This window comes from Panthera tigris, chromosome E3, assembly GCF_018350195.1.
Source record: "Panthera tigris isolate Pti1 chromosome E3, P.tigris_Pti1_mat1.1, whole genome shotgun sequence".
Lineage (NCBI taxonomy): Eukaryota > Metazoa > Chordata > Mammalia > Carnivora > Felidae > Panthera > Panthera tigris.
In genome coordinates this window covers 4,601,385-4,740,982 of record NC_056675.1, presented here as the reverse complement: position 1 = coordinate 4,740,982, position 139,598 = coordinate 4,601,385, and the positions used below count along the sequence as shown (strand labels likewise).

Genomic DNA, 139,598 nt, shown 5'->3' with positions numbered 1-139,598 from the left:
TGGGGGCCCGGGGCCCGGCACCCTCTCAGGTGAGGGACTAGCGGGAGGTGGCTCTGACCCAAAGCGGCAAAGCGGGAGACGGTCCTCAGGCCCCGCGGGGGACCTTCTGACAGAGCCCGGCCTGCTGCGGGCGAGAGGGGGCCGCAGGGTGGCGGGCAGCCTGCTGTCCGCAAGGGTGCTCACCTGGGGTTTCGGGGTGCGGGGCTGGGGCAGGCTGCAGCCGCTCACCGCGGCCGAGTTCAGCTGCCTGGAGTGACACTGGCGGGTTCCCCTCAGGGTTTTCCGAGGCGGCTGTATCAGGCTGTGGTTGTGCCTGTGACGGGCTCCCCGACGATGCAGATATTCTCAGGCCATGCCTGGACCCCGGGCATGTGCTGGCTGGGAGCTACTGCTATTTCCCCAGTGGCCAGGTGGCCTCCACTGTCCCCCGACCTGTCCCTGGCTCCAGACTCAAGTTCTCAAGATTGAATTCAGGGGCTCTCTCCCACTGCCCCTTGTACCTCAGGCATTGGACCCCTTGCTTCTCTTTTCTCTGTGGCCTTCTCTGACCTTGTCCACTTTTCCTGACCTCTGCTTCAATCCATCTTCCTCCCCTTTTGCCCAGAGGCAAATATGGCCCTGCAGAACCTTTCAAGATGCCTTCTCCCTCTGGGACACGGTCTGGGGAAACTTTCTATGGTGGTCATGCTCCTGGGGGCCACTTTCCTTCTCTGTGCTTTGAGGGCACTGACTGAGGGCCGGGCCAGGGTTGAACAGCATGAAAAGGACCAAGGCAATTAGAGGGGCTGTGATGGGATGTGTGGCTAAACGACTCTCCTGGCTCAAATATTTAACTGGAAAAAGTCTTGCAAGGGCACGCACATCAGGTGACACTTAATAATATGTTTACTAAAAACATCGTTGTTTAAAATGCTGGTGTTGCCGTAAGAAGCCAGGACTGGCCACACAGCCAAGTGCTGTGCTAGAAACGTGAGGACTCACACAGAAGCACGGTGCTCCTTGCTGCCTCGAGGGGTGGCAGGAGGCTGGAGTGTCTCAGACCTTGACATTGCTGGGGGAACAGGTTTTCATGGCTGTCTTCGCTCACCACACACATACTCCCGACTGGTGTGTGTTTATGCGAAATGCATTCACTTGTCCGTTAGCCTAAGCAAAGGTTATTAGGACTGGTTTTCTGAAAGGAAGTTATTTTCATACAGATATCCCTTGGTTTTATGAAATCAATACAATCCTGGCAAAGTGGCCGGAAAGCAAAATTTTATAACATCGAACCTCTGCTTTCTGTTACAAAACTGAAAATACGAAGCTGTAGGAAGAACAGACGTGGAAATCAGACTCGGAAATGGAGAGAGCCTCTTCGGATTTTCCGTGAACACAGCCTGAATGCTCAAAATGAGAGACAGACACGTGGATATTGTGCAGGAAAGTGAAATGTGACAATGGAGCGACTCTTACGTAGCGGGGCTTCCTCTACACCTGCACAACCCCGGGCCAGACGTTTCCCCCCTGGCATTCTCGCTATGTCCCTGGGAAGGGTTTATCTCCTTTTTCCAGACAGGGAAATTCAGGTTCCCAGAGGTGACATAACTGGCCAGTCACCATGTTGACTTGGGGCTATGGAATTAGTCCTTTCCATTCCTGAGTAATAGTCTCAGACACTTCCAGTCTTCAGGCTGTTTCAAACGGAGCTAGTTGTATCTTTGGTATTGCTAAAGTGTTTGTTAGTTTGCAAACTCATTTTCTAAGTCACAGGGAGAGGGATTTTTCAAGCACCCACCAGGTTCTAGAGGCGATGCCGGGGCCCTTCTGGCTTTGCCCGTGAAGCTGGAAGTGTGGGTATCCCGAAGCTGTCACTGACAAGGCGGGCTCCGTGGCTGCGGGAGGTCGACGGCTGCTAAGCGGTAGAGTTAGGGCCTGAACGGAGGACTTCCCGCTGGGAACTTTGTGCTGTCTCTGACCTTCGGTGACTTTTAGGACCGCTAGTGGTGATACTTCCAGGCGTTATTACTTACGGAGAAGGCAAGTTTTACTTCTGTGAGGTGTGACCCTAACTGAGGTCAGAGTTCAGCACGGGCTTGTGGCTTAGCTGTCCGAGCGGCTTGTACGCGGATTCCCACTGGATGGTGGTGAAGCACGAGAGACTTCTCAGGGAACGGTGCTGGGGAGCCCCAGGCGCCCAGGCTCTTGTCACTGCCAAGATCTAAGCGTGGAGCCTGTGTGGAGGGAGGCGCGGGGGAGAGGTGGAACAGCCAGGGTGCAGAGCGACGTGACCAGCAGTCCTGCGGGCGCATTTCTAAGCCAACCCCACACCTCTGGGCAATTCAGTTCCTGCCACGCTGCCCTTGTCGACCGAGCCGGTGCTTTTGGGTCCCTGATGGGAGCTCACAGTGTGTCCTAGCGTGGCTGTCCATGGGGCCGGGTGAGCGGGGAGGTCCAGGGGGTCTGCACCTGAGAGCTGCCCGTAGATTTTTCTCTCCTGGCTTCCTGCCATTTCCACTACAGGTGGCAGCGGTGGGAGTGAGAGTCAGGAGGAAGAAGAGGCTCAGGAGAACGGCAGCCCACGGCGGCCAACAAGCTCAGCCCCGACGGGGGCCAGTGAAATGGCTGAGGAAGCACAGCAGGGGCAGCCGGAGTTGCAACCACAACAGTCAGAACAGCAACCCGCGCTGCCACAACAGCCACGGCAGGAGCGGCGACCACAAAGCCGATCCCCGGGTCCGCAGCAACAGCGGCGAGCTGACCGAGAATGGCTGCCTCGACAAGAGAAGCACCTGCAGGAAAACCCCCAACCTGGGCCACCTCAGCAGCTGAAACCACAGCTGCCGCCGATGCCGCCGCAGGAACAATCGGAGGAGCAGCAAGTGCCAGAGCAACACCTGTTGCAGCCACAGCAGAAACCGTTACCCCAGCACCGACAGTTACAGAAGCAGTTAAGGCAGCAGGAACCGTGGCAGCAGCAGCAGCAGCAGCAGCAGCAGGGACAGTCCGGGCAGCGGCAGGAGGAGGAACAGTTCCAGCAGCAGCAGCAGCAGGAACTGTTACAGCAGCAGCACCTGCAGCAGCAACAGTTACAGCAGCAGCAGAAGGCGGAACAGTTACAGCAGCAGCGCCTGCAGCAGCAACAGTTGCAGCAGCAGGAACAGTTACAGCCGCAGCAGCAGCAGCAGCAGGAACTGTTACAGCAGCAGCACCTGCAGCAGCAACAGTTACAGCAGCAGCAGCAGCAGCAGGAACTGTTACAGCAGCAGCTGTTGCAGCAGCAACGGTTACAGCAGCAGCAGCAGCAGCCGCCGCCGCAACGGCTGCAGCAACAGGAACAGCTTCAACAGCAGCAGCAGCAGCCCCCTCTGCTGGAGCCAGACGAGGAGGAAGAGGTGGAGCTGGAGCTCCTGCCGGTTGACCCGGGGTCGGATCAGGAACTGGAGAGGCAGCGGCAGGAGCTGGAGAGGCAACAGGAGCAGCGGCAGCTGCAGCTCAAACTGCAGGAGCAGCTGCAGCAGCTGGAGCAGCAGCTGGAGCAGCAGCAGCAGCAGCAGCAGCTGGAGCAGCAGCGGCAGGAGGTGCGGCTGGAGCTGACCCCGGTGGAGCTGGGAGCCCAGCGGCAGGAGGTGCGGCTGGAGCTGACCCCCGTGCAGCCCGAGCTGCAGCTGGAGCTGGTGCCCGCCGCGGGGGGCGGCGGGGCTTCGGCCCCGGGGGCGCCAGCCGCCGTCGTGGTGGCCCCCCCGGGCTACGTGGTGCTGCAGGAGCTCATGGTGCTGCCGGCCGTGGCCGCGCCGGCGGTGGTGGCCATCCCGGGCCCCGCGGGCAGCGCCGCCCTGACCCCGGCCAGGCAGCGGCGGCGGCGGCGCGCCCGGGACCGGCCGACCATCTGCGGGGAGTGCGGCAAGGGCTTCGGCCGCAGCACGGACCTGGTGCGGCACCAGGCCACGCACACGGGCGAGCGGCCGCACCGCTGCGGCGAGTGCGGGAAGGGCTTCTCGCAGCACTCCAACCTGGTGACGCACCAGCGCATCCACACGGGCGAGAAGCCCTACGCCTGCTCCTACTGCGCCAAGCGCTTCAGCGAGAGCTCGGCGCTCGTGCAGCACCAGCGCACGCACACGGGCGAGCGGCCCTACGCCTGCGGCGACTGCGGCAAGCGCTTCAGCGTCTCGTCCAACCTGCTGCGCCACCGGCGCACGCACTCGGGCGAGCGGCCCTACGTCTGCGAGGACTGCGGCGAGCGCTTCCGGCACAAGGTGCAGATCCGCCGCCACGAGCGCCAGCTGCACGGCGCCGGCCGATCGCGGGGCCTGGGCCTGCTCCGCAGCACGCGCGCGGCCACCGGCGGCCCCGCGCGCCCCGAGCAGGCGGCGGGGGCCGCGGACAAGGCGCCGTGACCGTGGGGGGCGGGGAGCCGGGGTCGGCGAGGGCGCAGGTTCCTCCCGCCCTGTCCCGTGGTGTGCGCGCACCTCCCGGAAGCCGGCTGCGGAAGGGCTCCCGGCTCTGTCCCTGGTTAGCTGAGGGTAGGCCACGGTTACGCACGGACCCTCGGAACGGCTCCTCGAGAAAAGCCTCTGGGGCCAAAGGGCACAGGTGTGGCACACCAGGACAGCCGCACAAATTCGTTGTTGGGTACCGGTCCGTGAGGAGTCCGCTAGAGCCCTTCCCCCAGAAAACTGGACTTTCTTGAAGTGACGGCCACAGGAAAAAAAAAAAAAAAAAAAACAAACAAACCTGCCAGTGACACGTGTGACAGTTGGTGACATTTGACACGCATCGAACACTAACCCGGGAGTCGGATACCTGTGGCGAAACGCACACGAATAGGATTTGATCCTGGTGAAAATGACTTCGAGGAAAAGAAATGGGGGAGAAAGGAAAGTTATCTGCACTTTGTAGAAAACCATCAAGGCATTAGATTGTCCTCAATGGCGTTTGCCTTGAAAGTACTTTCTAGAATGAAAGTTCATCAGGGTGGATGTAATCCTGATTAAAATGTTTGTGTTCATAAGCACAGGGTCAGAGTGTCCACTGGGTTAGTGCACAAATGCCAGGAAGCCCTTCTCTGGGCGGAAGGTAAAACCTCCCTCCAGGTTAACCCAGGGTTCCAGCAAGCGGTAGCCCTCCCTGCTGCCAAGTCCCCATGCCCACGGTGGCCTGTCAGTGACCTCTTGAATGGGAGCCCGCGGCTGAAGCAGAGGGCATTCTGGGAATGCTCTCCAAGGTCCAGGGGAGTGTTCCCCCTGGGGAAAGAGCTCCAAGGGAGCCCCACCCTGACCTCCCTGGGATCCAGCCGCTTTAGGCTTCTCAGATGCTGGCCCAGGGACTGAGGCTATGGGCTTGGGGCCCTGAGACCCAGGGGCAGGGTTTTCCTGGGCCCGGCTATGCAGGGGGCTGGCTCGAGAAGACCCTGCCTCGTGGCTGCAGTGGTGGGGATGGCTGTGGGGGTGGGGGGCAGGGGGAGTCAGAGGGAGAAGTTGGGGGACGAAGTTTGGAAGCAACAGAAGTGCTCTCTACGACGTTTACGAAACCATCTGGGGGTCTGTATAGAGCATCGGCGGTGCCCACGCCTGCGGGAAGGCGGACGGTGGAGGCGCCCGGCCCCTTCTGCCCCCAAGTGCTTCCTGCTCTTGACCACCACCTCCCCCCGCTCCCCGTGTGCAGCTGCTTAGATCCCGCACCTCTCTTTGCTCCCTGCTTCTCCTTTACTAACACAGCCTGCTACATTTTACGAATGTGTTGGTAAGTGAGAAACAAAAATTGAAAAATAAATTAAAATGAAGAAATGCATTGTCTCGTCTCTGTTTTCCCTGCCGGATTTTGCATCTGGCCCCCGGTTTCATCTCTACAAAGCATTTTCCTGGTTGCTCTAGAGCAAGGGACGGCTTATTAAGTCCCATGCTCAGCGCCCTCACCCCAGACTCTTCTTTCCAACCTGAACCCCTTGGCCTCGGAGGAGCTGATTCCGTATAACCTTGCTGGGAGGGATGGGAGCCAGAGGACAGACGCTCGGGGAGGCCAGTTTTGGCATCTCCTAAGGACAAGCTTTAAATCAATTCAGAAGTGGCCCGTCTCCCCTCCCTCCGCCTCTGTTTACAGTGAGTGATTTCCTGTCTTTACACCGACAGACCCATTTCCCCGAGTAACCATTCGCTGAGGGGATGGGGCATTAGATCTTTCAACTGGGGCTCTGACCCCTCCGGGGTGAAGGTCTGACTCATCCTGTCAGACGGGCCCCCTCGACCAGCAGAGATGCTGAAGGCAAGGGATCTGCGGGTAAGAGGCATAAGCTAGGGCCTCAAACCCAACCGCGGCATCAGGGGCGATAGGTGATACCCCCAGGTCTCTGTCATCCGTGTTCTTTGCCGAGTCGAATCCACGTGGGGGGTGAGTGGATCTGTGTGAGGCAGGGAGAGGCCTGGGCGGATGTTGATTCTCTGCCCACCTGTCCTTGGGCGGATGGATCTACAGACGTGTGGGCTCTCGCCATCCTGGCTGGCTGGCTTCCCCCACAAGCGCCAGTGGCTCTCCCATCATCCACTGTCTCAGAGAAGGTGAAGTGTCCCCTAAGCCGACTCAGAAGACTTGTGGAAGCCCCGCTCCCTTCCTCACATTTGGACAACGCTGGAGCCCCAGGGGAAGGTGGAAGCTTCCTCGCCTCTGTGGGGCTTTGCCTGAGACCTCTCCTTCCACCCCCCTCCTGTGCTGCTCGCCCGCCACCGGCCTCCCCCGGCCCTCTCCTTGAGTGACCACTGGCACATACCTGCTCTTCTGCAGTCGCCTCTGGGGAACGGAAGACAGGGGCCCTCGTGGGAAGACAGGCCGAGCCTGTTGGTAGGCGGAGGCCATGTCTTGGGAGGGGCCTGGTCGGAGTGCAGGACAGGCAGGCCCCAGGTGTTGAGAGGCATTGCTGAAGAGCTCACAGCCCAGTAGGAGAGGGACACACACCTAAATGGTCACACATGGGGGGTGAGGGGACAGAGCAAGGGACTCCAACATGGGGAGCCAAGTGGCCTCCCAGAAGTCTTGCTGAATCAGCAGGCATTTGCCTGGAGGTGAGGCCTGGAGACACCAGAGGGGGAGGTGGTCAGGATGGAAGTCACACTGCGCGATAGATCAGAGCCAGAGGGGACCTGGTGTGATTAGGAACAGTGAGTCTGGGAATCGCTGGGAGGTAGGTGCTACGGGAGACAGGTGGTGGAATGAGAGAGAGAGCTTAGGGACTGGATTTTGTGGAATCCAATGGCCCCAGACTCCCAGATTCTTCCTGGGTACAGCCTTGACTTCTCCCCAGAACTTTCCAGCATCTCTGTCACCTCTACCTGACTTGTCCATTCCAACAGGCATCTAAGCCCAGCCAAATATACTCCTGGAGAGCCCCATGAGTCAGGCCCTGTCCCCCGGGAGGCCTGCCCACCCCAATCCCTGCCCTCATCACCCGGCTCTCCCCCACCTTGCTTTTGCCACCTAACCACAAGCCAGCCCAGTCCCCAGTCCTCGCTACCGCCCGCCTCCACCCCTACCAGCAGTCTGAGCAGCAGCGAAAGGAATAGACACCCTCCTCGACGCCCCAGGGGGACAGGAGCCATGGCGCCTGAGCCATCTCTCACCCCTGTACTTTTACCTAAAACAAATGTCATGCGCAGATCCTCGTTGGGGGCCATGGGCTGGCCTGGTCCGGAAGCTGCGCTGTCCACCCACCCGCCCTACCCAGAATTCCTAGGGCCCCTGGCTGCCATGCCCACTCCAGCGTCCCCACATCCTGAGCCCCTGTCTGTGGAGCTAGGAAGCCACCCTCAGCTCATCCCCATTCACAGCTCCCAGGGCTGCGTCGCACAGTTGGATTCCTGTGTCAGGAGTGGGGGGGTCCCAGTTGCAGAGACACGTGATACGCCAGGGCCCAGGGCTGTATGTAGCAGGGAGGGAGGCTCATCTCCTCGGCCCTGGCAAGGGCTCCCCTCCACCTGCTACCTGTTATTTCTGCCATGTCCATTGGTTCTTTGACTTGAGTCAGTGGTCGCCATATTCACTTTAGCTGTGCCCTCACTCATTGTGGGAGGCTGCTTTTCAGTGTTGAGATCACTCTTCTTCCCTTCTGTGCTGGCAACCAGGTAGGCCTAAGTCACTTGTGTTGAGAGACATGAAAGGAAAATGCAGAGACATGACCGTTAAGAAAAGAAATTTCTTGGGACACCTGGGTGGCTCCGTCGGTTAAGCCTCTGATTCTTGATTTCACCTCAGGTCATGATCTCACGGTTTGTGAAATCGAGCCCAGAGTTAGGCTCTGCGCTGACAGCAAGGAGCCTGCTTGGGATTCTCTCTCTCCCTCTCTCTTTCTCTCTCTCTCTCTCTCTCTCTCTCTTTGCCCCTCCCCATTGTGCTGTCTCTCTCTCTCTCTCTCTCTCTCTCTCTCTCTCTCTCTCTCAAAATAAATAAACTTAAAAACAAAAAGAAATTTCTTAATGCATGGGAATCTTGTAAAGGGGTCCAGACTCAAGGCTGGCATATCAAGTGAAAAAACACAATGTGAATTTAAAAATAAATAAATAAATAAAATAAAACCTCACAAGATTATCAAGAATACGACTAGTTTTAATTTTTCATATAATGACCTTATCTGCAAGCGTTTGCAAAAGGTAGGGATCAGGTTGTTTTTGTGAGGGAGTCAGTAGAGGGCTCCCTGTCTCCTGTACTTTAGGGACTATTGCTAGACAGAGGGACCCTGGTGTGAAATCCTTCCTGTCCCTTTGTGATGTGTTAGTTACAGTCACAACAGTACAGCAGCGTGTCATTTTGCGTTTTTAACAATTAGGTAAATATCTCTTTGGACTGACCCTTGGGCTATATCTGTGCTATATCAAGAGCTGGAAAGAGAATTCTAAGCCCAGAAGTCCCTAAAATGGAAAATCTCCAGGGAATATGATAACATCAAATGTATAAAACAGAACAGAGCCTGATGATGATTCTCGGTCTTTGCCTCCTTTGAGTCAGGCATCTTTTACGAAATAGTGATGTTCCTCCAGGGAGGACTTGGGGATTGGAATTCCGGCCACCAATTGCTATGTGACAACTTTCCTTGCCTGTAAGATGAGAGCCAGAGTGTCTATGGTTCTGAGCTATTGTGTGTCCAATACAATAGGTGAGATAATATGTGCAAACAGGCGCAGTGCATGTTAGCCCCCTGGAATATGTTGCCTCTAAAGCAAGGAAGATTTGGGGCATCTGGGTGGCTCAGTCTGGCTTCAGCTCAGGTCATGATCTTATGGTTCAGGAGTTCAAGCCCTGTGTCGGACTCTGTGCTGACAGCTCAGAGCCTGGAGTCTGTTTTGGATTCTGTGTCGTTCTCTCTCTCTCTTCCCCTCCCCTGCTCGCTCACTGTCTCTGTCTCTGTCTCTCAAAAATAAATAAATATTAATTTTTTTTTTAAATAAAGCAAGGAAGATTTGAATGCAAGCTCTTCTCTGGTTGGACGTTCTGTGAGATAAGGCTTTCTAATATTTCAATGTTAAAAAATTTAGACATTGTAGAAATAAAGATTGTGAGGCCCCCAGATGGTAGAAGGGCCTAGTTATGCCCTTAGGATCCTTCCCTGCAGGTGGGATGTGGTAGGGTCCCAGCCAACTCCATCGCAGCCTATAACATTAGTCCCCACATAGGCATCTCTCTCAGACCTGAGAACCCATTGGTCTCCGAGATTTGGAGCACCAACTACCTGGAGGCATTGAGACACAAACCCAGGAGCCCTTCTGGATGTCCCCTGCTTTTCCTAATGCCCTCTGCTTCAGTTAACTATTGTGCAATATTCCACCCCGAAACAGTGGCTAAAAACAAAAGATGCTTTGTTATTTCTCACAGTTCGCAGGTTGCCTGGGCTCAGCTGGGTGGCTCTTCTGTTCTGTATGATGACATCTGATGGCCCAGTGGGGCTGAGGCACAGGTTCATCATGAGGCTGGTGGTTGATACTGGTGATCAGCTGGGAGCTCAGTCGGGCTGTCCCCTGGAGCACCTACACATAACCTCTCCATGTGACCTGGTGTCTCTCAGCAGAGGGTCTGGGTCCCAAGAGACCAGAGCTTGGGATCTACTAGGCTTCTTATTATGGAGCTTAGAAGTTGTGCAATGTTATTTATTGCAGATACCACTCATCAGACCAAGTCTCAATCCCCGCCCAGGTCAAGGGGAAGGAAATAGGTCCTGCCTCACCATGGGAAGGGCTACAAACAATTTCCAGCCATCTTTTATCTCCCATACACTCGTTTAATTGTGCACCAAGTTTTGCTTTGAAATTAAGGCCCCAATTTTCATCCCAACTCCCTCCTGGCTTCTTCAGTATTCAAGAATCATTGATAGTTGTGCTAAAAGCAATAACCACAGGCCTCTGCTTCTCTGTGGGTATCTGGGGTCCTTGTCCCACGGCCGCTCCGGTGGGTCAGGCCACGCTTCTCACCTCTGTCTGCCACCCATGTGCTGGAACTGCTCATCCACTGATGGGTCCTTCTGGTTGTCTTTGTCCTTGTGGATGTTTATCCTTTCCCCCTCTTCAGGGGCATTCTGGGAGGGAAATGTTATAAATGCATGACGTCAGTTCCCTGTGTTCAATCGGACATACCTGCCTTCAGCTTCTGGCCCCTTCCAATCCATCTTCTCAAACATTGTTGTGACGATGGTCCTAAAATGCTAATCCAATGTTTCCCCCTCTGGTTAAGCCCAGTCTGTGGCCCCTGGACCAATGCTTTGTGACACATGTTTGCCATATGGACCTACAACACGTACTACCAATTACTTAGCAATTTTCTTTAAATCTGATCACTACGTATTTAAAGATTTTATTTTTAAGTAATCTATACACCCAATGTGGGGCTTGAAGTCATAACCCCAAGATCAAGAGTTGCATTCTCTACCAACTGAGCCAGCTAGGAATCCCAAATCTGGTCACTTTTTAGCTGAAATAAATTTATTTTATTTTATTTTAAAGTTTGTTTGTTTGTTTGTTTATTTAGGAGAGGCAGAGAGAAGGAGAGAGAGAATCCCAAGTAGGCTCCACACTGTCAGCACAGAGCCTGATGTGGGGCTTGAACTCACGAACTGTGAGATCATGACCTGAGCAGAAACCAAGAGTCGAAGGCATAACTGACTGAGCCACCCAGGTGCCCCAAAATAAATTTATTTTAAAGTGACTATTGATATCGTTGGATTAATAGCTACTACATTCACTACTGTTTTCTATGTTTTGCCTTTGTTCTTTGAATCTTTTTTGTTTTCCACTCTTTTTCTGCACTCACTGGTGTTACTTAAGCATTTTGTGTTATTTCATTATTTCTCCTCTTTTGGTATATCAGATATACTTAAAAAAATTTTAATGGGTGCCCTGACTTTACAATATAGGCCCATCCAGGTCTATTTTCTTTTTTAACGTATTTTTTAATGTTTATTTATTTTAGTGAGAGAGAGGCAGAGCACAAGCCATGGGATGGGGCAGAGAGACAGGGAGACACAGAATCTGAAGCAGGTGCCAGGCTCCAAGCTGTCAGCACAGCCCAGTGCAGGGCTTGAACTCACAAACGGTAAGATCATGAACTGAGCTGGCATCGGATGCTTAACTGATTGAGCCATTCAGGTGTCCCTCCTTTTGATACTTTCTTAGTTTACACCTGTCTGCTGACATTACTCATCTGTTTTTTAATGTTGGCTACTTTTTCCATTATTGTCCTTAACATATTCACCATAGTTGTCTTAAATTTCTATCCTGATTATTCTAACCTCTCTACTGTATTTGGATCTGCTTCTTCAAACTGTGCTTTTGTTTTGTAGTATGCCTTGTAATTTTGCTGTTGTTGTTGAGAAGTGAACATGATGTCCTAGGTAAAAGGAACTGAGTTAAGTAGGTCTTTGGTGTGAGGCTTTATGCTTAGCTGGCTAGGAGCCAGGCTTTTTTTACTGTTGCCATTGCTGTAGGGGTTAGAGGAGAAAATTTCCTCTGGTCTCCTTGTTTTGTCTCCCCTGTTGTCTTTGGATTTTTCTGGAGACTTCATTCATTTATTTATTTACTTACTTACTAAAAATTTTTTTTGAACATTTATTCATTTTTGAGAGATAGAGAGACAGATCGTGAGCAGGGGAGGGGCAGAAAGAGATGGAGACACAGAATCTGAAGCAGGCTCCAGGCTCTGAGCTGTTAGCACAGAGCCCGAGGTGGGACTGGAACCCAAGGAACCAAACTGTGAGATCATGACCTGAACCTGATGCTCAACTGATTGAGCCACCCAGGCACCCCCTAGAAACTTCTTTTAATTTTTTTTAATGTTTATTTATTTTTGAGAGAGAGGGAAAGACAGATCGTGAGCAGGGGAGGGGCAGAAAGAGATGGAGACACAGAATCCAAAGCAGGCTCCAGGCTCTGAGCTGTCAGCACAGAGCCCGATGTGGGACTGGAACCCAAGGAACCAAACTGTGAGATCATGACCTGAACCTGATGCTCAACTGATTGAGCCACCCAGGCACCCCCTAGAAACTTCTTTTAATTTTTTTTAATGTTTATTTATTTTTGAGAGAGAGGGAGAGACAGAGCGTGAGCAGGGGAGGGGCAGAGAGACAGGGAGACACAGAATCCAAAGCAGGCTCCAGGCTCTGAGCTGTCAGCACAGAGCCTGACACGGGGCTCGAACTCACAAACCGTGAGATCGTGACCTGAGCCTAAGTCGGACACTCAGCCGACTGAGCCACCCAGGTGCCCCCTAGAGACTTCTTCTAGAATAAGGTCTGAGACATGTGGGTTCTCCGTTGTGTTCCCAAGTTATCATAGAGAATCTCTACTGATGTGAAGGTGCGGTGTCAGGGGGAGGAAGTGTTCTATATCCTGACCATTAGGTCGCAGGCTTGTAGTGAACCTGTGCCTGCAGGCTATGAACTTGACAAATCTCTCTCAGGTTCCCTCTCCTGGAATACAAAGGCTAGAGGAGGCTGGAGTTGGGTATTTTCCTCTTCCACTTGTTTGCTTAGGCTCTAGTAAAATAGTTTCCCTCAAGAGCAGACTCTGTTAAGAAGAACAGAATGCAAGGCACCTGCATGGCTCTGTCAGTTAGGCACCTGACTTCGGCTCAGGCCATGATCTCACAGTCTGTGAGTTCAAGCCCCGCATTAGGCTCCGCGCTGATGGTACAGAACCTGCTTGGGATTCTCTCTCCTTCCCTCTCTCTCTGTCCCTTCTGTGCTCTCTCTCTCTCTCTCTCTCTCTCTGTCAGAAACGCCCCAAAAAACCCAAAACAAACAAACAACAACAATAACAAAACACGGCGCTCTGGATGTATTTAAAAACACCTCCACAGCTCCAGGTGGGTCAGCTCATTGAGAGTCCAACTCTTGATTTCGGCTCAGGTCATGATCCCAGGGTCGTGGGATCCAGCCCTGCCTCGGGTTCCTCGCTGAGCCTGGAGCCTGCTTGAGATTCTCTGTCTCCTGCCCCTCTCCCCCACTCCCTCTCTCTCTCTGAAAGAAAAAAAGTAAGACTAAATAAAATGAGAATAAGTAAGCCCTCCCGGACCGTGAGATCATGACTTGAGCTGAAGTCGGACGCTTAACCGACTGAGCTACCCAGGCGCCCCAAAGCTTATCTTCTAAGAGGACCACCACCCCCCCCTTCCACCCCCATCCCCCGGGCGGAGGTTTTAAGCATCAGCTGAGCCCTCTTGAGCTTCTAACCATTGATCACGAAGAGTTTAAGTCTCCCTGTCCAGGCGCTGGCTCCAGGGCCGTTTCTGCTCCTGGAAGCTGTGATTTTCTGTGTCTGCCGTCTGTCTCTCTGATTTTAGGGGCAGCAGTTTGAGCTTTGACCTTGATTCTCTGAAGGATCTGAGAAGGATCGTTGATTTCCACTTTTTTTCTTGTTGTGAGGACAGAGCAGTGGCCTGCAAGCCCCTTACAGGCTGGCCCGGAACCCGGAAGTGCGGGTAGTGTATTTTAAAAAGATGAACACCGCAGGCTGAAAGCCGCGTCAATTTGACACCAGTGGAAAGCAGCCGTCAACATAAACAGTGCTGTCACCTTCAGGGGAGACCCCGGTGCCCGGCGGAAGCTCTGAACGCGAGGCCTGCTCTGTCCTTGTTGAAAGGGCGGCGAGCAAGTGCGGGATCCGTGTTGGAGGCCTGCAGCCCGCAGAGAGAACTTCTCGATGCCATCAGAGGACGCGGAGAAGCCGAAGCCGTGGGAAGAGCCACCAGGTAACAACTGCCCAGAACAGATGCGCAGTTACGGGAGGTCCTTCCCCAGCACCCCCTTAAACCACCTCTGTCCCGCGTGACCTACAGGAGCCATGTGAATCCCTTACCTCAGAGCAAAAGGCTTTTCACATTCTCTTTGGCCTTTTAAAAAAATCTTTGAGGCTTCTTTCTACCACATTCGGCCAGGCCCTGAAACTTAACTTACCTTCCCAATTTACTCTCAACTTATCTTCGTGTTTTAGGAATACGTAAACGATCAGTGGTGCAATAAATAAATATGTAAAGACAAATCAAATCTGAACAACGCCGTGTAACCTGTGCACTGATGGTTTCTGCCTCTTGCCCCAGCAGCGTGGCTTCAGAGGCTGCTGAGTGGCTCGGTCAGGGCAGGGGAGGGGAGGAACGGGTGGGTGTGGGCGTGGTGAGGGGAGGTTGTCCACGGCCTTGGGGAGCTGCTGGAGGAGCCCTGGACCCGAGGACAGTAACACCTTGGTTTGCATACACTGTTGCTTTGGCGGCCTTTCCCGTTACTCATGGCTGAACTCAATCTGGGACAGATTTCCCCAATCCCCCTGGAGAAGTAACTAATTTGTTTAAAAAGAGAGAGAGAGAGAGAGAGACAGAGCATGAGTGGGGGAGGGGCAGAGAGAGGGAGACAGAATCCGAAGCAGGCTCCAGGCTCCAAGCTGTCAGCACAGAGCCTGACGCAGGGCTCGAATTCACAGACTATATGAGATCATGACCTGAGCCGAAGTTGGACGCCACCCAGGTGCCCCAGAAGTCACTCCCTTAAAAACACATAATAAATGCAAGAAATCAAGTGGTGTCTCTCAAATCATATAGACTTTGGCATTAAAACAGCTTCCGTGTCACTGTTACGCATCTGTGACAGTTTGGGTGCCTGGAAAGATGTAGTCATGAAATCCAGTTTACCAGCGGCCCTCCAAGGGGACGATGGCCTTGAGGAGGCTGTCAGCACCCCCTGTGATTGTCATGAGACTCGTTCTGTGTGTCAGCCTTCCTGTGGCTCACCAGCAGGGGCACAGGCATGCGGGTGCATTTGGAATTCTGTGAGGTCCACAGGTGCTTGGGGCAGGTGCCACCTCTGAACAGACCCACCTATATGCATGCCACTGCCTTCAGGGACTTGTCTGGGCACAGTTCACTCCCACTGGGCTCTCAGGACATGCCCAAGTGTCTCCCCCTGCGGGAAGCCCTCCTGGGTTCCTCCTGGCAAGGAGCCTGGAACAGAGGGGTGCTGACCAAAGTTCCCACCCAACCCCCACATGCCCAGTGTGGGGAGAGAGCACAAGTGCCACCACTAAAAAGAACCAGAGCTGGACGACAGTTAAAGCAGTAAAACCAGCTTTTATTCAGGGCCCAATGCAATAGGGGAAAAGAGACCTCAGAATAGCACTGGACCAGAATCTGGTTTTAGCAAGGAGGAGGGAAGACTTCACAGCCAAGGAGGGGCTAGGGGGAAGCTGGTGGGCGGAAATTTACGAAGACGGAAGAAACATCAAGGGTGAGGATTCTGGCTAAACTGACGTGACCGGATTTTTCTAAAACTGGGTGACACAGACAGACACGGAAGCTGGAAGTCAGGGCCTGAGCTGAACTCCCACTAAAAGTTTGGTCAAGGAAAGCATCTGTCACCCCCCTCTGCCCTGTCTGTCTGTGGTCTAGACCCCACCCTTGCCTGTTCCTTTCTGCTGTGTTGCAGGGGCCTGGATTCAACCCTCTGCCCCTGTTAAGTGGACACTCTTGTCTTCTCTGCCTGCTCCCCCTTTCTGCCCTCCCGGCTGGCCTCAGCACTCTCTAGGTGGGAGGCTAGAAGAGACTCAGAGGACCGACTGGGCAGGAGTGGCATCTGGGGTGGGGGTTGGAGCTGGGGTGGGGAGGGGCTCCCTCTGGAAGGATGATGGGCAGAGTCCTTTATAGTTGGTGTCAAGGATCATTAAAGAACCAGGGAATGTTCCCAGACTGATGGGCTTCCTCCCACACAGCAGAAATCCCTATTTCCACGGCTGGACTCTATCACCTTGTGCTATGAACTAAATAAACATTTGTGTCCCCCACCTCAACACCCCCCCACCCCCACCTCGACTCGTATGTTGAAACCTAATGCCCAATGTGATGACATTAGGAGGCAGGGCCTTTGGGCGGTAACTAGGTCTTACGGGTGGGGCCCTAACAGGATTAGTGCCCTTATTTAAAAAAATTTTTTCTAATGTTTATTTATTTTTGAAGGGTGCCTGGGTGGCTCAGTTGGTTAAGCATCTGACTCTTGATTTTGGCTCAGCTCATGATCGCTCGGTTTGTGAGTTCAAGCCCCGCACTGAGCTCTGCACTGACAGTGCGGAGCCTGCTTGGAATTCTCTCTCTCCTCCTCTCTCTCAGAATAAATAAATAAACTTAAAAAAATATTTATTTTGAGAGAGAGAGGGACAGAGCACAAGTGGAGGAGGGGCGGAGAGAGAGGGAGACACAGAATCCAAAACAGGCTCCAGGCTCTGAGACGTCAGCACAGAGCCCGATGCGGAGCTTGAACCCACGAACCTCGAGGTCATGACCTGAGCCAAAGTCAGATGCTTAACTGACTGTGCCACCCAGGCGCCCCTGGATTAGTGCCCTTATAAAAGGGTCCTCAGAGACCTTCCTTGCCCCTTCCACTGAAGAAGGACACAGCCAGGGTGCCGGTTATGAACTAGGAAGCAGGTTCTCACCAGACACTGACTCTGCCAACGCCTTGATCTTGAACTTCCAGCTCCCAGAACTGTGAGAAATAAATGTTGTTTCAGCCCCCTGGTCTGTCGTATCTTTGTTATAAGAGCTCAAATAGACTAAGACACTGTGTGGACCCCTGCCGTGGCCCCGCATCCATCCTGGTAAGTCGTGACCCACCTCCGCCTGCTGCCTTCGGTGGCTGCGTGCCTCCATGCAGGCCCTACCAAGGTATGAGTCTCCAGCCGCAGGACGGCCCCCATCCCCCCACTGGCCCCAAACTCCCCACCTCCTCTTGCTCGGGTCGGGTCTCGCCTGTCCCACTGCCTCCCGGCTTCTGGCCGCCTTCCAAGCTTGGCTGAAATGCCACCTGTCCCACCTCCACTTCCCCCAGCACCTGGCCCGTGGCTCGCAGGCTGCACCTCATAGTTGTGACTTGCTCTCCTCTGCGCCTGGAGACTCTGTGTCCCTTACTTCTGTCCCGGAGACCAGTGCAGGTGGCATGGTTCCGGAGAAGCTCAAGCCGAGGGTAGCCCGACGTGTCTGGGAGGGGCTGCTGCTTCCCTGTGCCCAGCTCACCTCCACCAGCCCCTTCCCAGTGACAGCAGGTCAGCCGCTGGTTGGGCTGAGTGGGAACGTCCCATTTGGGTCTCTGCTACTCTGTTCTTGCTGCTTCCTACTCTTCCAGGGTGCAGGTGCACAGGCCTAGGCAGGCCTTACCCCGGGACGTACTGCCAGCCACCTCTCCCCTCTTTCCTTCCGGCTTTATAAGCAGCTGGGCGGAGGGTGGACCGGCCCCTGATGCAGGCCTGCTTGCTCTCCCGATCCCCGTACCTCTGCAGGCTGACTCACGCTGGCAGAGGCCTTTAGCGGAACTGGGTTCCTTCCTCGGAGGTTCCTTCTATTTCCCGTCAGCTGCCCCTCGCAGACAACTCGCAGGACTTGGGCACGTGTAGACCCCAGCCCATCTTGTCAAAAATGACACCAAGTCTCTCTCGGTTCCCAATTACCTCTGGTATGGAATAGTGACGCCTTGTTTGCATTTATACTTGTTCGTGAGGGTCCTCTGTCGCTCCCAGGCGGGATTGCAATTCCGAGTTTTGAGAACCCAGCAGTAAATGCAAATGGACCTAACTGGCATCTCCGCGCGGGTGGGGACAGCCCCTTAGCGGAGTCCGGGCACGCTTTAAGCTCTCGCTGGCCCCCACCCCTGCTCATCTCTCCCCACTCAGCCCTGGCACCTCCCGTCAGCTTTCACGGCTCAATCCGAGGCCCTAACTCTTGGGGCCTGTTGAACCAGGGGCCCGAGTGAAGGCTCCGTCTCCTTGCCCTCCCCACCACCTAGACGGCTGGGCCTGAGTGCTTCAGAGAACAGGCATGAGCACTGGGCCCTGCACTCAGCCGTGTGCGGGTGCGGGTGTGCGAGGGAACACCCCATCAGGAATCCCCGCTGAGAATAACAGAAAAGCAGGGGTGGAAAAACCGTTGGCCTCAGAGCGGTGGTGCCATGGAGGACCCGAGAACCCACAGGAAGAGGCGGCCAGAGAAGGGCAGGGGCCAGGACTTGACCAGGACTGTGAGTTCATGAAACCCAAGCGGCTTTCAAACATCACTGTGCGATGGAGTAAAGGGGAGAGGAGGCAGGGAATCAAGACCGGAGCCTGGGGGTCTGGCTCTCCGGCACCCCTGTGGGGAGAGGCCCGCCTGGCAGGGGCCCCGCCCTAGGTCGTGCCCAGGTTCCGTGCCTACAGGCCCTGGGGCAGCCAGCTCCAAACCCCGGCAGCTCTGGGCTTAGGTGGCTGGAAGGGTCAAGGCCAGGTGACTTCAGGACATGAAGAGGCCCAAGCGTGACCTGTTTGGGACAGCCTAGCACTGCTCCTGAGTAGGCACAAAGATGACGCGGGGCCCAGAGGAGGGTCATCTGCAGAGGCGTGGCCAGTCTGAGGCGGCTGGCAAGGCCCCCGAGCACCCAGTCTGGATCCAGTGGAGAGCTGAGCTGGAAGCAACCAGATCAGGCGGGGTCGTAAGAGCAGGGGGTTCTATTTATCTGACTATAAAGTAAGGCTCCCATCAAGGAGCTTAGCTTTTAGTCTCACAGAATAGCGGGCGGTCTGCCTGAGCACACCTTGCTTCTGAAGCCACAGGTGTGGGGCAGAGGGGGAACACCCTGGGGGGAGCGTCCCAAGCCCAACTTTGACCTCAGACGCGCCGGCTGGGTGGTGGACTGTGGGGCCTTTGTGTGGCTGCACCACTTGGTGTCCTGGGCCGGACAAGCTTTGAGGGACTCTGCCCATCACAGGGCAGGAGGAAGGAGAGGCTCCTGGGGGTGGGGGGGAGACAGAGCCTCAGAGAGGGGAGGGAACAGAGAGGCCCCGGGGGGTGGGGGGGGGCAGCAGAGACTCAGGCAGAGCCTGCTGAGTGGGGAGAGTCTGGTGGACTCCATGCCTTTGAAAATCTCTTCAGAGAAGGGAGGGGAAGAAATCAGGTCTTGGTTTAGGCCTCAGGTGAGGGGACAGGCCAAGAAAAGTTCTGAGCAGATGCTGAGGTGATACCCGTCCCTGCCTGACAAGGGGGGGGGGGTCCTAAGGCAGGGATGGAGCTGTTGGGTCTGTTTTAGCCCCCCCACTCTACCCCCATATGCTTTCTGCCCAGCTTTGGGCATCGAACTGTGGCTGCGGTCCCAGGGCCCCCCTTGCACCCCCACAGTATAAGTGGATTTGGCCAATGGGCAGTGCTGGTGGGAAGGGTGGAGTATTCTCCCGCCTCGTCACAGGTGCTGCTCCCACTGGGTGGCCTCATTTGCACTTTCTCCAGCTCTCCACGGGCCGGGGAGACACCATCCCTCCCTGCCACCCCCCCCCCCCCATGTAGGTCCAGGTGCCAGTCTCTGGGCCTCCATTCCCGCTGCTTCTCTTTCCCCGGCCTCCACTGCTCCTGCTCCTTAACCTACATTCAGAGCCTCTCATTGGGACCACCTGGGGGGGGGGGTAGAGTCTACGCTGGGGGTCCAGGGCTCCAAAGGACCAGACGGGAGGTGCCGTGTAGAAGCAGGGGCTGCTGGTCACTTCTCAGGGCCCCCTAACAGGTGCCCTGTAAGCCACGGCCTGTGCGTTGGGAGAACTTCTGATTTTTTCCATCTTCTTACAAGAGACTTCCCGTTTTTAAGTGTTATATTAATTTGAAAACATTTTTAAGCCACCAGGAGCTAAAGCCAGTCATGATGAGGAGTTAGGGTGGGCAGCTGGTGCTCTGGGCTCCAGAAGGCAAGAGTTGGGGTTGGGGGGCTGCACCCCTCCCCTCTTCAGGACACAGGTTTGAGTCCTCTGTAAGCCTGACAAGCTCACCAGCCAGGGGCTGAGGTTTTGGAGGGGAGAAGCTGGTGTTTCAGACAGGTTTGAACCTTCCCGAAGCCCAGTTAGGTTGCTGCTCTGTCTGGTGGGTCCCAGGCTGAGGGACCGCTACAGAAAATATAAGAATAATGGTACCTGTGGGGTGGGAGGTAGGGAAGGAGCCGGGCCACACCATTCCTGACTGGGGGTGTGGAGCCAGGCTGAAAAGGGCCTGGACCTCTGTGGGCACAAGAGCTCCGACCCCAGCCTCGCCCCTGGGGGTGGATGCAGACAGGTTTGGGAGAGGACTGCAGGTGGACCCTGAGTCCAGCGGCCTCACCTTCTCACAGCTCCTACGGCCACCTATTGTTTGTACCTCCCTCTGCTTGGTAGACCCTTCCGTGCTCAGAGGCTGGCCCTCTTCTGGTACTGATTTCAAGTCCTTCCACGCAAGGGCTCCAATGCAAGGATTGCAATGCATTCATTCAGCTGCCCTGGCCCCCCCGCACCTTCAGTCCTCATCGTCATCCGTTCTGGATAAAACCCCTACCTTTAGCAGCACTGGTCCTACAGGCACTAGTGGTCCCACAAAGCAGTGCTCGTGAGCAGTGGACACCCGGCCCACCTGCTACAGTCCCTCTTGTCCATCACCTGCAAGGGAGCGCCCCTACCATCGTCTGGTGTCATGGCACGCCAGCTGGATGGATGGCCTCCGCGAGGCTCCTCCATAGGTCATGGCCTGTCTCCACCGGCTCCGGACCTAGAGAGGGTCCCAAGGTTGGGGTGGGATGAACTCCGGTCTGGCACTCAGTAGTCATTCCCGAATCTTGGTTGAATTAGCAATCCCTACTGGGCTTGGGGAGGGAGTAGGCTCGCAGGTGAGAAGGATGTCACCGGTGACTCCAGGGAGAGGGCGGGGTTCGGGTGTCCAGGGGCTGGGGTCGAGGTCTCAGAGTTGGGGCTCATGGGGTGTCTGGGGGTGGGGTCTGGGCCTCGGATCTGGGCAGGGGGCGCTGAGGTTCCCAGGACTGGGGGCCCTATCTCCGGTCGGGGCAAAGGGCGCTGGGGTGTCTAGGGGTGGGATGGGGTCTCCGGGCAGGAGTCGCTGGAGTTCCCAGGGGTGGGGCTGGGGTCTCCAGGGATTGGGTCGGGGTCGCGGGATGAGGGCACCGGGATCCCCAGGGGTGGGGCCGGGCACCAGGGCCCAGAGCGCCCTCCCGCGCACGAGCGGCACCTCCTCTCCCTCCACGCACGCCCCCTCCGGGAGCCGCGCTCGACCCCGCGTGACCGGAAGTGGCCCCCCGTGGGCGCGGGCGGGGCGGGGCCCGGCGGCAGCACTTCCGGTGCCCACGCGCCGCCGCCGCGCAGCTCCGGGGCCGTCACTTTGTGTAGCGCTGGGCGCGCAGGCCCGGCCCGGCCCCGGCGTCCGGCGGCGGCTCGGCCGGCCCGGCGCGCGCGCGGTGAGTGGGCGGCGGCGCGGGCGGCAGGTGCGGGCGGCCGGGCGCGAGGGCCGGGCCGGGGGGTCGGGCCGCCCCTCCACGCCGGCGCTGGGAGGCCGCGGGGCCGACGGGGCCTGGCCTGGGCCTGGCGGGGCCGGAGCGGCGCGCCGGCCGGGCTCTCGGCGGCCGCGCCCACGCCCGGCGCCGCCCGCCGACCCCCGCCCGGCCCCGCGCGATGGGGGCGGGCTCCGACCCCCGGGGCGGGCAGAGGCCGGCGGCGCGGAGCAGGCGGGGCTGGGGAGGACACGCGCGGACTCCTCGGGAGGTGCCCGCCGCCGGCTAGGCCCGAGGGGCGGGGGTTGGGCCGTGGCCGCCCCCGGGGACACACCCATCCAGGAGGGGCTGTCACCGCCAGGGCCTCTGCGGGAGACCCGAGCCCGATAAGCCCCCTGGAGGGATGGAAGTGGCTTGGCCAGGCGCCCCGGGAGCTTGCTTAGTGACCTTGGGGGCCTCGTCTGGGTCCTCCCTCTCTGCAAATGGAGGCTCCGGTGGGCTGCTATGTCGTCTTCTACTGCTGGTCGTCCGGTAGGGGAACTCATCCCTGGGGTTGGACAGGGTCTGGGCCGCCCCATGTGGCGGCAGAGGTGGGAGAGGGGCTGGCCTTTGGTAGAGGACTAGGTGGGTAGGGAGAAGGGGAGGTGTGCAGAGGGATTAGGCCCCTAGCTGCACCTGTGCGGAGAGATCTTGGTACTTGGTTTGGTTCAACAAGTGTTGGCAGGTCTGGGGAGCTGGCCAGCATAGCGAAGGGTTGGCCTGGGGGAGCTGGGGGAGTAGCCCCATGGATACACCTGCACCAGGAGCAAATCCTGGAGAGTAGGGGAGCCCGAGCCATGGACACACAGTGAGGATCCTAGTTGTCAAGGAAGGAAGGCTTCTTGAAGGAGGCAAAAACCTGGAAGGCCTTGAATAACAGGAGTGTAGTCAGCAAGGCCACCTAGAGGGAAGGAAGGGGCCTAGATATTTATGTACCCACACGTTTCTTCCTTTCTAGGTAGGCTTCTTGGATTTGGGACTTTTGTGGAGAGTTCTAACAGTTTCCAAACTTTGCTGCTGCTTTCTGTTCTCATAGAGGGTGTTTTGTCATCCTCAGTTCTGAGTGTCGGCAGTGCTGTGTCCTAGGGTGCAGGGCCCCAAGGGAAGTAAGGGTCTGGGATGCCCTGGGGGCTTATGTCGATGAGGCTGCTTACCTGCCCCTCTGTGGCTTCTGACCTGGGATCGGATGCCAGGAAGCGGGCGGAGTGAGTTTCAGTGGGCTGGCAGGCTGAGAAGAGGAGAGAGGAGAGCGTGTGGGTCTGGGGGAGTGTGCCCAGCACCTAGCTGCCTGGCGAGGCAGAAGGAACCTGGTGCCTGAGTGACTGAAGTCTGTTTTCCGGAATGATTCTGTTCTGGATTCTGTGTTGGGGTATGTGGGGTGTCTGTTTGTGCTAGGCTGTGATTCCATCTGCAGAATGACTGCTGACCTCCAGTGCTGCTGAGCCTTTCCCTTCTCTGGTCATCAGCAGGTGCATTTTGGAGGAAAAGGGACGTCAGGTGACAGCCTCTTTGAAGGCAGAGACTCCGTAGTGCTTCTGGGATGGGTTTCATTTTGAAGGACCCCAAAGAGTGGTCAGTCTGTTGTGGAACGTGGCAGTGGGGTCAGACTACTGAGGGTTTTGTTTTTTGTTTTTGTTTTTAGTGAGCTCTGTGTGCAACGTAGGGCTTGCACTCACAACCCCGAGATCGAGAGTCGCATGCTCTACTGACTGAGCCAGCCAGGTGCCCCTGAGTTTTTAAAATCTCATGTTATCGTGTTGATTACAGACTTTAGAGTCGTTTCCTTAATAAATATTTGAGTGATCGCTCTGTGCCTGGCACGAGGTGGGGTGGGGGGAGTGTTCAGAGATGAGCAGAGGGAACTTCGCCTTCCTGCAGTGGACTGTGTGCTTGGGGAGACAGGCACTGAGCAGACAGTTCTGTAAATATATAAAAGTGAGGCGCCGTGAGGGCAGAGTTCAGAGAACTGTGTGAAATAGGGGACCCAGGAGGCTCCTTCCAGAGGATCAGTGAAGAAGGGGGGAAGTGAGAGCCGGGGAAAGGGAATGGCATGTGCAAAGGTCTGGAGGTGGGACCAGCTTAGGGCCACTGTATTCCAAAGCCTTGGAGTTTTCTTCTTTTGTGAGTGGGTCCTCGGGTACAGCAGACTGGCCTGTGGGAGTCTGCTCTGGATGGTGGCCAGGCAGGAGGCAGCTCTGCTGGGCTTCGTGCGGTGTCTGAGTTCAGTGTGGATTTGTAGCCCGAGGCCTGGGTGAGAAAAGCCCTCCTGTGGGCCTGAGGTGGGTGGTGGTTGGGAAACCTTTGCTGAGCACATTCTCAGTGCCCTGAGTGCCAGGGAGGGCTGTGCCCTCCTGGAAGTGGCTGGCGTTACCCACGGCACACGTTTCTGCACCTGGGCACCCTCACGTGCCCAAAGAACCATGGAGACCGAGGAGGTTGGTTTGGGGGAGCGTCTGGAGGCTGGGGTGGCCTGTAGAGGCATAGCTCTTCACCTGTGACCTTGGATTCGGTGCCTGTGAATCCGCAATCTAGTCAGCTGGAGGGGAGCGTGAGGGGCAGGACAGAGGTGGCCTCTGGGTGCCCACACATCCCAGCCCCTGGACCCGGGCCTTGGTCTCTGGAAGGCTCTCATGGAAAGCTCTCATGGTCTCTGAAAGCCGTGTAAAGCCGCGGCAGCTCAGAGTGGTGCCGAGAACCGGTGCGTGCCGCCTCGTTAGTAGAAAAGCGAGGGGTTGTGGAATGAGAGCTCGTCACTGAGCGGTTTCCCTGTGGATACCTGGTGTTCCGAGCCGCTCTCGTGACCCTGCACGTCTCCACGTGGGGCACCCCTGTCCCATTGGAGGGGTTCCGCGGCAGATGCTGTCCACTGCTGGAGCCCGACGAGCTGCGCTGGGCCCACCTGCCCCACGTGGCCCGATGTTGCAGGATCCTTCTGGCCGTCGTGCCGTCATCCCAGGGTGCTGGGGTTGCTGTGTTTGCAGTGGGCTCAGATCATTTTGGGAGCGGCCCACTTTAGGTCTGAAACGCTGATGGGGCTGGGGCTGGGGGGTAGGCTCCTCAAGTTTTCACTCAAGAAGGAGCCCCAGAAACCGACCTGTCAAAACTGTGACTCTGTCCTGCCCTTGGGTCTCCACAGGCTGGTGGAGGGCGTGCACCTGGGAGGGAGGCGCGGCCCCCCAAGCCCTCGGGTCTGGGCCGTGCCGCCACGTGGCTCTGTCTCCGGAGCACCTGGGCTGAGGCAGCTGTGACGCTGGTGTGAGTGGCACCCTGGAAGCCACTGGGCCTTTGACGGTTCCCTCCTGGGATTCTCTGATCCTTAAACTTGAAGAGCCGTTAAAGGGCATTTTAGGTTGTATCTGCTGGTCCGGCGATGAAGCAAATCTCCACGAGCTGCTGCACTTTTCCCGAATGCCCTGGATGGAGTGAGGGGCCAGGGAGACGCAGGGGGCAGCGCAGACCCACGACGTCTTGTGTGCTGCCTCTGGCAAATAGGAGCCCGACCGGCCGGCCTTCCAGGCGGTGGCGAATGAGCCCGCCTGTCTTACCTGTCACCCCTGCCCGAGCCCGGGCCTCTCCTCCCGCACCCCTGCTGGCACAGTGTCGGTGTGCAGAGGTGGGTCCCCGGATGGAGGTGGGCTGTTGCTCCCAGGCCGCACTCGCCCCTTGCAGCCAGACGTGGGCCACCCTCGGCCGTGTGGCCTGGACCCCTTGCTTCTCACGGGCCCTGAGGATGAAGACCTAGGCTAAATCCCTGATTTACTCCTAGACGGCACAGCAGTTCGTGCCCTGCACGGAATTGCTGGCAAGAAGGGGCTGAGGCTGCATAATGGGGTCACAGAGAGGGGCTCTGTGGTTAGTCTTTGTGGGCACAGAGCGTCCCAGTTGTGCCTCACGAGAGCACGGGAAGAGCCTCGGTCCCTCCTCCTCTGGTGCGTCACTGTGTAGTGGGGGAGATGAGTCCTGCCTCCCGGGGGACGGAGGGAGGCCCGAGGAGCAGCGTGTGGGAGCAAGCGGGGGGTGGGGGCGGCTCATCCCCGCTGCCCGTCTGTGTTTCAGGCCGAGCTGAGGCTTTCCTCCGGAGAAGATGGCGGCTCTTCGTACGACCCCGGACTCACCAGCCACGCAGCTGGCGAAGGCGGAGGATGGGTTGGGATGTGGTCCTGCTCAGGAGGAAGAAGAGGAAGAAGAAAAGGGGGAAGAGGTGGAGCTGGAGGAGGAGGAGGAGGAGGAGCTCCTGGCGGAGGACGGGGAGGACCCGGCGGTGGTGGAGGAGGAAGAGGAGGAGGGGGGGCAGGCCGGGCACGTGGAGCAGGTGGAGGTGGAGGTGGAGGCGGACGAGAACGAGGTGGTGGCCGAGGAGCAGAGTCCCACGTTGGGGACCCAGGGACGCCTTCGCCGTGCCGGTGATGCCAGGTCCCCAGTTCTTCAGGAAAAGGGTAAGGAAAAGGAGCTGGCTTTGGGGGGAGGAGGTGAGGGAGCTTGGGAGGGCGGGTCGGGAGAGCTCTTTGGCCCAATAGGGTGGAGCTGGAGCGTCAGGACCCAGGCTTTGGGACGGAGGAGCGGGGGCTCCTGACCTACTTGCCTTCTGGGCAGGGGAGGCCGTGAGGCCTATTGGCGAGGGCGGGTCCCTAAGAGATCCTCCCCTCAGCCTTGCAGGCCAGCCGGGCTCCAGCCACACCTAGGGATGAGGACCTGGACGAGGACGAGGAGGACGAGGACGAGGAGGACTTGGAGGAGGAAGATGATGACGATTCCCTGACAGCTGGGTCTCAGGTGAGCCGCTCTCTCACTTGGAGCTCAGTTAACCAGGCAGGCTTTCCTGAGGGGGAAGCCTGGCACCTGCTGTCCTGGAGAGCCCTGTTGGCACGGCAGGGGCGCTGTGGTCATCAGGGCGAGCTCAGGCTGTGAGCAGGGACGGGGCAGCAGGACGCGGCTGGGGGTCTCTACCCGCAAAGCCGTGGGATATGGTTCCACTTCCCTGGGGCCCGAGACTTCCCAGGCCATTGGGATGTCCTGAGTGTGTTGACTGCCACTTACTCAGCTGCTCTATGCGTAGTTATTTCAGGGGACTGGCTCTGTCCCAGGATCGGGCTGTGGTCCCTCACCTGGAGTGCCGCTCACCTGGCCGGGCTCTGGCTTCCTGCCGAGCCCAGGCAGATTAGTCGATGCCACATACTCACCCGGGCGTGGGCCCTCTCGTTGCCAATGCGACCGCTGGCTTAGGTTGGACGATGACATAGGAGGGGAGGACACCGCCTCTTAGCACGGCCGTGGACTTGAGCTGCATTGTCTCCTGGCCTCAGTGTGAGAGTCTTGGCTCTGCCCCACACGAGCTGAGTGCTCGCCCCGTCTGAGCCTGGGTTCCTCACCTCTGAACGGACGTGGGGTCCTTGCCTTTCAGGGTGCAGCCAGGCTCAGAAGCCTTCGGTGCCACTGGGGCTTTGGGCTGTTGGGCCGTGTCCCCGTGAGCTCCATGTTGCAGGTCCACGGGCAGCTCTTCCTGAAGTAATTTTCTGTCGCTCTCTTTCTAGGGGCTCCCCTGCCTCTCTCCTAGGGCAGTTTAGGGCAGTGGCCAGGGCTCTTTGTTTTCCAGGGGCTGGTCACCTTTGAAGACGTGGCTGTGTATTTCTCATTGGAGGAGTGGGAGAGGCTGGACGCAGGCGAGCGGGACCTTTACAAGGATGTCATGCAGGAGAACTATGGGATCCTGGTGTCCTTGGGTAAGCAGGGGGCCTTCCGTCCCCAAGAGGCATTCCTACGTGATGACTGCCAGCAGCTTAGCTGTTTGAGAGAGTGGCTTCTGAAACCCCAGGGTCTAGGAGAAGGGGGTCCTGGATCCAGCCCACCTCTTGGGGGTTCTTAGGGACCACTCTGGCTTCTGGGTGGGGCTGTGTTCTGGGGTCTTCACTGTGGTCCAGCAGTGCCGTGAGCCAGGTGGATGTGTTCTGGGAGCCACCAGTCCAGCTGTGGTCTCTGTTCTGTATACTCCCCAGAGGCCTCCAGGGGGGAGGAGTCAGGTAATAGAGGAGAGGGGTGAGGAAGGTGCGGGCAGGGCTCTGCAGAAGAGCTGGGGGGTATCAAGGCAAAGTTCTAGAGAAGTGAAGGTGGGCTTTCCCAGAGTGGAGGCTGGGAGGCGGGAGAGCTGGTCCTGGGAAGGAGGGAGAAGAGCGGCGAGAGAGTGAGGAGGGCTTGGGGTGTTGGGATGGCACCACGTGGGGTGCGGGCGGGCCTGGCCAGAGCGGCCCTGCAGCTGCTGGCTGTCCTTCTCCTGGGCAGGATACCCAATCCCCAAGCCGGATCTGATCTTCCGGCTGGAACAAGGGGAGGAGCCCTGGGTCCCAGATAGCCCCCGTCCTGAGGAAGGAGACATTGTCACTGGCGTCTACACAGGTGAGTATGAGATGCACTCGTGCGGTTTCTGCCTCTGTAGCTCCTCAGAGCCCTGCCGGACTTTGGCCTTCACCTTAGCTCTCTGCTGCAGCCCTGGTGCTGGCGGTCTGGGCCATGGACGGGCGTTTGGAGACAGGGAGGCCGTCGTGCGCCAGTCTCTGCCTTTGTGGGTTGGCTTCTCTTGATTCCAGCCCGTGGTCGTCCAAGGCTGGGGAGTCCTTACAGAACCTCGAGCTTCCTCTTAGGAGCCCTTCACACTGTCCCTGTCCCTGCCTTGGAGCGTCTCTTTGGGTTTTGGAGTTGTTTTGGTAAGCGAGGGCCAGTCGTTAAGTCTTTGGCGCAGAGGGACGGGAGTGGGCACGCTCGGTCCTGGCCGTGCCAGAGCCCTTCTGGGTCCCAGACTGGAGCTGGCTCTTTGCCTTCTGCACCCACTTGGCCATCTCTGAACGAAGGGTCTGGGGGGCCGGCCACAGGCCTGGGCGGGCAGCCGCGCACCTTCCCGGGAGGAGGTTTGGGAGGGATGCGTACGGAAAGTGTTCAGGGTGGCAAATTTCTCCGGGGACTGAGGTGACTCTGGCTCTGTTCCTCTAACCCCCTGAGCTTTGCTTGCTTTACTCACACGGGGAATAAAGAAATTCAAACCGAATCCATAATTTCCAGGCTGAGGGCGCGGGACTGTCGGTTCTGTGGGGGTACTTCAGGAGGTGTGTGTTAGGCTCGGTGTTTCAGGGCTCCCTGGGGGCCCTTGCATGGCGGGTGTACCCGCCTTGGGTTGGAGTGACGTCACCTTAGTGAGGGGCGCTGGATGGCTCATGCCGGTCACGTGCCTGGATAGACTCAGAGCCTCTCCTAAAAGTGTTTTCAAATAAAAACAGAAAAATACAGACAATGCTACGCCTACACGTGTACTCTTCAAAGCATTTTCCCATTTACTTTGTATCCTCATGGCACACCCCTGACATGGCAGGGCAGAGGAGAGCAGCCTCCCTTGCGGATGAGGAAATCGGCTTCTAAAGTGGTGGTTAAGAGCCTGGGCCCCACTGTCCATGGTGTTGCAGAATGGCCTTCCTGCCCCAGCTGTCCACCCTCTCCAGGACCCTGTCTGGGAGCCGTTCCTGGGCTGCAGACTGGGGAGGGCTTTAGTTGGTGAGACCATGGCAGCTGCTTACAGGATGAGGCTTGGATGTGGGTGATGTTTCTCAGGGGGCCTTAGTGGGGGGTTGGCCCTATTCAGAATAGTCACCTGCAATTAAAGGGGCCACAGGCCTCCGTTGGCCTGTCTCTTATCATGTGGTCTAGATGTGGCCCCATTGTCTATGCTTCTTGGAGGGTCCTGGGGTGCAGACTTTTGCAGGTTTCAGCCTGGGTGGTCCCCACAATGGGACCTGTGACCCTGGGTGAGTTTGGCAGCTCCCTGAGGAGGACGGCTAGCCAGGCCACTGCCCCTCTGTCCTCCCCAGTGGCTGGTTGTTGTGCCAGGTAGGGCCGGTGAGCCCAGAGTGCTCCCCTATCCCACCCCTCCTGTCTGGGGAGCCCGAGGTAGGGGCAGGACCGGGCATAGTCTTAGACGTGGCCTTGTGCCCAGGAGGGGATACGGTAGCCAGGGCTGGGGTCAGCTTGGGTGCACTAAATCCACCTAAGGTCCTTCTTAACTAGAACTGTAGTCTGTTTGCTAGACGGTCTCCTTCCCTTTTCTCCCTGTACTCATTTCTGAGCACCTGAGTCCGTTGAGAATTGAGGATTGCTGGGTCTGGGCAGGACAGATGCCGACTGTTCTGAGCCCAGCAGAGTTTCTGGATTTCTAGATTGGAGTCTGGCAAAACACAAGTGTATTCCTCTCTTGTGCTGCTTGAAAAATTGGGCCAAGAGGTCTGGCACATTGTCCGCCTCCCCCAACTCAGGCACCCCATGACCTGTCCAGTGCTGACTTGGCGCGTCCTGCTCTGGCTCCCCACCCCGTGGCCACCACCTCCAGCTCCCGGGTGCTCGCTGTCCTCGCCTCTTCTGACCCCACCCCTTTCCTGCACCTGTCTCCTCACCCGGCTTAGATAGCAGCACCTCTCCTTCCTTCGTGATTGCCCTTTGTAGTCGCCTGCCAGACCCCTGCCCCTGGCAGCAGCCCGTTCCCTGCCCACACGTGCACTGGAGCAGGGATCGTGGCTGGAATACAGCATACCTGTGGGCTGACCACAGGCCTCCTGAGGACGCTGCCACCACCTTGGCCTGCTGGGCTGGCCTTGTGTCCTTGCTAGGCTGGCTTCTCTGCTCTCTGAGATACAGACCCTCTTGGCCTCAGGACTCCACGTGCCTCGATTTCTCAGCTGCTTTCCTGGCTGCTTCTCCGCCTGCCCTCGCTTGTTTACGAGACCAGGATGGTCCTGCGTCCTCTTCTGTCCTCTCCAGGTGACTGGTGCCTGGGACCAGAGCCTCCGGTACCATTTCTATCTCTGCTGCCCATTCTCAGCTTCTTTCTCCAGCCCTGACCTTGTCTGCTTGACATCTCCACTCAGTTATCTGATGGGCGTCCCGCAGTGAATCCCCCCAGCCCCCAGCGTGAAGTGGCCCCGCTTGTCCCCCGCAGGCCCCCCTTGCAGCGTCCTGGGCACCTGAGTGGGCCTGGCTGCCTGCCTGAGTGGTCCTTGTCTCTCTGCCTTCCTTGCGCTACCCCATCCCACGCTTCTGTGAGGCCATCAGGCACAGGTGTTCCTGAGCTAGCCGTCTGCCTTACTCTCTGGAAGTTTCCCCATGTGCTTGGAATAGCATCTGGGCTCTCTGCTGTGGCCTTGAGACCTGCCGCCCTGCCAGACTCACTTCACACACCCTTGGGTCTTCAGGCTCAGCTCCAGAGCCTTTCTCTTCAGGCTCTCGCCTGCCTCAGGGCCTTTGTGCCTACTGTTTCCCCTGCCCAGAGTGCCCTTTGTGTGGCTGGCTCGGCTCTTAGGTCCCTACTAAGTCGCGTGTTCTCTGACCACATAGACTTCAGGAGCACTCCCTCCTGCCTTCCTCCAGGATGTTTCCTGCACGTACAGCAGACAGTGCTGTCTGAAACGGTCCTGGCTGGATGTTTGCTTCCTCATTTCCTGCCTGCCGCCTCCGGCAGACTCCATAAGAGCCGGCACTGTGTATCGTCCACCCCTGTGCTGTCTCCACCGTACCTGGCGCGGGCCTGGCACCCGGTGGGGCTGGCTGCTGGTCCTGCCCCTCACGTGAAAGTGAAGGACAGACGAGGAGTACAGAATGCAGGGTTAAACCTGCCTGCAGATGATGCAGGAGAGGATAGAGAGAACATTTAAAGGCAGTAAGAGGTAAAACACTAAGGTGGGCGAATCCCACGGTGGGTGAGCGCGGGGAGTGGTTCTGGAGAGGAGGAACTCAGAGCGGCTGTGGAGCGGAGGCACAGGCTGGGCGCCAGCCTGCAGGTGGTGTCTACGTCACACAGCCCGTGAGCGCCTGTCTGCCCTTGGGAGAATGGGGGTGGGGGGGTGTCAGACCTCAGCACGGGCTTTCCCTTTGTCACACCCCCGAGGGGGCCTGGGATATCACTGAATCCCCCTTTGTGGTCTGAGCCAGGGAGAAGGCACGGAGGTGCTGTCTTGCCTCAGACCCCGGGGTTCGGTGTCGGCAGAAGGGGAAGGAGCCAGAAAACATTCCAAGTGAGGAGGGGCCCGGCCTCAAGCTCCTGCTAATAACTGGTCCTTGGTATTACAGTTCATGGTACAAATGAGGAGGCTGAGGCCAGCGATGGGGGGCGGGCTCTGCCCTCACGGGAGGACAGTTCGAAGCACAGAAACCTGGCCCTGTCGGGAGCTGTCACACTGGAGTCCAGCCCTGATTACCAAATCCCTGCTCAGTGGGGAGGAAAGGCAGCTGGCCAGCAGCCCTGGAGGAAGGAGCCATACGCAGCTTTGAGCACACCAGCCCCTGTCCGTGTCCTCCTTTGGTAACTGTCCCCAGGTGGGGGCCTCTCCCCAAGGCCACCTCGAGGCTCCGGGTCTGGAGGAAGAGGCAGGAGCAGGCGTGGACTTGACTTAGGGGTTGCAGCAGAGAGGCGTTTAGTCAGAGCAGACCCACGGCTGACTCACTGTTGGGCCTGAGGGCAGGCCTCTGGGTCCCTGGACAGGGGCAGAGGCTGCCTGAGGGTGGGAGTCCTAGTAAACGGTGGCACCCTTCTCCGGGCATTGTGTGTCGGTCATGCGGAGCAGCTCAGGGGTACAGGTGCACCAGGTGTGTGGCCCAGGGGCCCTGCCCTTCCCCAAGGCCCTCTGATGAGCACCTGGGTAGGGCACTTACTAGAAGTACCTCGGGGGCTGTGCTGAGGCTGCCACTGGTCAGCCCCTGGGATTGTCACTGGGCCTCTGAGGGCTGGTTCCAGCCTAGCTAATCACCCAGGGTCACACTCCTTAGGAGCAATGTCTCTGGGGATGGAACACCAGCTCCCACTCAGGGTCCTCCCCTCCACCCTCTCCCTGTGGATTCTGGAAGAAGCAACTGTGTTTGACCCCATAGGCCACTGTTGCAAAATGTCCCGTCACCCTCTTTGTCAGAGCAAAACCTCTCTGTCCTGGCTCTCGTGTCACAAGTAGACCTGGTAAGTGCTCACTTGGATCCCGGGTCCCCCCCTGGAAACCCTGTCCCCATTGCAGCCCGGAGTGACCCTTACATGGGACACCCCCACTCCAGGGCCCAACCTCCAGACCTTGGCCCACTTTGGTGACAGGAGGCAAGGGAACAGAGCCCAGCCTAGGGCAGGCTGCTCTTCCTCTGCTCTTTGTCCCGTGGCCCCGTGCCTTCCAGAGGTCCTGTCTTGCGGTGCAGCCAGCTCTGACTGCTAGGGACGTGGCTGCCCTTACCGTCCTTCCCTTGGTGTTAGTGGTGCTCTCCATGACCTGGCTGTGTATTAAGTGTCTTCTTGTTCTCGGATAAGTGGCTGTGCTCGTTCCAGGGCTAGTGACCCGGTCCCCCAGGTCCCTCTTATGATCACTCTCTCTGTAGAGCCTTGTTCAGAGGCTCGAGGTAGGGGCAGGGCAAGGGTTCACCCCCCGCCCCGGGGTGCATGGGGGAAACTTTCTGCTGCTCCTGGACCCCAAGGAGGAGGTGTGGTGGGTGAGTCACTGGGACCTGGCCCACCCCTTCCAGTACTGAGTGGCCGAGGTCGCCTGTTGGTGAGCCCTCATTTGGCCTGAGTGGCTGTTTTGGAGCCAGCAAGTGCTGCCCCTAGGCTAGGTCCTGGGGTGCACAGTCACCCCACTAAGACATTGCACTTGTTCCTCAGCTTGAATTCCCCCTGCCTTAGGGAGTCTCATTCAAACTACTCACGACCCTCACCAGAGTCTTGAGTTAAAATTATTTTTGAGACTCACAGAAAGAATTCCAGTGGATCTATCCGCTCAACTGCCTGACCCTCCCACCGACAATCCCATCTCGTGAGGGCACTGCAGTCTCGGCAGTGAGGAGCATGCCCCCTGTGCTGTTGAGGTCGCTGCCACTCCACAGCACCCACTCATGCCCTGGGTGGCACCTGCAGGCAAACTGAGCTTAGTTCAGGGAACTTCTGTCTCTTGCTTAAAGCTTCTTTTTACTACAACGGTATATTATTAACTGTAGAAAATTTAAAGGATTGCAATTATGAAAAAATAAAATAACCCATCTCTGTATCCCTTTACATGATGTGTGGTTTTTTTTTCACAGCTGAAATCATGCCTGTGTCTGGCTTTATTTCACTCTGCGCTGTGCTGGGTTTGCCCATGTGACCATATCACCATACATGTAGAGTGCCGTACAGAAATACAGGACGAGGGCTGAGCCGGGGGTGGGCAGCCCTGCCGGGCCCGGACCTTCCCTTGGGGGCAGGACTCAGCAATCAGACTCATCCAGCCAGGTGATGCCTGGCACTGGCCACAGTTTTGGTGGCGGACCCAGGTGGGGTAGAAGGGATTCCCACCCTCGGAGCCTGAGCCTTCCAGACGTTAGGGTTCTGAAGTGGGCTACAGCAATGGTGTGCGCCCACTGTGGACACACGTGGGGCAAAGTATTCATGAGAAAGTAGGCACACAGGTACTTTGGAACACCTGGGGCCACCGTGGGTCAGGCTTTTCCCTTCTGTTCCTTGGGATTCAGTGCCTGCTCCGTAGATAGTAGTTCCCTCCTGGGTGTATCATAATGGCTGGTATATCAGGACTCCATTATATAAAGTAGAAAACCCTGCAGGCCCGAGTCCATATCCATGACCTGCACTGAAGGGAGAGGTCGGGGTGCGGTTTGCTGGGGGAGGTACAGAACTGCAGGACCTTGGAGAGGGGGCTGTCTTTGGCCTTCTGTGATAAGGTGCTTGCAGTTCCCCCAGTCTTAGCCACCTGGGGACTGTTTCCCAAATGCACACTCAGAAAAAGCCCAGCTTTGGGGTGGCTTAGCAGGGGAGCGTGGGCTATACCTGAATAGTTGCTGGTGGCTGTTAGGATGAGTGCAGAGAGCTGGGGCCCAGTGGCCCCTCTGGGTCCCCTCCACTTAAGGTAGCTTTTCTGGTTCTGCTCTTGAGTATGGGAGGGAGACCCATGGCTGCTGGCCAGCCTGAGGCTGGTGAAGAATTCAGAGGTGAAGGGCTGCCCAGCAACGCTTAGATGCTTAGGAGGGCAGGTCCTCAGCGGCAGGGGCCGGGGCTGTGCTGGCACCACAGTTTTGCTTGCCTTGGGCCAAGCAGGGGTGGGGGGGGGGTGGAATTCTCTGGAACACAAGGGGCTTTGAGGAAAACAGCTTGGGAATCTTTTTCTGAGCACAAGACCCCTGCCCCCTTTAATATTCTCACAGGAGCCTGCAGGCAAGGTCACCAACTTTGTAGAGCATCCCTGTTCCTCAGCAGGTGGCATTAATTAGTTGATGCCGTTTGAGAACAGTCCAAGAAGTGAAGGAATCTCGGCTTCCCTAGGAGGGACACCCACGGGGGAGGCGGTGGCTTCACTGAAACGGAGGTGCCCTGTCCCAGACAGGGGATGGTCCCGCCCAAGCTGCGATTTCTCAGGGGGAGGAGCCTGCAAGGAGCTGCCTCTCACCTCTTTCTTCTGGCCTGCCTTTGTCACCTTCAGGGGCCTGGTTCTGGACCGACGATATAGAGGACCACGAGGAGGAGGAGGACGAGGACTTCCTGGCGGAGGTGGCCGAGGAGGAGAACGAGCCCCCGGGGCTCTGGTCAGCAGCTTATGGCGTGGGGGACGTGCCTGGGACATGGGGCCCCGATGACTCGGATTCGGCGCAGACTCCGGAGGGTTGGGGTCCCGACCCCGGGGGCCTCGGGGTTCTGGCCGAGGGGTCCGGGGCGAAGCCTTTCCTGCCGGGCCGGGAGCCTGGCGCGAACCTGCTGGCACCCTGGGCGTTCCCTGCCACCGTGGCTGCTCCGGCAGGGCGGCCCGAGACCACGTGCGACGTGTGCGGCAAAGTGTTCCCGCACCGGTCCCGGCTGGCCAAGCACCAGCGCTACCACGCGGCCGTCAAGCCCTTCGGCTGCGACGAGTGCGGCAAGGGCTTCGTGTACCGCTCGCACCTGGCCATCCACCAGCGCACGCACACCGGAGAGAAGCCCTTCCCGTGCCCGGACTGCGGCAAGCGCTTCGTCTACAAGTCGCACCTGGTCACGCACCGGCGCATCCACACGGGCGAGCGGCCCTACCGCTGCGCCTTCTGCGGTGCGGGCTTCGGGCGCCGCTCCTACCTGGTCACGCACCAGCGCACGCACACCGGAGAGCGGCCCTACCCGTGTCCGCACTGCGGCCGCAGCTTCAGCCAGAGCTCGGCGCTTGCGCGGCACCAGGCGGTGCACACGGCCGACCGGCCGCACTGCTGCCCCGACTGTGGCCAGGCCTTCCGCCTGCGCGCCGACTTCCAGCGCCACCGGCGCGGCGGCGGTTGCACGGAGCCCGGCGGCGAAGGCCCTCGGCGGGAGGCCTGCAACGCGGTCCCTGCGGCGGGGCCCGAGGAGGCCGAGGCCGGGCCTGAGGGGCCGGAGGAGGCCGAGGCCGGCGAAGCGGACGGAGAGGCCGAGGTGGAGGCGAGAGAGGAGGCGGCGGCGGCGGGGCCCACCCCCGGGAGCAAGGAGGACCCCGAGCCGGACAGGCGGTTCCTCGAGGTGGGCAACGGCCTGGGGGAGGGCGAAGGCCCTTCCTCGCACCCCCTCGGCTTCCACTTTCCCGTGCACCCTAAGTCCTGGCTCCACCCGGACGGCTTCCCGATCCTGGGCCTCCCGGACTTCGGGGACCGGCTGCCGGCCGACGGGCGCCCCCTGCCGGGACCCCTGGGGGGCCGGCTCGCCCTGGTGGAGGGCGCGGGGCTGGCCTGCGACCCCTTCGGCGGCGGCGGACCGGGGGGCGGCGGCGGCGGCGGCGGCGGCGGGCTCCGCGCGTTCGCGCCGGCCGTCGGGGGGCTGCTGGCCGAGCCGGCGCCCGCCGCGCTGGCCGAGGAGGAGAGCCCGTGGATCTGCTCCGACTGCGGCAAGACGTTCGGGCGCCGGGCGGCGCTGGCCAAGCACCAGCGCTACCACGCGGGCGAGCGGCCGCACCGCTGCGCGGACTGCGGCAAGAGCTTCGTGTACGGCTCGCACCTGGCGCGCCACCGCCGCACGCACACGGGCGAGCGGCCCTTCCCGTGCCCCGAGTGCGGCGCGCGCTTCGCCCGCGGCTCGCACCTGGCGGCGCACGTGCGCGGCCACACGGGCGAGAAGCCTTTCGTGTGCGGCGTGTGCGGCGCGGGCTTCAGCCGGCGCGCGCACCTGACGGCGCACGGGCGCGCGCACACGGGCGAGCGGCCCTACGCGTGCGGCGAGTGCGGCCGCCGCTTCGGGCAGAGCGCGGCGCTGACGCGGCACCAGTGGGCGCACGCCGAGGAGAAGCCGCACCGCTGCCCCGACTGCGGCAAGGGCTTCGGCCACAGCTCGGACTTCAAGCGGCACCGGCGCACGCACACGGGCGAGAAGCCCTTCCGCTGCACCGACTGCGGCCGCGGCTTCGCGCAGCGCTCCAACCTGGCCAAGCACCGGCGCGGCCACACGGGCGAGCGGCCCTTCCCGTGCCCCGAGTGCGGCAAGCGCTTCTCGCAGCGCTCGGTGCTCGTCACGCACCAGCGCACGCACACGGGCGAGCGGCCGTACGCCTGCGCCAACTGCGGCCGCCGCTTCTCGCAGAGCTCGCACCTGCTCACCCACATGAAGACGCACCGCGGCGCGGCCGGCGCGGCCGGCTCGGCGGCCGCGGCCCCCGCGTCCAAGGCCGAGGCGCCCGCCAAGGGGCCGCCGGGCGCGGGCAGCGGACCCGGGGAGCGCGGCAGCACCCTGCTGGAGTTCGCGGGCGGAACGAGCTTCGGCTCCGAGCCCGCGGCCGCCTTCGCGGGGCCCTCGGGCGCCTACGAGGAGAGCATCCTGTGATGGCCCGAGGCTGACGGAGGCGCAGCCCGCTGGGCCGCCGGCCCCTTTGCTCCTCTGTCCTTGGGGCGCTGAGGGCCCCAGTCCTGGTGCGGTGCCTTCCCCTCAGCCCCCGGCGCACCGCCCCGCCCGCCCCCGCCCGGCCTCGGGCGCCCCTCCTGCCCGGCCCCGGGGAAACCGGGCCGCCAAGCCCGTCCGGCCGTGCAGGGGGCGCGCGGGGAGAGGAGAGCCGCGCGCGCGGAGGAGGCGAGGGCAGGGGGCGGCCACCCCGACCAAGACTGCGGCATCCCTGGGTCTGTGCTGTGAAGCCAAGCGGTAGGGATGGCGGGCGGTGTTATTTATTTCACTCGGATTCCAATTTGGGTGGCCTGGGGTACCGGCGGCCGGCGAGTTTGTGAGTGGGTTGTACAGCGAGGGCGGGGATGCCCTTGCGTCAAGGGGAGGGGAGGGTGGTCGAGGGCAGAGCATCCCGCTCCTCCTCCCGTGGGTTCGGCTGTCGACTTCTTCCATTCCTCAGTGAGAGACTTCAGGGACCTTCTGGTCATTTGAGTGTGTCCGGGAAGTTTTAGGGACTGCGCGTGGCTAAGGGGAAGCCTTAGGGTTTCCAGAGGACGATGTTCCTCCCTACCCGGGGGGACAGACATGCAGCTAGGAGAGCTTTTATTCTGTCTACTGTGGATATTTATTTCCATCTCTTGTGTGGCCTGAAGAATCTGGGAGGAGAAAACGGCAGAAACCAAATTTGTGGCCCCAGGCTGGTGGGTTGCAGGTGTTTGCAGGGTCCTGAGGGAGTTTGAAGCCTTATTCTGGGGAGAGTCACCCACTCTCCCCACCCCACTGGAGCACCCGGATCAGCCAGGCACTCGTGTTGCCGGGTGGGTTTCGGTCTCAGCCTCCTCTTCGAGCCCTTCGGTACTCTCACCCCCGACAGCCGGAGGCGGCACACTCAGAGATCCTTGGGGGCCTCTTGCCCGCTGCTGAGCCAAGGCCCCAGCCTTCAGCTGCCTGGGCTGTCCCCTCCCCTGGGGCAGGTGGACACACAAGGCCCTGCCCTCTGAGCCCAATGCTTCTTTAGATTTAATAACCAACTGTAAAGCAACAGGTCGGCGGCAGGATCGTTTCTCACAACCCTACGGGCTTGGGGCCCTGTGATGTCTGCAGGGCCCTTTAACTCTGCTTCTGTCACTATTCTGTACTAGAAGCAAGTAGTGTTTCTGTTTAGAATCCCGTTTCACAGGATGGACAGTCTGCACAGTGGCAGTCCACCTCTGGGGGTGCGGACTTGAGCCTGTGGCCCAGTGACAAGCCAGGCACCCAGCTATGCAAGGCCCGCACCTGGTGGGCACCCCACCCTCCGGGTTGGGCCATTGGGAGCCACTGGGCAGGCAGCTGAAGTGTGGCTCATGTGAGAGCTCTCTCTTCCCTCATGCCTTTTGGGCCAATGTGAGTGGGGCCAGAAAACAGACTTTGAAACAACCGCATTCCCTTTTAGACCTAGTTCCTTCTGTTTTAGTGTAGGCACGGCCTTGGGGCCTGAGAGCCAGCGGCCGGGCTCTCCAGCGCTGGGGGCGGGGTAGGAAGCGCAGTAGTTGGTGGGTGGGGCGGGGGCGTGGACGGCGGTGGGAAGAGTTGGCCTGGCTGGATGAGGTGACGGGGTGGGGTGGGCGACGAGGAGGACAGGGGTCCCAGGAGGCGTCCGCGGTGCTGGGCGATGCCTTCGTGCCCTCAGTTTCTTTCCTCTCCCTGTGGGCCGGGAACGCCGGGGGCCAAGGGCAAGGCGGACTAGCCCTGCACGGCCGGGGTCCGGCTCCGTGCTCCTCCCTCCGTGCACACCCCTCAGAGTACGACCTGACCTTCGGTGCCCCTCCTGGGCCCCAGCTGCTGCTGCCTGGCCGCGGAGCCATCGGCAGGAGGACCTAGCTTTAATAAAGAGTGGAGAAATGAGCTTTCTGACTGCATTCCGTGTTGTTGCCGCTCGGCTCCTCCGTGCCCTCAGGGAGGCTCTCTGTCAGGGCTCAGGCCTTGTTTTTGCAAAAAAGAACAAGAAGAAAAAAGGGTTTTTGTTTGTTTGTTTGTTTGTTTGTTTGTTTTTTTAAGGAGTTTCTCCTTTCAGAAACTAAAACTGGCCTGTGAGGAGTCAGCCCACGATGAGCTTTGGCCTGCTGCCTGTGTCCACCGCGTCTCTCTGGGGGTCCCCAGCCACACTGCCACATGCTCTTTGTAATACACCCATCCTGGAACCTTACTGTGTTTGGGATTGTTTGCTCCAGCTTTCCCGTGGTCAAAGGAGAGGGGCCAGGTCCCCTTCCTGGGGGTCCAGACACCTGCCGAGTCCCAGACATTTCCTCAGAGGCCCCAGCGCTTCGGGGGCTTATCCAGGCTTACCTGCTCTGTGCCGGGGAGAAGCGCACATCCCAGGACCCCAAACACCTTCCTTTGAGCTGATTTACTGACTATCTGCTCACCACATGATGTCCCCCCAACCAGATCTGACCTCCCACCCTTTCCCCAAGCGTTTGGAAAATACAAACTATGAAGTAAATTCTCTTTCAAATGTGATTTCAAAGCATCAGAACCGAGCCCAATATTTCAGTTAAAAAAAAAAAAAAAAAAAGACAGGCTTTGAGAGGCAAATGGATGTTAAGACCTAGTTAAAAATTGATAGCCTTGAGGATCTTTCTATTCAGAGAAGGTAAATTATTCCCTGATAGGGCTTACAGACGTCCAGCCAAATTCTTTTTTATTTGGGGGATGGGGGGGGGGGCAATCCTGATGGTCCTAGAAAAAAAAAAGCCCTTCTGGTGTTGAGAGGACTTCTGAATTTCTGGAGTCCCTAATCAATTCCCCAAGTATCAGTTTATCAGCTTCGATCATTGCCAAGGAGTGGAAGCCCCCGTGAGATGTGACCCATGAAAGGAGGTACTCTGAGAGTTTTGAGGCTCTGAGCATCCCTCTGGCCTCCACCCACCTTTGTCATTTTCCTGTTTTGTCTACTGCTTGTATTTCCCCAACCTCCTCCCTGTCTCCTGACCCTTACCCTTGATCTCTTCAGACACTTCCTTCTAACTTTTTTTCTTTCTCTAATTGGCTACATATGGAATAAAGTATTTTGAGATTTTTGGTTATATTTATTAAATAAAGCTTTATGATCCTTGTTCATTATTTAATTTTTTTCCTGATGATAAAGCACATGCTAGTTGTCAAAACTCCAACAGTAGAAAAGTGTTATGTGCATACTTCTCATCTCCTAAAGCGTCACCCTGCATCCAGCCATCAGGCACCACAGTTGATGCAGGAGGGCGTGGGGGCACATTTCTTCCACGTACACAGAGATGTTTCACAGCTGGGGATTGCTTTATGTGCCCCTTGCAACTTTCTCTTTTCACTTAACAATGTACCAGGACATCTCTTTCCTACTGGACAGACCTACCTCACTCATTTTAACTGCCCCATCATAACACTTCACTTAGTGGGTGTACCATAGTTTATGTACCTATATCTCCGACAATGGGTATTTGGTTGTTTCCAGCTTCTCCTGATTACAAACAATGCTGCAATGTAGGTTCCGTACATATTTCTGTGCAGTTCTGTAGATGTTTAATTGTTTAAATGAGAAAAAGGACTAGAGGTGATGTTGCTAGGTCAAAAGGCATGTATGTTTAAAATTCTGGATATAGCTAAATTGCCACCAAGAAAGGCTAACCAGTCCCATGGTATATTCTTCTCCCGGTGCAGTGAGAAAGTGCTGCTGGTCCGTGGCCTCGCCAACACGGGGCATCCACAATCATTTTCATCTTTGTTCTAAATTTTACAGAGGTGAGTGGCTTGCATCTTTCTATTTCTTTTAAACATGTGAATAGGTTATTAAAAGAAACAACTCATGGCCTTTGCTAAGGTATTTCTGGGCCTGTGGCTATAAACTATCCCCACTCACCCCAAGTTGACAGCCTCCCTATCTTCTGGTATGACGAGATATCTCAGGTTTGCCTTCCAATTTTCCTATCCCAACCCTGTAATCAACCAATTCTCCAAGGAGCCAGGATTCCTTTAGTGCGAAATGATATTTAGGGACCACAATTTGGTGCTGGGGTGCTCAATGCTACTAGGCTGATTTTTTTCCTCTAAGGAAAAAAAAAAAAATTCCAGCTTAGAATTCTATATCCAGCCATGGTATTCTAGTGATGAGGACAAATGATATTTTTAGATATGCAAGAATTCAGAAAACCGACCATCTTCTGACCGCTCTTAGGAGGCGTGTCACAGAATGAAAGAGTCAACCAAGAAAGAGGAAGGTTTGGGATGCAGGAAATAGTGGAGCCAGTCCAGGAGAAGGAGCTGTCAGGAACAACAGCTATGCATCAGTCCAATTTGAGCATGAGGATGGACGGCTTCAGGAAGTAGGTCTCTGTGAAATGGGGGAGACCAGCGGAGTCGGAAATATGCCCGAGAAGTTGCACATGGACGAGCACAGCTGTGGATGAAAATCAGGCCAGAAGGGAAGAAGGGTCCTCGGCTGGAAAAGCCAGCATGGAGCATCACAGGCCATGAAGTAAACTCTTCAGGCAAGATTTGCGGCGGGGAGGAACCAGGGTCTTGTTTCCACCTGGAGACACACGCTGAATGCTGATGCTACATCTTCCCATAACTGGCAGCCGCAGAGGCCACTGTGAGGCTCCGTGCAATTTTTGCTTTGTAATTTGTTTCTCAGTTTTGAAGTTATGTCTTTATTTATACCCGACTACCCCGGACATACGTATTTAGGTTCTTGTCATATTGTTCCATAAGCTTAATTTGTGTCATGCCAAATTTGATTGGTAAATTTGTCTACTTTTTCTTGGCATTAGATTTCTTCATATTTTGGTAACTTACTTTGCAGGCAGTCTCATCTTGAGGAGGAGGGCTTTTATTTGTTGGTTTCTTTGACCGGTGTTTGAGTTCCAGTCTCTCTCTCTCTCTCTCCTTGTCCAGGAGTCTACCATTTGTTGGTTACCTCCATGGTAACCAAGAAACGTGCTAACAGTGCCCTGAGCTACCGCTCCATGATGATACCAGGCATGCCGCAGACCCAGGAAAGGAGGCACACGCAGCTGGGCTGGACTCCCGGTCAGGAAGCTGGCTCTCAGTCCTCTTCGCCCACCTCCCTAGGCCCTCAGCTCCCTGTAACCCACAGTCCCCAGCAGCAGGTGGGCAGCCCTGGTTCCCAGCTCTGTTTCACCCAGTGAACCTGCCTGGGGTCCCTTTCTCATAAGGGCTTTCCCCCAGAGCTGAGCCTCCAATGCCTCCTGCTCACTCCCAAACCCATGAGTCCGTGAGGCCTATTCTCTCACCACGCACACTGTTTCTGCTCATTTTTTGGTTCAAAGAGATGTCTGCCCTGCTTTCTGAGCCTGGCTCTGTCTTTTTCATTACCTGTTGACAAATTTTATCTTTCGTCGTTATGTGACCAAAACAAGGAGTGTGGTGAATGCGAATGTGCTGTGCTGTCTCACCCAGATCGATATCACTTTTATTACTTCCCCTTAACTTTATTCCCTTCATCCTCCCTTGTTGTCCACTCTGTATCCATTCTTTCCTTCCTTTGCTCTAAAAGAACCTCTACACTGCTGGGCGAGCCAACGTGCCCCAGTGACACCTCCCAGCCTCCTTTGTATACAGAAGTGGCCAGTTAAAAGGTAAGGAAAAGATAATTACGTGGGGCTTCCAGCAAAGTTCTTTAAAAGGGCCTGACTCAGCTGGAAGGCGTACCTTTTTGCCCTTTGATTCTCCTTTTCTTGTACCTGAAATGCCGATGTGATGGGTAGAGCTCAGCTGTCATCTTGAGACAATGAAGTGACTTTGAGGGTGGCAGCTACATGCTGAGAATGGCTGAGCAGAAAAGCAGCAAGTACCTGGGGTCTCCAAGAGCAAGATCAAGGTGGGCTCAGCAGTGGAGACATAGCCAAGGTTCTGCCCCAGGAACTTTCCAGTTGGGATGACCAGCAGCTGCAGCTGCCAGAGTAATTTCTCAATAGACCCTCTGTATTCGCACTATTCCCTGAAGATTCAAAGTTCCAGGTGGGAGGAAGCATGTGATTGGCTGAGATTGGGTCAGGGGCGTTTTCCAGCTGCCAGGAGGTTGAGAATCCCTGGCCCCTTTGGCATCTATAGTGGGACATAGACACTACCTCCTACTGAGACCCACACAAAGGATTCCTCCCCGGAGAGTCCAAAAACGATGGGTAACATCCGCTGTGCCCCTGCAGTAACTGATACACCAGGACGTCTTTGGCCAGGATCCCTCCCCTTGACCAGGTGAGCTGTGGCTCTTTTCTACTCACTACCAGGGTGGATGCAAATGAGAACACAGGGATGGGCTCCCGTCTTGGCAGGCATCCTGCCTTTCCAGGCTTTTCTTCATTCTCCGTTGTCTGGTCTCTCTTGTGCAAATCCTGGGGAAGCTCTTTTCTTGGATCCTGGCTCGCGGCACTCTGGGCTTTATCTTTATCTCATCTTGCCATCTGTCCCTAGCTCCCATCCCAAACCTAGCCCTTTACAATAGCCAGTGCACACAGGCCCGACCGTGGTGTTCATTCAAGGACTTCCTTTCCAAATGGTCAGCCCATTCTTACAAGGTCTGGGCCAGGTGTCACCCACTTAGTCAGGTGACAACCTAGCAGCGGCCATGCCTTCCTGACTCACTGTGCCAAGATGCTGATCCTCGTGTCCTGTCCCCTTCAGGTTCTTTCCAGGTAGAGATGGCAACATGAAGGACAGGTGACAAAAATGTGAATTTGCTTTATTTCCACTTTTTTTTTTAATGTTTATTTATTTTGAGAGACAGAGAGAGCATAAGCTGGGGAGGAGCAGAGAGAGGAGAGAGAGGATGCCAAGCAGACTCTGAGCTGTCAGCACAGAGCCCAACATGGGGCTGGATCCCACAAACTGAGATCACGACCCGAGCCGAAATCAAGAGTTGGAAGCCTAACCGACTGAGCCACCCAGGTGCCTCTATTTCCAAGTGTCATGCTCATTTATGGATCTGGTGCTGGGCATTGGACGGCCCACAACAAAACCCAAAAAACAAAAAACAAAACCAAACAAAAGAGACACACAGTACTTTTGCTGGCACAATATGCAAAGCATCAGGAAGATGTGCCCTCTTCTCCTCCGTCTGCTGAATCTTACCCAAGTGCATCTAACTGGAGGGCCTAATTTGATTCCAGAACCCTAGAAGCAAGGAAGCCTGGGAAATGCAGTAGTCAGCGTTCCAGCCCCAGCAGGCACACTTAGAAGGAAATGAGAACGGGTACCCATGCCCACTCACCATATCCTTAACCCCTGCCATCAACAGGGAACCCCACAGGAAGCTACTTGCACACATCAAGATTTGTGGGTTGTCACCGCCTGGTCCCAAGGTTGTAATGTGTCAGCCAGGCACAGATCACAGATGAAGCTACCCACCAAAGATCAGCAAACACCGTGACTTCCATACACAGAAGGTGGTAACTAGATGGTTCTGGACGGTTTTTGCGGGTCATGTCAGGAGACTGCGGGTGCATCATTCCCGTATCTGACTTAGAGTGCCATCGGAGCATTAAGGAACCTTGGTGAACGGGGTCAGAACACATCTGTCCTTCTCCCGCTGGATGTTACTAACTACTTCACCCACAGAGGCCGTTCCTAATGATCTGGGATCCTCGCCGTAGAATCACAGGCACTTTTTTTTTTTTTTTAATTGAGGTGAAATGTATGTCACATAAAAGTAACCATTTTGAAGTGTACAGATCAGTGGCACTTAGTACATTTCAGTATTGTACAACCAGCACCTCTGTCCAGTTACCAAACATTTTTGTGTCTCCACAGACACTCCTGATGCTCTTTCCCCTGAGCCCCATCCAAGGCTCTTCAGTTACTTATACACAGCAGTTTTCCGTTTTTGGCTTAAGCTCTCTTGGATTGGATTTCTGCACTTGTACCAGAAAGAGTCCTAAAATGGCAAAGCTCCAGCATAACCATCTGCTTGTCAGACAGGTCTGCTCCCCTTACCTAATGTAGATTTCCCTGTTCCACCCTCTTAAGGCAACGCCCAGTTCTCACTTTCAAGGTTCTTAGCACAAATTACAGGATTACTTGTGTTCCTGGTTTAATGACGGTCTCCTCCGTGGGCCAGTACCATCCAACAAGGTGGGGACAGCTTATTTTGTTCTCTTCCTCTGACTAGCACAGTGCCTGTAAAAAGAATTCGTGCAATAAACGTGCCTGGGGGGAAGCGAAGGGGGGAAAGGCGACATCTAGACATAAAGACACCAGGTCTGGAGTGGTCCCTAGCTAGTGACGATTCGCTATTCGAGTTGGGGAGCCCCTCTGCCCCCCTTATCTTCCAAAGCCTGGTACCTCCTCAGCCCCAAAGAAGCAACTACAGACTGCCTTTTTGGAAACAGCTGCTGAGAAAAGGCAAAACAAAAGGGTGAGGAGGATACTAAAATACCGTTGATGCGAATGCTTTTATCTGTTTGAAAACTTAATACATATTATACAAATTCAAACATATCACAAGGCTTTAGATTAGAGGGGGGGAGGGGGAAAGGTTGATTCTTTTTCTCACACCTACTAGGAGTCACACCCACTTGCTGTTCCCTCCAGTGAAAGGCACCTGCTGTTACTAATCTCTTGTGTCCCAGAGAAACTATATACATATTCAAATGCATATATATCCCTACCTTCTTTTTAAACAAATGCTGGAATAACAAACAGGATGCTTTTACCCTCTTAACCTTGTATCCTGAAGTCACTTTCTAATCAGTACAAGGAGATCTACCTCTTCATTTTAATGCTACATAGTTGCATTGTATGAATGTTACATTTATTCACTCAGCTCCCCTTGAATGGACATTTTAGGTGCTCCCTCTTTTTTGCTACTACAACCAATGCAGGAAGGCATATATGCCCTTTGCACACGCCTGCTAGTGTGATTAGTGTGATAAATTCCTAGAATGGAATTTCTCTGTCAAAGGGTACATTGATTTTGAGTTTTGCAGAAGTCCTTATAACATCGGACCTCTGGTCAACAACACCGGCCTCTTTTTCCCAACACAATCGTCAACAGTATGTGTTAATCAAACCTCTTGATCTTTGGCAACCCGAAGGGTAAAACAGAATGCCCTTGTCTTAACTAAAAATTTTCAAAGAACCCGCGCAGAGAATATACTATAAAATGAACAATCGTGAATCTTTCATCCATATCCAGACTTGGTGTTTTTCTTTATCGCTTCAAGAATTTTCATTTTGTTAGAAATAAATGTTACAGGTGCAGTAGAGCTCATCTATGTATCCTTGTCTACTTTCATTCTCTTTCTTCCCCCCGTGGAAGTGACTGTCATTAATTTGATGTTCACTGCTCCCATGCGTTAGAGTTATGCTGCATATTTACGTCTCAAAAACAATTATTTTTGAATGTTTTAAAGCTGTATCTATTAGTCATCAAATTCTGTGCATACATAACTGTGTTTGAATTGTATATATCACTATACATAATATAGCCCTATGAGTATTATGTATTATAGTCATATATAATTAAACTGTGTACAGTATTCATCAAATTTATATATTGCAATTGATACCGAAAGAACATTAGATAAAGTTCAACTAGAATCAGAAGGGGGCTGTCTTAACCTTGTAAGGGTTATATAGCAAAAATCTATACAAACATTATATTTAATGGAAAAAACATTAGATAGATTTCTTTTAAAATTAGAAACATATGTGCTCACTATCCTTCTACCATTTAGGATAATACTGGAATTTCCATGCAAGGAAAGAGGGGGTGTAAGAATTACAATGGGATAAATTAAAAATGTTCTAATTCTCAGATAACATGACCATATACCTAGAAAAACATCAGAATCCATTGCTCACAGACTAGAACTTATAGAAAAGTTCATATAAGATCAACCTACAAATATCAACAGTGTTTCTCTACCAGCAATCTAAATAAATGGTTGTATCATGCTTTTGGAGGGGACGACTTAATACTACAAAGATTTTCTCCTCCAAATTAATCCATAAATAATGCAATTTCAATAAAAATTTCAGTTGGGCTTTTTGAGGGCCTTGATAAATTTCTGTGGAAGAAGAAGAGTAAAGAGAGGTTCACTTACCCTACCAATGACAAGAAAGCACAAATTGTTTGGTAGATGAGGTTAGAGAAGCTGGGTGATAATACTGGATAATACTGAATCACATCAGATAAAGAGGTGGATACCTGATGCATTGAAGACCTAAAGACAAAGGTAAAACCACAATATTAGCAGAAGGAAATTTAGGTGAAATCTTTGGGACCTCAGGGTAGGAAAGGACTCAACAAAGCTCCAATATCATAGCCATGAGGCAAATAATTGATGAATTTGATCACTTCAAAATTTATAAATTTTGCACTATGCAGGACTCCAGAGATAAATAAATAGATATCAGAGGAGGGAAATATTTGAAATGTCTAAAATTGACAAGGGACTATCGTCTAAAATACTTGATGAACTCCTACAAAAAAAAAAAAAAAAGCAACTTAATGGGAAAGTGGGAACTTTTAAGTTTATCCTGCTCAGAACCTATTTTGTGAATTGGTGTATGAACATATTTCCTAAGTCTGGAAATTCTTAGCAATTTCTAATATTGCCTTTCTACCAGTCTCTCTATTTTCTTCTTCCAAATTCCTATTTGACTACTGGACTAAAACTGTATTTTGATCCACACCTCTCTCAACATACCAGAATTAGCTCAAAGGAGATAACAGACCCAAATGTAAAACCATGAAGCTTTTGAGAAAACACAGGGGAAATTTTATAAATGTTTCGTTAGGCAAAGAATTTTTTGAGATACAACAAGAACCATAAAAGAAAAGAAACCCCTATAAATAGACTTTATTAAAATCAAGAATTTCAAAAGACATTGTAAAGACAAGGAAAAGACTGAAAGAAAATAATACAAATCACATACCTGATAAAGGGGTTGTATCCAGAAATACATTAAAAACTCTGAAAGTTCAATAGTAAGAAAACAAAGAACCCCGTTGTTGTTTTTTTTGTTTGTGTTTCTGAATGGGCAAAATATTTGGACACATCACTAAAGTAGATATATGAGTGGGAATTGAGCACAAGAAAAGAAACTCAGCACCATCAATCTTAAGAAAATACAAATTAAAGCCATGATAGGATACTATTACACAATACACACCTATTTTAAATGACTGTAAATATCTAAACCATACCAAGTGTTGGCAAGCATAGGAAACTACTTAAACTCCCATTTACTGATGGTGGGAATGGAAAATGGTCAACCAGTTTGGAAGTTTCTTAAAATGTTACATATATATCTACCCTAGACTCAGCTATTCAACTCCTAGGTATTTACCTAAGAGGAATGAACCTACCCAAATGTCCAGTAATAGGTGAATGGGTAAACAAATAATGGTTTGTTCATGCAATGGACCCCTTGGCAATAAAAAGGAATAGAGTATTGATGCAGTCAACAACAGTGATGGTTCTCAAAATAGTTATGTTGGCCTAAAGAAGCCATTCAAAAAGGAACAAAATTCGCTTTATATAAAAGTCTAAAATTCTAGAACATGCAAACTCGTCTACAGTGACAGAAAGCATATCAGTGATTGCCTGGAAGTTGCGGGGCGGGCGGGGGCGGGGGGTGGCAGGAAGAAGTGAGAGACAGGGATTATAAAGGAGCATGCGAAAACTTTGGGGGGCACAATATGTTAATTATCTTGATTGTGGTGATGGAGTTATGGGTATATTCACACACCAAAACTTATCCAATTGTAAACTTCATACATGTTCAATTCACTCTACGTCGCTTATTACCCCAATAAAACTGTGCCTCTGTTATCTCAACACAAGGGCTACCTCCTGGCTTTTGTCCTGAGAATCAGATGAGTGGAAACCCTTAAAACAGCTGCTGACCCTTTAGTGGTAAGTTCTCACGAAGCATCGTTTCTCGCGGTTGTAACAAACACAATGGCTCAGAAGAGAGTTCCAAGAAAGCTATTTATTTCCGATAAGCGGGAAATGTTACCTCCTTCGTGGGGTAGGAAAACAGTACAGGAATCAAATGCCTTGCAATTAAAAGTAAATTTTGTTACTTAGTTTTCCTGGATATTTAAAAAAAAAAATCTAATAAAAGAAATGTTTACCTTAAAAAATGCAAGTAGTCAAAAAATCCACTTGATAGCCAAACCAATTCTAATTTCAGGTGTTGACTACTGATGCTTGCATAATTTTCTAAATTCTCTAAAATTCTTATTTTGTGATGGTTTAGATCTTTTGGAGAATCCTGGGAGAGTTCCCAGGTGTGTGTGTGAGAAAGAACCAAGCGTCCTTCTGGTGGAGACGATATTACTGTTTCACATTAATAATTGAGAACTTACATTTCCTAAGCCGAGCTCCGTAAACCAAATTTCTGCAACCCCAAAGAAAACTTCCCGCGGACTAATACGGTTTTCTCATAGGGACTTTGGTGGGATGAATGACGTTCTCTAATTGGTTGAAGCTTTCACCCGCTACGCCCCCTGGTGCTTCGGGGATTGGCTGGCGCAGAGGGCTGCTCCCTCAGGATTGGCTAAGGCTGGCTTTCCACGCTCCCTACTCTCTCGCGATTGGCTGAAACTCGCTTTCCGCGTCTCATGATGCTCCCTTTGGTTGGGCTAAGTCAGTGACATTCTTCCCGCCTTCACCCGGCTGCCCTCCTGTTTCCTTCCTGTTTGTGCTCACGATGCAGCCCCTGGGGTTGTGTGGGGTGGGGTGGATGCTTTTCTTCTGGTTCTGAATTTCTGCCCTTTATAGGGTCCTCAGGACTCCCCTGGGAAGGGCCCCTCACAATTACCGAACCTTTGGGCCGAGACCCAGCTTATTCCATGAATGTGGAGAAGCAGCTTTATCAGGATGGAGGGAGAGAGGGGTCCCTGGGAGTGATCCCAGTGGATTTCCTCCTGGAGTGCCCGCATTTTCCTCTCCTCCTTGAAGATGAGAGAGGGCGAGGGATGCAAATGCAACTGTCTCTAACAGTTTCTGTTCTCATGGCTTAGGTGAAAGAGGAGGAAAGAAAGAAGACGTCACCACTGATGGGCTGTTTCCTTGCCTGACTCAGTTGGTGTGTCCATTCTGGATGGCTGCCTTTCCTCATGGCCTCTTGGATGGCCCTCCCATAAGGTTTGGTGGCAGCACGGGGGAACATATACTTTTGCGAGTGGTGTTAATCTGGCCTTATGGTTAAGAGCTAAGTCTGAGAAAATGGTTATGGTTCAGATCTCAACTCCAACATGTACTGATTTTATGACCTCTACAGGTGACTTAACCTCGAAAAATTTCAGTTTTTCCACATGTAGAGGGCTGCATAGCTACGTGGTAGGGTTGCTGTTGAATTATAGGTGGGGAGAGCTTGGTACAATGTCTTAGACTTTGATTCGGTGACAAATGACGGGCCCTAGATTCTGCATAGCGGCACATGACAGGTATCCATTTCTGTTCTTCATAAGACCTGTGATGTGTGTGGGAAGCTGGGAACAGCAGACGCCAGGCAGACCGGTCAGGAGGTTCTGCCTTCTTGAACCTGTGCCATCTGGAACACATAGCCTGACAGGTTGCTGCAGAACCTGGATGGAGAGAGTGCGAAGTATCACGGGGTCTGCGTTAGTTCAGGCTGTTGTAACAAATTACCGTAGACTGGATGGCTTAAACATCAAACGTTTATTTCCCACAGTTCTGGAGGCTGGAAGCCTGACATGTGCCAGCTCGTTTGGATTCTGGTGAGAGCCCTCTTTTGGGTTGCAAACTGACTTCTGCTATTGTCACAACTAGCTCTCTGAACTCTTCTTTTAAAATTTTTTTTAACTTTTATTTATTTTTGAGACAGAGAGAGACAGAGCATGAACGGGGGAGGGTCAGAGAGAGGGAGACACAGAATCTGAAACAGGCTCCAGGCTCTGAGCTGTCAGCACAGAGCCCGACGCGGGGCTCGAACTCACAGACAGTGAGATCATGACCTGAGCCAAAGTCGGCCGCTCAACCGACTGAGCCACCCAGGCGCCCCTCTGATCTCTTCTTATAAAGGCACCAATCCCATTCATGAGGGCTCCGCCCTCACAACCTAATTACCTCTCAAAGGCCCCACCTCCAAATGCCATCATTGGGATTGGGTTTTCAACATGTGAATTTGGGAGGAACACACACATAACATAATAAAGTTATTGTTTTCTTACTCTTTGGTTTGTCTATAACCTTCCTTATTTCAAAGAAACTGGGGTGCCCCCCCACCACCACGGTGCATGTAACTGCACTCACACAAGATGACAGTATACATTCAGATGGATTCCTTAGAAACACCTAAAAGCTACCAATGCCTAGAACAGCGCCCTGTGCATGTACCCTGATCACCGGCTTACTGGGTGAGAGCTCTGCCAGCCACTGCTGAATCAACTCCCTTGGTCCTTACAAGCCTCTGGTAAGAATGATCATCCCCATTTTACAGGTGAGGAAAGTGAGGCACAGAGAGCCACCCTAAGGTCTCAAGGTCTGGTAGGCTGGAGAATCGCGGTTTGGGCCCAGGCACTGAGATTTTGTAGACCTAGCTCCATCCCTCTGCATAACTGCTTCTCAGACACACTCTTACAACACATTCGTGCACATACACACAACCATGTTTTTATCTGCAGTCATAGTCCCACCAACACGACGTCATATAGCCAACTCTATTCCTAAACAGCAAGGTGGTGTCTTTCTTTTATCTCATTGTGTTAGGAAATTGCAGATCCCAGATTTCCAAGAGTTTGGGGATTTATGCACAGCTGGAATGGTCAAATCATTGGCTTGTGAAATCTCATAGCTGGAAACTCACTGCATGACCCATCCCATTGCTCTTTATGGGTGGAAGCACTGAAGTCTGGGCATTTGAAGGATCTCGATCAAAGTTATCCACAGCTAGGACCAGGCTGTCCCTGCTTGACGTCATCTTTGCAAATGTGAGCTGACCCCCTTTTTGGGCAGGACTACTGTGCAGTGCTGCCTCGTGCCTTACAATCCCACAGATAAGTAATTTTCTTTTCCTTGTGGGGGGAGAAAAATGTAGAGAAATCTGAAGTCATATATACTAAGTGGATCTTAGGTCCACTCGTCCAGAGACATCACTGTTATCAATTAATTGTGCAGACATCCTGACCTTCTCTATGACTTTATATACAAATATAGAGGACACATAGTAGAATACTGTCATATTCCTATAGGTCTTTTAATCGTGCAGATTTGAGGTAATGGTAATCAAGTACTAAGAATCTCATAGTAAGCCCAAATTTTAAAATAATACAGATTTGTTAAATTGTAAATTGAACGTTTACAGGAATTGTAGAATGGTAAAGCTGACATGCTTTGCCAGCATTTCAGGGCAGTGTCCCTTAAATTAATATTCAGATGTTAATTCCATTCTTAGACTCCTGTGAATGAACAATGTCCAGAATGTCTACACTGTTCTGTACTGTTTGTGGGTTCGTCTTTGTTTATTTAAAAAAACACAGGGGCACCTGGGTGGCTCAGTTGGTTAAGCAGCTGACTTTGGCCCAGGTGATGGTCTCCTGGTTTGTGAGTTCAAGCCCTACATCGGGCTCTCTGCTGTCAGCACAGAGCCTGCTTCAGATCTTCTGTCCTTCTCGCTCTATCTGCCCCTCCCCTGCACTATCTTGCTCTGTCTCAAAAGTAAATAAACATTAAAAAAAAAAACCCACATATTTGTTTATATTCTTTACAGCACATAGGCACATAAAAAAAGGACCCTATCTTCTATCTTGGAATCTATCTATCTGTCTATCTATCTATCCATGTATCTATCAGAGAGAGAATGTACGTGCACAGGGGAGAGGGGCAGAGGGGCAGAGGGAGAGAGAGAGAATCTCAAGCAGGCTTCACACTCAGCGCAGATCCCACGACTCTGGGATCCTGACCTGAGCTGAAATCAAAAGTTGAACACTCAACCCACTGAGCCACCCAGGCGCCCTGTATCTTCAAGTATATTTTGATTCCAAAATGGATCACGAACATTGTTACACGTGAGTTATTTACCTTACATTATAGTTTTGAATGGCTACCACCTTCCCCAATGTATTTTACGTATTCATTGATTAGACACTTAAATTGTCTAAATTTATATTGCTTCCATTATTTTTCTAGTGCAACTAAATTGAACAAGATTCGTATATATACATCATTGGAGGTTATTTCATTATTATCCAATTGCTTGGCTGGGCAATTGATTGCAAGGACTAATTTCGTTAAGATTTTCATCTGTATTCCCGAATCTCTCCCTTGTTTGGCGGCTTTGAGGCCCCTCACCTCCTGGCAGGAGAAGTCGCGGAGCTGGGGTTGGGGGGGAAACATGGGGAACTGGGGGTGACATGGGGGCGGAATGGGAGTGGGGCGATGTGGGGGAAGGGAAGGATGGGGTGGGAGTTGGGTGACGTGGGGGAGGGGCAGAGCGGGAGTCAGGGTGACGTAGGAGCGGGGTGGGGAGGGAGTCCAGGTGTTGGGGGCGGGGAAAAGGGCGGGCCCGCGCAGGCCACGCCCCCACACATGGCCGGAGTGTCCCGCGGGGTGGGCGGTGCGCGTGGCCGGGTCGGCGTCGTGCTTAGTGCGCAGGCGCGCGTTTCTCCTCGGCGGAGCGTGCCGGCGGTCCCGGGCCCTACTCGGGTGCGGCGGCGCGAAGGCGGGCGGTTGGTCAGGGAGGTCCGGGAGGTCCGGACCGTGGTCCGCGCGGACGGCCTGAGGCTGCGGCGTGGGGCGTGGGGAGGGAGGCTTCGGGTTCGCTCGGGGCCCGCTCAGGCCGCCCCTCCTCCCCCGCCACCCCGGCGGGGGCCGAGTCGACACCGAATGGGGGCGCCTCTGGAGGGCCCCGAGCGAACGCGCAGGAAGTGCGGCGTTTTGGGGGGAAGCCGCGCTCGCCGCGGGGTCTCCGTCCTCGTAGGCGCCGAGGCGGCTCGACCGCTTCTCGGAGGTAGGACGGGGACCGGGTGTCGCGCGCTGCACGCCGTGCACCCGTCGGACCCAAATGTATTGTGGTCACACGCGCACACGCGCACACGCGCGCGCGCCCCGCGGCGGTGTGCATCCCGGGGCTCCTTTCGTGTCTCCCTGGGTCCGTGGAATATGGGTCCCCGGGGAGCCGCGGGGGTCCTGCCCGCCGGGGGCCGGGGGTGCTCCCCAAATCTGCGCTGTCCGGGTACTGAGGGCGCTTCGCGACGGCCCTCCTGCCTTTGTCCTCAGCCCCCTGCTTTGCGCTCCCTGACAGGCGCTGTGTGTTCTCGGGGAGGCGGGTACGGGGCCCCTGGTGAAGGTGCCAGCCAGCGGGTGTCTGTCCCCTAGGCTCTCCTGGAACAAAGCAGCTTCACGGAGGCAGGAAGGACCGGGCCGCAGGCGCAGGAATCCCGCCGGGAAGAACGCATCAGAGCCCGTCGGAGCCTCAGAAGAGAAAGACGGAAGAAACGCGGAAAAGAAGCAAAGGGGGGGGGGCAGGGCTCCAGGGATTTCACCGCATTCAGATGCTGTGAGTCACTTTGCCGGCAGCTGGGGCCAGGTGGTGGCGAGGGACAGACCGTGGGAGAAGTGTCGCCTGGTTGGCGGGACGCTAGGAGTTCTACAGGCGGGCAGCTTTTTTCAACCGCACCCCAAACGCTCTCTTGCCTCCCTTCGTTCTCCACCGATTCTTTCCAGAAGCTGGGCAGCTTTCACCGCGTCGGGCCTGTGGAGGTGCGCTCTCGTGTCCCGATCTTACAGGCTCAAGAGTAGTAGTTCAGGGAAGGTTTGCCAGGATTTTTCCTTTCTTTCTATTTTTGTCTCATCTGGTAGAAGTGGGGGAAAGATCCTGACGGAGGAAACGGCTTATTTAAGATTAACAAGAGGGAATAGAAGCCAGAGTCCCTGACTCCAAGCTTGGTGCTGTCTTCACAGTCCCATCAAAGCAAGTTCACTCCTAAAAGATCCTTTTGAGAAGCATCAGTCCAATTAGAAGAAACACGTTTTTAGAAGACCTGCATTCAAGGCACCTGTGCCTTTTTCTAAAGCTTGGAGGATTCTCCTACCCAGGGGGTGAACATTATCTAGTAAATCAGATACACAAAACATCCTTTAGGATTTGTTCTCCCCTGCAACGTCCGGTTTAATGAAGACCTTGTATTTCATTTTTTTGACGTGCCAGAATTTGCTTAATAATAGTTCCGTTTTTAACGTTTCTGTGTTGGGGGGGCAGCGTAAAGCAGTAGGAAACATTGCAGGAGTCACAGAGGGACGGATGTCACCTTCCTTCTCTTCTCCACCATCAGAGGTTACCCAGCCTGTGTGCAGAAGTTTGTACAAGAATCCAGATGCTGCAGGGCCAGCCGGCTCTCATTCTGTTCTCTGTCCTTCTCTTACAGGTACGCCTTCCCAGGTTTTGATGCTCTTGGGAGTACAACGGAAAATGAACAAATCCCAGGTGAGTTCTTTTCTTTTCTTTATTCTTGATTTCTTTTTCCGGCAGGTTTTGTGGTTTTTGTAAATGTGTTCACACATTATTGTAGAAGAGTGGAAATAGAGGAAAAGTACTTCAGGGCCAATGAAGAATGAGTGGGTGGCATCTGTCTAGCAGGCAGCGAGCAGTTGGCTGCAGGTCACGGGACCGACCCTACAGTCATCAAAGGTGACCCACACGTTTATCTTTGAGCTTCCTGATCTACGCAGGATTTTCAGTGACCACAAAGAGAGACCAGCCAGTTTTTTCCTGGGACAGAGAGACTTAGTGACTCTGGAGTCTGGAAAAAATGTCTTTGAAGTTCTTCAGGTAGTGAAGAACCTTGCCTTGAGCCCCTGGTTGCCTGTAATCATTTCTCATTGGAACTGGAGGTCAGAACTCAGGTTTTATCAGGGACTACAGTGGTGTCGGAGTCTGGAGAGCTGTCCGAACGTCCGCTCTGATCTGGGGACAAACCCGAAGGCTCTCTGGAGGAATGAAAGAAACGGACGACTGGTTCTTTTTTAACTTGTTAAGTTGCACAGTTGGACAGCAGATTGTTCAGACTCACAGTCTTTGGCAAATGCTTGTGCACTATCCGTTCACGTTTCTTTTATTTTGGTAAAGTGTATATAACAAAATTCGCCATTTTAACCATTTAACCATAAGCATACAGTTCAGTGGCATTAATTACACTCACAGTGTTGTGCAGCCATCACCATGATTTTCAAAACTTTTTCATCTCCCCAGACAGATCTCTGTAATCCTTAAGCAGTAACCCCCGATATCCCCCCACCCCCCAGCTAGTGGTACCCAAAACTGCTTTCTGTTTCTATGAATTTCCCTATTCTAGATATTTTATTTAAGTGCAATCACACAGTCTTTATTCTTTTGTGTCTGGCTTCTTTCGCTTAAAATGTTTTCAGGGTTCGTGCGTGCTATAGCCTATATCAGAACTTCCTTTTAAAAAAATTTTTTTTAATGTTTATTTTTGAGAGAGAGACACAGCATGAGTGGGGGAGGGAGTTGCAGAGAGAGAGGGAGACACAGAATCCGAAGCAGGCTCCAGGTTCTGAGCTGTCAGCACAGAGCTGGCCATGGGGCTCAAACTCATGAACCGTGCCAGATCATGACCTGAGCTGAAGTCGAACACTTAACCGACTGAGCCACCCAGGTGCCCCATACTCTGTTCTTACTTGGTAACCATCCTACCTGGGAACCCAGCAGGGCCATCCCGGAGAACTAGGGTGTCCTTTCCCTTCCCTGAATGCTGTCTCGGATCATACAAGGTGGAGTTTTGTTGTTGTTGCTTTAAGGATTTGGTTTTTGTTAGAGCAGCGTTAGGTTTCCACCAAAATTGAGTGGAAGGTACAGAGATTTCTCATGTACTCCTACCCCCCACCCCAGCCTTCCCCATTATCAATATCCTCCCCTCCCAGAGAGGTGCATTTGTTGTAATCGATGAACCTACATTAATACATCATAATCATCCAAAGTCCATAGATTATCTTAGGGTTCACTCTTGGTGTTCACACTGTGGGTTTTTGACAAATGTGTAACATGTATCCCCAATTATGATATCATACAGCATACAGTTGACCCTTGAGCGACTTGGGGATTAGGTGCAACAATACCTCATTCAGTCAGAGATTTACACATAGCTTTTAACTCTCTCCCCCCACAAACTCAACTATTAATAGACTGGAAGCTTTACTAGTAACATAAACAGTCGATTAACACATATTTTTATGTTACATGTATTATATACTATATTCTTACAATATAAATAAGCTAGAGAAAAAGAAACTCATTAAAAACTCATAAGGAAGAGAAAACATATTTGTAGTACTGAAATTATTGAAAAACATCAGGGGCACCTGGGTGGCTCACTCAGTTAAGCATCCGACTCTTGATTTTGGCTCAGGTCATGATCTCCCACTTCAAGAGATTGAGCCCTGCATTGGGCTCTGCACTGACAGCATGAAGCCTGCTTGGGATTCTCTCTCTCTCTACCTCTCTCTGTCCCTCCCCAGCTCATGTTCTCTCTCTCAAACAAAATAAAAATTTAAAGAAAAAAAAAATCTGAGTATAAGTGGACCCATGCAGTTTAAACCTATGTTCAGAGGCCAACTGCATTTTCACTGTGCTTAGAAATCCTCTGTTATTCATCCCTCCCTTCTCCCTCCCCCTGGCAACCACTGATATTTTCATTGTCCTCATAGTTTTGCCTTTTCCAGAATGTCATATAGTTGGGATTGTACAGTATGTAGCCTTTTCAGATAGGCTTTTTTTCACTTAGTGGTATGCATTTAAGATTCATGAAGGGGCATCTGGGTGGCTCAGTCAGTTAAGCGTCTGACTTCAGCTCAGATCATGATCTCACGGTCTGTGGGTTCGAGCCCCATGTAGGGCTCTGTGCGGACAGCTCAGAGCCTAGAGCCTGCTTTGGATTCTGTGTCTCCCTCTCTCTCTGCCTCTCCCCTGCTCACACCTTGTCTTTCTCTCTCGAAAATAAATAAATAAACATTAAAAAAAAAAGATTCTTGTCTGTCTTTTCATAGTTTGATAGCTCATTTCATTTCAGCTCTGAATAATACCCTGCTGTCTGGATGGGCCACAGTGTAGTTATCCATCACCTACTGAAAGACATTTGGGTTGCTTCCAAGTATTGGCAATAGTGAACAAAGCTGGAATAAATGTCCACGTGCAGGTTTTTGTGTGGACACAACTTTTAACTTCATTGAGTGAATACCAAGGAGTGTGATTGCTGGATCATATGGTAAGAGTATGTTTAGTTTCCTAAGAAACCCATCAAACTTGTCCACGCTAGCTATACCATTTTGCGTTCCTACCAGAACTGAATGAAAATTCCTGTTGTTTTCAATCCTGACCAGCATGTGGTGTTATCAGTGTTCTGGATCTGGGTCATACTAATAGGTGTGTGGTGGTATTTTAATTTTCATTTCTCTAATGATATATGGAGCACTTAAAAAAAATTTTTTTTATATTTATTTATTTTTGAGAGACAGAGTGAGACAAAGTGAGACAAAGTGAGACTGGGGGAGGGGCAGAGAGAGAGGGAGACACAGGATTGGAAACAGGCTCCAGGCTCTGAGCTGTTAGCACAGAGCCTGACGTGGGGCTTGAACCCACAGACTGTGAGATCATGACCTGAGCCAAAGTCGGACCCTTAACCGACTGAGCCACCCAGGCACCCCAGGAGCACCTTTTTATATGCTTATTTGCTATCTGTATGTCTTTGGTGAGGTGTCCCTGAAGGTCTCGGGTTGTTTGTTTTCTTAGTGTGGAGTTTTTATTTTTTAGGTTTATTTATTTTATTTTAATAATCTCTACACCTGACGTGGGGCTTGAACTCATGACCCTAAGATTAAGAGTCACATGCTGTTCTGAGTGAGCCAGCCAGGTGCCCCGCTTATTGTTAAGTTTTAAGAGTTCTTCGTATATTTTGGGTAATAGTCCCTTATCAGATATTTTTATTGCACATATTTTCTTTTAGTCTGTGGCTTGTCTTCTTACTCTCTTGACAGTGTCTTTCACAGAGTGGAAGTTTTAATTTTAATGAAGTCTGGTTCATCAGTTCTTTCTTTTGTGGATTATGCCTTTGAAGTTGTATATAAAAAGTCATCTCCAAACCCAAAGTCTAGATTTTCTTCTGTTTTGTCTTCTAGGAATCGTATGGCTTTGTATTTTACATTTAGGTCTGTGACCCATTCTGGGTTAATTTTTGGGAAGGATGTAAGATCTGAATGTAGATTAATTTTTTGGCACGTGGATTTCCAATTATTGCAGTGCTATTTGTTGAAAAGACTGTCTTTGCTCCTTTGTCAAAGATCAGCTGACTGTATTTATGGAGGTCTGTTTCTGGGATCTCTGTTTTGTTCCATTGATTCTTTCACCAGTAGCAGGTGCCTTGATTACTACAGCTTTATATAAGACTTGGGGTGAGGTAGTGTTGGTCTTCCAACTTGCTTCCAATATTGCTTTCAATATTATATTGGCCACTGTAGGTTTTTGCCTTTATGTATAAACTTTAGAATCTGTTGATATCCACAAAATAACTTGCTGGGATTTTGATTAGGATTGATTGAAGCTATAGATCAAGTTGGGAAGAACTGTTATCTTGACAACATTGAGTCCTCCTGTCCACAAACATGGGCTAACTCTCCACTTATTTAGTTTTGTATTTGTTTCATCAGAGATTTATGATTTTTCTCATATACATATTGTATATATTTTGTTAGGTTTATACCCAAGTACCATTTAAAAAAATTTTTTTTAAGTTTCTTTTCTTTTTGAGAGAGAGAGACAGAACATGAGCAGGGGAGGGGCAGAGAGAGAGAGAGAGGGAGACACAGAATTGGAAGCAGGCTCCAGGCTCTGAGCTGTCAGCACAGAGCCTGACGTGGGGCTCAAACCCACGAACTGTGAGATCATGACCTGAGCCAAAGTCGGACCCTTAACCGACTGAGCCACCCAGGTGCCCCCCAAGTATCATTTTTTTCTCAGTGAAAATGTACATGAAATTATGTTTTTAATTTCAAATTCCACTTATTCATTGCCGTTATAAGGGAGAACAGTTGACTGCTGTATATTAACCTTGTATTCTGCAAACTTGCTATAATCAATAGCTTCAGGACTTTTTTTGTTAATTCTTTTGGATTTTCTACATAGATGAACATGTCATCTGTGAACAGAGACACCTTATTTCTTCCTTCCCAATCAGTTCCCAAGCTTCTAGTTCCTCACCATTAAGTATGATGTTAGCTGTAGGTTTTGGTAGGTATTCTTTATCAAGTTGAGGACGTTTCTCTGTATTCCTAGTTTATTGAGAGTTTTTATCGTTTTTCAAATGCTTTGTCTGCATCTATGGATGTGGTCATGTGATTTTTCTTCTTTAGCCTGTTGATGAAATGGGTTTACCTTAATTGATTTTAAATATTTAACCAGCCTTGTGTATCTGGGAAAAATACTACTTGGTTGTGATATATAACTCTTTTTATACATTGTTGGACTTGTTTTGCTAATATTTTATTGAGGATTTTGCTTCTACATTGATGAGAGATATTGGTGTGTAGTTTTCTTGGAATGTCTGTCTTATTTTAATATTAGGGTAGTGATGGCCACATAGAATGAAATAGGAACTATTCCACTCTTTTTCTTTTTTCTTTTTTAGAGAGAGAGAAAGAGTGCACATGCATGATGAACCAGGGAGGTGTAGAGGGAGAGGGAGAGAGAGAATCTTAAGCAGACTTCCCCAATAGCATGGAGCCTGACGCCGGGCTCAATCTTAACAACCTGAGACCACGACCTGAGCCGCAATCAAGAGTCAGACACTTAACTGACTGAGCCACCCAGGCACCCTCTCTGTTTCTATCTTGTAAAGGAGATTGTAGAGAAGTAGTATAATTTCTTCCTTAAGTGTTTGGTAGAATTCACCAGTAAACGCATCTAAGCTTGGTGCTTTCTGTTTTGGGAGATTATTAATTATTGACTCAATTTCTTTGACAGATATAGACTTATTTAGATTGGTGTATTTGTTCTTGTGTGTTTGGCAGATTGTGTCTTTGAATAACTTCATGCAGTTATCAAATTTGTGGACAGAGTTATTCATTGTATTCCTCTTATTATTTTAACATCCCTAGGATCTTTTAATATCCCTAGGATATCACTATATCCTCTCTTTGATTTCACATCTTAGTACTTTGTGTCCTCTCTTTTTTTCATAGAAAGCCTAGATAGAGGTTTATTGATTTTTTTTTTTTTCTTGGATCTTTTCAAAGAGTCAGCTTTGGGTTTCATTGACTTTTTTTTTCCTATTGATTTCAATTTTTCAATTTCTTTTGCAATTTCCATTTGATTTCTACTCTAATTTTTATTATTTCTTTTTCTTCTATTCACTTTTGGTTTGTGGCTCTTTTTCCAGTTTCCTAAGGTGGAATCTTAGGTGATTGATTTTAGATCTTTCTTCTTTTCTAACATATGCACTAAATGCTATACATTTTGCTGTATTGCTCTGGCTGCATTGCACAAATATTTGATAAATTGTGTTTTATTTTTCATTTAGTACAAACTATTTTAAATTTCTTTTGAGATTTCTTTTTTCACCCGTGTGTTATTTACAAGTGTGTTGTTTGATCTTCATGTATTTTGGAGTTTTTCAGTTATCTTTCTGTTATTGCTGTATAGTTTAATTCCACTGTGGTCTGAGGGCAGAAATTGTATGACTTCTATTTCCTCTTAATTAATTAAGGTGTGTTTTATGGCCCAGAATGTGGTCCGTCTTGGTGAATGTTCCAGGTGAACTGGAGAAGAATGTATTCTGCTTCTGTCGGATGGAGTAGTCTATAGATGTTAGATCCACTTGACCGATGGTGTTGTTGAGTTCAACTTTTACTGGTTTTTTGCCTGCCGGATCTGTCCATTTCTGGTAGAATAATGTTGAAGTCTCCAGCTATGTAACAGTGGATTCACCTCTTTCTCCTTGGAGTTCTGTCAGTTTTAACATATTTGACATTTTGTTGTTAGGCACATACATATTGAGGATTATTATCTTTTCTTGGAGAATTGACCCTTTTATCATGATGAAAGCCTCTCTTTATCCTTGAGAACTTTTATTAAAGTCTGCTGAGCCTGAAAATAATACAGGCCCACCTGCTTTCTTTTGATTAGTATTAGCATAGTGTATCTTTCTCCAGCCATGTACATTTGACGGGGGTTCACTCTTCAATGCAATTTTCCCCAATTTTTTTATTGTGGCATATAAAATTTACCATTCTAATTATTTTTAAGTGGTATTAAATAAATACAATCATAATATTGTGCAGCCATCTCCACCATCCATCCCCGTAACTCTTTTAATCTTATAAAACTGAAATTCTGTGCCCATTGAACAGTAACTGTATTCCTCCCTTCCTCTTGTCTCTGGCAACCACTATTCTCTGTCTATGATATTGACTATTCTGATATCTGATATATTTATATCTATGTCTGATATTCCTATATATTTAGCTCATGTAAATGATGTCATACAGTATCGGTCTTTTTGTGGCTGGCTTATTTCACTTAACATAATGTCTTAAAGGTTCATCTATATTATAGCATGTGTCAGAATATCCTTCCTTTTTAAGGATAAATAATATTCTATTTTGTGTATATAACACATTTGCTTATCTTTTCATCTGTTGAGGAATACCTGGGTTGTTTCCACATTATAGCTATTGTGAATAATGCTGCTATAAATACAGGTGTACAAACATTTCTTCACAACCCCGCTTTCAATTCTTTTGGGTTTATATCCAGAAGCAGAATTTCTGGGTCATGCGGTAATTCTGTTTTTTAACTTTTTTGCAGAACTGCCACACCCTTCCATAATGGCTGTACTATTTCACATCCTCACCAACTGTGCACAGGGGATCCCCTATCTCTACATCCTCTCCAGCATTTGGGTGTGTGTGTGTGTGTGTGTGTGTGTGTGTGTGTATGTATTATCATAACCTAATGGGTGCAAGGTGGCATTTCATTGTAGTTTTAATTTGCATTTCTGTAATGATCAGTGATGTTGAGCATCTTCTCATGTGTTTATTGGCCATTTGTGTATCTTCTTTGGAAAATGCTGAAGTCCTTTGCCCATTTTTGAACTGGCTGTTTGTGGTTTGTTGTTGTTTTGCTTTAGGAGTTCTCTGTGTATTCTGGGTATCAACACCTTATCAGATATATTACTTACAAATATTTTGGCCCATTCTGTGGGTTGCATTTTACTCTGTTGAGAGTGTCTTTTGATGCACAGACTTTGTAATTTTCAGGAAGTTCAATTTATCTGTTTTTTCTTTTGTTGCCTGCCCTTTTGTTGTGATGTCTTATCCAGAAAATTATAGCCAGGTATAGTGTCATAAAGATTTTGCCTTAAGTTTTTTTCTAAGAGTTTTATAGTTTTAAATCTTACATTTAGGTCTTTGATCCACTTTAATTTTTGTCTGTGGTGTTAAATAGGGTTCCAACTTCATTCTTTTGCATGTGGATACCCAGTATTCCCAGTGCCATTTGTTGAAAAAACTGTCTTTTACCCATTTCATGGTCTTGGCACTTTTACAAAAAACTATCTGACCTTGTATGTGAGGTTTTATTTCTGGGCTCTCTATTCCATTTGTCTATATGTCTGTCTATTGCCTGTGCCACACTGTTCTGATTTCTGTAGCTTTGTAGTGAGTTTTGCAGTCAGGAAATAATGAGTCCTCCAGCTCTTCTTTTTCAAGATTGTTTTGGGTTATTTGGGGTCCCTTGAGATTCCATGGGAATTTTAAGAAGAGTTTTTCTAGGGGCGCCTGGGTGGCTCAGTCAGTTAAGCTGCCGACTTCGGCTCAGGTCATGATCTCGCGGTCTGTGAGTTCAAGCCCCGCGTCGGGCTCTGTGCTGACGTCTCAGAACCTGGAGCCTGTTTCAGATTCTGTGTCTCCCTCTCTCTGACCCTCCCCCGTTCATGCTCTGTCTCTCTCTGTCTCAAAAATAAATAAATGTTAAAAAAAAGTTAAAAAAAAATCATTGGGATTTTGATAGGAATTGCGTTGATTCTGTAGATCGCTTTAGGTAGCATCTTGACATCTTTGCAATGTTATGTCCTCCAATCCATGAATGTGGGGTGTGTTTCTATCTAGTTATGTCTTTAATTTCTTTAAACAGTGTTGTGTAGCTTTTATTGTACAAATTTTCACCTCCTTTGTTAATTCCTAGTATTTTATTCTTTTTGATGTTATTGTAAATGGGATTGTTTTTATAACTTCCATTTCAAATTGTTGTTAGTGTATAGAAATGGAACTGTTTTTTGTGTGTTGACTTTGTATCCTTCCTGCTACTTTGCTGAATTCTTTTATTAGCTCAGTTTTTTTGTGGACTCTTTAGGGTTTTCTGCATACAAGATCATACTATTTGCAAATAGATGTAGTGTTACTTCTTCCTTTCTGATTTGAATATCTTCTCTCTCTTTTTTTTTTTTTTTTTTGCATAATCGCTCTGGTTAGAATTTCCAGTACTATATTGAATAGAAGTGGCGCAAATTGGGCATCCTTGTCTTGTTCCTGGTCTTAGAGGAAAAACTTTCTTTCACCACTGAATGTGATGTTTTCTCTGGGTTTTCCATGTATTACTTTTATTATGTTGAGGTAGGTTCTTACTATTCACAGTTTATTGAGTGTTTTTTTTTTTTTTTTTTTTTTTAATTTTTTTTTTTTTGTTTTAACGTTTATTTATTTTTGAGACAGAGAGAGACAGAGCATGAACAGGGGAGGGGCAGAGAGAGAGGGAGACACAGAATCTGAAACAGGCTCCAGGCTCCGAGCTGTCAGCACAGAGCCCGATGTGGGGCTCGAACTCACGGACTGTGAGATCATGACCTGAGCCGAAGTCGGACGCTTAACCGACCGAGCCACCCAGGCGCCCCTTATTGAGTGTTTTTTCATGAAGAAGGGGTACTGGATTTTGTCAGATGCTTCTCCATCAGTTGAGATTATCGTATGTTTTTTTTTTTTTTTCCTTCAGTCAATGTGTAGTATATGATGTTGATTGGTTTTCATATTTTGAACTATCTTCACATTCCAGGAATAAACTACTTGGTTATGGTATGTAGTACTTTTAATATACTACTGAATTTGGTTTGCTAGAATTTTGTTGAGGATTTTGCATCTGTACGTAAAGGATAATGGTCTGTAGTTTTCTTGCAGTGTCTTTTTCTGGCTTTGGTATCGTGGTGATGCTGGTCTCACAGAATGAGTTAGGAAGTGAGTTAGGAAGTCCTCTTCAGTTTTCTGGAAAAGTTTGAGAAGGATTGTAATTTAGCTCTTCTTTGAATTTTTGATAGAATGAAACAGTGAAGCCATGAGGTCCTGGACTTGTATTTGTCCCTGTATTCCTCATTTCTGACCCAGTCTCCTTCCTAGTTACAGTTCTGTTCAGATCATCTATTTTCCTCCTGATTTAGTCTTGCTAGGTTTTGTGTTTCTGGTAATCTATCCATTTCCTCTTGGTTTTCCAGTGTTTTGGCACACTGTAGTTCATAGTAATGTCTTATAAGCCTTTTTATTTCTGCTAAATTGGTAGTAATGTCCTTACTCTTTTCCGATTTTAGTAATTTGAGACTTTGCTGTTTTTTCTTAGTCCATCTAGGTAAAAGTTTATCCATTTTGTTTATCTCTTTGAAAAACCGGCTTTTATTTTCATTTTATCTGTTGTTTTTCTATTTTGTTTATTTCTGTTCTGATTTTATTATTTCTTTCAGCTGGGTTTTGGTTTAATTTCTTCTTTTCCTGGTACCTTAAGTTTTAAAGTCGGGTTTTTGGAAGTTTTTGATTTGAGATCTGTCTTGTGTTTCAGTGTAAACATTGCAGCTGTGACAGTGATTGCTTTCAATCCTTACTGGCTCCTCGTTATCTTGAGTGTCCTACCTCCCGCCTATAGAGGGCCCAGGATGCTCCAGTAGGAAGGAAACAGTCAACTGTCTACATTTAACTTTTAGCCAGGGGGGAAAAAAAAAGTTAAATTAAGCCTATCATTATTGCATGGGTTGACAGGGTGTATATATTATTTATTAATAAATTAATTGGAGGTGCTCAAAAATTTATTGCTAGGGTGAGGGTGCAGTATTTTAGAGACACTCAGCTATAGGACTAAGACCCGGACTCACTCTGTAATGTATCCCTGAACACCTTTGCAGAACTTTATCTTCTTAGAGTCCTACACCGCGTTCTCCTGTCACACTTCTGGGTGTTTGTCATGCCTCCTTGGCTCTGCTTGTGTAATGGTGCCACATTAACAAAGATCCCCTGCTAGATGAAGCACAACCTGACAATACACAATAGAACCATATTGTCTACCCTTATTTAACACTAACTGTACATGATTCCCATGCACCTCTCATAATACCGTATTACAGGATAAGTGTTTGTAAATGTGATTTGTCTCCTTACTAAGGCTTAAGCTCCTTAAGGGCAGGGGGAAGAAAAGAGGACTGATTTAGCTTAATATTCTTGGCAGGGTAGGACAGTTTCAGAAACACAGTAGGAAGTGTAGTTTTTTTATTTGAATTAATAAGTTAATACACTGGGTTTTCCTGTCATATCAGTTTACCCCACAAAATAAAAACAAAACAAGATACAGAGTAGGCAACATGTATAATATTTGTTGTAAACTCTCAGAGTAAACATGTTAAGAGTTCTCACATATCTGTTTCATGTCACCTAATACTGATCTCTTTGGCTTGAACAGAAATGCGCTGGTCTGGGATCCGTGTCGTTCAAGGACGTGACTGTGGACTTTACCCAGGATGAGTGGCTACAACTGACAGGCACACAGAGGACGCTGTACCGGGACGTGATGCTGGAGAACTACAGCCACCTGGTCTCAGTGGGTGAGGGGTGTTCCCTGTGTAATGTCTCATAGCATGCGTTTCTTTTCTTCGTTCTTAGCTGCCAGAGTTTGTGGGCCCTTGAAGGAGTGTTTAGTGATAATGTGTGTACATCTCATGGGTCAAAGATGTTCGCATTGGGCATAGAAAGGATGTGTTCCTGCCTCCCTAATGAAAGGTTCAAATGGGCACCTTTATCATGTGGCTCCTGAAGCTGCACCTTCCTCGTCCTCCATGGGCTCTGATACCCAAGCAGCCCGTGAGGAGTTTTACCCTGTATCCCACTCACAGGGTGTCGCCTCACCAAACCGGAGGTGATCTTCAAGTTGGAGCAAGGAGAAGAGCTGTGGCCATCAAGGGGAGAATCCCCAGATCAGGGTGATCAAGGTGAGTTAGTCATTATGGAGACTGAAGCCCACAGAAATCAGGTCCCGGATGGGCTGGTTCTGAGGTTGGTGTGTGTCTCAGTAGTTCTATTTTGGGCCCTGAGGCCTTCGGAAGTAGCTGAACAGTGAGCTAGCAGACCTCCAATCACCCAAATCGCCCTACTTCATCACTTGTAAATACCAGTGCTGTCCTTTTCTGCCTGACACCCAGTATTGAACCCTTGCTTGCGTCATCTTAGCATCTTCTGTTTCTTTCTCTAGGGTGCATCTTCCTCCATTTTCATGGTGTATTTTCTTTTTATGTTCCCCCCCTACGTGTGCATTCATTCATTCATTCATTCTGCTGCAGATATTTCTACTATGTGCCACTCATGTTCTTGGTGTTGGAGATAAGCCAGTAAATGTAACAATCTTCCTGAGCTCTTGGAGCTTACAAGCTAGCAGGAGAAGATAGATATAACTAAAAAATTTACTTATCAAGTGGTGACAAGACCCATGAAGACAATTAAAGCAGGCTAAAAGCAGATGGAGTGGGGTGTGCTCTCTGACACCCCACCTGGGCACCTGGGTGGCTCAGCTCAGGTCATGATCTCATGGTTTGTGAGTTTGAGCCCCATGTCAGGCTCTGTGCTGACAGCTTGGAGCCTGGAGCTACTTCAGATTCTGTGTCTCCCTCTCTGCCCCTCCCCTATTCACACTCTATCTCTCTCTCTCTCAAAAATAAATAAACATTAAAAAAATAAAAATTAAAAAAAAAAAGGTGGTCAGAGAATACCTTTTTGATGAGGTCCACCTTAGAGCAGATAATTGAATGTTATGTGGATTCTAGGGGTTCCAGGCACAGTGAATACCTGGGCCGTGCTCTTGTGGCAGGTGTTTGTTGGAAGTACTCTGGGGGCCACTGTGGCTGCAAGGATGCATTTGAGAGGAACACTGGTAGGGGATGACTTCAGAGAGTCAGCCAGAGCCCAGATGATGTTTTACAGGGCATGATAAGGGCTTTGACTCTATTTTTGGTGAAATGGGCAGCTGTTAACAGATTTCTGCAAAAGACTATTTTAGAAGAATTTCTGTGGCCACTACTGTCCAAGAAGATCAGAGATGGGTGCGAGTGTGGTGATTAAAAGTAGAAACAGAGACTGTATGCAGGGCTGGCCCCACGAGCACGCTGCCAGAATCGCCTGCCAATATGGCACATTTGAATTTATTGCTCACCCTGACAGTTTCAGTAGTGCCTTGTAGGTGGGTGAACAAAATCAGGTTATTTGTGGGATTTGAGGGTATGGTTTCAGACAGGATCTTGATAACCATTGGGTAAGGACACTAGTGTAATAGTTCAGGATGTGTGAACACAACAACGATTGAAGAGTCCTGGAGAAAAAGTTTATTATTTATTGGAAAGTTAAGCAGTTTATTTGAAAGCTTTCTGGGAAAGGGTGTTTAGGTGGTCAGTCAGCTGAGCATCTAACTCTTGATTTAGGCTCAAGTCACAATCATTGTGGGTTGTGGGATCGAGCCCTGCACCGAGTGTGGAGCCAGCTTCAGATTCTCTCCCTCCCTCTGCCCGTCTTCCCTGCTAGCACTCTCTCTCTAAAATAATAATTTGAAAAATTAAAAAAAAAAGGGTTTTGGGGAAGCTTCTGAACTGAACATTAAAATTACTTGCAATCTGTAGCTTCCTGGGCAGGAGTTTCCTGCAGGAGTAAAGTCCTGTCACAAAGACAGCAGAGCACTAGTCAGGTTAGCCTAGATGGTGAGCTGTGTGGGCTGTTGGGTTTCAGTGGGGGAGACATGCTTGCATTGCTTCAGATGAGAAGTGATGGCGGCTTAGCATAAGGAGCTGGTGCACATGGGGAGGTGGGGCTGCGTGTTTAGAGAGGAGGATTGGCTGCTGAGTCAGATGTGGCATGTGATGGGAGGCAAGCGTTCCATCTGAGCAACATGATGGTGGTGGGAGGTGTTACTGCGCTGGGGGGTTGGGGAGGATCGGTTTGGGGACGTTTATAATTTAACATCGAATAATTCTAAGATCTGAAGTCCTTTATGTTTTCATTGTATTCTCATAGGCAGGCCCTGCTTCCAGGCTTGATTCCCAGTTCAACAAATCAGTGCTCAGAAGCAATCTCCTGCTGTATTACATTTTACTGTTTCTTGTTTCCTTTCCTTTCCTTTCCTTCTTCCCTTCCTTCCTTTGAGAGAGAGAGAGAGAGAGAGAGAGAGAGAGAGAGAGAGAGAGAGAGAAAGAGCGAGCTGGGGAGGGGCAGAGGGAGAATCCCAAGCACACTTTGCACTGTCAGCACAGAGCCTGACATGGGGCTCAGTCTCACAAACCGTGAGATCATGACCTGAGCCGAAGTTGGACGCTTAACTGAGCCACCCAGGCACTCCTACCATTTCTTGATTGAAGTTCATTTTCTAGTAGGTTCTTTAAGAATTCATGAAAACAGTATTTACCTGCATTCTTGCATGTTCAGACTCACTGGCGTTACTTCACCTGAGTACCATTTTGTCTACATATGAAACTATTGGGATTTACTTTTAGTCTTGAAGGATTTGTCATTCTTTCTCCATTGCTTTTAGCACTAAATGCTATTATGGTTGTCTTAGATCAGCTTGATTTTTTTTTTTTTCTCACAAATGACTTATTCAAGTTCTGGGGGTGTGATGCACAGCACGGGGACTAAGACGGTAAGAACAGTGGAAAGTTGTTGAGAGTAGATGTTGACCATTCTCACCACACGCACAATCTACTTGTGTTACCTACGTAAGGTGATGGATGTGTTAATTATCTTGATCTTGGTAATCATAGGAAATGTGTTAACATCTTTAAAGTGGACTTAATTTTTCTTATTTATGACCTTATAGACAGAAGCCAGGAAAACCAAGATAAATGTTTGTGGCGAGTTTCACTCATTAACAAAAAATCTCTGACTAAGAAGAGAGATAATGTTTGCAGAAAAACACCCTGTGAGTATGACTCATGTAGAAAGAGTTTGAAAAATGTTTCAGAATCCATTATTAGTGATAAAAGTCATTCAAGTAAGAACTCTGATGAAATTACTGCCTGTGAGAAATTTCTTTTTGATAATAATCAAGAAAATATTCCTACTGGGAAGAAATCTGATGCACATAGCCAAGACGGGAAATCCCTCAGTCAGACTCAGGACCTTACTGAGCAACACAAAATTCAAACTTTGGGACTACTTTTTGAAGATGATGAATGTGGAGAAACCTTCCTTAATAAGTCAGCCATCATTCCACCTACAAGGGCTCAAACAGAAGAGAAATCCCCTGATTGTACAGAACATGGGGGAAATATCAGTGATGAGTCAGCCCGCCAAGTCCTTCAGGAAACTCACACAAGGAAGAGTCACACTGAGGTCAAAGAGTGTGAGAAGTCAGCCCTCTCAAAACATCAGAAAGTTAACGTGGAGGAGAAAACCCAAGAATCTAATGAAAATGAGAATAACTTTAGCAAGAAGTCCCATCTCACTCAACCTCCTGCAACTCACACGGGAGAGAAAACCTTTGAATGTAGTCACTGTGGGAAGTGTTTTTACCAGGAGTCTCACCTGGTGCTGACTCAGCACCAGAAGATACACACAGGAGAGAAACCATGTGAAAGTAATAAATGTGGGAAAACTTTTCAGAAATCACAACCCACAGACCCTCCGGGATCTCACCCAGGAGAGAAGCCTAGTGAGTGTGACACAGCCCCCGTTCAGTTGGCCCCTCCTGGTCAGCAGAGGACACAGTCAGAAAGGAGGCTGTATGTGTGCAGTGAGTGCAACAAGTCTTTTCGTCATAACTCCGCCCTCAAAGTCCATCAGAGGATTCACACAGGAGAGAAGCCGTATCAGTGTACTGAGTGTGGGAAATCCTTCTACGCAAAATCAAACTTCAGTCATCATCAGAGGACTCACACGGGGGAGAAACCCTATGAGTGTAAGGAATGTGGGAAATCCTTCTGTGTGAAATCGAACTTAACTAAACATCAGAAAACACACACGGGGGAGAAACCTTTCAAATGCAATGAGTGTGGGAAAACTTTCTTACAGAAGTCACAGTTTGCTGACCATCAGAGGACACACACAGGGGAGAGACCCTATGGATGTAATGAATGTGGGAAATCCTTCTACTATAAGTCAGCCCTGCACGTACACCAGGGGAAGCATACAGAAGAGAAACCCTATAAATGTGCAGATTGTGGGAAGTCCTTCTGCTATAAATCAGCCCTGATTATCCATCAAGTATCTCATACAGGGAAGAAACCCTATGAGTGTAAGGAATGTGGGAAAACCTTCTGTGTGAAATCAAACCTCACTAAACATCAGAAAATTCACACCGGTTTGAAACCTTATGAATGTAACGAGTGTGGCAAAGCCTTCTCCATGAATTCCATCCTAATAGTACATCAAAGAACCCACACGGGGGAGAAACCCTATGGATGCAATGAATGCGAGAAGTCCTTCTATAAAAAATCAGCCCTCACTAAACATCAGAAAACGCACACAGGGGAGAAACCACATGAGTGTGACAAATGTGGGAAGGCCTTCCATATGAAGTCAACCCTCATCATACACCAGAGAACTCACACTGGAGAGAAGCCCTTTAAGTGTAATGAATGTGAGAAGTCATTCTATGTGAAGTCACTTCTTAATATTCATCAGAGAAATCACACGGGAAAGAAACCCCACGTATGTAGTGAATGTGGGAAAGCCTTTTCCATGAAGTCCAATCTCATCGATCATCAGAGGACACATTCGGAAGACAAACCCTATGAATGTAACGAATGTCAGAAGACCTTTCGCCATAAGTCAACTTTAACTGTACACCAGAGGACTCACACGGGGGAGAAACCCTATAAATGTAATGAATGTGGGAAATCCTTCTATATGAAGTCAGCCCTCAGTCAACACCAGAGAATACACACGGGGGAGAAACCTTATGAATGTAAGGAATGTGGGAAAACCTTCTTCCAGAAGTCCCACCTCACTAAACATCAGCGAACACACACAGGGGAGAAACCCTATGAGTGTAAGGAATGTAAAAAAACCTTCTTCCAGAAGTCACACCTCATTGAACACCAGAGAACACACACTGGGGAGAAGCCCCACGAATGTGACAAATGTGGGAAATCTTTCTGTTATAAGTCAGCCTTAACCATACATCAGAGAACTCACACAGAAGAGAAACCTTATAAATGCAATGAATGTGAGAAATCTTTCTGTATGAAATCACACCTCACTGTCCATCAGAGAACTCACACAGGGAAGAACCCCTTTGAATGTAAGGAATGTGGGAAAACTTTTTATGTGAAGTCAAACCTCATTAATCATGAGAGAACTCACACGGGGGAAAAGCCCTATGAGTGTAAGCGATGTGGGAAGTCCTTCTGTATGAAGTCGACGCTCACGGTTCACCAGCGCACACACACGGGGGAGAAGCCCTATGAATGTAGCAAATGTGGGAAGTCCTTCTGCAAGAAATCGACTCTCACAAAGCATCAGGTAATTCACACAAGAGAGATACCCTAAGATGCAGCAGATATGGAAAACCCTCCTGAGCGAAGTCAAATTTTGTCACGAGACAAAAGAACCAAGAGAACCCAGGAGAAACCTTATGACTGTAATAATGTGGAGACCCCCTCCTGTGGAAATTCAGTCTTTAATTGGCATCAGAAGACAAGGGGGCGGGGGTTTGTGGGCTCTCTCTGGAATGAATGTCGGGGGGGTATCCATGTCATACAGTACTAAATATCAAAGAACTCATGTGGAGAGACAGCCCTAACAATGTCCCGTATATTAGCATCTACCTATGAATCTAACCTGTGTCTCAGAGAAATCAGTCACGGCGCTAAAATCACGGAGTGCAACAAAAGTATAAAAGCATTTACAGAGTCACAGCTTACTGATCACCAGGTAATTGATGCTGGAGTGGAACTATATAAATGTTTTACATACATGAAAGCGTTCAAAGAAAAAAATCAAACTCTGTGGAAGAAAGGAATTAATATTGAGGGGAATTCTATCAATTTGGAATAGGTGGATACATTGTTTTTTCTAGAGATAATGTAGCACTAGAAGTCATAATTCTGACGTGGTACCAGATTTTGAAGATGCTCATTGTGGGAGTATGAGGCCTTTGGAAAAGCACATGGCAGCAGCTGACAGCATGAGACACTTGAGGTGCCCAAGTAAGGACGGCTTTGTACACACATGATGTATGTTTGGTTTATGTAGCAGATGTTGAAATTGGTGTCGGTAGGAAGTATCTCCCCATGGTTTAGTAATTATCAGGACAGATTTCTCACACTAAATGCCCCCAGTGTGTTTTTGTATTTTTATAGTACAATATGCATTATAAGTGATACGTTTGACAAATTTGAAGTACTATACCCCAACAGACTGTTAAGGAAAGGGAAGTGCACAACACCATATATCACGCTACATTCAGTGTAAGAGTCGGGAAGTAACATGCACACACACACACACACACACACACACACACACACTCGCTTATTTTTGCAAAGGGAAGTACTAGAAGGATAAACCGTAAACTAATAAAATGAATTGGAGGCAAGAGTGAACATGCTAGAGTCAGGGATGGAAGCAACATTTCTTTCGTTACACCTTTTTATGAAATTTTGACTTTTGAATAAATGTAAAATTATTTACATATTCAAAAATAGAAAATAAAAGCATTCTGAAATTGAAAACAGAAATCATCTTTATATCGAATTGGTAACCGCACAGAGAAAATAATTTTTACATGAAACTTGTGAATGCAGAATTATGACTGTATGTTTTCAGTGGGATATGTTTAAGGACAAAGACCTGCAAAAAATTATAAACTTGGCTCATTAATTTTATTAGTAATCCTGGTGTTATTTTGGATCCAGTTTTTGTATATTGTAAGATAAGGCAAAAAGAAACCATTGGAGATACCAGAGCCCAAACCCCCAGTTTAAGAGAAGAGGTGACCATAAAAACAAGAATTTGTGTAAACCTTGCCATAATGAGAAATATGAACTGAAAGTATTGCTCATTATTTTTTAGAAGTTGTATATCTCTTAGCTGTGTCCACTGAGGGTCCAGAAGCCATGGCACCCCCCCACAGATGAGCAGATATGGTGCCAGCATTTCCCACACAAGGAACCAGGACTCCCCGGAGAGACAGCTGGTTCTAGACCTGGGCCCTGAAGTGTCCAGGATGAGAGTGGGACCTCTTGTGTCAGAAAACAAGGAAATACTCAAAGATTAATGGGGAGATGTCAGAGGTCCCAGAAGCTAGCCTGCAGGGTTTCTCCTTGGCCAAATTTGAGGTAATTTGATGATCAAACAGACTGACTATGACTGATGGCAACATTCGAATAAACAAAAAAGTCTGTCCACAGCAATACAGAAAAAGAGAAAGGGGCTTGAGCTCATTTCCACCATTGGAGACAAATCTTGCCCAAACGCCTTACTCTGTAATTAGAAGGAAAGAATTTCCACCCTGCCCTTTTAGTGGGCACAGTTGTGGAAAGGCTGATTATTACAGAAAAGTGTCCCTAATAAATGTAGGAGGAATGATAGAATTTGAAAAATTGCTAATTTGTAACCCCTAGGGCATCTAGGCAAAGATGATCAGTGGATGCCAGGATCATTTGACACAAAGGAAACTGGGAGTTTGTGCAGTGCCAGAGAATCTCCCACAGACATCTTCCTCACTGACCCTGTAAAAGGTAACCTTTACAATGGAATGATTGTTCACCCCCATTCACCAGGGGTGACATTGTGTGCCTCTTGCTGAGATGCAGTGTGAGGTACGTACGTACGTTGCACTGGGGCATAGTCTTGGCAGGATATTTAATATGGTTTTAATCAAGCGCTTAGTCTTTTAGTTTACAGAAAATACAGAAGAGAGGAACAGCTTCAGTGGAGAGATCAATCAGCGAAATCTGTGGGGCATTCACCAAGGCAACTGGCCTGATCTCTAAAAGCCAATGTCATTTTTAAAAAGAGAGAAAGGGTCAGGGGGACTCTTTCAATACAAAGAGACTAACGAGACATAATCAGATGCAGTGCGTGATCCTTGATCGGATCCCCAAAACACCCAACTCAAGAAGACATCCACGTATGTACTTTGGAGGCATTGAGAGGAATTTGAATGTGGAATGGTATTCGGTAATATTACAGAATTAGTTACTCTTCCGAAGTGTGATAATGGTGGTTATGGATGGGAATCTTTCTAGGATGCCATGCGGAACAGAAAGGTAAGCTGTCATGATGTCTGCAGCTTTGAAGTACATAAGTGCAGCTTATGCGTACATAAGTAGATGAAGCAGAAAGTAGCAAGATCTTAGTGTTGAACATAGTGGTTGGGACACGGGTATCCACTCTACTTTTCTTAACAGAGCTCTGAGAAATTTCGTTAAACCTTTTGGAGAAGTACCTCACTACTTATCTATTCTCTCACTCTCTTTTTGGCATTTATAAATAGTGATGCCCATCGTTACTGATCTGCTCTTTAATAAAGAAGGCAAACAATACCTTAAAAGTGTTTGCCTGTCTTGGGTTTAGCTGATTTAATAAAAACGCAGTCATTAAGTGTGCAAAGGCAGGGTGCAGCTCTGTTAACAAAACAGAGTGTTTGTTACAATGAAGACAGGCGTGTGTAGAAAATACCCTTCTCTTTCCTGCTCCTGACAGTATTTGGGGTGCCTACAGATGTACAGCGACAGAGTTCTTGTGTGAGGGACCCAGGGGCCATGTGCATAACAGGACGCCAGAGACAGTGTCCTGTCCTTGTCTCCTTCCTCACTCAGTGTCCACACAGCAGGTCGGCAGCTGCTGAGCCCTTCCTCCTCATGGCAGTGCCTTGGTGTGGCCTGGTTTTCCTCCCTCACCAGAGGCTGTTTGGGGCTGAGAGTCTGACCAAACACTGGCCAACAGGATGTTTAGGGAAGTATTTGGGGTGATTCTTCATTGATGAATCAGGGCAGAATGGCATTGTCCATCTGGATACCTGTTGATTGCGTCTTGTGACTCAGGGCTAGAGGTCAGGGTGGTGAGCTGAGGGAGGGCAGAACCGCAGGCAGGGAGCACACGGATGGTGAATTCACCAGCTCGGAAGCCGCTCTGTACCCGGAAGGTGAAGGTCGTTCACATTCCTTACACCTGTTGGACTTGAGACTTTTCTGTTCCTTGGAGCTATAAAGCATCCTAATAATGTGGAGGTATACTTTTTTTTTTCATTTTTATTATGTAATTCACATATGTTAGATACAGGAATTTGGGAGCAAGAATGATTTCTTTTGAGAAAATGATTCAGTGACTGCCCTGTGCCCTATAAATTTCCATGCAATGATGAAGTACTGTTATTTCTTGTCTGAAAGAAACGGAGCACAGGAAAATTCTTTTTGCAACCCAGTTACATACCAAGTATTCTTTCTCTTTATGTGAAACAACCTTTAAAAAATTGTCATTCGTTGATCTTTTCCATTTTTCTTGACAAGATGTGGCTTGATGTGTCTGATTTTTATTTTCCTAATGAACTGTTAGTTGTCTACGCCACTCATCTTTTTGTCCCTGACTCGAAATACTGTCTTTATCATGGATTAAATGATCATTTGCAGTGGTTTTCCTTTTTGTGTGCTCAGTGCTCTTCCCCACATCCTTTTAGAAAGGGAAGCTGATACCCCAGAGCCAGCACATTCCCTGGCAGGCCAGTCACAGCGCCCGCCCTGTGAGCCCAGTTTAGTTCCTGGGATGGATGCCTAATCTAAGGCCAGCGAGACTCGACGGGGGCTCCTGCTTGGGCTTTGGTAGACATCGCAGGCCAGCGGTTGGCTGGTTTGGATGATGGAGCTGCTAGCCGCTTGGTTATCTTGGGTTTTCTCCTATTTGCAGTCAGTCCTAACTCATAGCTTGTAAGTACTCTGAATCTGGCTTGTTTGATTCTGTCTTACAGACCTCTTTTAGAATTGTGATGAGCTAAACCATGTTTTCATTGCTCTGTCTCTGTAATGTTTTGCCACGTATTGAAAAGCACGTCTCTCTTCATTCTGTTTTTCAAATCTCTCTTGGCTTTTCCCGCATTAGTTCTTAGAGACAGCCTCCCGAGTGGACTTAACCAGGCTCTTCTCCCAAGCCTTTGGGGTTCTGCTGGAGTTTGTGTTTAAATGTAGTCTCAAATAGCTGCCCACCAAGCGTGGCACACTCTTGATCCATCCCCAGCGACCAGAGAGGTAGGATTCATGGTGACAGCTTGTTAATTTCTCGTTCCTGTGAGTAGACCATACTTTGTGTCTTTGCACGTTTTACAATTACTTGATGAAAACTGGACATATTTTTTAATGTTCATTTTTGAGCAGGAGCAGATGGGAGGGTCAGAGAGAGACATAGAATCCCAAGCAGGCTCCAGCACAGAGCCAGACGTGGGGGCTCGAGCCCATGAACCACAAGATCATGACCTGAGCCAAAGTCAGATGCTTAACTGACTGAGCCACCCAGGCACCCCAAAACTGGGCATTTTAAATATAATCAGCAGCTCTGGGAATCAAATTTTCCCCTCACCCCAGAGTTTGTGTTGTTTCTTGTGTGCTCTTTTTATTGACTTTTCCGTATCAGTAGGCATGTATTCCTTGTCATGTGCAGCCACTGTTCTCTGTTCCAGTAACTTAAGAGTTAGGTGTATTTTCTCACTTTGCTTAAAACACCTGGAGCTGAAAAAAGAAAAAAAAAAAACAGAAAAAAAGAGGTGGGGAGAAAGAAAAAGAGGAAAAACAATGTTGTCCCAGTCTTTGCAGACTGGCTCTTTATCAAGCATGCCTTCACTGCTCAGCCAAGCTGGTTCCGGTTCTGCCTCAGCCTTCACTTCGTTTCTGTTGAACCTGCAGGCCCATCCATAGTGAGAGCCTAGCGACTTCTCGACCTTTTCTAAGCCTGTGACCCACCCAGGGCACACGTCATTTCCTGGCATGCATGGAAGCTTCTAGAAGCCCTCATTCCCACACATCTCTCCTTTCTCAACCTCTTCTTTCCCAGGTGTCTCAGTTTGCTGCTCACCTTGACTGTCATTTCTTGCCCCAGCTGGCTACAGCCAGGACTCTTGCCTTTATTTATTTTTATTAAGTTTCTTTATTTTTGAGAGGCAGAGAAAGAGCCAGTGGGGGAAGGGCAGGGAGAGAGGGAGACACAGAATCCGAAGTAGGCTTCAGGCTCTAAGTTGTCAGCACAGAGCCCGATGCAGGGCTCGAACTCACGAACTGTGAGATCATGACCTGAGCTGAAGTCGATGCTCAACCGACTGAGCTACCCAGGCGCCCCTGGACTTGTGCCTTTAAATGCTTTCGGCATGAGCCATCTGGGAGGCTGCCCAGGCCCATGACTGATGTGGGTCCAGGAAACAAGAGGATGCCCCTCGAAACCCTCCTACAGACCTCTGTCCAGCAGGTGAAGCCCACTCTGCAGCTGTTTGAGAACAACCCACTGGCCTGGAATGCAGGCTGTCACCCATTTGGTAGCTGATCTGAGGTGTGGGGGCAGGGGTGGAGGTGGTAGGTGGGCAGGAGAGTCATCTATCTGGCTGCACAGCTGTGCCCCTGCCTCATCAAGCCTCTCCTGATACTTAGAAATTTTGGACCAGGTTCTAGAGTTCTGCAGAAGATGCCAGCTCATTAGTTGTTCCTACTTGGGGGGCAGGGGCGGGGGGGGGGGTGGCATGGGCAGAGCCCCATTTTCCTCCTCTCTGCCATACCTTCTGATCAGTTCCTGAGCACTTCCTGTTTACTAGTACAGATAAATGTTCCGTGGTCTTATTTTTCCTGATCAGCCTTGGAGTAAACTGTTACTCTAAAGTGTGATATTTAGAAATCAAGATGTGAGCACACATTTTTCTAAAGATAGAAATACTGCAGGGGCACCTGGGTGGCTCAGTCGGTTGAGTGGCCGACTTCGGCTCAGGTCACGATCTCGCACTCTGTGAGTTCGAGCCCCGCGTCGGGCTCTGTGCTGACAGCTCAGAGCCTGGAGCCTGTTTCAGATTCTGTGTCTCCCTCTCTCTCTGACCCTCCCCTGTTCATGCTCTGTCTCTCCCTGTCTCAAAGATAAATAAACGTTAAAAAATTAAAAAAAAAAAAATACTGCATATTTTATTCGGAACTTAATATTTTAAAACCACATCTTTTATTAGGATTGCTACTGATTGTGCTAGAACTCTTGTTATATTACAGAGGTTTTGAATGGGCTGCCCTTTATTTTCTTCCTGTGACTTACTCTTAAGTCATTAGCATACCACTAGGTTTGGGAAGAATATATATGTTGCAGTTTAGAAGAAATGACTGTGGTTCATTTTTTTGTTGGCTAATTCTGTATCAGTGTTGGATTAGTTGGTAAGAGAGAAGATGGCGATCTCATGTACAATTCTAAACTACCAGGCAGGCGGTCCAGGGAAATAGGATAGCTCCGGTCCAGGATGTTCTCTAGAGAAAGGGTCCCCTTTATCTTGTTACTTTTCCATCCCCTAAAAAGGAGTCAGCAAGGTACAGTTCATGGGCCACATTTGGCCTGCTGCCTTTTGGTGCATCCTGTAAGCCAAGATTGGGTTTTACATTTGTCAGTTTTTTTTAAAAAATCAAATATTTTATGGCATGTGAAATTCTACAAAATTGAAATTTGTGTCCATACATAAAGGTTTACTGGGACACAGCCAGGCCATCCCCATTGGCTGTGTAGGTGCTGTCACATGTGGAGGCGGGGCTGAGCAGCTGTGAGGGGCTGTACCCACAAAGCCTGAAGTGTTTCCACCCGGCCCTTCCCAGGCCCAGTTGGCCAAGCCCTGTCCTCAGGTATTACCCTTGTCACCATGGTGCTGTCACAGCCCATGGAGGGAGGAGGAGGCAGTGGGGAACAACAGTCCTCTTCGAATATGACTCAGAAGATGACATATCCCCCAGCTCGAATTCCGTGGACCTAAACTTAGTCACCTGGCCACTGCTGGCTGAAGCCGGGGACTCAGCTCTGCAGGGAGGCGCACAGCCGAAACTGGGTACAAGGGGGCACCGTGGTGCACTGAGCAATGCAGCCTCTCCCACAAAATGACCTCTGCAACGCGGTGCAGGTACTCCCAGCTGGGGGCTCCTTCATCCTAGCAAGAACATTTAAAAGTACAGAGTGACAGGGACACCAGCTGCTCAGTAAAGTGTGCAACTCTTGATCTCAGGGTTGTGAGTTCAAGCCCCACGTTGGGCATGGAGTCTACCTAAAAAAAAAAAAAAAGTTAAAGTATGGAGGAACCAACAAATGGAGCAGCCACGACAATTTTATTGGAAGCTGGGTTGGGTTGAAATTGCCAGAAAAGACACAGACATCATTTAGGCACCCGAGCCGTGAAACTCTGGCTAAAACTAAACAGCATAAAACGATGAGGAGTTTTACTTCTCAGGTCCTTTAATTTTTGTTTTAATGTTTCTGGAGGAGTCCTGGGGAACAGTGTTAATCATACCAGTGGGTTCAAAACATTTATATTCAATGTTGGTTTCTGCATGGAGGCCATTCTGTGCCTGACTTTTCTCTTCATTTCAAACTCTGATTCTGTTCCCTTCTCACAGCCATTCATGCTGGTCGGTTTATGACCTTAACCACATTCCATTGTAACGTATATGGGTGTGTGTGTGTGATGTTAACGGATACAAATATTTAGTTGCGGAAATCCCTTTTCATTTTTAAAGTTCATATCCATGTTTTATCAAATGTGTTATGCACGCCACTGCTTGATCAGCGTTTTATTACCTCTTCTGGTGACCCGGACATCTCAAACATCCTGTTGACAGAATTCCCTGTGTACACATCCACGCGTGTACGGAATTTCTTGGGGATGGATAAATGTGTTAGCAGTGCCACTGCATGAGAAGGCACATCCATGAATTTTAAAGATTTTTTATTTTTATTAAATGTTTATTTTGACAGAGAAAGTTCCATAACTTTGTTAGCTGCACAGAGAGTGTGTGTGCAAGCGGGAGAGGGGCAGAGAGAGCGGGAGAGAGAGAATCCCGAGCAGATTCCGTGCTGTCAGTGCAGAGCCCGATGCGGAGCTGGAACTCCTGAACCATGAGATCATGAGCTGAGCTGAAACCAAGAGTCGGATGCTCAACTGACTGAGCTGCCCAAGTGCCCCACACACATGAATTTTAAAAGGTATTTCCAGGTCAGTTTACCCACTCCCACGGTATACAAATATTACCAATCACCATTCACATCCTTACCAGTATTTATTGTACATCACTGTCATTTTTTCCATTCTGATCAGTGTAACTTGTTTTAACTTGTGCATTCTAATGACTGATGACTCCAAGCACCGTCGTATCCCTTCTTGTGGATGTGCTGCCCTTTTCTTGCCACTTTACTGGATCTCATTTGTTCTAGTTACCGGTTAAGACAGTGTTTTGCTTTACAGACCTGAGATTTTCTGGATCTTTCCCTCTGGCATCACAAAAGCCTCTCTTAATTTCATTCTTTTTTTAGTTCTGAGAAACTTTTAATTCATGGGTTTTCTTCCCATCTTGTCTTTTTTGAGAACCCCAGGATATGGGTGTTCTACCATCCTCTCTGTTTTATTTTTCACATTGTACCTCTTTCTTCTTGCGTCGAGGGCGAAATCATTTGCCGTTGTCCTTCAGCCCACTAACTGGCTGTTTGGCTGCATCCACTCTGCAGTTAAACTCATCTAGTGAAGCATTTGCTTCATGCCATTTATTGATGCCCTTTCCCCTTTCCCCCACCTCTTTTGGGGTAACTGTTCCTGCTTCATATAACCAATACACTTTTCTCAAGGGATGTCTAGTAAGACCATTTTGAAATCTGGATTTCTACATCCCACTAGTGGTGGAGACATATGGTGTGCTCTTGGTAAACTCCTTGTCTTCTCCCGGCATTTATTCTTGCTGAGGTGTCTGGAGATCTCGGCTAATGGAAGGAGCTGGGCAAAGGCCTAACCCCTATTGCTGTTCCTCAGGGTGGCCTCAGGAGACGTAGGTGTTACAGAAGAGAAAGCCCACCCCCAGCTAGGAGGAACCCCTTCTTGGCACATTACATGATCACCAGAAGGTCCTCCTTCATCCGGAAAAACGTGCCTACTTACGGTAATGACATGGCTGTGGAATGAGGAGGGGACGATGCAGCTCACACTGTGTCTGTCATGTCCACCTCTCATCTCAGCTGGATGGGGCTGATGCACCTGCATTCGGTCTCACAAAGGACCGTGGTGGGCAGCGATGTGCTTGGGACACTACAGTGGAGAGCAGTGTCGTGTAGTCCCCGAGTTCCCCTTGGCACCGGCCTCCCTACTGTCTCTGGCTGCTCACACCTCCCTGCCGAGAGCCACATCTGCCCCCAGGGCACCCCTGCAGTCCCTGGACGTGTGAACTGCTTGGGGTTCTCTGGCACCCCAGAGTTGGGCTTGGGAAACAAGTCGGCAGCCCATGCTACTTCATCAGTTTGGCAGGAATCACGGACTTTGTATTCAGGGAAGGGAAACACCGTTGGTTTGTGATGTCATCTCTGTGAGAAGGAAAAGGAATTTCCTTGTTTTGTTTCACTGCAGGCAGCCTGCAAAGCTGGCAGTTAGCTGGGCCACATCTGCACAAGACTGTACAGTCTTCTCTGGAGAGCCTGGATGGACAGTGCCACCAAGCTCACTGACATGGAACAAAGAAGCGGGTGACTCGGTGGCCTCCGAGGGGATAGGGCCTTGGTGTTAAAACTACGTCTTCATTTTGATCCACGTGAGAAGGAGTCAGTAAGCCATCGCTTCACTAACTCGAGGAGGATACAGAATATTGGGGGATCTCACGTGTCCACGGCCAGGAAGGGTCTGTCTTCTGCTCAGCCCCTGGAAGCCCCTCTCAGAGTTCATGATCTGCTCACACCCCAAATTATGAGGTCACTGGTACAACACCCAGGAGCTCCTGCCCCCCAACTCACCCCCAAGTCCTTCAGTCCCCCCTTCAGTCCTTACTGCAGGACAGGGAGGCTCAAGTCCCTCTAGTGCTTTCTTTATGAACCCGGGCCTGTGTTACCTTACACACTTGCCAGGGACAGTTAAAAACTTTTCATATATTGTATTCCATCAAGTCTAAAACCATTATTTTACGTGCCTCTAGAGAAGAAAAACAGTGGCATTAAAGAACATGCCACTGATCTTACTTTCAGAGATGTAATAACATGAGAGCACGGACATGTTTGAAACTGAACAGATCACACTGCTCCCTCATCACAGAGGCAGTCCGGGACCACTTATGTGTACCACGCTCTTTCATGCGCAGGCACTTGGTAAGAAGAATGTGGTGAACCATTGAAACTTTTTGAGTATTTTACTTAAAATGCATACTGTGTGTTTAAAGCTATAATGACAAATTACGGTGGGAATCTTTGTAGGTATCATTTCCACAAATACACCACGAGTATATTTTCCTACACAAAACTATACAACCTACCAGACTTTTCATTCCTGCTATGTAGCATACTCACGATTATCTAGAAGAATGTGGAGGGAAAGTGCTAAGCAACAAAAACAGGTGGCACAAGTGACTGAAATACACAGAAAGTATGGCATTTCATCTCAGCCGTAAGGGGTCAATTATTCAAATAGAGGCTATTCGGCTAATCACTGGAAAGCAAAGGTCCTTACCCTCCACACCTATGTTGTCAACTCACACTATAGCGATGATCCATGGATAACATAAATTAACCTAAACAAAATTTGTCATGCATTGTAAAAAGGAAGGTATACCTGACACTTTATCGGGCTCTAAAGGTTCTTAGGTCAATGATGTAACAATTCAAGGAAACATACATTTAATTGTTTCAAGTTGATTTGTTGTGCTCAAACTATTTACATCCAGATTTACAGAAAGTTAAGATAAAGCTCTCTATCAGTACTTACTTCTAAATAGATGATTTACCTAAAGTCCACTTCTCAATTGCATAATTCCTACAAAGGTATAACTTTGTATCTTCAGTTATGGCTAACAGAGCAACCAAAATCAACTGGCATAAAAGTAAAGTTAGTCTACTACAGAAGAGACAGTCCAGAGGTGGCCCAGCTACATGGCTGGTTGGTTCAGTGGCTCAACGTCATCATCTAGGTCCCAGGTTCTCCCGATATTTCTGCTCGGCCATGCTTAAATTATAATCCGTATTTGAAAGACACAACCAGGCATCCCATGCAGAGAAGGCAACGTTCGACAGAAGACTCTACTTCACCCTGCATGATTCATCCCTCGAATCTTTGAAGGAATGTTTTCCAGAGGTAACCTGTCAGATCTCTCCTTTGTTCATCTGCACAGAACTGGGTCCTGTGACCACTCTAAACCAATGGCTGGCAATGAGAAAAGGATTACCATTATTAACTGAAACTAGTCAGGATCTATCCCTCATTCCATGAGGAGGAATGGATACCCAAACTCCGCCAGCAAACAGTAAGAAGTGAGTAAGAAGTGAGTGAGGGTCGTTCACCAACGTCTGCCACAAACCCGTATGAAGAGTTCTTCATTCATTCAGGAAGGAGTAGAGCACAATATTTAAAAACATTATTATATCAAGTAAAAATACGGATAATTACTAAGTTACACAGTAGGTGTGCTCTGCACACTTACACATATGTAGGCATCCGAACTAAAAAAATAAGAAAACAGACCGAAAAAAAAATTAGTACAAATGGAAATACTTTAAGTCTTTCTGTTTAACTGTAGAGAATGCAATGAGTGCTATAGGAGACTTACTACTGGAAACTTCTGGCATTAACAAAATTATCTATATGGTTTTCTATTTTATGCATAGATTTCTATCTCTTGCTGACTCAGATAAAGTTGAACACATTACAAAAACATTAGCTTCTTTATAGACGATTTAGTTCATTGACAGGGAAGAGTGGGAGAAGCAGTGTACTTCATACACGATCAGATACGAGTTCAGTGACAGTATTAGGGTACCGACGTGGTGGAGCAGTTTCAAATGGATAATCTTACCATGTCTTACAAATTATTCTACTAAGGTTACAATGGCTTTTCAAACATGATTCAAATGAACATACAATTCCTGTAATGGAGCATCCTAAAAACAAGTGGACAAACTTAAAAACTCCTCAAAAACGTAAGTCCTACATTCCCAGGAACACTCACGTACGAGCGTCAGTTGCGATGCTACAGTCTTGATCACTACCTGCTGATTTGACAGCTTCTGTTTGCACAAGTATCTTTACTCACAACAGTTATTCAAGTTCCAAGAAGCTTGTTACTACATCACAAACATTTAATAGTAATAATTTCCAAAGGAGTATGTTTTCCACCTTCGTTAAATTGAGAGATTTTCCCTTGGTATGAATTCCCTGATATGTGAAACAGTTTGAGTCCACGGTGAAGTTCATACACATCCTACATATTTATAAACATTTACTTCTGTACAGTCTGGTATCCGACGAGTCCTTGTTACAACTGTGGTCTTGTTACAACTGTGGTCTCTACCCTGTGAACTCTCAGATTTCAAGTCTTACTAACACAAAGGCTCATTCGTGTGCATCACCCGTGTGAACTCTGAGGGACGACGGCAGGAGCTGCCTGCTCACCACGCTGAGAGGGTTCTTGGACTTCAGAGAAGCCTTCCCACATCCAGTACGTTCACACTCCCTCTCCTGTGAATTCTCTGATGGCTATTGAAGGCTGACTTGTGGTAGAATTTTTTCCCACACTCGTTACATTCGTAGGGCTTCTCTCCAGAATGAGTCCTGTAGTGCACGGTGAGGTAGGACATCCGAGAGAAGGCTTTTCCACATTCGTTACATTCAAAGGGCTTTTCTCCCGAGTGGATGCGATGGTGGATGGTGAGATAGGACATCTGGGAGAAGAACTTCCCACATTCGTAACACTCATAGGCTTTCTCTCCCGTGTGTGTCCTCTGATGTCTATTAAGGGCTGAATTCTGGCAGAAGGTTTTCCCACACTCGTTACATTCATACGGTTTCTCTCCTGAATGGATCCGATGGTGGATGGTGAGGTACGACATCTGAGAGAAGAACTTCCCACATATGTAACACTCGTAGGGCTTCTCTCCTTTATGGATTCTCCGGTGCCTGCAAAGGGCCGAGTTCTGGTAGAAGGTCTTCCCACACTCGTTACATTCGTAGGGCTTCACTCCTGAATGAGTCCTGTGGTGGATGGTGAGGTACGACAGCTGAGAGAAGAGCTTCCCGCACTCGTTACATTCGTAGGGCTTCTCCCCGGTGTGCACTCGTTGATGCCGCATGAGGGCGGAGTTCAGGTAAAAGGTCTTCCCGCACTCATTACATTCGTAGGGCTTCTCTCCCGAGTGAGTCCTGTAGTGCACGGTGAGATAGGACAGCCGAGAGAAGAACTTCCCGCACTCGTTACATTCGTAGGGCTTCTCCCCGGTGTGCGTGCGCTGGTGTGTGGTGAGAGTAGACTTGCGGCAGAAGCACTTCCCGCACTCGTTACACTTATAGAGTTTCACGCCCGTGTGAATCTTCTGGTGGTCGTTCAGTGCTGACTTCTGGGAGAAGGTTTTCCCACAGTCGTGACAGACATAGGGTCTCTCTCCTGAATGTGTTCTCTGGTGCTGTGTGAGGTGGGTCTTCTGGCAGAAGGATTTCCCACAGTAACTACATTCGTAGGGCTTCTCTCCTGAGTGAGTTCTCTGATGCTGAATGAGGTGCAACTTCTGGTAGAAGGTTTTCCCACATTCGTTACATTCGTAGGGCTTCTCCCCTGTGTGTGTGCGCTGATGGACGGTGAGGGTTCCCTTCTGGCAGAAGGATTTCCCACACTGATTACATTCATAAGGTTTCTCTCCTGTGTGAGTCCTCTGGTGTATGATAAACTTTGACTTTTTACAGAAGGATTTCCCACATGCACTGCATTCGTAGGGCTTCATTTCCATGTGAGACCTCTGGTGGACACTGAGGTTGGACATTTGAAGGAAGGCTATTTCGGATTCATTCCACTTATAGGGCTTCTCCTCCATATGATTAGCAAAACCTGGATCCTTCTGAAAGGCTTTCTGGCATTCAATATATTCGAAGGGTTTCCCCAAAATATGAATGTTCTGATAAATACTTTCTTCGTTTAGACTATAAGCTCCCCCACTTTGATTAAATTCGTAAGATTGGTCTCCTGGATGAGTTTTCTCAAGCTTCACACGGGGAAACGGTTTCCCACACGCACCACATTCGTCAGGCTTCCTTCTTGCATAGCTGCCATCACTACTGATATATTCTGAAATGGACTTCAAACTCTTTTCACATGAGCCACACTTATAGGACATTTTCCTTGAAGGAATGGGGTTTGTTTCCACATTTAAAGTCTTACCGAGAACATTACCTCTCTCTTCAGTCGGGGTTTTGTTGACGGACACAGCTTGCCTTGAATGTTTGCCTTCATTCTCCTGGACCCTTTCAACCAGGTCATCGGCTTTCCAGACTTCTTCTAAAAAGAGGCAAAATTAACAACATTTCGTGTATCTCCTACATTAAGACATGGAATGTGACTTACATGTAAGCATTTCATCGTGGTGTAGATGCCAGCTCCATGGGCAGATGTAAATATTTCCAAGTGTACTTCTTTTCCCTACCCTCATGGTTTGGGGTAAACGCATGCATGCGCACATACACACATACCTCTGAGGTCAGGAAAGGGGAAAAGCTCAAGCACCTTTGATCTTTGCTGCTTTATAAGCTTTTGTTCAAAACTGGGTAGAGAAGGTGAAATGTAAACACAGAGCAGGGATGGGAAGACAAGGGATGGTGGATGAGCAGCTGACAGGCAGATATGAAAGGACTCACAGCAAACGGGGATGAATGAGGAGTGCTACCAGGCAAGCTGGGGTGCACAGATGCCTCAGGAAGCAGTGGGGGAGGGGAGGAGCCCAGCACTTTGTGCCACACCGTTTCCCATCAAGTTGGGGGGAGATGATCACAGGCTCAGGCACCATCGCTTTTTACTGAGATTTCTGTGACAGCATTTTGACCAGCCTAGATCCTTCCACACTACTTTCCTTCGTTTCAGCTTCCGCACAGTGGGGCCAAATCAGCGTGCGCCCAAACCTCCTTGTGTTTAGAGTAACATCCCTCTGGTTCTGTTTCACTTGAAAGGCGAGTCCCAGGAACTCGGAGCATGCCAGCCCTTCAGAAGTTTAAGATTTCGTGAACACTCTATTGATACTATGATTTACACTGAACTGATTCTGACCATGAAACTCTATTTGTTCTTATTTGGATGGTGCAGCATGCACTGTGGCTGGGCGACCAGCAAGTACTTAAGTCACCTATGATTCAGGATCATCCAGGGGTGAGACGGAGACAACGGTACCTACTTTATCAGGCTGCCGTGAGATTACATACATAAACTCATAAAGTGCTCAGAACAGCATCTGGCACAAAACACATGCTCTGTGAGTTTCGCAACTATTTTTCCCATTTTCAGACTCCTGGCGATTTCCTTAAACCAGCCTTGCCTCTGACATACCACACTGTCCCTTAATTCTGAATGTGAATAGGCTTCGCCACTCGTGACTTTCATTTGGTTTCATTTACAAACCTTAAAAATCAGATTCCCCAAACTGTTCCTCAAACAGTGACCTTTATTTTTACTTATCTTAACAAGTTTTTGGATGAACTTGACGGCCGTGCTTGCTGTCATCTACATCAGATGAAACCGTACCAGCCTTGTCCTCCAAAACCTACAATTCCCTGAGTGCACTGCCAAAACATCAACAGGTAAAACGAGGGAAAAAGTCTGACAGAGAATACTTTTTGCCCGGATTCACAGTGTGATTCCACCCTGGGTTTATACCAGCCTACGAAGAAGAATTTCTGCCCCAGGGAAACCAAGCTATTTGCTAGACAAGAGGTGGCAGATGACCCATCCCAGGGCGGTTAGGTGTGGCGGAGGGGGCCTGACCCTCCATCCCAGGCACCATGTGCTTCTGAGACAGCTATGGTGTGCCAACAGTGCCCAGCTCCTTTCAACCACAAGTCTCAGCTTCTATTGCTTTATTCAGTCTGCTTGGCTTCCAGCCTTGATCTACTCAAGACCTGTCTTTCAGAGAGTTCCATGCTTTAAAAAAACAAACAACGGGGCGCCTGGGTGGCTCAGTCGGTTAAGCATCCGACTTCAGCTCAGGTCATGATCTCGTGGTTGGTGGGTTCGAGCCCCACGTCGGGCTCTGTGCTGACGGCTCAGAGCCTGGAGCCTGCTTCCGATTCTGTGTCTCCCTCTCTCTGACCCTCTGTCGCTCAGGCTGTCTCTGTCTCTCAAAAATGAATAAACACTAAAAAAAATTTTTTTTAATAAAACAAACAAAATCTTCTCAAGTCCTTTCTCACCTCAATTAGATCCATTTCCCCTTAAAGTTGAAAATAACTACTCCCCATAGAAGGGCTTAAGCACGGTGGTTCAGCCTGGAACATTAACATTCCACGTGAAATGCTGAGGGCCTCTTTGTTTCTTTTAAGTAGGCTCTGTGCCCAGTGTGGGGCTTGAACTCATGAACCTGAGATTAAGAGTCGTGTGCTCTACCGACTGAGTCAGCCAAGCGCCCCTGAAATGCTGAGTTGTAAATTATACCAAGCAACTCTCTTTTCTTAACCAAATCCTGTCTCTTAGAAAGTATGACTACTCACTATTTCCTCTGAACCCCTGAACTGAAATCAGAGCTGTTGCTTTTGATCTGAAACCTCTGGGTATCTTTCAAGCACCTGCAGAATAAATGGGGATGTGACCCAGGTATGAATATTTAGCACCGCTTATCAATTACTTCTCAATAGATGGACAAGAAAGTTCTTTCACCTACTGGACTCCACACATACTCAATGTGGACTACATGTTACATACTTTGGCAAGGAGAACATGCCCTTTTCTTTATAGGATTATAATTTCAGAAAGAAAGAAGTCAAGCAAAATATATATAATATCAAGTAAGATTACTTGATCAGACCTAACTTTTTTCAAGGTATGGCCCTGAGGCAGAATCACCTTGAGACAAGGAAGAGACCGAAATAATAATAAGAGCTGGAAGGAAAAGCTTCAAGGAGGGGCAGAAAACCTGGGCCCTGTGCTCAGTTATCTGGAAGAATGTGCTGTTATCTGGCAAACAGAGCACTCCCCTCTGAATTAAAGCAAAAGGGACAATAACCACACGAACAGAAGACATTTAGGAGGACCCAGTGGATTTAGCAAGAGTTCTGGGAAACGACAGAAAATTAATTTTCCAGGCACCACAGGGAAGACGAGGAATTTACACTTCCTTTCAGTAGCAGCAGGGAAACCCCTGAAGGCTCATCCTGGAAGACCAGTGATAAGATCAACTGGAAATTTCCAGGAATGCATCTTGCAAGTGCACGTAGCACGAGGGACCACTGGGCTGCTACCACAGGAGATTGGACAGGAGGACAGGGATGGTAAAGGATAAAACAAACAGGCAAACAACAACCCTAATGGCAGGAGGAGAAGCCCTTTGAAGAACTCAGGAAGCAGAACCCAGCAAAGGGGGAAGCAGAGCCTTCAGAGACATTTCTGGAGCATGGAGGGAAAGGAATCATAACTCATTCCCGTGCACCACACTCACTGAGCACCCACTAGGACAGGACAGCACAGTGAGTAAGGGACAAGATGGACATGCGTGTCTGGGGCAGACAGGAGGCCCAGACACTGCTGTCACCCAGCTCAAGAAGGGTTGGATCTCGGGACAGATGAGCAGCACACAGGCGCACCAACGGCACAGGTGCACCAAAGTCACTGGCTCAGGCACAGGATAGGGGTTTGGAATCTGACCTCAGTAAAGGGAGACACGAAACTGGGGACAGAGACCTGTCTGAGGCATCTCAACAGAAAAGAGGAAGAAGTAAGGAAGGTGGCAAGAAACCTACGAGTCCTGTCAGTTACTTTTTCATGACAGACACGAATGCCTAAAACCTGAAAGAAGCCATGATAACGGGCGACTGCAAATGCCATGGAGCAAGCAAGACCCGAGGCTCAGCAGGGAGAAGGGAGCCACGGGGTCTGGGCTCCGGGGAGAGGCAAAGCACGGAAAAGCTCTGCAAACACAGGTTCTCATGGGGAAGGAGGAAGGCTCCAGGAGTGAGGCGTGGGTAGCTAGAGCACACACACAACTGTCTGTAGTCCCTTCTACAGGCTCAGGACCTTGAGAGATTCCTGGGGAAAAACACTTCCGAGTTACCAGTCTCCGCACTGCCTGCACTAACACACCTGGGTAACTGTGTGGTAGGAATTCTCCTTCTACTATCCATGGCTCTTCTCCTTGTTCCAACTTGATGATAACTTCCGGTTTGATAATGTGACAGCCTGTTAATAGAAATGAGAGAGAACTTGAGCCTCACTGCTGGGCTGCCGGGTCTCTCATCGTCTGAGAACGGTGCTGCCTTATGAGCTGCACCACAATCAGAGCCTTGCACTGGGGAGGTGAAGACCAAAGGCCCTGCCTGGTGCCCAAAACAGACCACTCACATTTGTCCCATCAAATTCAAAGTTACAGTCGGTACATCTGAGGGAAATCCCATGTATCTTAGCAATCGAGAGAGCGGGCTCTCCTCACCCACAGAGACGAGGTGGCTGTAGTTCTCCAGCATCACATCCCGGTAGGTGGTCTTCTGCTCAGGGTCCAGATACTGCCACTCCTCCTGGGTGAAGTCCACGGCCACGTCCCTGAATGACACTGGCCCCTGTAATGGTACCGTGATCGGAACCAGATGAGGTAGAGAAGGCATACGGGATAAGAGCTTACCAAACTCACTGGTCAAGTGAACTACAAACACTGTTATCTCCTTTATCATGGAAAGAAAATAAATCAGAAATATACTAGGATGAACTCATTCGGTAGTCACCAAAAAAAGAAAAGAAAATACCATCTTGCACTGTGAGCCATGGACAGTCCTGGCTGCTGGGGACACGAAGACAGGCAGACACAGCCCCTGTGCCAAGGGGCACAGGCCTGAGAGGCACTCAGAGAAATGCAGGGTGCGCTTTGCTCCTTTTTGCTTCCAGAACATTACTGATGTTGGCTCTCCTTTGACCTCCCCTGCTGACTCCCTTCTGTCTCCTTTGCTGGCTCCCCTGTTCTCTAAAACATCCTGAAGTTGGAGGGCCTGGGGCTCCGTTTTTGGTCTTTCACACTTTGCTATCTGCAACCTGCTGTGAGTATGTCAGCGTTTCACAAACCTTTACCACCAGGCCAGACCTCTCTCCTAAACTCCAGACACGTGTCCCAGATCCAAACACAACAGCCTGAAATTCAACTACTGTTCTCAGTCAACCTGATCTTCCTGTGCATGGAAGGAGCTGATCTGTGATATTTGCCACAACTGGCAAAGGAAGAAGCCAGGCAACACACATCCTTGTTGTGTGTGTGTGTGTGTTTTTTTTTTTTTTAATGTTTTTTTATTTATTTTGAGAGAGAGAGAAAGTAAGTGAGCAGGGGAAGGGGAGAGGGAGAGAGAATCCCAAGCAGGCTCCACGCTGTCAGCGCAGAGCCTGACGTGGGACTCAATCTCACAAACTGTGAGATCTTGACCTGAGCCGAAATCAAGAGTCATACACTCAACCAACTGAGCCTCGCAGGCACCCTGTGAGTTGTGTATTTTATCGCAAGGTATGTCTAGCAGGCCTGACCATGGCTGCCACGTAAACTGTCAGTGATAGCTTGTTCAATTGTCCCTAATTCCTAGCTGGGAAGCTCGGAAGGAATCCCCTTTCTGCCCATTTACACATTCCAGGGGAGCCGGAGCTTGGTCCCAAGGAGGGGCAAACAGACCCAGAGACTGCCCAAGCCAAACCTTTAAATACGGATCTTCTGAATAAACTGTTCCCACTCAAATACACCAGTCATTACAACCATCCCTCAGTATCACTAATTCTGAAATAAAGGTAACAATGGTACCTGTCAAGTATCATAATACCAGCATCAAAAGGGCTAATCCATGGAAAGCCCTGAACTAAGTTCTCTGGACATAATGACACCTCAGGTTACTGTTGATTATCCATTATGTATCTTATCACTCTTTCCAAATAAGGACAAGAATTAACCAGAAAACACAGAAATAAATTTAAACAACTAAAGCCAATGAGGCTGTCAGATTTATGCAGTTGCCAAGGAGGGATTATAAAACAGTGCCAGTACATTAAAAGCAAAAAGGCTCCAGTGATCTGACAAGGCATGTAAGGAGTGGTGTGGAAGGAGAAGGCTGTGTCCTGCTCAGGGGCCACTTGAGAGAATGACAAACTCCTGACATTGACTGAAAATCTAAAATATTTAACATGTAACGATCAAAGAGTGCAGGACACATCCTGTTGGCAAGATTCCCTGAGACACCTGGTCACCTGAACCTGTTATTCTCCCAGGCTCCAGGTACGGGGACACCAGGGACCAGGTAAAGGTGTTCAGGTCCGAGCACCAACTGCTGACAGGGCACTGGGTGCTGTAAGAGGTGGTTCCCACCCAGGCCAGACTAATCTGTGTGCAGAACTGCCCAGGCCCGGTCTGTGAGGAGACAGTCCTGGAGATACAGTAAGGAGGTATTCCAGAAGCTCTGCCCGGCCTTCATTCAGACACCTCCAGCCACAACTGCAGCCGCCCTCATGAAGATCGGCATCCAGAAGTTCACGTGTCAAAAGTTATTACCAAAAGCAAAAGAGCAAGTGATTGAAACAGGACGTAGTTTCATTTCAATGAATAAATAGAACAATGTACATCTTATTCTAACTTCTGGCTTTGCATGTGTAATTTCACAAAATGTGCAATTTGCGCGGACTTTTTTAATGCTTGCATTTTGGTCTTATTGGGGGGGAAAGCACACTAAGAAAAATATTACAATTTTTGTCGTTTGTAATGCACGTAAAATAATTGCAGTGATGCTCCTTAAAAAGAGCATTATCGTGAATGTTCCAAACTGAATTTTTTCTTTGCTGACGGGTTTGAGTAGTTTGCCCAAGTTCACGTTTATGTGAAAAGGGAGAAAACTACACTGTTCTTTCCCCAGCTTCAAGCAAGCAGCTTTACAAAAGCATTTTAAACTCAAGGAAAATGGGTTTCAGAAAACCTGGTTAACAAATTAAGAAACCAGTCAGAACTGCACTTAGGGATTTTAGGTCAGTTTCAAAAGGGAACAAACTTTGCTGTCTTAACACTCAGTACAGCTCATATTCCAGAGATGGCTTTGTAATCAAGAATGCAGGGCTGGCTACAGAGTCTCACACAAGCCAGACCATCAGACATGAGGGTAAGAACACCCTGTGAACATCTCAAGCTGCTATGTTGTCAGAAGGTTTCTGATGCAGACAGCGCTGCTCTCTCCCCTGGTGTGGGGGAGCGAGAACAGGTTTTCTTTACCTTTCTGAGACTCCTTTCAGCAGTGGCTAGAAGGGCACAGCACTGGCATTCCATCAGTAAAGACTGACAGAGAAAGAGACCCCCCTCAGAGGATTGCAGACAAAGACCCAAGTGCAAAATGACTTTACAAGGGGCCCTTGTGTGTCACAGCCACCTCCGCGTGTCACAGAGCTCACATGCCTTGCTGGGGCCCAAACAACAGAGAACAGCGAGAGCCTACTGGGGCAGGAAGACCGCAGTCCAAGGGTCCCCACTGAGCCAGACTCCTCTTGAACATCCAGGAAAAAGAAAGACATTCTCAGACATGTGAGGCCTGCAGAGTCAGGAAGTCAGTACACCAGTCCGCAGCCCGTCCAAGGACAGCAACTACGACTGTCATCCAGAGCCAGGAGAGGAAAACCAAGAACGCACAGAAATAAGAGGGAAACACCATGAAGTCCTCCCCACTCACCACCGTGGACCGTCTACTAACGAAGTGGCAGCTCCAGTGCTGACTGCTGAGAGCGCTCTGGAACTAGGAGTCCTACCCACACAAATTTTGAGAAATTTAAAAAATGTACAGTATTCAACTCGTCAAAATGAAAACATTACAGGACTATATAGTAAGGCTGGAAAATAAAGTAAAAAGACAAATAAGCTTGGAAGAAAATGTTTACTAACATGATCCAAACAGACAAAATGTGAAACAATTAAGACTCCTTTGTAAGTCAAGAAGAAAAGCACAACAAACAAGATAGTATAGGAACAGAGAGACTAGCAGTGGATGCGAACAGGCATTTCACATAAAACCAGAAACAGGCCAGTCTGAAAAAGCTACAGGCTGTATGACTCCCAACAGTAGCTGACCACTGAATGATGCGGGGGTGAGGGACACTGACCACCCCCCCCACAGTTGAAAGTCCACATATAACTTTGGACTTCTGTCAAACTAACTACTAATGGCATGCTGCTGACCAGAAGCCTTACTGATAACCTCAACAGTCGATTAACACGTGTTTTTTACATTATGTGAATGCCAGACTGCATTTTTACAATGAAAAAATACAGAAAATATCAAGAAAATCATGAGGAAGATACCTTTATGGTCCCATGCTGTATCTATTGAAAAATATCCATGGATAAGCAAACCCAAACAGTTCAGACCCGTGTTGTGCAAAGGTCACCTGTATGTGAAATCCTGACAAGGGCAAAACCATACACACAGCATAGAGGCTCGTAATTGCCAGAGACTGGGGGAGGAAAGAATGAACATGTGGTGCCCAGGGAACTTTCAGGGCAGTAAACCTGTTCTGTATGATATTGTCACAGTGGACATACGCCATCTTACAGACGTCAAAACCTGAACCATACAAGGAGCAAACTAACATCAACTCTGGACTTCAGATAATAATGTATCAACACTGGCCCATCCACTGAAACAGTGTACCACACTAATGTAAGATGTTAATAACAAGGGAATCTGAGACATGGAGGAGTGATGGGATCTCTGTACTGTCTGCTTAAATTTCAGATGAACCTAAACTGCTCTAAAAATGACCTACTGTGGGACGCCTGGTGGCTCACTTGGTTGAACGTCCAACTCTTGATTTCAGCTCAGGTCATGACCCCAGGGTCATGGGATTGAGCCCCATGTCGGGGCTCAATGTGGAGCCTGCTAGAGATTCTCTCTCTCTCTTTCTCTCTCTTTACCCCTCTCCCCTGCTAGAGCTCCCTTGCTCGCTTGCTCTCTCTCTCTCTCTCTCTAAAACAAACAAAAAAAGAATATAACAGGAATAATATGAACAAGCAAATGTGGTAACAGACAATGAAGAAAGATTAGAAAGAATCCCATTTTTCTGGATTCAGTGACAGGCTGCTCAGTAGAACAAAGAGCCGACAGGGACGAGAGCAGAAGGCATAGGTGGGGGCTACAAATAATTACTATTAACCTGAGGTGTCCTTTGGACAACCTCCATGGAAACGCTGGTAGGTGGCTGGGCAGAGGCATCTGGTCCATGTGGAAGAATGGACAGAGTGGGCAGTTCAGAGCACAGGAGGGTTAAGTCAGACAGGTATGAAGGTCGTGAGCCAGGGATGGAAAAAACAGCACATGAACAGGGCAGATCAGTCAGGAAGAGAGTAGAAGAGGTTTGTCATAGAACCAACAGAGCAGACCCTGCAGATGGAAAGCCAGCAGAGCAGTCCAAGGCAAGGACTGGCAAATTGCTGGCTTTGTACATTAGCTCATGGGTAACCTTTACTGGGGCAGGTTCTGGGGACAGGCAGGGACAGAACCAAGACTGCAGGAGAAAACATGAATAGGAACTAAGCAATCTTTGACAGAGACATGACAGCACAGTCTGAGATGCACACCAGATAGGCTAGCATAGAAAAATATTTAGCAAGACTTACTGGAGGGTGAGAAGGCCATTCCTCCAGAGTATCCTCATTTTACCCCTGGATCAAGCAGTAAAAACAATGTATCTATGGAATGATGTTGTAGTTTCCAGAAAAATTATATGCACTAGGTGATCCCTGGACCAGTATGTCTCAGCTTACAGGAGGCACAAGTAAGGCACCAACAGCCATGGTTTAGGGGCTGCCATTTAGGGAGACTGGTCACAATTAAAGTGAGATGGTCAAAGAAACTGCAAAACCCTTGAGAAAACAAACCTGTTTCTCAACAGGTCAGTGTCAGTCCAGTAACGAATGGCATTTGTCATTTTTTTCAATGAATGTCAAGCAGACCAAGGAGGCCCTGCACTTTGGCTTTCAAGGCTCTGAAGGATCGTGCTATCTACACATGTGAACATGACAGAAATGCTTGCTGCCACTCTGGTACTCCGTGTCTGACCAATCATATCTCTTCTCTATCTCTACCTTCCCCTTTAAAGTCTAAACTATTCATTTCCTAGGGGATATTACAAAAGGAAGTGGGGAATAAATACATTAAACAGAAACACTTACCACAGATCTACTCATCTTCTGCTCCTCTTGTAAAAACATGGGCAACAGTGAAAGTAGGGGCAGACCTGGGGAAAGAAAAGAGAAGCGATGAAGGTGTATGTGATCTCCACTGCCAAGAAAGTGCTCTCCTGGAAAGTTCCATGGAAGAAACCTGTGGGGGAACTGTCCCTTTAAATCTTCAGAAGTTAACTGGAAGAATAAGGAGGGAGCACCCACCTGTCTGCAACTGGCACCTGACTATATGGTCACTGAGTGGATGTGTTTCTCATTAGAGAATGAACACTATCCTATTGAGATAAACCTCCATCATTCAAAAGAAGATACAAAAAGAAATTCTGTTACAGTCATCTATTTTCTAGCCATGCTTTTAACTACTTAAGATCAGAACAGGATGCAGGATGGTCTGAGTAAAAAGATGTGCACCGGCATGGCTGTCTTTAAATCATTTGTAGACACTTGAACGTGCTACTCAAAAGGATCTTTTGTTAAGAAACTTACTTTGACTTAAAATGTAACAGAGTGGACAGCACACTGGCCGAGGAGTTGAGTCGCATCCACAATCCCACCCATAGACTCGGTCACCCTGCAAGAGCCACCTCCCTTCTCAGGCCCAACCTCCTCCTCTGTCACCCCAGCGGCCGCGGCGGCAGCAGCAGCAAACCCTCGCAGGCTTGTCCTGCACTACACTGGCGGATGCCACAGGGCAGAGCCCAGCGCGGTCGGCACACACTTAGAGCACACAGCACAGGTGCTCAGGGACGCTTAGAGACCCGCTTGGAAGCCGGAGACGGAGGCACGGGGAGCAAGGGGTATCGGGACTGGAGAACGGAGCGGACACAGAACGTCCGCAGACCACGCGGGGACCCCCTGCGCTCCCAGGAAACCTGGGCCCCGCGAGTCCCGGGGAGAGCCCATCCCTCCCGGCCGCCGCTCGCGCCCTCGGTTTGCGGCGCGGCCCACAAGATGCACAACCGCCTGGAGACCCGAAAGCCCACGACCTACCTCGTCGGGACCTGCCGAGCTGCCCCGAGGCTCCCGAGGGCTCCGGAGCTGGCGCGGCGCCTCCCGGGGCCGCCGTTCCCGAGGAGCCGGATCTGGGCCTCCGGGACAAGTTCACTTCGGGCCGAAGACCCTCTCGGGGCCCAAATCGGCCGCCTGGGGCCTCGCCGTCCCGCGAGCCTCGGCCGGGCCGCCGCGGGTGCAAACGGGCCGGGCCCGATCTCAACGCTCTGCGCCGCAGCCGCCGCCCGCCCGGCCACTCCGGCCCAGCCCGCGGGCTCCGGGGCTCGCGCTTGGGGGTCTCCGCTCGAGACTCCGCCGGGCCCGCACAGCTCTGCGCCCGCTGGGTGCCGGCCCGGACGGACGGCGTGCAGCCCCGCAGGCCCAGGGTTCCTTGCCCGCCTGAGGCCGAAGCCTGGGAAGCACGGCCAGCGGTGACCCGGGCACGGACAGGAAGCGAGAGCGGCGCGGCGGCACGGCGCGTGCGCGAACACGCACACTGGACGAGCTGCACATGCGCAGGACGACGCCGGCGGTGCGCCTGACAGAGCCCACCTCGGGAGCGGGACCAATACCCGGACTCTTTTTCCCGTAAGTCTAAGCGCCCACACGTTAGGGGACGTCTCAGAAATCCCCACCTCATCTAGCATGCAAGTCGCTGTAAAGGGTATGTGGCTGCATGTTCCCGGAAAAGCTGAGAGGATGGGAGTAGCTGAAGAGACAGGGGCCTTTGAGTTGCCTGCTGGACCCTCCCTGTGTCACTCCTACCTTTTTCTTTTATAGTTTTCTCAGTGTTTTGTCTTTACAAAGCGACCACTCCTTGTTTGTCACTGAGTCAGTCCTTTCAGACCCCGGAGACAGTTCCTTTTGCCACAGCCACCGTAGCCTAGCTGCTCTGACTCTTCGTTCTTCTTTTTCTACCTGTTCCTGACTTTCCCACCATTGAGAACCACACATTCTTGTGACATCAGCTCACATTTCCGAAGCAGCTTCCAGATTCTTAGTCCTTCTCAGCCTTCGGTTGCCTCCAGCATCTCCCACTTTCTCAGCTGGTCCACCTCTTTGTCCTCCAAATTTCTTAAGCCTCACCCCCTTCTCAGTGGCATTGCCCCTCCCACCCCCCACCCCTCTTCAACTGGATCAGTCCTGATTCCAGGTTCTTTAGGTGTCTTGGCTGAAACCATGGTGCTCTGCACCATGCTCTCTGTTTCCCAAACACTCCCGAATCTCACCCTGTCATCAGTTACCCGACCATCTGTTTTCTTGCCTGTTTGTTATTGCTTTATTGTTTGAATCCATTGTCCTGTTTCTTGTGTCTCTTCATTCAGCTGTTTCATTTTAGCGATTTCCTAATCTGCCCTCACCTACCATCCTGCAGAGACCTAGAGCTTCTTAAATATATGTTTTAATTCCTAGGTGTCTCATAAGTTATATCTGTTTCCAAGCTGTTCCTGTCAGACTGTTTCTCCTCTTTGTTTCCATGTCTGGTGAATCTAGTCTTTCTGCTGCCGTCAGTCCATCAACTGCATCCGACGTCTGAATGCTGTCCCTCTCCTAGAGCTGCTGTAATTTGATGCTGTTGTCCTTGTGGCTCTTCTTGCCTTGGTGGTTTCACTTTCTGAAATTGCTCCATGCTTATTAGCTGATCTCATTTACCAGCACTGCACCCCCACCCCACACATTTTTTCTTTGGCCTCTCTTTATTCAGTTGCTCACTGTCATTAGCTGCTCCTATATAGACAACTACATTCATCTCCTAATTTCTCATGTCTCCTAAGATATCCCAAATCCCTGTGAGTACCCCATTATTTCAATCCTTATTTCTTCAGTGTCTCAAATATCTCCCATGATATATCTGTCCTAAAATGTTTACCTTCCCTGACCACCTGAGTTCTGCCAGACCCCTGACCATGGCCAGCGTGTTGTATAAAGAACTTATCTGGTGAACACAAGGGAAGGGAAGCAAAAATAATATAAAAACAGGGAGGGGAAAAAAACATAAGAGACTCTTACATATGGAGAACAAACAGAGGGTTACTGGAGGGCTTGTGGGAGGGGGGATGGGCTAAATGGGCAAGGGGCATTAAGGAATCTGCTCCTGAAATCATTGTTGCACTATATGCTAATAACATGGATGTAAATTAAAAAATTAAAAATAAAAAAAAAAGAATTTATCTTGTCCCTGTCCCTGGTTCCTGGGAGAGAGCCTCTAAATCTTTGGAATTTCCTGAATGCTAGCAGTGTCTGTTACTCATCATGGGCCTCTTGGACCAAAACTGAGTTTATGCTCACAAGGTGACTCAGGATAGGAGCCAGCCATGCCAGAAAGACCAACAAGGTTGGGGCTTTGAACCACATGATATCAGCTCAGTCTCTGGGGGAAGGCAGGGGGCTGGAGATTGAGTTCAATGTATGGCCAGTGATAGAATTAATCATACTTTGCATAATGAAACCCCAATACAAACTCTGGTCACCAAGGCTCAGGTGAGCTTCCTGACTGGTGATATACATCTATGTGCCAGGAGGGTGGTGTGCCCTGGGGACACTGAAGCTTGGTATTTTGGACAGTCCCAGTATTCTCTGGTGCTACCACGTCCCTAGATGGTTTCCTCCAATATTCAGGATTCGTGTTATTAGCTCTTTCTTCTCCATGCCTATCTGATTTGTCAGCTTTAGCCCCTCTTACCTTCTCGTGCTTCTCAGAAAGTTCTCCAAAACTTTCACTTCTTTTCAGTTGTTCCTTTTTCATCACAAAGGATCTTCCTTCTACCACAGTAAACTGGAATTGGAGGTTGTGAAAAGGACTCCCCTTATGATTAAAATAATGAACACTGCGTGTGTTCCCTTGCACCTGTGGGTGTGTTTGCCATGGACCATCTCTGGGAATGCATATCTTGCTGAGTCACCTTGCCTTCATTGTGACTTTCAGATCTAGGTCCCCATAGTACTATCTTCCTTCTTTCTTCCCCATTTCCTCCCTCAGTATCTTCTCCTTGTTTTCCGGCTTTAGAACTCTAGCTCAGGATTTGCCTTGTCTTCTATTGCTTTTTTCCATGTGAAAAATAACTCAGAATTATTTTTCAGAGTTACGAAATGTGGTTGAGTGATCACAACCCCATTAAGCAACATTATCATTTGACAGCAAACAGGTAGGGCAGACTTGGGATGACTATGAACATCATGAAGGTAAGAAGACTTTTTATCTTTATTATGTTTCCCCAAGATACACACTGTGGTATCCTCTTTAATAATCTAAAATAACATACAAATATGTCATCAAGGCAAGTTAAAAAATTACAACTGAATTCTCACAGTTGAATAATGAAGAGTAAATGTCAATTAAAAATGTAGTTACAAGAACTTGAGAGAACTATCCATCTGCTTATAATTGATATATTATATAAATATAATAACACAAAACCTATCCTGAAAATGTAAAGAAAATTATATTTACATATATGTAACACCTGTAATCTCATCACAAACTTTGTAGGAACAGCATGTTTTGAAAAGTATGACTATTTCAGAACTATTTAAAATAAATACATAAACATAGAGTATAAAAATAAATATAATCATTCTAAGGGCAAGACTTTCAAAATAAACCAATGAAATTTATGGCATATTGTTAGGCTATCTATCACAAACAATCCTTTGGCTCTAATTTTACATTTTTGAAGTACTTCCCTCCTAATCTGTGTCCCAGTGCATAAAAAACGGGCCCTCCAACTTCTACCTCAGAGGAGATTTGAATTAAAACAATCTGAAATATTTGGTGGTGCCCTGGGAAGGGACAGACCCTGAACAAAACCCCGGTTTCTCATTGTCCTTCCATGGACTCCTAGACATGCCCCCAACTCCTAGGAGTACAGTGTGATAACTCTATTCAGCTCATTCTAGAAGGTTCTAGGTTCTTCCAGATTATCTGTACAAGAGACTCCTCTCTTCCTTCCTCAGGCCTGTCATTAGCATCCGGATGGACTTCCTGCTGAAAACCTGCATCTCCCCTGGGCTCTGAAATTGAGAGAAAAAGAGGATGTCCGATTGATTGCAAGGAGGCAAGTCTCCAGTTAGAAAAGATTATTCACATTCCCAGTCAATTGTAATCAGAGTTTAGGCTGATTTATAAATCCATTTTTATCTTTAATCCTTCATTCTAAACCTCAGTTCATTTTCAATTTTGATCCTTGGTCTTTGGGGACCCTGCCTCCAAAAATGTCTTACTATGGTGAAGGTCAGGCCCAGTTATCTACATGCGCTGTAGCCAGGACTCTAGGTGATTCTTCTCAGGGAGTAATACAAACAGGAGAGAATATTGCTTTAGACTCAATGCTCACCTTGGTCCTTTTGTGCTTCTTACGGTCTGAACTAATAACCATACTACAAACATCACCAACACAACAACATCATGAACCATGAGACCAGATGCCTAACCTCCCATTTGAACCCTGAATCCTAATGTTTAACCAAAGCAGTTAGTCCTAAATTTGGTCAGTGCTATATGGCCCGAGTGCCTGTGTCCACCCTCCCCCGCCAAATTAACATGTTGAGATCCTAACCCAAAAGGTGATGGTGTTAGAACGTGGCACCTTTGGGAGATGATTAGGTCATGAGTGGAGGCCTCATAAATGAGACTAGTGCCCTGATAAAAGAGACCCCAGGGAGCTAGCTCTCCCTTTCCGCTGTGTGAAGATGCAGCGAGAAGGTGGTGAGGACACAGCGAGAAGGTGGCAGTCTGTAGCCCAGAAAACGGTCTGGCATCTTGCTCTCAGCCTCCCAGTCTCCCAACTGTGAGAAAGAAGTGTCTGCTGTTCGTAAGTCTGTGGTACTTTGTTATAGGAGCCTGAACAGACTAAGAGAGCCAGTTCGCACAATTCGGACCACATCTTTACTTAATCCTCTGCCCAAATCTGTCACTATGTGTCGATCACAATAAGCCATGCTGAAACTGGTATTCCTTAACCTTCACTCGTTCTGACAAACTTCCTTGACCATAAACCTGAGGGGAAACGTGTGATTGAACAAGATAAGAGACTGTTCTGGAAGTGGGCCAGGTGAGGTGAAGAACACATATGTGGTCTGGCCATAAGCAACTTGCTCGAAAGCAAATTTGGATGAAGACATAGCTAGTCATAATTTATCTTTTATTACTGGACAGGTAGGCTGTTTCCATCAAATATCGTATTGTTAGACATTTATTTTGTTGTAAGTAAATCCCTAGAGTTAATAGTCTCTCAGGGATTAAAGGCCAAAAATGAGTTAAAACGAGAAAGTCAAAACACAATTACGGAAAAATTAGAAACTTTCCTATTTCACACAAAAAAATCAACATGTCGTCAAAACTGTCATCCAGGCCCAATTGCTTTGGATGCAGTTATTTCAGCCAAGTCCATGCCTCTGTGGCAAACTGGTTTTCCTGAGGTCTGGCACCCACATATCTCCCTGAGGTCATGCCTGGTGTGTGGTTGTCAGCTCGTGGCTGGGACGTGAGTCGGCGTCTGGCTGTGTGGCCGCCCCCACTTCACAGTGTGTGGAAGGCTGATGTGTGGGATGGGGGGCAATGAGCATGCGTCCAGCAATTAGACTCCTCCGAGTTCCTAAGTGGACAATAAATCATTCTGCCTGTACCCTTGAGGACACAGACCTACCTTCTCTCAGGCCGATGACCTCAGGCCTCCGTGGTCCCGGGAACTCTAGGGCATGAGGGTGCGATCTCGCCCCCACACCCACAGCTCTGGATCAAAAGCCTGGATCTGGAAGACAGACGGCCCCCTGAGCAGACAACCTCCAGGTAGGCGCCCCTCCCTGCCACCGTCCAGGCTTTCATTCTTTCTCATCCCGAATCCCGTGTCCCTCCGTATTCCCCTCTGTCTCCCACTGGGCACCCCCCCCCAAGTCGCCACAGCCCACCCACCTCCTCACACTCTTCCCGGGACACCCTGGTCTTCCAGCCCATGGATCGGATGAATTGAAACCGCAGTTTGTGAAACAAGGAACGCTGGGAGCGGTTCTTCCCGTACAGGAATGAAAAGATGGCCTGTTTGGGGGCCTGGTTATCTTCTTCCATATCATTGGCCAGGTAGCTGGAGAGAGATGTCAGGTTGCTGGTCAGGAGCAGGACAGGCAGGACCCCCCCACCACACACACACACCCCCCCAAGCTCAGCTTCCCAGAAAGGACACAGGCTGCTCACTACCCAATGTCTCCAGATGCCACCCAGTCACCAGGAAGGCACTGCTGGGCAGAGACGTCTCCCACCGTGATGACAAGACAGAACTCAGCAGGGAAGCCGGTGGGCACGTCCTGCCCTGTGTTCCCAACCCCATGCCCGCCCCTTGCCCTTCACCGTGTCTGTGCACACACCTGTCTCCCTGTGTGGACTGGGGACACACACAGTTCCTGCGGCCAGGAGCTGAGTCCACTCTGTTTCTGCAGAAAGTGGCTTTCCTACCAAATGACTAATGTAGGACTTGGTTCATGTGGATGCATTAGTTCAACATGCATTCTCCCCATCCTTCTTCTCATCGCCTCATGGTCCTTGGCACATAAGATACACTTGGGGAGTTTTTGTTCAGTGAATGAATGAGTGAATGAATGAATGCTTTCTCTCATGGTCAAGTGCAATACTGATTACCTCATTGGTTTAAAATAACTTAAACATTTGCAGAATGGAAGGGATTGTGTTGAGTGTTTGGAGAGGAGAGTGTGGAGGTATTTTGACAAGACCTGCCTTCAACAGGTGTCTAGTCTAATGGGACTGGGGAAGGGGGTGTGGGGGCTGGATAAGAAATAACTATAGTCCAGGGGCACCTGGGTGGCTCAGTCAGTTAAGCATCAGACTTTGGCTCAGGTCACGATCTCACAGCTCACCTTGTGAGATAGAGCCCCGCGTCAGGCTCTGTGCTGACAGCTCAGAGCCTGGAACCTGTTTCAGATTCTGCCTCTGTCTCTCTCTGCCCCTCCCCTGCTCATGCTCTCTCTCTCTCTCTCTCTCTCTCTCTCTCTCAAAAATAAACATTAAATATATATTTTTTTTTTAATTTTTTTTCAACGTTTTTTATTTATTTTTGGGACAGAGAGAGACAGAGCATGAACGGGGGAGGGTCAGAGAGAGAGGGAGACACAGAATCGGAAACAGGCTCCAGGCTCCGAGCCATCGGCCCAGAGCCCGACGCGGGGCTCGAACTCACGGACCGCGAGATCGTGACCTGGCTGAAGTCGGACGCTTAACCGACTGCGCCACCCAGGCGCCCCTAAATATATTTTTTAAATAACTATAGTCCAAAATATCCATAAGACTAGGATTATTTTTTGAAAATGTTTTTTAATGTGTATTTTTGAGAGAGAGAGACAGACAGAGGGCGGGGAGTGAGAGAGAGAATGAGTGGGGGAGGGGCAGAGGGAGAGGGAAACATGGAATCTGAAGGAGGCTGCAGGCTCCAGGCTCTGAGCTGTCAGCACAGAGCATGACATGGGTCTTGAACTCACATACTACGAGATCATGACGTGACCCGAAGTCGGATGCTTAACCAACTGAGCCACGCAAGCTCCCTGAAAATGTTTTTTTAATGTTCATTTATTTCTGAGAGAGAGAGAGAAAGAAAATGTGAGTGGGGCAAGGGCAGAGAGATGGGGGTACAGAGGATCCCAAGCAGGCTCTGTGGGGACAGCACAGAGCCGGATGTGGGGCTCAAACTCCTGAACCATGAGATCATGACCTGAGCCAAATGCTCAACTGACTGAGTCACCTCAGTGCCCTATGAGGCTAAGATTTTAACAGAAGCGCTACTCAGGTACAAAAGTCAGAGAGGTCAGGGGAGCATCTGAAGATTGGGGAGTTGGAATCAACCTTGAGGACAGGTCATTTTCTTCAGGTGCATGTGTAAAATCAGCTAGACAGAAACCGCAATATAGAAACAGAGGGAAAGGTACTTGGCAGGTTGGGTGGAGAGGGTTGGATCCAAACTGGGAGCTCTGGCCTTGCCCAAGAGTGCCACTGGCCGGCGAAGTTGGAAGATGAAGCAAGAGAAGGGTGCTTTGGAAGGACTTGAGGCACATAACACCCGCTGGCTTGGGGACAGCCTTGTAAGACACCAGCAGGAGTGTTTACGGTAGGTCTGTGCTGAGTGCTGAGGGCCTGAACTGAAGCATTTGTGCAGGGAATGCGGAGAGGAAGACAATGGTGGATGTCACTTGGGCTTCGCTCTTGGCTTGGGGCAGGGCAGTACACTTCCTTCCTTCTCTCCCCTTCGGATGGCTTTATGTTTTCTATTCTTCAGTCTCTTAACTGATGTTAGGGTTATTTGTGTTTAGAAAGAAAAGTATAAAAAACGCTATGCTATAATCCTATCGTTTTCATACACAGACTAAACAGTTTGAAAAAAACAGATTAAAAAAATAATCAGTTACAAACAGGTTTAAAAAAATAGATGAGGGGCGCCTGGGTGGATCAGTCAGTTAAGCATCTGACTCTTGATTTTGGCTCAGGTCGTGATCTCGTGGTTTGTGAGTTTGTGCCCCGCGATGGGCTCTGTGCCCACAGCGTGGAGCCTGCTTGGGATTCTCTCTCTCTCCCTCCCTCTCTGGCTCTCCCCCCTCAAAGTAAATAAATAAGCTTGAAAACAACAGATGAAGGCCAGAGTCCCACTTCTCCCCTCCATCGTCACAGGGTGTTGAGTAGCACTGACGGCCGAGGCAAAATACTCACAGTGCTAGGAAGAAGTGGATTCGCTGGAACTGCCAGGAGAAGAGGCCAGCACGGCTGAAGTAAGCTATGACCATAGACAGGAGATACTGATGGGGAGAGGAAAAAAGCCGTAAGACAGGGGTCACGTCCTAGGGGAGGGAGAAGAGTGGGGGCAGGACGTGGAAGGCCTCAGCAGGTGCTCATGCTCCCACATGTCGGCTGAACCTGCTTATTTGGTATCAGAAGGTTGGCTGCAAACCCAGGAAGTCAAGGGGAGAGTTTCTGGTGCTCCCAGGGTGGCTCGCTCTGCTGTTTGGGGGGCTTGTCTTTAGGATAGCCAGCCTCAGGAGGGTCTTTGATAAGCTGGAGCAAAGGGGAGCCCCCAGGAGCTGAGAGGAGAGGGGACTTAAGGTGACAACAGCCAGAGAGCCACAACAAGGGTTCAGATCCCAGAGGATCTGCAAGAAACCATGAGGCGCCTGGAGGGAAGTGTAGGCAGCATCAGGTTGGAGAGAGAAGGAGAGCTGAGGGTTCAGAAGGCATCCGCCTGCCCCGGGACAGACGTTGGAGCGAGCGGGAGTACATCTTAGTGGAGAGTGACAGACGATACCTTGTCAGATACCCTCAGGTTTTTGTCCCAGGCCAGGAATCTTTTAACGACAGGATCTTCTGTGAGAAGAAGGCATGTGTTAGGTTGGGAACCAGAACTGGGTTAGTGTGGGAACATTCCAGAGTGAAGAGGAGAATGATGCTTCCCCTGGGGGAGCTTGTAGGATGTGGCCAAGGGTGAGGCTGATGGGCAGAGGTGAGAGGAGACCACTCCCTGGCCAAGAAAATATGGTGGTATCCTTGCGGGGTGGCCAAGAGAGAGGTAGGATTCGGATCTTAAGTAAACAGTGGTGCTCTGTCATTATCACGTACTGCTGCAGGGACCATAGAGACCATAGAGTCATTCACCATCATTTTCTCATTTGACAGTGACCTCAGGGTACAAAGATGGCCTGTCATCCCCCTTCACACAGATGACGGCATTTAGTTTCAAAAGGCCACTAAGAGCTGAGATGTCCCAGGGGCATGACCAAAACCAAGGTTTCTTGTCCCAAAGACAGAGCTTTCTCCAAGTGTCACCTAATCCTCTGTCGTTTTTAAGTGTCCCTGATGAGGATCAATGTGGGGTCCTCCAAGGATGGAGACAGAGCTCAGCAGCTAGCAGAGAATTCTTTTCCATTGGAAAAGTGTAGGCATTGGAAGTTTCTTGTTTTTTAAGGAAAAAAAAGAAAGGATAGGATTGGAGGGTGCTCTGCCTACCCAGCAGCCTGTTGAAAACCTCATGGTGCTCAGGCAGCACTGAAGACAACCGCTGTCTCTTCAACTTCATCTTGAGTCCACACAGCGTCTCCACGACCCAGATGTCCTCAGCCCCTGGGGCTGTCTCCTCCTCTGACTCCTCCCTTCTCCTCTTCCAGCCACGGGAGGGAGGCGGGGGATGGGGGTCTACCCGGGGGGCTGAGTGAACAAACCAGGCTCCAATATAAAGCTTCTGTCTTTGGGATTCAGCCATTGGTCACCCAAGCCCCTCCGCAACCCAAACCTCCCCTCATTCTCTCCGACCTCAGAGACTATTGGCCTCTCCCAAACCATCTTTCCATCTTTCTGCCTTGTTGATATCCACCTGCCCCCATTCATCTTTGCCACTGTTCCATCCCCTGTCCTCAAAACTCTTCCTCATTATAGTTAATTTCTCCCATTGGAATAATGGAATAGTGGAATAATTTCCTCTCCTCCTTTATCTCATTTGAGGATCTCATCTTCTGACCCTCCTTCCTTGCCCCCCAGGTTTTCCTTCCATGGGGATATCCTTGTCCTTAGGTCCTGGCTCTCTGAATCTCTCCTGTCACACAAACCCTACTCACATGCTCCTTTCTGACTTCTGTACCCCTTCCTCCTTCCTAGTCAACACTCTCAAGTCCCTTCTTCCTCCTGCTTCCTCACCTGATGGTCCTGGCCTTTCTTCATCCCTTACTGCCTCCAGGGGGTACCCTGAGAAGCTGAGCTGTGGGCTCTGGTCCTCAGACCGGGAACACGGTTGACAACCGGCCATGATTTCTCCCAAACTCTTTCTTCCCTTCCAGAAAACTTAGATTGTGTCCTGCTCAAACTCCTCTTCTGGATTCTGGCTGAACACAAGCCCGTTATCACTTCTCTAAGCTGGGGAAAAGCTGGAAGTGAAGAAAAGCTCTGAGAAGATGCTGTTGTCCACCTCCGCTGCTAAGCAGTATGGAGTTTGATCCTTCCAATCAGGAAGGTCAGAAGCCTCTGATGTCATCGGTCATTCCAGCCTGGCAACCAGTTTGAAGGAAAACACGCGTAACTGCCAGACAGGTGTCCACTTTGGAGATCGGGGTAAAGGATATCTCCTGCCGCCAACCCAGCCTTGGACCGTCCTCCAGAACTGTCCTCCAGAGTCTGGACCACTCTCCAGCAGATGCCAGGCTCCCTCCACGCTAAACTTGAACCATGTCAGACTCTCTCCACCCCTCTACTCCTATTTCAAGGCGCAGTCTGGCGGGAGAGGGAGGAAGCCAACAAGGAAATTTAGCAGGAAGGTAAGACCTTGTGAGAGTGAAATCAGTATGTAAAGAAGGTCCCAGGGACATTGATTTGTTGGGTTAAAAGCTAGTTCAAAATGCCGAATTTGACAGAGCTCCTGTGCTCGATGTTTACTGACACTATGTTTACTGATGCGATTCTGGGCTGGAGGGACACTCATGCTCTACCAAGCCCGAGAGACTTTTTGGGGAGACTGTTTGAAGCGTGCTCACACACGCTTCAAATGGTGTCTACAGTTTCTGAAGTCTATGGGTCGCTCCAAACCTGCCCGTCAGTTGCCATTAATCAGCTCCGGTCTGCAGATAAAGTTTGTGAGCATGTGTATCACTCCTGACCCAGAAATTTCACTACCATTTGTGTATCCTAAGAAGAAAATGGCACACGCACAAGAAGACTAAATGGAAAAATCGCCAGGACAGAATCTGTTTTATTGAGGTGGGGAGACACATGAAAGTATGGATGTAGTAATGCGGATGGCCAACTGGTTGTCCCTGTGGTATCAGAGGAAGCGTCGTCTGAACCTCCTTCCTCCTACCTACCTCCTACCTCTGCTTCTCACCCGGGCATCTGAGACTTGCCCTTTCTTCCTTTCCTTTCCTTTCCTTTCCTTTCCTTTCCTTTCCTTTCCTTTCCTTTCCTTTCCTTTCCCTCCCCTCCCCTCCCCTCCCCTCCCCTCCCCTCCCCTCCCCTCTCTCACCTACCCTCTCTCCCCTCTCCTTCCCTCCTGTCCCTTCCCTTCCCTTTTCTTCCTTTTCCTTTCTTCCTTCCTTCCTTCCTTCCTTTTCTTTCTTTCTTTCTTTTTTTCTTTTTCTTTCTTCTTTCTTTTCTTTCTTCCTTCCTTTCTTTCTTTCCTTCCTTCCTTCCTTCCTTCCTCTTTCTTTCTTTCTTTCTTTCTTTCTTTCTTTCTTTCTTTCTTTCTTTCTTTCTTCGGTAAAATAACATAACATAAAATTCATCATTTTAACCATTTTTAACGGTATAATTCAGTGGCATGAGGCACACATACATTATTGTGCTATTGCGCTGCCCTCAGCACCATCCGTCTCCAGAACTTTTTTATCTTGCCTGAAGCTGCAACTCTGCACCCGGTAAGGACCACCTCCCCACCTTCCCCCACCCCGCCCCAGCCCCTGGCAACCACCGTCCTACTTTCTGTCTCTATGGACACGGCCACTTCCAGGTACCCCCCATCATGGAAGCGTGCAGTGTTTGTCCATTCGTTTCTGACTTATTTCATTCAGCAAAATGTCCTCAAGCCTCATCCATGTTATAGCATGTCACAGTTCCCTTCCTCTTAAGGATGCGTAATAGCCATCGTGTGTCTACATGTTTTTGCATGTTCCTTTCATAATAATATAATAACAATATGATACACATATGTATTTACATACCACATTTAGTTCATCCATCTGTTGATGGACACCTGGGTCGTTTCCACATTTTGGCTCTGAGTCCTGCTTTCCATCCGCTGTTTGAACTTCGATGAGAAGCACATCTGTTATTCAGGATGGGCCTAGAGTTTTATTTTGTATTTTCATCACTTACGTATTTCTAATTAGCCCCACCCAGGCATAAGTGAAGTCAAATCAGTTCACCCAGAAAACAACGTGGAGGGTTCTCAACACAGAACTACCATATGATCCCACAACCCCACTTCTGGGTATATACCGAGAGAAAATGAAAGCAGGATATTAAAGAGATGTCTGCCCTCCTGTGTTCACTGCAGCATTATTCACAATAGCCAAGATAACCTGTGTCCATCAACGGATGCATGGCTAAAGAAGGTGTAAGGTACATGCATGGAGATCTGAGGGATATCCTGCCATTTGTGACAACACGGATGGACCTCGAGGGCATTGTGCTGAGTGAAATAAGCTAGACAGAGAAAGAGAAATACTGCGTGGTATCCTTTATGTGTGGAATCTTAAAAAAAAAAAAAAAAGGTCAAACTCATAGAAACAGAAGGTAAAAGAGAGGTTTGCCAGGGTGCAGACTTTCAGTGATAAGATGAATGAGGTCTAAGGATCTCAAATAAAACATGGGAACCACAGTTGATAACACTGTGTTGTATAAGTGAAATTTGCTAAGAACTTAAGTGTTCTAACCCCAAAAAAGGTGAGCATGTGAGGTGATCGATATGTTAATTAACTGGATGGGAAGAATCCTTTCATGGTGGATACATATATCAAATCGCCTGGATGCACGCTTTAAATATCTTTCCACTTTTTGTCGGTTTTACCCGAATAAGGCCGAGATCGTTAGAAAGTAGTTGATCCAAGGCACAGGGACTGAGCATCTCCTTTGTTTGCAATCGTCAACTTTCAGACTTGGACGAGGTCTCAGAGAGCATGCAGACAGCCTTGGGGTTCCTGCACAGTATCCTTGGGCCTGGGGCCCTCCCATAGCTCCCCACTGATGGAAGAGGCACTGCTGTGTGAAGGACACATGACTCATCCCTGGAGAAGTTCAACTCCTAGGAAGCCAGTTTGCACTTAAATTTCATTCATGATGCTTTCAGCCATCATAGCTGGTTGGGTCCTTCCATAACAAAATGGAAGGCCACTCTTCCTCCTGATGAAGCCAGCTTCCCAATACTAGAAGGCAGATACTCTGTCCCTATTCAAGTTTCTCTTCTGTGCCATGAAAGCCTGGATTACTGTGAAGAAGGGGATTCTTCAAGACAGTTTGCGTACTCCTTTCTCCCCCACCACCTTGTCTGGATGTTCCACGGTTAGGCAGGGCCCATCCTAAGATACGCTGTTGGTACATTGCCCAAAAATGGGCTAAACAGCTCAGACGGGGAAGAGCAAACTGTTACTTCTTCTCTGTCTCTTCCCCCCGTGGAGGCAGTTTAATATAACAGTGGCTGTAGCTACTGCAGAAATACTGGCAGGATGAAACAGAAGTGCTTTGCAAATGCAGTCCTTCTGGCGTGAGGACCACATGGGGAAAGTAACTGAGATACAGATACCGGATCCAGCCTCATTGGTTCTAGTTCAACAGAACTGGGGTAGGGCCCACTTTAACTTATTGTTTTTTATTTTACTTTTTAAAGTTTATTTATTTATTTTGAGAGAGAAGGAGCAAGCTGGGGAGGGGCAGAGAGGGAGGAAGAAACAGGATCCCAAGCAGGCTCCACACCATCAGTACGGAGCCCAGTACAGGGCTCAAACTCACGAACCTTGAGATCATGACCTGAGCTGAAATCAAGAGTCAGTCACTTAACTGACTCAGCCATCCAGGCGCCCCTAACTTATTTACTGATGCACATTCAGATTTGGAAATCTCTCTGTGGGACATGCCACCCAGGTCAGGGTAATAGGGATCCTTTTTTTTTTTTTTTTTAAGTTTATTTATTTTGTGAGAGAGAGTGAGTGGGGGAGGGGCAGACAAAGAGAGAATCTCAAGCAGACTCCACGCTCAGCACAGAGCCCAACATGGGGCTTGATCCCGTGACAGTGAGATCACAATATCCAGAGTCAGATGTTTAACTGACTGAGCCACCCAGGCGCCCCAGGGCAATGGGGGTCCTAAAGAAAGCAAAGCCACACTTGCATGAAATAAGCCATGATCTGTACCTGACATGCCAAGACCACGGCCAGGCCTTGAGTCCAAGGCTGAGGTGTCCTTTGGAACCAGCCTTCAATCCTCTGGCCAGTTTATTGGTGACAACCTGTCCAGCAGCCTGGGTGCCGATTTGGATACATAGACCCATGAGCAGAGTTCATCCTGAGTGACTGTGCATGTATTAGTGAAAAACTGCTCTCTCCACTAGGAAGTCCTGTCTCGCCAGGGGCTGCTCACCCTGGCCTGTCATTCTCTAGTGAGTGATGGTCTCTGTACTTCCCTCCTGTGACCTGTAAGACCTAGAGAAACCCCTAGGAAGACGACACAGAGTGTCTGGGATGGGGAGATGGGATGAGATTCTTGATACTGACCTCTAAGATCTGGTGTCAGAAGCTAATCATTAAAGTCTTTAACTTTTTTTTTTTTTTAACAATTACATGTCAAGTTTTAAACACTGTGTTAAATTTATTTACAGATTTTTAATGTTTGTTTCTTTTTGAGAGAGAGACAGAGTGCAAGTGGGAGAGGGTCAGAGAGAGAGAGGGAGACACAGATCTGAAGCTGAACTGTCAGCACAGAGCCTGATGCAGGGCTCGAACCCATGAACCGGGAGATCATAACCTGAGCCAAAGTCAGACACTCAACTGACTGAGCCACCCAGGCGCCCCTTGGTCTTTAACTTTTATGCTCCCCTCCACCATGTCTGACACGCTCTCAGTGGGTCCTAAAATCATGTTAGTTGTAGTCTGATATCATTGCCTCTCTTAAGTGCTATAAAATGTTATCTACACACCAATGTGCCCATTTATGGTTTCAAATCTTGTTTTGAGATAAAGAGTTATCCTTTATAAGGCATTTTCAGGAGGATTGTCTCATTTTCTTTGTTGAGTTGAGAAGACAGGGTTCTGGGATTTGTCCTTTTTAAAAATTAATTTATTTGAGAGAGAAAGAGACAGACAGACATTGGGGGAGGGGCAGAGAGAGAGGAGAAAGAGAATACCCAGCAGGCTTCATGCTGTCAGCACAGAGCCCAACACAGGGCTCGAACTCACAAACCATGAGATCATGACCTGAGCTGAAATCAAGAGTCAGGTGCTTAACCAGCCGAGCCACCCAGGCGCCCCTGAGTTTTGTCTTTGAGAAACAAAGGATGTGAAACTCAAAAGACTGAAGCAGGATCCCAGGTTTCACCTCGACTGCTCTGATTCAAGTCCTATATCCCATTCATCCCATTCTCTTCTCCATCTGCCCAGACAATCTGGAGGACATAAGCCAGTTAGTATGATGTGCCTATCAAAAGATGGAGGTGGGGATGGGGAATGGGAAAGTAGTGGTTCTATTATAAACTAGTATGTGCCCTTGGGCAAATCCTTCCTCCTTCCAAGCCCCCATTTCTTCATCTATAAAATAAAAGGTGTAGATAAGATGATCTTTAAGGGCCTTTCCCACAGCATAAGCAAAGCAGTGAGAAAGCACTTGTAGTGAATTTGATGTGACCGGGTACACGAATGCTGTGGGTGAATTGTGTGCCCCTATCCCCACCACCCTGTTCATGTGTTGAGGTCCTAACCCCCTAGTACTTCAGAATGTGATCTTATTTGGTGGTTAGGTCTTTACGGAGGAAATCAAGTCTAAAAAAATGAGGCCATTAGGATGGGCACTAATTCAGTATGGGTGGCGTCCTTATAAAAAGGGGAAATTTGGACGCAGAGACACTGAAGTAGAGGTAAGACAATGTGATGACACATGGAGAGAAGATGGTCACCTACAAGCCAAGGAAAGAAGATGGAGCACACCCGCCCCCACCGCCCTCAGAGGGAACCAGCCCTGTCCACGCCTGGATCTCAGACTCCCAGCCTCCAGAACCGGAGACAATGCACTTCTGTGGTTAAAGCCACCTGGTTGGTCTTACTTCATTACAGCTTCCCTGTAAACTGATCCAACCCGTATTTTGAATGAGAGGGAATTCAGATTTGACGGTTACTGTCCTGACACTTCGGGCGACCATTCCATTAAAGCAAGGCATGTCCCGAGGCTCCAGAGAAGAACCAGTTCTTTCAAACAAATGAGAAACTTGAACTTTTTTCTTAGCCTCTCACATTTCCTGGTCACGGTGAATATGTTAGTTTCGGGAAAAAGTGGGTGAAAGACTTCAAGAGTGGTTTGCAAATCTTGAAGATGGGTGCTGGTATCTTAATAAAATTGACACATTACAGAGAAAAGAAAACAAACAGGAGCAAACACAGGCCACAACTTAGAAAATTAAGGGTGGGAAAGGCTTCTTCAAGTACAATGTCAACACATGAGAAATGTGAGGAGAGCCTGAATGATTTGAACACAAAAAAATAATGTCCGTGTGATAGAAAATGAAAGTAAAAGATTAAGTTAGGAAGATTGATGATGAATTGGGAAAATATTTGTATTTTATACAAATACAGAAAGAGAAGGCTTTATTTTTTTAATGTTTATTTATTTTGAGAGAGAGAATGTGTGAAGGGCAGAGAGAGAGGGAGAGAGAGCGAATCCCAAGCAGGCTGCGCACTGTCAGCACAGAGCCCCACGTGGGGCTTGATCCCATGAACTGTGAGATCATGACCTGAGCCGAAATCAAGAGTCGGACATTTAACCAACTGAGCCACCCAGGTGGCTCCACCCCAAAATAGAAAGCTTTATATTGTCAACACTAATAAGTGAAGCCACATTGAAAGGCAGGGCTCTGCTGCTTCTGGCCCAGGTGGAAACATAGGGTCCAGATTTGCCCTCCCAGCTTACATACATTTTTAGAAGGCGGAAATATATGATATATGAAATGACAGGTTTTAGCCATTTGGAGAGAGGAGTGAGCCTTGAGAGTGTCCAGTTCGCCACCCAGAGAGTGTCCAGGCCAAGGTACAGGGGAGGGGGAGTGGGGGAGCCCAGTGGGTCTCTGAGTTGCAGGGACAGAGTTGCGTGTTGGGGCGCCCATGGCAGCCAGGGTTCACAGGCAGAGAACCAGAGTGGAGAGAGGCAGGAGGGCATCCCAGTCTTCGGCTGAAGACTGAGCCAGTCAGTGCGTGTAGGGGAGGCAAGAGCTGGAGGCTGGGCCAGGCGGATGGGCACTCTGCCTGTCTTCTCCAAGAAGCTCAGCGAAGCTTCCATCCTTTACCTGGTGAAAGTGGAAAAGAACATGGAAGAAATGTGTCTGGAGGTTCTCCTGGCTCAGGCCCAGGTGAGGTGTGGTCACCTCACTCAAATTCCAGGATTCAGTTCGTGAGAATTCAGGCACAGGCCACATTTAATAGCAACAAGAGCTGGGAAAGACGGTCCCTGGCTAAGTAGTCACTGCCAAGAGAAGCTTTGGGAGAAGCACGCATTTTGTGCGGGATTAGTTTGATGCAACAGCTCAGCTAGAGAAATCAGGAATGGGTTATGTGACCACTCATTTGCATGCATCAGTACCTATTACTACCATTTAAAAGAGCATTGCCTTGAGAAAACTTGAAATATAAATACTTACCTCTGTCGATTGCATATGTATCTAAGTATCTTTAGAAGCTAAATAATTATCTTGCCAGCATTACAACCCAGGAAGGTTTTTCTTAAGGACCTGGGAGCCATTTCTTTGAAATGTAAACCTCTAGGAAGATATTTTCCCTCTCTGTCACCACAGGGGGCAGGGAGGTCGTTAAGCATGGGCTCTAGGCACCTTGCTTTGAGCTGTAACTACCTTGTTGTTGGAGAAATGTGAATAGTTTGCTTTATCCTTTGAACAGAGACAACTAGCACGGATGGGCACCCAGATCACCAGGTGAATTTAGGATGAACTATGAAAGCATTAAGAAACAACTGGCCAAGAACATGGTTATATAATTTCACCAATAATAATAATAATAATAATAATGATAAATCATCGTCCTTATCCAATTTTTGAAAAATGACGTTTTAACTTAACATAAACTTAATTCTCTTTGACAGGTAAGATCTCAGGTATCTGTCGTCTTCTTCTTTCTTCTTCTTCTTCTTCTTCTTCTTCTTCTTCTTCTTCTTCTTCTTCTTCTTCTTCTTTTCGGTTTGTGTGTATTTCCTGATTGTTTTACAGTCTTTACGCATTAGTTGTGCAATCTGGACAAGCTACATCTTCTATTTCCTTCTCCTCTTGGAAAAACCATGTGCCCATAGATACTATTACTTTATGTCATGGCTGGGTATTAATTGTATCCCAGCGTTTCAGTGAAACTTCTAATATTTCAGTGACGTGCACATGGTACACCCGTTCCTTGTCCCCTCCTGTTCGTGGGGAATCTCAGTGCCAACACGAAAGATCTCAGGGCAAGCAAAGGACCAGGGATCCAGGACGTAAACACAGCCCGCTACTCTAGGCTACACCTTCCCTTAATCCCTAACAGAAGCGAAGACAAATGGAAAATTGGGTCCCAGGTCCAGGCGGTCAATCCCCTCCACACAGCGCCCTCTTAAGCACCAGGTAGGGTGGAGACATTCGAGACGTCCCCTAACATGTGGGCGCTTAGACTTATGGGAAACAGAGTCCGGGTATTGGTCCCGCTCCCGAGCCGGACTCCCGTCAGGCGCACCGCCGGCGTCGTCCTGCGCATGTGCGACTCGCCCTGTGTGCGTGTTCGCGCACGCGCAGTGCCGCCGCGCCGCTCTCGTTTCCTGTCCGTGCCCAGGTCACCGCTGGCCGTGCTTCCCAGGCTTCGGCCTCAGGCGGGCAAGGAACCCTGGGCCTGCGGGGCTGCACGCCGTCCGTCCGGGCCGGCACCCAGCGGGCGCAGAGCTGTGCGGGCCCGGCGGAGTCTCGAGCGGAGACCCCCCAAGCGCGAGCCCCGGAGCCCGCGGGCTGGGCCGGAGGGGCCGGGCGGCGGCACCGGCGGTGCAGGGCGGCGGGGCCCGGGCCCGGCCCGTTTGCATCCGCGGCGGTTCGGCCGAGGCTCGCGGGACGGCGAGGTCCCAGGCGGCCGATTCGGGCCCCGGGACGGTCGTCGGCCCGAAGTGAATTTGTCCCGGAGGCCCAGATCCGGCTCCTCGGGAACGGCGGCCGCGGGAGGCGCCGCGCCAGCTCCGGAGCCCTCGGGAGCCTCGGGGCAGCTCGGCAGGTCCCGACGAGGTAGGTCGTGGGCTTTCGGGTCTCCAGGCGGTTGTGCATCTTGTGGGCCGCGCCGCAAACCGAGGGCGCGAGCGGCGGCCGGGAGGGATGGGCTCTCCCCGGGACTCGCGGGGCCCAGGTTTCCTGGGAGCGCAGGGGGTCCCCGCGTGGTCTGCGGACGTTCTGTGTCCGCTCCGTTCTCCAGTCCCGATACCCCTTGCTCCCCGTGCCTCCGTCTCCGGCTTCCAAGCGGGTCTCTAAGCGTCCCTGAGCACCTGTGCTGTGTGCTCTAAGTGTGTGCCGACCGCGCTGGGCTCTGCCCTGTGGCATCCGCCAGTGTAGTGCAGGACAAGCCTGCGAGGGTTTGCTGCTGCTGCCGCCGCGGCCGCTGGGGTGACAGAGGAGGAGGTTGGGCCTGAGAAGGGAGGTGGCTCTTGCAGGGTGACCGAGTCTATGGGTGGGATTGTGGATGCGACTCAACTCCTGCGCCAATGTGCTTCCACTCTGTTAAAGTTTTCTTCTTACGTGCAGTGATAACCTAGTTAAGTTAGATAATTTAAAAACAAAATCATGCCTTGATCATGCCCATCTGTCCCGTTTTGGAGAGCTAATCTCTGTCCCTCTGGATACTTTGATTTTAAACAGTTTGAAGACACAGTAAGAAAATTTGTAAACGGTGTAAGGGGAGATTTTTTTTTTTTTTTTGGCAACATTAATGAAGGCAAACTATTTGAAAAAGGAGTGAATATTTATATTAACCAACGAGGGTAACCCATCTGAACATCTCCTGTGGGGTGCCTGGGTGGCTCCATTGGTTAAGGGTCCAACTTCAACTCAGATCTTGATCTCATGGTCTGTGATTCCAGCCCTGCGTCAGGGTCTGTGCTGACAGCTCGGAGCCTGGAGCCTGCTTTGGATTCTGTGTTTCCCTCTCTCTCTGCCCCTCCCCTGCTCACGCTCTGTCTCTGAAAAATAAACAAACATTAAAAAACTTAAAACCTAACATCTCCTGATATGTGGGAGTAACAGGTATGCTTTGTGTTTCACCTTTATCACGTCTTTAGCTCCTTGTAAGTGTTCACAGGGTGTCATTTTACGAGCTTTTCTTTGGCAGTTACTACGCAGGATGTTCCTGCCTGGGCAGGCCAGATTACCCATGACTTCTGTTATTTCTTTCTCCTTCCCTAGGTCCACTGTTAACAGTCTGTACGCATTTCCAAGAGCAGTAGAAAATGAATGAGTCCCAGGTGAGCTTTCCTATGTCTGTATATGTTCTCTTACTTGTTTTTTTAATGCATTTTAGGAGGTTTATATGGTTCCAGATTTTACAGTGGGAATGTAGAAATAAATAAAAGACATCATCGTGTAAAATAAAATTGTTAGGATTTGGATCGGCACCCAGAGTCCTTGTTGAGTTTATGAGTGTAGATGGTGGGCTACTTCAGGGGCTGTGGGGGTAGAGCTACAAATATTTTTTTTAATTTTTTTTTTAATGTTTACTTTTGAGAGACAGAGAGACAGAGCTTGAGCAGGGGAAGGGCAGAGAGAGAAGGAGAGAGAGAATCCAAAGTAGGCCCCAGGCTCCGTGTTGTCAGCACAGAGCCCGACATGGCGCTCGAACGCACGAACGGCGAGATCGGGGAGATGATGACCTGAGCGGAAGAGGCTTAACTGACTGGACCGTCCTCGTGCCCCTATAGCTACAAATGTAACTGATGTTCCTGACAGTTACAGAAAAGGAAGAGTACTGCCCATTACGTGATTTGTATTGACTGTAAGAAGAACCCAGTTTGTTACTTGTGGGTTTTAAAGATTTCCCAAGACTTGAAAAAAATTTTCTTGTTAAAATGGAAATAACCAGGGATAGCTTTCCCGGTAACAACCTTTAATGTCATTGCAACACGTGGCTTATACTTGTAGCTTATCTGAGCTGAGGGCCTGCCCAGGGAGAAATGACATGCACCAAAATGCTGTGATCCAGCCAGACATATTTTCCCTGCTACTGTTTAATCCAGGGGTAAAAGCGAAGTCCTGAGGAAATGGCCTGTTCGTCCTTCAGATGCTTCTGTTACCGTTTATTCGGGTTGTGCCGTAAATGGTACAGGAAGGTATTCTCTAGTAAATATGTCCTCACATCTGTTTCTGTTTCAATCCTCAGCGTTTGGGTTTTGTCCTCACCGCTCTCCTGAATGTGGTGGTAAAGATTAGCATTGACCTCATTACAGTCAAATCCGTTGGGCGTTTTCCAGCCCTTACCTCACATCACGATGTGTTTGCTGTTGACCTGTTACTTACAAACGGATACTTTCTCCTGGGGTCTCTTGGTTCTTGGCCTCTAAAACAAGTCACTTGAAGTATTTCTGTAAATACCTTGAGCTGATGAGGAGTCTTTGAAAGAGGGGGTGGAGATAGCCCACATTATCTCTCTTTTTTAATATATAATATCTGGTGTTCAGAGGTTCACAGTTTTCTGAATGTTTTGGGTTTGTTCTTTTCAATCAGGATACGTGTAAGAGTCCACATGTTGTGGCTGGCCGATAAGTCTTTTAAATTTTTTTTTAAATGTGTATTTATTTTTGACAGGGAGAGAGACACGAGTGTGAGCGGGGAGGGGCAGAGAGAGGGAGACACAGAATCCTCTGTGTCAATGCCTCAGAATCCTCTGAGCTGTCAGCACAGAGCCCAACATGGGGCTCAGACTCATGAACTGTGAGATCATGGCCTGAGCCGAAGTCGGATGCTTAACTGACTGAGCCACCAGGTGCCCCTAAATTTTTTTTTTTCATGTTTATCCATTTATTTTTGAGAGAGAGAGAAAGAGAGAGATCTCGAGTGGGGAAGGGTCAGAGAGAGGGGTGGGGGGAGAGAGAGAATCCGAAGCAGGCTCCATGCTGTCAATTGTAGAGCCCCACGTGGGACTCGATTTCACGAGATCCCACGATCGAGATGGTGACCTGAGCCAAGACCAGGAGTCAGACGTTCAACTGACAGAGCCACCCAGGCGCCCTGTCTTTTAAAGCTTTCAATAGTAGCTCCCCCTGTGTGTCTCTTGTGTTACTTTGTAATTTATGTTTTGAAGAAATCGGGTTTATCCTTAGTTTCCCATGGTCTGTATCACATTGCTGTCATTTTAACTTTCACACTTTTTTTTTTTTTTTTTTTTTTTTTTTTTAATTCCCAGTAAGTCTTGTAAAATTGGTAGTTAGCTTGGGAAGTTTACCCACTTACGTTCAGTTCCTTTGGCAAGACTTTGTTCCTCATGACCCTTGTCTACTTTCTCCTGGAGGCCGTGTTCTAAGCCTGTCTTTTTTGTGTGTGATGTTAACCTCCCATTGGCTGATGTTCATTGCCAATTCTTCAGGGGAGACAAGGTGATACATGCCGCTTTACCATTTCTTCTTCATTTACTAGCTAGAATACTTTTCTAAAGGAAAGCATCTCTCAAATCGTTCTGTGGTTCACACAGAAAAGATAATTTCCACAATATTGAGTAGGCTCCTGTGCAACAGGAATTTTGTTTGCGTGTTTCGTTTTGTTATCATTAGCTCACGGGTTTAGACGCGTTTTAAGTTTTTCAGTACACTGAAGTTGTCACTCTATTTGGTGTCTAGTTGGATCTGTCTTTGACCAGAGGAATCTCTTCAGATTGGTTTCTGAGTCTTTTGAAACATCCCCTATATATTTGATAGCTTTTGTTTTTATTCAACATTTTATTTTGAAAAAACTTCAAATTGCACAACACTTGCAAGGATCGTACAAAGAACTCCCGTGTTCCTTTTGCCCAGAGAGTCCAGATTTTGACATGTTCCCACATTTGCTTTATTATCTCTGTGTATATATGTATTTTTTTTCTGAACCGTTTGAGAGCGGATGTCATCTGTCATGTCCCTTTTCAGATTGTGCCTCCTGAGATCAAAGATACTGAATTCAGGAAATGTAACTTTGATATAATATTTTTATCGAATCTGTAGTTCACCTTCTGATTTAACAAGTTTTCCCAGTAGTTTCCTTTATAGCAGTTTTTTATTTCCAGTTAAGCGTCTGCTCTTGATTTTGGCTCAGGTCGTGATCTTCGAGCCCCCTGTCTGGCTCTGTGATGACATTGTGGAACCTGCTTGGGATTTTCTCCCCCTCTCTCTCTCTCTCTGTCCCTCCACCGCTCGTGCACACATACTCCCTCTCTCAAAATAAATAAATAAACATTTTTTTAATAAGCGCATTTCCTGTAGACAGCACATAGTGGGGTCTTGCTTTTTTTTTTTTTTTTTTTTTTAATCCAGTCTGACAGTTTCTATTAATTGGGCTGCTTCGGCCATTTACACCTAATACATTTATTGGCATAACTGGCTAGGTTGTAGTCCATTGTCTCTGATTTCTAGTTGTCCCATCAGCTTTGTCTCCTCTTTCTTCCTTGTCTCCCTTCCTTTCGACTAATTGAATTTTTTTTATGGTTCCATTTCACATCCTTTGTGGGGTTAGCTATAGCACGGTTTTTATTTCAGTGGGTGCTTTAGGGTTTGTAGTATGCAGCTTTAATTCATCACAGTTTCTCTTGAAGTGATGTTCTCTTTTGCTTAGCATGCAGGAAGCTTATGGTCCCTTCCATTTGTCCCTTCTGGGTCCTTAAACTGTTGTTGCATTTTGCTTTTACAGGCAGGATCAAGCCTGCAGTACATTGTGATTGTTATGTAAACAGTTATCTTTTAAAGAATAAGGGAGAATAGCATAGTTACTATTTTTTCTGAAAAAATCCAGATTCTTATTTTCTGTCATTTTCCTTCTGCCTGAAGGACTTCCGTCACCTCTTCTTCTAGTTGATGATGAATTCCTTCAGGCCTTGTATGTCTGAAAACGCCTTTATTTTTGCGTTGGCTTTTATGTCAAGGGAGCTATGCTGGTTTTTCTCCTGTGCTTCAAACCGGTTCCTCTGCTGTCTTCTGGCTTACGTTGTTTCCAAGAGAAATATGATGTCCTCCTCACCTTCCTTCTCTTTATATAACCTGGTTTTTATTTTTCTTCCTCTTGCTGCGTTTAAGTTTTTAAGTTTTATTTACTTATTTTCAGAGAAGGGGGTGGAAGGGGCAGAGAGAGAGGCAGAAACAGGATCCCAAGCAGGCTCTACACTGTCAGCACAGAGCCCGAGGCGGGGCTCGAACTCACGAACTGGGAGATCATGACCTGAGCTGAGATCAAGAGTCAGACGCTTGACTGACTGAGTCACCCAGGCACCCCTAAACTTTTCTCTTTGTTTCTGGTTTTGAGCAGTTTGATTGTGAGAGGTCTTGGTATTGTTTTCTTCGTGTCTCTGTGCTTGGGGATCTCCTTGAACTTCTTGGATCTGTGTGTTCATGATTTTCGGCAACTGTGAGAAATTTTTGATCATATTTCTTCAGCTATGCCCCCCGTCTCCCCGTCCATCCGCCCTGCATGGATTCCTCTTACCTGTGTGTTCCGCCACTTGAAGTTGTCCCACAGCTCACTCACACTCTTCATTCTCTTCAAACTCTGTTCTCTCTGGGTGCTTCATCTTATATAAGCTTCTGTTGCTGTGCTTTGAGTTGGCTGATCTTTTTTTCCGGCAGTGTGTTCATCCAGTCCGCTGTACTTTTCATCTCAGACACTGTAGCTTTTATGTGCAGAAGTTCAGTCTGAGTTTTTGTTTATATCCTCCCTGTTCCCACTCAGATATTTTGAACATAAGGAATCCCGTTATAAACTGTTGTGTTGTGCTCTGGCGCTTATAACATCCGTGTCTGCTCTGGGCCCACTTTGGTTGATTGATGATTTTCTGTACGGGCTATACTTTCCTACCTGTTTCCCCAGTGTGTCAACCGTCCTCACCTCTGTTTGGGTTCTCCCTCCCTGCTGCAGGGCTGGAAACTCTCAAGGCAGTAACCACAGGCCTCACCTTGTTTATTTCCTGTCTCTGATTACTGTCCATGATCGTTGCTTCAAGATCAGCGTCTTGGAGACCACAGCTTTGTATATTCTGTTTTTTGGTGTCCTTTCAGGAGGGAGGGTAAATCCAGTCCTTCTTCATCTTGGCTGAAAGCAGTCCCAATATCTTGAGTCATAGTTAGAAACCTTTCCCCGCACTGGTTATGGGGAAATTCACCCATAGTTTGTGTTTGTTTGTTTTCTGTGTTGCTGAATATTTTACATTTAGATCACTGATCAGTTGGACTTTTTTCTTTTATGGTGTAAGATACGGATGCTGTTTTGTCCATGCCCAAATGACTACCGTTACTCCAACACTGTTTATTGCAGTCAGTTCCGTGGATTATTGTAAAGTCTGTTTTTAGACTTGGTGCTCTACGTCACAGACACGTCTCCATTCTCGTGCTGAACCAAACCATTTCATTCATAAAGGTTGGGGTCTTTTTTTTTTTTTTTTTTAATATTTGTTTAAGTAATGTGGGGCTTGGACTCACAACCCCAAGATCAAGAGTCTCATGCTCTTCTGACTGAGCCAGCCAGGCGCCCCATGAAGGTTGTGTTTTAAAACTGGTAGGGTTAGGCCCCCTAAACTGCTGCTTTCTTTGGAGATTTTTCTAATTGTTCTTGATTTCTTCCCCTCATATGAACTTTAGTGCCAGCTTGCCTAGTTCCAGGCAAAAGCTTTTTTTTTTTTTTTTTTAAATGTTTGTTTATTTTTGAGAGAGTGCAAGTTGGGGAAGTTCAGAGTGAGGCAGACAGAGGATCAGAAGTGGGCTCTGTGCTGACAGCATAGAGCCCAATTCAGGGCTCGAAAACACGAGCCGCAAGATCATGACCTCAGTAGAAGTTAGACACTCAACCGACCGAGCCACCCAGGCCCCACACGAAAAAAGTTTTTTGATCTTTTTGTTGGGATCACACATCTGTAAAGTAATTGGGGGTAACTTGCATCTTTGTGTTACTGAGTTGACCTGTGCAGGAACAAAGCGTCATGCCATTTGTTCAAGTGTACCTCTGTGTCCTTCGGGACTGTTTTTAAAGTTTTCCTGCTATAGATTTTACACATTTTTTTTTTAATACATGAAATTTATTGTCAAATTGGTTTCCATACAACACCCAGCGCTCATCCCAACAGGTGCCCTCCTCCATGCCCATCACCCACTTTCCCCTTTCCCCCACCCCCCGCCAACCTTCAGTTTATTCTCAGTTTTTAAGAATCTCTTATAGTTCACCTCCCTCCCTCTCTAACTTTTTTTTTCCCCCATGGTCTTCTGTTAAGTTTCTCAGGATCCACATAAGAGTGAAACCATATGGTATCTGTCTTTCTCTGTATGACTTATTTCACTTAGCATAACACTATACATTTCTTATTAACAGTTTTATCTTTTCTGTTGCTCTGTAAACTGTACGCTTCTTTTTACGTAACGAGGGTTTTTGGCTTTGTTTTGTTTTTTTGAGATTTTCTTTTTTCTTTCTTTTTTTTTCTTTTTTAAGTTTATTTAAGTAATCCTTACACCCAGCCTGGGGCTCAAACTCACAACCCCAAGATCAAGAGTCGCCAGCTCCTCCCATCGAGCCAGCCAGGCACCCTGAGGGCTGTTGCTTTCTGTGTGTTGATTTTGTATCCTGTCATCTAACACAATCCTTTCATTGAGTTGGTTTTGTTTTTGACTCTCTGAGTTTTCTAGGTGTAGTGTATCACCTGCGAATAATAGTTTCACTTTTTCTCTGTTGATTGTTATGCCTCTGATTGTTTTTCTCCAATCGGAGGTAGCACTTTGCCCCGTTCCCGATCTCACTGAGAATGAGTCTAGTGTTTGTCCATTAAGTAAAACCCCGATTTTAGAACTGAGAAGTCTCCATAAATACACATGTGCGTGCGTGTCCTCATCTGTGTAAACTTAAAAAGCATACATGTGCTTGTGTGTGATTGAGATGGGTACGTGTATGTACGCATCACACGTACTTTGCGTATCAGGGTACAAGAGTGTGTGCGTGTATGCAAGTCCGTGCTAGTGAAGTATCCATTTCTGTTTTCGTGAGGAATTTTTTAATCACGTATGTAGTTCAGATATTGTCAGGTGTTTGCAGCATCTTTGTGGAGATCAGTCTTTTCTTAGCTGTATTATAATGGCATGTTATGTCAGTGGCTTTTCAAAGATTAAACAGGTCTGTATTTTTGGAGTAAGTGCCGCTTAGATATTATATGTTACCGTTTCAGTCTGGTGTTGGATTCTGTTTGCTGATGTTTCGTTGTGGATGTTTGTGTTGATGTAAGAGATACCGTGTAATTTTATCTATCCTATTTATTGATCGATCGGTCTTCTGATCCTGGTACTCCTTGCCGTGTGGACTGAGGACCCAGAAGGTTCTTACTCTCCATGGCAGTTCACAGGCTCCCTCGGCCTGGACCAGCTGGGACGCCCTGCTCTGGGTGGCCAGTCAGCTCAACTCTGCAGTCTTGGGCAGTCTCAGCCGTGGCATCCGGATCAGTGTGGTTTGAACCCTTGTTGATGCACACTTTGTAAGTGATATAAACCCCTTGTTGATGAAGACTTTGTAAGTAGCAGGGCCGTGGGGCACATTTGCTGAGCGCTTCTCTTCTGAAATACGAGTTCAGTGTTCGCGGTCACCCGAACTACTCCTGGCAGCAACTCTGGAAACCTTCTTCCCTCCTCCGCTGGGGCTTCTGTACCCCCTGTTCGGGCTGGGGTGGAAGGGTATCTCGAGTGTTTGAAGGAAAGTGTTCCCTTTGATAAATCAGTTGTCCTGCTTCGCTGCAAATACCTTTATAATGTCTGCACGCCTCAGTGATAGCTTGGCTTCATATATGGTTCTGGGTTCGAAATCCTTTTTCCTTCGCAAGCAGTGGGCAGTTCTCTGTGGGTTTTTCTCAGGTGAGAAGTAGAATGGCAGTTCCCAGGGGTACCTAAGGGTATTTTTTCCACCCTTGTAACTTTTTAGGATTTTTTTTCCTTAATTTTTCCGCTTTGGGTATTTTGTCAGGAAATTTCTAGATCTGTATTTTCCTCCCAGTAGTCCTGTTTGCGAATTGGATGGCCCCTTTTGATGCGAAGGCTTACTTGATTCTTCAGCTCAGGTATCGTTTTCAGTTGGTTTTTTTTTTTTTTTTTTTCTCGTTCGTTGTGAAAATGTCAAATCTGTCAGATTTGGCTTTCATATCGCAAGCTTTATCTCATCATTTCAATTTCTAGTTATCTGAGAGATTTCCTAGATTATTTATTTTGTGTCCCGTTTGTTATTTAAGCCTGTTCCTTGGGGATTTAAAAAAATTCAACAATTTGGTCTTTAATTTCTAAGCATTTTGTGATGGCTGTTTTTAGGAGAATGTTCTCATGTTATGGAAGCAATATCCTGCTTAATTTGTTAAAAAATATAAATCAGTGGAAAAATTGTAAGTCATTTCCTTTATGAAATTGATTCCATTATTGCTGACCAGCCCACCTTGATGCTTAGCTTTTACTTACTCGCTTTTCCTCAATTGGTGAGAATTCTTGATTTTTTTAATTTCAATTTTTGAGAGAAAAATTCCTAATAGCTAACGTGAATATATTCACCTAATGACCCCATTTTGCGCTTTCCCTTGTGGAGGGGAAGTCTGCGGAGCTCTAGAAGTTAGTGGATTAGCGATACGTGTTTTAGGTAGATATCACTTCATTTTTTTCTTCCAGTGTTTTTATTGTGGTAAATTCCACACGACATGAAATTCATTCACTGTTTTAACCATTTTAAGATACCCAGTTGGTTGGCATTAAGTACATTCACATTGTTAGGCAACCATCACCATCAACCATCTCAAGAATACTTCTCATCTTGCAAAACTGAAACTCTGTTCCGCATCAGATAATAACTCCCCTTCTCTCCCAGCCCCTTCAGCCATTCTCCTTTCTGTCTCTGAGTGTGATTGCTCATTTAAGTAGATTCGCACACTGTTCGTCGTTTTGTAACTGGTTTATTTTCAACGAGCATAGTGTCCTCAGAGTTCGTCCATGTTGGAGCAGGTGCCAGGATTTCCTTTCTTTTTAAGGCTGAGGATGACTCCGTTGTATATATGGACCACATCTTGCTTATCTCTTCGCCTGTCGGTGGACGCTTGGGTTACTTGTGTGTTTTAGCGACGGTACGTAATGCTGCTGTGAACATAAAAGTAGCTCTTTGAAGGCCCTGCTTTCAGTTCTTAACAAGCGTACACTCAAAAGAATTGCTAGATCCTATGGTAATTCTATTTGTTTAGTTAATTTTGAGAGAGAGAGTTGGAGGGGCAGAGAGAGAATCCCAAGCAGGCTCCACACTGTCAGCTCAGAGCCCGACATGGGGCTTGAATTCACGAACTATGACATCATGACCTGAGCCAAGATCAAGAGTTGGATACTTAGCCAACCAACTGAGCCACCCAGGCGCCCCTGGGAATGCTATTTAGAAAAGAATTTTCTTTTTAATGTTTATTCATTTTTGAGAGAGAGAGAGAGAGAGAGAGAGAGGCAGAGAAAGAGAGAAACACAGAATCAGAAGCAGGCTCCAGGCCGCGCCTTCCCTGCATCAGGCTCTGTGCTGACAGACACTGCCCTCAGGAAAATCATCCGTGTCCAACACGGATGGAGCTCACGTATGTCCTGGTTTGCCCGAGACCGTCTTGTTGCACCTGTATTCCTTCTGGTTTAACATTTACCCCACACGGAAGTTTTAGGTTTGGACGGTGAGCGTGTGGCCACCCTAATTACAGAGGCTCTGAAGTGTGTGTGGCCGCAGTGCCCGCGGCCAGAGCGTTCTTACCATCCGACCCTCATCTGGCTGCTGCGTGCACTGAAAACCGGGAGCCACCCAGGCAGCTCAGGTAGGGCTGTGGTTAATTTCCCTTCACTTCCGCTGCCGACAGGGAACCCCGGGCCCTCCCGATGGGCCTGGGGATGCTCCAGGGCTCCATCAGAGTCCGCCCTCCTCTCTTGCGGTGCCCAGCGTGTGCCCTGCGTGCAGCTCTGTGTTCCGCAGCTCTCAGTTCTCCTCTTCTCGACCCCACATCTCCGGAGTCTCCTCAGAGACGCCTGCTCTAGGTAACAGTCTCTGTTTTTATATTGCTTTGAACTGGACTTTGAGAGGATTTCGTTTTCTTTTCGAGGCTGGAAAGTGACTGTGTACCTTCGGCGTCCTCTCCTGAATTGGAATCAACTCTTATCGTCAGAAAGCTGTCCTTGGGGCACCCGAGTGGCTCAGTCGGTTACGTGTCTGACTTTTGATCTTGGCTCAGTTCATGACCTCACGGCTCGTGAGTTCGAGCCCCATGTCGGGCCTTGTGCTGTGTGGAGCCTGCTTGGAATTCTCTCTCTCTCCCTCTCTCTGTGTGCCTCCCCTGCTTGCGTTTTCTCTCAAAATAAATAAATGAACATTAAAAAAGGAAAAGTGGTCCTGGAGAAGGGTCTTGGTCTCTTTGCCCTGTTCTTCCCTGCCAGCCTGTTCAGTACTGATGCTGTCTGTTTTCAGGCATTGGTCCTTTTTCACGTCCGCATCTTTCCTCCTGAACCCCGTGCAGTACCCCACCACCCCTGTGATGCCAAGCCTGGCAGCATAACATTCAAAGTTTGTTGTTGCTGTTGTTGTTGCTTTAATTTTTTTTTTAACATTTATTTATTTTTGAGACAGAGAGACAGAGCATGAACAGGGGAGGGGCAGAGAGAGAGGGAGACACAGAATCCGAAGCAGGCTCCAGGCTCTGAGCTGTCAGCACAGAGCCCCACGTGGGGCTCGAACTCACGGACCGCGAGATCGTGACCTGAGCGGAAGTCGGCCGCTTAACCGACTGAGCCACCCAGGTGCCCCAACATTCAAGGTTTGTTAAGGCACTCTCCCTGCGATAGACCTCACCTTGACGTCTCGGGCGTTCGTCAGCACAACCAACCGTGTCGCTGCAAGAGAGGGGTATTTGAGATGCGCTGTTTGGACCAACACAGGGAGGAAGTAGAACACTTAGCCACACGGGTGGCCCCAGGTAGCCCCCGTGAGGGTCAAAGTCCAAGATGAAAGAGCTGAAGCAGGAGGTGCGTCAGGCAGGAAGGAGGAGACCATGGACGGGCCCTATGCGCACCCTGTGAAGAGGGGGCCGGAGGCCCCGCCAGGAAAGGTGGCCGGAGAGAAGGCCAGGGAATCCGATGCTTGTCCATTTGTGTGGTGTTGCCCTGGCAGGAGCTTTACTCACCTCACGTCCCCCAAAACTCAGCCCACTGGCAGAATGGGAACTCCGTTGGTTTTCTGGTTTGGGGGTTTGGTTTTTAGGGGGGCAGTTAAAGGAACCAAAGACAGGGGCACCTGGGTGGCTCAGTCGGCTAAGCGTCTGACTCCGGCTCAGGTCATGATCTCACGGTCCGTGGATTCAAGCCCCAAGTTAGGCTCTGTGCTGACAGCTCGGAGCCTGGACCCTGCTTCGGGTTCTGTGTCTCCTTCTCTGTCCCTCCCCCGCTTGTTCTCTCTCTCTCTCTCTCTCTCCCCCTCTCTCTCTCTCACTCTCAAAAATAAATAAACACTTAATGAAAAGGACCCAAAGACAGTATATTTCCAGTATGGTTTGTTTTATTGTACAATCCGTGACATAAAGTCAGATTTTCAGTGTTCATAGTTCATTTTACTGGCGAACTTGGTCAGCTCCTGTGCCCACACATCTCCTCCGTGTTACCGGTTTCTTTTTTTTTTTTTTTTTAATTTTTTTTTCAACGTTTTTTATTTATTTTTGGGACAGAGAGAGACAGAGCATGAACGGGGGAGGGGCAGAGAGAGAGGGAGACACAGAATCGGAAACAGGCTCCAGGCTCCGAGCCATCAGCCCAGAGCCCGACGCGGGGCTCGAACTCACGGACCGCGAGATCGTGACCTGGCTGAAGTCGGACGCTCAACCGACTGCGCCACCCAGGCGCCCCTGTGTTACCGGTTTCGATCACCGTCTCATTACAGGGACCAGTGTCATTCAGGGACGTGGCCGTGGACTTCACCCAGGAGGAGTGGCAGCAGCTGGAGCCGGAGGAGAAGACCACCTACCGGGACGTGATGCTGGAGAACTACAGCCACCTTGTCTCCGTGGGTGAGGAGAGCCTGCTGTCCGGTTGCTGCTTTGGGGGGCGGGGCGGGGGGCCTGCCAATTTAGTGATTTTCTTCCCTCAAGTTTGAAGAAATAAATGATAGGACCATTTAACTCTCTTTGGGCTCCCGGGAGGCTATTTGTCTGTTTAATCCTCCATCGAAACGTCTGGATTTTGCTAAGGTGCAAAACCGGGCACTCGATCAGGCAGCCTCCGAGGCAGCATCTTGGACTCAGAGACCTGAAAGGTGTGCAGCCGGTCCCAGCCTGCCTCCATTCCTCACTCACAGGGTACGACAGCACCAAACCGAAAGTGATCCTCAAGCTGGAGCAGGGAGAGGAGCCGTGGGTAGTGGAAGGTGACCTGCCGTGTCGGAGTCGTCCAGGTACGTCAGGAGCATGTTACGGTTTTAAACATGGTGGCCCCAGACCCCTGGGAGTCACTGAAGGCAGCTCTGAGCCCAGGCGCCCGTGCAGGCTGCTTTCCTTTTGCATTTGATTTGCACTTGTGGGGAACCTCCGCGTGAGCCTGTGCTAAGGATCCGGTGCCTTCCTCCTACCTCCGTCTCCCCCCTAGTAACTTAGCCTCCCCCCAGTAGCACAGAATTCCTTTGTTTTCTGGCATTCAGAAGTCTAGGAGAAAAATTAGCTTGAGACTCTCACGTTCATTCTTTCTGTCTTTCCTTCCTTGCTATGAGATGCCTTGGGCTGGTTTTCTGCCCATTTCACTCCCTCCTCTGTGCACTCAGCCACCAAAACCTGTCCCCTCCCTGAGCTGCTCCGCCGAGGGTGCACCTGTGCTCTGTTTGGTGGTGCTGAATGCAGGCCCTAAATTGTTGAAAACGGACCTCTGTGCTTTGCAGCCAAAATACAACACAGACACAGAGTTCGGGGTAAAGAGGAACAGTAGTTGCGTCGCTTTGCCGGCCAAAGGAGGCTGCAGCACGCTGTGGCCTTCAAAACTCCAAGCCCGCCAGGAGCAGGGCACTGGCGGTTTTATAGGGAAATACAGGATCTAGCGGGTCTCGACAGAACTGTACATGCCGCCAGCATCGCTAGTCTTCGGGGGGGTGACGGGTTCCTGAATGGGCTGAGAAGAAAGGAGAGGAAGACAGGAAGAAGGTTACTTTAAAATTGAGCTTCGGGGGGTGGCTCAGTTGGTTGAGCATCTGACTTCGGCTCAGGTCGTGATCTCACGGTTTGTGAGTTCAAGTCCCACATCAGGCTCTGTGCTGACAGCTCAGAGCCTGGAGCCTCCTTCGGATTCTGTCTCCCCCTCTCTCTCTCTGCTCCTCCCCTGCTCACTCTCTGTCTTTCCTCCAAAAACAAGTAAACATTAAAAAAAAAAAATTAATGGGGCATCTGGGTGGCTCAGTCGGTTAAGCGTCCGACTTCAGCTTAGGTCATGATCTCGTGGTCCGTGAGTTCGAGCCCCGCGTCGGGCTGTGTGCTGACCGCTCAGGGCCTGGAGCCTGTTTCGGATTCTGTGTCTCCCTCTCTCTCTGACCCTCCCCCATTCATGCTCTGTCTCTCTCTGTCTCAAAAATAAATAAATGTTTAAAAAATAAAATTAAAAAAAAAAATTAAAATCAAGCTTCAGGGCACCTGGCTGGCTCAGTCAGAGGAGCACACAACTCTTGATCTCAGGGTTGTTTGTGGGTTTGAGCCCCACACTGGGTATAGAGATCACTTAAAAATAAAATCTAAAAAAAAAAAAAAAAAAAAATTGAGCTTCATGGAAGCATTACTGCAGCCATTTTGATCTTTGTTCAACTTTATACTTACTATTTATTTTGAGAGAGAGAGAGAAAGCATGGGTGAGGGAGGGGCAGAGAGAGAGAGAGAGAAAGAGAAACCCACGCAGGCTCCACGCTGTCCACGCAGAGCCCGACGTGGGGCTTGAACCCACAAACTGTGAGATACGACCTGAGCTGAAGTCAGACACTTAAACTGACTGAGCCACCAGGTGCCCCAAGATTTAATAAATATTTTAGAGCTTCCCCTGAAGCACAGATAGGTTTTGAGTGTAGCCAGCGCTGAAAGCCACATTGAATGAACAAGGGCATGAGCACAGGCTGGTGGTTGGGAATAAGTGGGCATAGCCTGGCTTCCTGGAGCAGGAGGTATTTTTGGAAGACTAGCAAATTGCTACTTTGAGTATATTTGTGAATCCAGGTAATTGAAAAATCTTACTGGTGAATGATAAATTCTCTGTTTTTTCCTATTGGTCTTTGGGGCTTTGGGGCCAGGGATGGTGTAGATTTCTGAGCACAGAACTGTCGGCCATTGCACTGATTGTGGATGAGAGCCGCTAATGATAATAGCTCAGAGGCTCCAAAAACTTGTAAGATACGCAGAAATAAAAGTTAATACTGTGGGGGCCACTTTAGAAATCTGACATTCAGGGTTTTGTACAAAATGAAACCTGCGTGTATGGAAACTCTTTGTTCTCCGGATTCATTTGGTGTTACGTCAGGGACATGACTGGTTTTAGGCAATTGAGGTCAGCAAGTTGAAAGGAAATTGATGGGCATTTGTTTCATATACTATTCTGAACGATTTGCATGCACTAAGTTGGTCCTTTCCCAGCCCAGTGGTCTGGGCATATTTCAGCTGTGTGAAGCCGCATCACAGTTAAATACCTTGCTCAAGTCCCAGCCAGTAGTGGTGGATTTGAATCAAGGTAGCCTCATCTCTGTCCTCTTAGCCGCCACGCTCTGTTGTGCAAATAAGTGCAGTTAGGCTTACGTAAGCCCGTCAGAACACTTCAGAGAGCCAATCTGAGCGGCCGGGTCTCTTGCCATCGGGTCCATCTTGCATTTCTTTCAGGCAGTTATGTGCCTGGAAGGAACTCTCCTTCCGGGTGAAGGTGAACCAGGGCTGGGGAGTCGGAGACTCCCAGGGGAGAGGGACTGGGGGACAGGGGTGGGGGACTGTCTCTAAAGATGAGGAGATTGGAATTTTTAGAATGATTATTTGGATTTATGTACAGAGTAGAAAGGCAAAAATTTTGGAAGGGTCTGGGCTAGTGAGAACGTCACCATGGTAATCTAAGTGTGAAGCAGTATGTTACAGTTTAACGTAAACGGTGATCTCTTGCTTCCAAACGTAGACCATACTTGATTATTTTCTTTGAGTGTTCGTACATCAGTTACTCTTCTTCTGCCGCCTGACCGATGTGCTCCAGATTCCCCCCACGTCCGCCCTAATCTAGTGCTCTTTCAGTGACATTGCCCTCTGCTCATCAAATGTCGGTGAAAGGTTTATTTCACCTTTTCTACCAAAGTTTTGAACATAGTTTGTGAAGTAATAAAGGTACTTTATTCGGTGTGAATTTATTCTCCCTTTTGTCTATAGTTCTCAGTCCTATCCCACTTGTCCCTTTCCTGTGTCTACCCCATCCCCATATGTGTGCGTATTTGTGTGTGTGTGTGTCTGTCTTGTAGGACAAACAAAGGGGAACAGACGATTGTACACTTGTGACTATTTTATTGCAGAGATTGGCCATACAGCCAGAGTCAGCCCGTTCTGTACCTGTTGTGTTCAGATTCACAAGGTTTGTTTAATTTTATTCCTTTTTAGAAGTCTGGAAAGTTGATGACCTGATAGAGAGAATCCCAGAAAATGGAGATGACATTTCAAGGCAGGCTGTTTCTGCCAACAGCAAAACCCCAAATGAGGAGAGAGAGGATGCGTTTGATACAACACATAATGTGGAAACAAGCCTTGTTCCTTCAAGCGTCCTATCTCACACTTGTGTCTCATGTGGAAAGAATTTAGAATCGACTTCAGAATTAATCATCAGTGACGGCAGCTATGCGAGAAAGAAACCCAGTGAATGTAGCGAGTGCGGAAAGATGGACCACGGAGACAAACCCTATGAGTGTAACCAAAATGGGGAAGGCTATTCTCAAAACGCAGAAAGTATTCTTCAGAACGTTAATCTTTTGGAGAAACCCTTTGAATACAGTGAATGCATGGAAGCCTTAGACAACGAAGCTGTTTTCCTTACTCATAAGAGAGCTTATATGGGGGAGAAGCCCTACGAATGGAATGACTCCGGGTCAGACTTCATCCAGATGTCAAATTTTAATGTTTACCAGAGATCACAGATGGAATTGAAGCCCTTTGAGTGCAGCGAGTGTGGGAAATCCTTCTGTAAAAAGTCAAAGTTAATCATACATCAGAGGGCCCACACGGGAGAGAAGCCTTATGAATGTAATGTATGTGGGAAGTCCTTCAGCCAAAAGGGAACCCTCACCGTCCATCGGAGATCCCACTTGGAGGAGAAGCCCTATAAATGCAATGAGTGTGGGAAAACCTTCTGTCAGAAGCTACATCTCACCCAACACCTGAGGACTCATTCAGGCGAGAAGCCCTATGAATGTAATGAATGTGGGAAAACCTTCTGCCAAAAGACCCATCTGACCTTGCACCAGAGGAATCATTCAGGAGAGAGACCCTACCCCTGTAATGAATGTGGGAAATCCTTCTCCCGCAAGTCTGCCCTCAGTGACCACCAGAGAACGCATACTGGAGAGAAACTTTACAAATGTAACGAGTGTGGGAAATCCTACTACCGAAAATCTACACTCATTACCCATCAGAGGACACACACAGGAGAGAAACCCTATCAGTGCAGTGAGTGTGGCAAGTTCTTCTCTCGGGTGTCGTACCTCACCATCCATTACAGAAGTCATTTAGAAGAGAAACCCTATGAATGTAATGAGTGTGGCAAAACCTTCAATTTAAATTCAGCCTTCATTAGACATCGGAAGGTACACACAGATGAGAAACCCCACGAATGTAGTGAATGCGGCAAGTTCTCTCAGTTCTCCTATCTCACCGACCATCCTCCGGCTCCTTTAGGAGAGAAACCCTATGAATGTAACGAATGTGGGAAAATCTTCCTTGACGGTTCAGCCTTCAGTGGGCACCAGTCACTTCCGAAAGGGGAGAAATCCTATGAATGTAACATATGTGGGAAATTGTTCTCTGAGTTGTCCTACTACACTATACATTATAGAAGTCATTCGGAAGAGAAACCCTATGGTTGTAGCGAATGTGGGAAAACCTTCTCCCATAACTCCTCCCTCTTTAGACATCAAAGAGTGCACACGGGCGAGAAGCCCTATGAGTGTTATGAATGTGGGAAGTTCTTCTCCCAGAAGTCCTATCTCACTATCCACCATCGGATCCACTCGGGAGAGAAGCCCTATGAATGTAGTAAATGTGGGAAAGTCTTCTCTCGGATGTCGAACCTCACTGTACACTATAGAAGCCATTCGGGAGAGAAGCCCTACGAATGTAACGAATGTGGAAAAGTCTTTTCTCAGAAGTCCTACCTCACCGTGCACTACAGGACTCATTCCGGAGAGAAGCCCTACGAATGTAACGAGTGTGGGAAAAAATTCCACCACAGGTCAGCCTTCAATAGCCATCAGAGAATTCACAGGAGAGGGAGTGTGAACGTACTGGCTGTGGGGGATCTCCTGTGAAGTCAGAGCCCTCTGAGTATATCGAGATCCAACAAGGAGTCCAAGATCGGTGTCTGAGAGTTCGTGCTTCTGAATGGGGAAAATTCTTCAGGCACTGGATTCATCTTCACCTAATGTTTTTCACAGAGAAGAGTCCCTAAGGATGCAAGAAGAAACAGAGCCTTCAAAGCAAGACCCTACAACTCATTGGACACTAGATAATTTATACAGGCGTGAAACTTGATAACTATTTAATATTTATTTTGGAATTCAAATTGTATTTACATATCAGGGAATCACACCAAGGCGAGATCTAAGTAATGAATGTGGGAAAATCTGTTGTCTTGGAAATTGTTATACTGAAAGCCATATTTCTGATGTAAATTCACATGTTTATAGGGAAGATACCAGAAGCTATCAGCTCTGAATAAACCATTGTATAAAATCATCAGGAGTTTATAATGAGGACAGTACATATATGGCAGTTTCTATCATGTTTTAAAAATGTGTTCTATCAGTAATTCTATGCAAACTTGGATTTGAATTATTTGGGAAAAGGCAGTATTCTAATTTGAGTATTAAGGTGGCAAAATGTACTAACACGGGATTGTATATTGTTGGTGAAACATTTGGTAAGTACCAGATAGTTAAATACATAATTTTCTATTTGTTTGAAGGTATTTACAAATGGGTTTTTCATGAATGCCCATCAATAAATTGTAAGCCCGTGGTTTTTATAACGTTTTCAACTACGTTTGAGCAAAAAAAGTTTAAAGTACTATTTTCATAAACTATGCATAGATGATTTGGAGTTAAGTCTGTGTCAGTGAAAGAGGGCCTTGCACTGTGTAGTCTGTAAGATACACACAAGCCTCATGCCATCCTGCATGGGTTTGAGCGAGCCATGTGCCGATACCACGTGATTCAGAAATTTCATCTCTACTTTGATTTGATTTGAATACTATGCCATTCTTCTCTGCACTGCTTATTCCCAGTATTTTGGGACAAATGCAGGTTTCTGTCAGACAGCTTTAGTTGATGAACTCAGTGTCCTTTCTCCCCTCATTCCTTGCTGGGAGAGTTTGGGTATCCGCCGTTTCTTCACATGACATAGAGTGTGAATCCTGATTCGTGTAAACCAGTCACGAGAACTCTATTCGGACCGCCAGTAACTTGTTTATAGTGGTCACATGACCCAGTTCTGGGCCAACAGAATAGATGGATGTTGGCAAAAGGATAAAACGTCGATCAATGGGTTTTACTACTCCAGGAACACAAAGGGGGTCATTTAATAATCAAAAATTAATTCCTGGACTACATCACATGGAAAGAAGTAATCTAGGATGCAGAAAAGTCATGTGGTGGTAAAGTCACCATTCGTTTATGTGCTTCACAAACTATGGATTTGAGAGGAACTTCCTTCCTTGGATGAAGAGTGTCTAAAACTACAAAACGGCAGCATGCCTAGTGCTGAAATATGCGAAGTTTTCTCCCAAGATTCAAAAAAAAAAAAAAAAGACAAGGTTATTTCCTGTCACTAATTGTATTCAGTATTCTGCAGAAAGACCTAGCCAGGAGAGTAAGGGAATAAAAGTAATCAGAGAGCATAAGGATTAGAAAGAATTAACACTTTTATTTGCAGATGATGTAATTCTGTACATGGAAAATTCTGAGGAAACACATGAGTAAGTTTAGCAAGGTCCGTGCATACAAGGTCATGATGCAAAAAATGTTTTAATATACCAGCAGTGAACATAAAAAGTGAAAAACTTAAAAGCAATACCACTCAACAATAGCATCAAAAATCCTCAAGTGCCTAGAGGGAAAATTACCCAACACCATATTTTCAAAAAATGTATCCAGGAAAAAAACAAAACAAAACTTGAGAGGGACTTATATGATTCATGGATTCCAGGACAGTCTTAAAAAGA

At 49.0% G+C, this 139,598-nt stretch overlaps 6 protein-coding genes across 16 annotated transcripts in view; 4 read left to right on the top strand and 2 right to left on the bottom strand.

Moving 5' to 3' along the window:
- The window catches only part of ZNF853 (zinc finger protein 853), a 5,884-nt gene extending 1,170 nt beyond the window's left edge, over positions 1 to 4,714 (top strand). For both annotated transcript variants that reach the window (XM_042972091.1, XM_042972092.1), the window contains exons 2-3: positions 1 to 29; positions 2,503 to 4,714. The exon at positions 1 to 29 is cut by the window's left edge. In XM_042972091.1, coding sequence (XP_042828025.1) covers positions 1 to 29; positions 2,503 to 4,379 — 1,906 coding nt within the window. In that variant the 3' untranslated portion in view covers positions 4,380 to 4,714. The remainder of the gene's footprint in view (positions 30 to 2,502) is intronic.
- A 16,957-nt stretch (positions 4,715 to 21,671) lies between these two features.
- On the top strand, positions 21,672 to 37,711 carry ZNF316 (zinc finger protein 316). Of its 4 annotated transcripts, none has more exons than XM_042971600.1 (6): positions 21,672 to 21,712; positions 25,841 to 26,220; positions 26,433 to 26,557; positions 27,378 to 27,504; positions 28,061 to 28,174; positions 35,254 to 37,711. In XM_042971600.1, exons 2-6 carry the CDS (start codon positions 25,869 to 25,871, stop codon positions 37,578 to 37,580), a joined length of 3,045 nt encoding a protein of 1,014 aa, XP_042827534.1. In that variant the 5' UTR covers positions 21,672 to 21,712; positions 25,841 to 25,868; the 3' UTR covers positions 37,581 to 37,711. The 4 variants fall into 4 exon arrangements, with proteins under 4 accessions (XP_042827534.1, XP_042827535.1, XP_042827532.1 ...); XM_042971601.1 differs by lacking the exon at positions 21,672 to 21,712 and adding an exon at positions 22,067 to 22,276; XM_042971598.1 differs by lacking the exon at positions 21,672 to 21,712 and adding an exon at positions 22,286 to 25,397.
- Positions 37,712 to 54,133: 16,422 nt separating this feature from the next.
- On the top strand, positions 54,134 to 84,203 carry LOC102952526 (zinc finger protein 33B). Of its 5 annotated transcripts, XM_042972500.1 has the most exons (8): positions 54,134 to 54,289; positions 54,962 to 55,142; positions 56,011 to 56,069; positions 67,359 to 67,500; positions 67,789 to 67,884; positions 70,749 to 70,850; positions 75,493 to 75,609; positions 83,469 to 84,203. In XM_042972500.1, exons 1-8 carry the CDS (start codon positions 54,173 to 54,175, stop codon positions 83,564 to 83,566), a joined length of 912 nt encoding a protein of 303 aa, XP_042828434.1. In that variant the 5' UTR covers positions 54,134 to 54,172; the 3' UTR covers positions 83,567 to 84,203. The 5 variants fall into 5 exon arrangements, with proteins under 5 accessions (XP_042828434.1, XP_042828435.1, XP_042828432.1 ...); XM_042972501.1 differs by lacking the exons at positions 70,749 to 70,850; positions 75,493 to 75,609; XM_042972498.1 differs by lacking the exons at positions 75,493 to 75,609; positions 83,469 to 84,203 and having other exon boundaries at positions 70,749 to 74,424.
- ZNF12 (zinc finger protein 12) lies at positions 84,193 to 99,300 on the bottom strand. 2 transcript variants are annotated; one of them, XM_042972510.1, is made up of 5 exons: positions 99,227 to 99,300; positions 98,225 to 98,289; positions 92,489 to 92,615; positions 92,143 to 92,238; positions 84,193 to 88,362 (listed from the first exon to the last, which is right to left on the bottom strand). In XM_042972510.1, the coding sequence occupies exons 2-5, from the start codon at positions 98,261 to 98,263 to the stop codon at positions 86,513 to 86,515; spliced, it is 2,112 nt and encodes a 703-aa protein (XP_042828444.1). In that variant the 5' UTR covers positions 98,264 to 98,289; positions 99,227 to 99,300; the 3' UTR covers positions 84,193 to 86,512. The 2 variants fall into 2 exon arrangements, with proteins under 2 accessions (XP_042828444.1, XP_042828443.1); XM_042972509.1 differs by lacking the exons at positions 98,225 to 98,289; positions 99,227 to 99,300 and adding an exon at positions 95,279 to 95,752.
- Positions 99,301 to 104,891: 5,591 nt separating this feature from the next.
- LOC102952806 (speedy protein E4-like) lies at positions 104,892 to 110,048 on the bottom strand. The gene is made up of 6 exons (XM_015537086.2): positions 109,902 to 110,048; positions 109,218 to 109,415; positions 108,520 to 108,578; positions 107,931 to 108,016; positions 105,138 to 105,306; positions 104,892 to 104,976 (listed from the first exon to the last, which is right to left on the bottom strand). The coding sequence occupies exons 1-6, from the start codon at positions 110,008 to 110,010 to the stop codon at positions 104,917 to 104,919; spliced, it is 681 nt and encodes a 226-aa protein (XP_015392572.1). The 5' UTR covers positions 110,011 to 110,048; the 3' UTR covers positions 104,892 to 104,916.
- Positions 110,049 to 110,162: 114 nt separating this feature from the next.
- Positions 110,163 to 139,201, top strand: RBAK (RB associated KRAB zinc finger). 2 transcript variants are annotated; one of them, XM_007081115.3, is made up of 5 exons: positions 110,163 to 110,515; positions 120,358 to 120,416; positions 132,067 to 132,193; positions 132,481 to 132,576; positions 135,773 to 139,201. In XM_007081115.3, exons 2-5 carry the CDS (start codon positions 120,402 to 120,404, stop codon positions 137,686 to 137,688), a joined length of 2,154 nt encoding a protein of 717 aa, XP_007081177.2. In that variant the 5' UTR covers positions 110,163 to 110,515; positions 120,358 to 120,401; the 3' UTR covers positions 137,689 to 139,201. The 2 variants fall into 2 exon arrangements, with proteins under 2 accessions (XP_007081177.2, XP_042828442.1); XM_042972508.1 differs by lacking the exon at positions 110,163 to 110,515 and adding an exon at positions 118,986 to 119,190.
- The last annotated feature ends 397 nt before the right edge of the window (positions 139,202 to 139,598 follow it).

Bases quoted from the DNA above. Each gene is read 5' to 3' on its own strand.
- ZNF316 (XM_042971600.1), top strand. From the start codon at position 25,869: ATGGCGGCTCTTCGTACGACCCCGGACTCACCAGCCACGCAGCTGGCG. The intron at 27,505-28,060 runs GTAAGCAGGGGG...TCTCCTGGGCAG, and splicing joins TGGGATCCTGGTGTCCTTGG to GATACCCAATCCCCAAGCCG. The intron at 28,175-35,253 runs GTGAGTATGAGA...TGTCACCTTCAG, and splicing joins TGTCACTGGCGTCTACACAG to GGGCCTGGTTCTGGACCGAC.
- ZNF12 (XM_042972509.1), bottom strand. From the start codon at position 95,332: ATGGAATGCCAGTGCTGTGCCCTTCTAGCCACTGCTGAAAGGAGTCTC. The intron at 92,239-92,488 runs GTGAGGAGAGCC...TTCTATTAACAG, and splicing joins CAGCCACCTCGTCTCTGTGG to GCTGTCACATTATCAAACCG. The intron at 88,363-92,142 runs GTGTGTTAGTGC...GCCTCTTTTTAG, and splicing joins CCTACCACACAGTTACCCAG to AAGAAGTCTGGAAAGCCGAT.
- RBAK (XM_007081115.3), top strand. The intron at 132,194-132,480 runs GTGAGGAGAGCC...CCTCACTCACAG, and splicing joins CAGCCACCTTGTCTCCGTGG to GGTACGACAGCACCAAACCG. The intron at 132,577-135,772 runs GTACGTCAGGAG...ATTCCTTTTTAG, and splicing joins GCCGTGTCGGAGTCGTCCAG to AAGTCTGGAAAGTTGATGAC.
- LOC102952526 (XM_042972498.1), top strand. From the start codon at position 54,173: ATGGCCGGAGTGTCCCGCGGGGTGGGCGGTGCGCGTGGCCGGGTCGGC. The intron at 67,501-67,788 runs GTGAGGGGTGTT...TCCCACTCACAG, and splicing joins CAGCCACCTGGTCTCAGTGG to GGTGTCGCCTCACCAAACCG. The intron at 67,885-70,748 runs GTGAGTTAGTCA...ATGACCTTATAG, and splicing joins CCCAGATCAGGGTGATCAAG to ACAGAAGCCAGGAAAACCAA.
- LOC102952806 (XM_015537086.2), bottom strand. From the start codon at position 110,010: ATGGCCGGTTGTCAACCGTGTTCCCGGTCTGAGGACCAGAGCCCACAG. The intron at 109,416-109,901 runs GTGAGGAAGCAG...TTGTTCACTCAG, and splicing joins AGAAAGGCCAGGACCATCAG to CCCCCCGGGTAGACCCCCAT. The intron at 108,579-109,217 runs GTAGGCAGAGCA...TTCTTCTCACAG, and splicing joins GGTTTTCAACAGGCTGCTGG to AAGATCCTGTCGTTAAAAGA.